Source organism: Acinonyx jubatus, chromosome C2 (genome assembly GCF_027475565.1).
Source record: "Acinonyx jubatus isolate Ajub_Pintada_27869175 chromosome C2, VMU_Ajub_asm_v1.0, whole genome shotgun sequence".
In the NCBI taxonomy this organism is placed as follows: Eukaryota; Metazoa; Chordata; class Mammalia; order Carnivora; family Felidae; genus Acinonyx; species Acinonyx jubatus.
The window spans coordinates 10,927,716-11,050,416 of record NC_069384.1 but is presented as its reverse complement, the minus strand read 5'-3'; the positions used below and the strand labels follow the sequence as shown (position 1 = coordinate 11,050,416).

Here is a 122,701-nt window from a genome sequence, read left to right as displayed (position 1 = left end):
CTTTTCCATTAAGGATCGTTTCTGTAAAATGGTGTGGCTTTCGGCTTCTTAATGAAATGACTTGCTTGCCTCTGGACAGCAAATGCTTTCACGACTATTCAAACTGTATACTTTTCTCTCTTTGAAACAATGAAACACGTACCCTTGGCTTTCCCTTCAAGCAAGGGCTCCCCACATGAAGAAGCCCTGTTCACGTCTGTGTGCCAATATGGTGGGGTAGTTGTCAGCGACCCCACTGTCCTTAGTACTTATTAGTGTTTGCCAGCCCTCGGTGAGCTTCGTGTTGGATCTCTGCCTTCGGCTCAGGATTGATGTGTGAGAACTCACACATCCACTGCAATATTCCATAACTCTCCCGTGATTTCTTTTCTTTCCCCTTTCCCTTGTCCACTTCATATCCCCTCATATCTCCTGAGCACCTAGTTCCTTCTTTAATGACTCCTTGCACTGAACGCCATGATCAGTCTTAGAAGCATTATAATCTGAAGAAAGCAATCAACTCTCCAACAATAAATGGTGGTTTACTATTTTTTTTAAAAGATGGAAATTGTCATATGGAAATGGGGGCGTCGATGCCTTAACCTATTCCAAAACTTTATTTATCTCATATCCGGCCAGGAAATAGAATGTAGGTGTGAGAGCGAGAGTGTGTGTGCCGGCTTACGTGTGCACAGGTGCATGTCTTTGAAGCAGCATGAAACCAAAAAGTCTTATCAATTAAAGTTAAGTAAAATTTGTAATCAATTTTTAAAGTAGGTATGTTTTACGGCCTGGTGTTATTTGAAAGCTGAACAGCTGATGTCAAAAATAGACTTCCCATTCTTTCCAAAGTGTGGCAAAAATAACCACATGCCTTTCTTGGCCTCCCAACTCTCACCCCAGAGGGTTTTCTTGTATAGGAACCAACAATGCCTTGGATGGAAACTCTGGATAGGCTAGTCATTATTTTAAGATTTAGGAGATTGCAGATTCTTGGCAGACCTTGGTTGTTTTTCTAGAGTAGTAGAAAAAAGCAAGGAGCCGATCCATGTTGCTGGCTTTGGGTTCTTCGTGAACAAATGAGACAAGGTGAGTAGCTGCCCTGCTCATCCCCCTCTGTCCCAGGAGGAAAGGTTCTGGCGGCCGCGGTCCTGGTGTGGATCTGGGTTTTCTGGAAAACTTCGGGACCTTTCCCCCTTTGCCTTTAGGCTTGCCCGCCACTGGAGGAAGACCCAGACGATGGCTGCCCGGTGCCGGCACAGCCCATCGAGGGGTTAGAAATAGTAGCATTGCTTGTGGAGGGCGAACAATCACTGTATTGTCAGATTTTTTTTTTCTTACTTTTCATCCAAACGCTGGGCTGCTTGGTAGCACAGTTGGAGATACTGTGTGAAGGAGCCTTAGCTCATGGCAACGTTTCCTCCGTTCGCTTTCTGCTGCTTCTTGCATTGGAAAATTCCATCCTTTCACACTGGGATTATATGTCACCACTGCTGAAATGATAGACAGAGTTCACTTAATTTGCTGCAAGCGTGAGAGACAGCCAGAGAAAATGGGAGAGCATAGCATTCCCTTGTATAAAGGGAGGATTGAACAAGGTCAGTGAACCAAAGAACCAGCAGGTCACAAACCCTCAGGGGGTCATGAAAATCTTCCCTGGTTTCTGGGTTTTGAGAGCAAAATTGATGCCTATTTAGATTGTTTAAAAATCTTTTTTAACGTATTTAAGATTGGCCATTATAATTGAGCTGGGAGAAGTATTTGAGGGCTCATTCTTCTTGTTTCTGTACTTTAGCATATTTGTGAACATTTTAATGAAAGAAAGCTTTTTTTAGAAAGTATTTAAATACTTCTCTCTCTCATCCCAGAATGATTCCAGAGCCCCTCAGTGGGTACCATGCACGAATGCATGGCAGGGAGGGGTGGCGTCACTGGGCATGCTCGTGAGTTTGCCTCAGTCCGTTTAACTGAGCTGAACCCCCAAAACTTCTAACCCGTTGTACAGTTTCAAATAGCATTTATTCCTAGCCATATGTTCTTTGGTCCGTATCCTGAATGGATCATTTGTTAAAGACTAGAAGCGTTAGCAACGCAGCTCCTGAAACTTGTGTTATTAATTCAGTAAATTGCCTGATGGTAATCTTCTCTTCATCTGAAGATGATCTTTTTCTCATCAAAATCCATCCCTCCGAAGATGCCCCTGGACTTCCGAAACTAAGTGTTACAGGGAGAGAAAAAAAAAAAGAGAGACAGTGACAATTATGTCTAATCTTAGTTTTCATTTATAAAGAAGCAACGATTGTTTAGAAGTGATTATAAATAGCAGCAAGTTGATTTTCTAAGCTCAAAATATAGGAATTTCAGACAGGAGGTCACGAAAGTAGTTTTTCATGCCCCAACTCCTAGTTAATTAATTTCAACCCGTATTTTACTGTGAGCACCACACGGCCAACACAAAATAACTCTTTTACGGACTTCCTCCCTGTATCTGATGACCTTGCAATTGTTATCATGAAATTTATTGTTTCATCACTGTTTCCGAGTGACTTTTGGGCACAGAAATGGTAGACTTTTCTAGAAATAGGGCAGGGGCGCACCTTATAAGGCTTATGGGTTTTAGACACACGCCCCTGAAATTCTGTGTTAATCCTCCCGTTCAATTAAACTTTTTAAATATATTGAATGTAAAGATTATACTAGTATGAGATTTATCATATATGCGGATAAAATAGAAAAGATTTTTTTTTTTTTTGCTCCCGGTCTCTTTTTACAATGCATCGCATTGGACATCTTGCGTGTGTGTGTCTCTCATCTTCTGGACCACCCTTGATGCCAGCCATTGCTGGAGCAACCACCTCTGTGCAGGTGGACCAGTGCCTTGTTTCAGCCATACCATATGCCTCTGTCTGGGCCCTGGGCTCCTTGGAAACCGTATCCTGGTAGACATGCCCGCGTGAGCTAGAAGTTGCAAGGGAGTCAACACCCCATGAGACAAGCCTCCGAAAGAGCGCTTTCCTTTGTCTTCCCTCGGACTGAAAATTCTCATGTGCATCCTCTGCGGCTTCTTAGAGCATCGTCATGGGAGATGAGATGGATCACGAGGCCACCTTCTCTCCTTCCTTCCTTGCTTCACTGCCTCCCGTCCTTGACTCCTGTTTGCTGGGATCGCTCTCCAGAATAAGCCCTTGTCACGGGCTCTGCTTCCTCTGAGGAATCCAGGCTAGACGCTAGAGTCATGCACCAGAACTAAGACATGGATATGGATTGCTAAGGGATTGGTTGGGTGTATCTCTATGAGTGGGGCTCAAAGAGAAGTTTGGGAACCGCCGGATCAGATGCCTCTGGGGATCACAGCACGTAAGATGAGAATTGTCAGGTCCTTGTCCGGCTCTAACAGGTTTGTGGCTCTCTGAATCTTCCGTGATGAACGCTAGAAGATCCCCAAGCTTTGTCAAGCCTGTTCAACACCTGTGAGAACACATGACATCCAGGGGAAGCAGAGCACAAAACAAAGCACTCTTCACAAACATTCAGAAATCCCACAGCCCTGGGAGCCCTCTGCACAATTTCTGGATCTGGTTATGAAACCGCGAGTGGTGCTGGCCTCTTCCAAGGAAATTGCTGACCTGACTCTGGGGCATGGCCTCTGCCTTTAAGTAAAGGTGGAGGAGACCCAGGGGGGCCTCTTTGCTTTTGTCATGATCCATCTCAGGGAAGGGTGGCCTTTGCCTTGGCCAGGTTATTGACGGGATGCTCAGGATTCTGAAAACCTAGTTACCTCCCCGTAGCCTTTCTCTACCTGTAGTATCTAGGCCAGCGGCTCTCAACGTGTGATCCCTGGGCAAGATCATTTCTTCTGAAGGCAAATTTTCCACTGGGGGGAGGTTAGAAATGCCAATTCTTGGGTCCCTCCCCAGATCTTCAGCAGCCTTCCAGGTGATTCTGATGCTGGCTTAAGTTTGAGAACCACTTCCCTGAGCTTTTCCCTTCTCAGCCAGGCTTATGTGCTTTGGGGGCCTTCAATGTGGATTTCACACTCCTGCGCAGAGAATGAGCTCCAGAAACAAAAGATGCCTTGATTAGTGAGGAGGAGAAAAGAGGCTAGAACCGTGTAGGCAGCCACCCAGCTTCTAAGCAGATCATATTCTGGACTTTGGAAGTCAGCTGTTTGGAATGTGAGCTGTTTTCCTAGGAATGGTAGAAAGGTTCCCACGCCAGCACACAGGGCATATTTAATCCTGAATCTAGCTGAAATACTGCTGCGTCACAATGAAAAAGAGCAGATCACAACGCTCCCGTAGTATTAGCAACCACTCAAGGCAGAGTAATAAAGTGATAAACGAAATACAGAGATGGTATTTTATTTATGCTAATATTGCTGGGTTAAGGAAAGGTGGATTTGGAGGCAGAGGAAGAGGTTCGTGGGGATTTGTCATGACTATGAAGGAGTTGCTGGCCTTTCTCTTCAGTATGTCATGATACTAATTCCTTTAGTTCAAGATTTCTTAAATGTGGTTCTGGACTGTTCCCTTTTTGTGAAGATAAGTTTCGTCCTAGGAGGGATGTAAAGAATTCTAGGAAAGTTGGCAAGCGTTGAAAAGGAGAGCGGAAAGAGTTCGGGGATTAAAGAGAATGTGGGTGCGTTTTCTGTTAACACGACCATCAACAGAGACAGAATTAACTTGAGTCGTGCGCAGTGAGAGATGGACGGGTCAGGATTCTCCCCTGACAAAAGAGGAAAGAAAGCAGACAAAAACTGCCCTCGCGGTTGGTCAGCCGATTTTCATTTTGATAAATATTTATGAATATACAGTTTTATGTGAACAAAAGCGGCATGGTTTGGGAGCTGCTGTTCTGGAAACCTTCTCTCTCATTGTATTGCCTTTCAATCACATTTCATGTCACTTGCCCCCTCTCCTGCCACAGCTGGGCAACTGACCAGAGGCCTTGACCGTGTCCACTCGTATGGCATAAGAGGATGATCTGGACCACTCTGATGTCCCCTTTTGTCCTTGTAGGCATTTGGAGTAAGGAATGCCCAGAGCATTTGTTCAGTCCACGGTAGGAAGAGGTACATGGCCAGCTTCGATCACTTTACATGTTTTCAAATCAAGTGCTCCTAGCTAGGCTTTCTGTGGTGGCTAAAATACTTTCTTCCTGGGTTCACTATGCAGTTATTAACCGTTCTATTTTTGTATCATATGAATTATCATCACTGATAGCTGAATGGCTGGATTTAGAGAAACGTGGTAGCCCTAATGGAATTAATTAATTGAATAATATTGCCTGAAAAATGGCTCTGTATACCAAAGAGGGCTTGAGACTTAATTACTGATGTCATTTATCTCTCTATTTGCACCCCAACAATAAGTGACTCGTTTCTCATTAACATTGGGTCATTTTCCAAAAGGAAGAAAAGAGGCCAAAATAGCAGGAAGGGGAAGAAAAAAAAAATCGATGTCTTTGTTCCCCACCTCATTATCCTGATAAATCATAACAGACTCTGTTAATTAGATGGGCAGCCTTAACTGGCTGACTCCTCTCCAACAATTACCTCAGAAAGAAGCACCACTGGGAACATTGCCTTCCCTTGGGAGGAGATGAAAGGAAATCTGTAACAAAAAAAGGGATCGTTTCCCCAGCCATGCTGGGGGGATCACAGTTGTCAAGGCGAATTTCTAGACCGAAGGACGGGAGCTGTTTCGGGGACGGTGCTGTGCATTACGGCGACGAAGGGTATCTGACACTGCCCTCCTAATCTAAGGCTTAGGTAATGGTGCTCGGTGCTTCCAACTCCCCCGGGGAGATCAGAGCCTAATTAAACAGGGGAACAGGTGTAAGAGGCCCGAGTTGATCTGGCCAAATTAATTGCGGACATTGGGCTTGCATTTGGTAACTGGAAACAGTGAATTAACCATCACCGGAATATAGCTAATCCCTTGGTCTCGCTGCGCCTGTGTATACAACAGACTGGATTTGCTGGGAACACAAACACAGAGGGATTTGAAGGGAAGGTACGACGCATCCTTGCACGGGAAAGCCTGGGCAGTGAGCCTAGCCACAGAGGGTGGCCATACATCCCGGACTGCCTGCCCTGGACGGTGCTGGTTTATGCCTGGTGTTCCCGCAAAAATTATGAACCGTGTCCCCTTTCATTCTCAAAAAAAAAAAAAAAAAAAAAAAAAATCCTTGCTTGGGCAGTAACTTAAATGGTTACTGTGTTTCAATGTCAATTTGGGGCTACTTTCTTTTTTTCTTTGCCAGAATAGTGGTATTATAGGTTGAATGATGTTCCCGGCAAAAGTGTCCAAGTCCTAACCCTCAATACTTGTGAAAGTGAGCTTATTTAGAAATTAGGGTCTTTGCAGAACTGCTAACAAGGACATTTCTGTTGTGTTAAGCCACCCATTGGTGGCATTTTGTTATGGCAGCCCTAGCAGACTAATTCAAGCGGGTGCTGGTTTCCAAGTGTCTGAAAACATTCCCGTTGGCCTTAGTCTGTACAGTTTACAGAAGTGAGCCGTGTTGGTGGCAAAGTCGGCTTCAAAGCCGGTGTGAGAAGTCAGCCAGTGAGCCGACACTGATTTGTCCGTGCCCGGTGCTGGGGGCAGAGTGAGGGAGACAGACGTGGTTCCTGGTCTCCAGGAGCCAGCAGTTTGATGGGAAGGGAGGCAGTGCAGATGACCTTGTACTTTATCAGTTAGGTATGAATATGTATCGACTCTGCAGAGGAGAAGGAAGCATATCCCTGGGCTGGAAGGAAAATGTCTCCTCCAGAAAGGGACATCTAAGCTGACCTGATAAGCAAGGGTTACCTGGATCAAAAGAAATGGGGGATACAGGGAGCATGTGTGAAGGCTCTAGGGCAAGAGGGAGCAGGAAGTGTATACTGTAACCCAGAGAAATCCAACTGCAGGAGCAGAGACAAAAACTGGACAGGGCTGAGTTCCAAATGAAGCCCCAGTTCTTCATCTCAGCCTCCATCACCTCATTAATCAGAGGTTTAAAGACACAGAACTTTCAGGGCACCTCGGTGGCTCAGTCGGTTAAGTGTCTAACTCTTGATTTCGGCTTAGGTCATGATCTCACGGTTTCATGAGTTTGAGCCCTGCGTTGGGCTCTGCTCTGGCAACATGGAGTCTGGTTGAGATTCTCTCTCCCTCTCTCTCTCCCCTTCCTCTGCTCATGCTGTCTCTATCTCTCTCAGATAAATAAATAAAACTTAAAAAAAAAAAAAAAGACACAGAACTTTCCAGATCCCGAGCTAGTGGCTGGGGGATTCCAGTGCTGGAGACTAAGAAGTAAACTGCCAATCAAGCAGTTGATGGCCCAGGGCTAGAAGAAGAAGTGGGAGCCACCAGAAAGAACAAAGCCACCACTCTTGTCAGGAGAATTCCTCTGAGGTGAATCTTGAGGAAAAGCCATATGCAGTGGCCATAGGAAGAGATGGGAGAAACAAAAATGTTAATCCCTAGCTCAGAAGAAGGGGACCCTTTGGTCCCTGAGCTCTTTGGCCAATAGTTTTCAAGTGACTGGACTTGTTGAGGTCACATGTCCTGTCCAGAAGCACTAATTCTCTCTAAGTGTCTAATGCGAATCTCTTTCCCTGAAGTAGAATTTGTGTTGCTGCTTGTTTAGGTTTCATTTAGGGACATACATGGCAGGACACTTCAGAACCTTCTACAGAAAGCTTTTGTGATGGCCTCTTGCCCTTGAGGTGCCATGCCCACATCTTTGGACCTTGGTTCCCAGGACCTACCAAGATGGATGCCATCTTGGATTTAGGTTTCTATCTCCTTGGCCAGAGTCCGAGGAAATAATGAAATCAACAGACTCAGTCCATACTGTGCATATGGTTTTGAACTTTAGCTTTGGGGGTTCTTAGACGCAACCCAGTCAAAAGGGCTGTTAACAGTGCCATTTGCAAGATGGATTTCTAGGTCGGATGTTTGTCTTCTTGAATTGACTTCAATTATCTGTCTCTGGTGGGCCCAGGACAAAACGTTTTGGTAAGGCAAAACTGGGCTCTGATTTTGTAGGCATTGCATTTATTATGTAAGCATACAGGTCTGCGTTTCAAAATGAAAAATAACAATAACAATTAAAGTTTCTCTAGGCCTCTTGTGTCCAAACCACTCTTGCAAAACCACCTTTGGATGAGCTTTAAGTGTCAGCAAATCAGAAACATGTGGATTTAATTTCCTTTGAAATACACCAGGGGAACAAGGGGCAACAGGGCTTGGCAACCAGCTTCTTAGGGTTTGCCAAACCCCAAATATCTCACACTCTGTAAGAACTGTCCTGCTGGCCCCCAGCAGTCTTATCTGGCCAGTCCAGCCACCGCATTTTTTGCTGTACCAATGAGGTTTTCTCTAACCATTAGGCTGTTCTCTTGGTCCATTTTAGCTGCCAGAAGGACGCCGTTAACACCACCCACATGCTCAACAGAACTTTGGAAGAGAGACCAGACTGCAATGAGGTGTCAGCTTGGCTCCAGTCTTATCTGGACGAACAGGCCATCTTTGCAGCCATTACTGTGTCTTTAAAACCCAAACCAACTGTGAGAGAGGTTTTTCCAACTTGACTTCTAGATGGGAAAATATTTTGCTTTTATGGTGGTTGATGGTATCAGGCCCCAAATATATTAGGTTTCACGACCATCCAACACTCATGCATATAATGTGAAACAGGTCCATACCCTGCAGAGACCACAGCCACCCCACCATTAGGCTCCAAAGGAAATATGGGCCCACAGATCTCCTGGGGAGATAGAGAAGAAGTTTCCTTAAAGGAAAAGAACCACACAGTCGGATGGTTGTGTCGCCTCTCTGAAGCCCCCAGCACCTGGTCTACTCTGATTGAAGAGTAAGGACGTACCACTAGTGTCTTCCTCTGGTCCATTATTTTTCTTTCTTGATAGTAACGCTTCCTTTTTCCCTCCTTTATTTTCTATGATCGGTGTCTCTTTTGCCTCAAATAACAACCTACATTAAATGCAAAGGGCAAACTGAACCTTAAAAAGGTATTCTTTCACATCCACAACAACTAATGCGTTAGTGCCCATTCTTTTGTTATCTTCATCCTCCCGAGGAGGCAACTGAGGCAGCCCCAGAGAGAAAGAGTAACCTACACACCCCGCAGACAGTAAGTAAATAGCTGGGCCTTGACCTTGGGCCACTGGCCCCCAGAAATGGTGTTCTTTCCAGTACAGAATGCTGCCTCCCACTCCATTGTGATGGTTCATTTTATGTGTCAATATCACTGGTCCACGAGGTGCCCAGATATGTGGTCAAACAACATTATTCTGAGTATTTCATTGGGGTGTTTGGGGATGAGATTAACATTTAAACTGGTAGTCTGGGTGAACCTATCACCATTCCCTAGTGTGTGTGGACCTCATCCAATCAGTTGAAAGCCTGAATAGAACAAAAAACATGGACTCTCTCCTGAGTAAGAGATTATTTCTCCTGCCTGACCGGTTGAGCTGGAACACTGGCTTTCTCCTGCTTGCACCTGAACTGAAATATCAGCTCTTCGGGGTGTTGAGCCCACTGGCCTTGGGTTAGAACTTCACAACTGGCTTCCCTGGTTCTCAGACCTCTGGAGTTGGGCTGCGGATATACCATTGGCTCCCCCTGGGTGTCCAGCTTGCCAACTCACCCTGCAGATCTGGGGACTTGTCAGCTTTTGTGGTAGCATGAGCCAGTTCCTTATAATGCTTCTATCTCTGTCTGTCTATCTCACTATCTCTACTTACCCTATTGGTTCTGTTTCCCTGGAGAACCCTAATACTAGCATTCCTTATTTAATCTACCTGGCAATCCTGTGACATTGATGGATCATTGCTGTTTGCCAGGTTAGGAAAAACCTAGAACATGCACATTTTATACATGCACATATACCTGCACGCATACATGCACACACATAGGCACACCTGAGCTCAGGACTAAGAGCAGACTCCAGACCCACTCGTTTCTTACTCAGCGCTTCTTCCGCAAGGCATCTACAGAGCAGCCACAGATGGCAATGTTAGGTTACTTTGAAAGAGTCCTTTATCTCCACACGTTCTCTCAGAAGAATCCCTCTCTGAGTATCAGGTGACAGAGGAGCCACTGCTATTTGTTTGTTCTTTAAATTCCATATTGTAAATTCCAGTTACAAGAAAAAACAGTGCAGTAAGGAAGGACTCAAGCTTGCAAGTTCCCACGTGGAAACAGTGAATATAGGGAATGGATCCTGGAGGGTAGAATTACCCTCTGAACAACTGCGTGCTGAGCGGGTCAAGGATATCTGGCTAGCAGAATTTTTGTGCAAGCAAGGGCAAAAATCTTATGATCTTTGTTAGCGCGGGTCAACTCCAAGGCCGTTCAGTGTGTCAAGGCTATTGATACTTAACCTAGGTGATTACTTTTCAGGGCTTCTTCTTTTATAAAGCCACCCCAGCCCCGGGGTTAACGTCTTCTACCCCAACCCCAGCCTCTTGCCTTTACAATGTCTGCGGTGGCTGTCCAGGGCAACAGTGAAGCTATTAAATACTGAAGGGATGTCCTGACTGTCCACTGAAAGCCAAGGGGGATTGGTGAAGTCCTGCTCGTGCTTTCATCTTTAACTCCTCTTACCAAGTGGTCAGAAGCTCAGGAGGCGGTGGCTGTGGCTTTTGTTTTGTTTTGTTTTTTTAATGTATATTTATTTATTTTTGAGGGGTGGGGACAGAGACAGAGAGAGAGAGAATTCCAAGCAGGTTCCCCGCTGTCAGCACAGAGCCTGACGTGGGGCTTGATCTCACGAACCACAAGATCCTGACTTGAGCTGAAATCAAGACTCGGATGCTTAACCCACTGAGCCACCCAGGCGCCTCGTGGTGACTGTGGCTTTCTACTGCTGCGTCTAAGCAGGAGAGGGGAATTCTAGCCTGGGCTTCAGCAGCTGCCCTGCAGCATCCTCTCAACCTCCCAGCCTGTTTTCTGTTGAAATGTCTGCAGGAAGTGGGTGAGGGGACTGGTGCATCCACTTGAGGCATGCAACTCCCCCCCTCCCCCCCAGGCACACCTCCCTGTGTCTCCGCAGCAGCAGGGAGGCTGGGGGCAGAGGAGGTTGGCCAGGAGGAAAGGGCTGGGGGGCTGATCCTGCAAAGATGGGGTAGCAGGCGGGGCCTGGTGTTTGTAAGCAGGGAGCTTTGGTTATAATTGATGAAATCCAGCAAGTTCCCACCTGGGGACAGCAGGCACAGGGATGGGATCCTTGGGCTGAGCAAGTGGATGGGTTCAGTTTGGCCAAGGCGGGCGGGGGGCGGGGTGGGGGGGTGTTGGAGAATGGCAAACTCTCATGCTTTCACTGAAAACCCTCGCTGTCTCTCCCAACCCCCTAGGCCTAGAACAATACTGTTTTCAAAAGGTCTGGTTAGGGCTTCATACCGTGCACGAGTTGCTGTGAACGGCAAAGAAAAATTAAAAAAAGAGCATTTTCCATTTAAAAAACGAGCCTCAAATTCACTACTTCTTCCTGAAGCCAGCCAAAAGCTCCTGACTTCCACTGGCTTCTCTCAAATGGATAATGGGTAGTTTTTCATACTTTGAAAAGCACTGCTTTTTTCTCTCCGGTCGAGTAAGCTCTTGCAAGTGGGGTTAAACAAGAAACGCCATTTCTCATGGAAATGGCTTTATTTCCATTATACCCACACAGGCTTGTTTTCAGAGCGGCTCAGACATGCTGGACAATGTCCTCTGAATTGAGGAGGGAAGTGGAGATGGTTGAAACATTCGCTTTGAGGGAAGAAGCCAAGCAAAGAGATCTATTCATTCGCATTGACCTTGGAGATAGATATCAAGTAATGCTGCAGTTCAGGCCTAATTATTTGCTGAGGAGCAAGCGGGTCTCCTGTTCCGCGTTTCGTAGCTGTGGTCCTGCCCCGTGGGGAGCCTCAGTATCGGATGCCACTCCCACGAAGGCCGGGTGCTTTTGATGGGTCCTGCCACTGCCTGGTCACATTCCATCTCGGCAGACCTGTCCCTAGCAGCCAGCCAGCCCGGTGGCACTGGTAATGCCCCAGAATAATATATACCTGTCCGTATGATACTGGTGGCTTTCTCTGAAATATTTCCAGCCTGCGAAGGGATCCGATTGCACATGAGATTTACTTAAGTAGCCTTTACAAATATTGATTCAAATTGAAATCTCCTAAAAAAAAAAAAAAAAAGATAGAGTCTAGCCCCACCAAATAGCATTTCAAAATATCTTCTCAGGTGGGTGCTTCTAAGGTACGGCCAGGACTGGATCTCCTGAACCAGAGGAAGGAAAGCTGTCTCTTGGCCATGTTTTCCAAGGACTTCTGGGTCCCTGTCTCCGCAGGTGGTGTTGGCTGTTTGGGGGGTGTGGGCTGAGGGCCAGCAGAGCACGCTCGTGTTCCTGGGTTTGGGGACTGTTGCATCCTTGTGGGCCCTGTTGGTAGGGAAACGGGCGTTGCATGGGCTTAGCGCACCTGGCTGTTGGACACACACACACACACACACACACACACACACACACACACACACTCAGACCCTTTTCCCAGGTTGAGAGGCCCTCACACTGGTCACCTGGCCGGGCCTGCAGGGTATCCAGTAACCATGGGAGCTACAGTCCCATGACCTCCATGTCTAATCTGTACTCACCTGTATTCTGGTTTCCCATTGATTAAAAAGATACCTAATTTCTGTCAGTGGTGTTAGAAACGTTTTCTTCTTAGGAACCCTTGGGGACTTTCTAAGCCATATAAATGCCGCGCCCCCTAGTTGTGTGTAGGCCACAGCCCTACCCAATCAGGACAGAAATGTTCACAGGAGACAGACTTTAAGTATAAGGGCAGAGACAGGCTAAAAGGAAAAGGACGGGAAAGATGTCCTGTGCCAGCTCAAAGCATCAAGAGCTGGTGTGGTGACCTTAAGATCAGACAAAGTAGGCTTTGAGATCAGGAGTTATCACAGAGGGAATCCCTCAAACCCCACAAGGTGATCCCCCTTCTCCCTACCCTCCCGCTGTCTTGGCACCCGGCCCTCAGACCCTGCGGTTCAGCTGCATCCGTGGGAACGGGAATCTGGGTAGGGGTGCGTGGAGGCCGCCTCTCTGGGCATGACTCTGGGGTCTTACTGCCTCCCCCCTTTTCTCCCTTCTCCTTCCATCTTCCAGGCCCTTGGCATAATCTCATCCAGGGATTTAGCGTTTACAAAAGCAGGAATCCTTTCAGCTGGCCCAAATCCCTAAGGCAAGAAAGTGTGAAGCTTGGCTGCCCGGTGGAAATTGCTGTGGGTGGGGAATAAGGGAGCCAATCCCGAATTAGTACTTTCGCAGTTGATCCTGCCATAACGCCCTGCCACTTTTCCCAGGGGCTCCCAGGCCGCTCCAGTCTCTCGGTTCTCTTGTCTGGACAATAGCTGCAGACGTGCTTGACTTTCTTGTCTTCTCCCCTCCAGACCCCCGATTTTAACCTGTGTAAAGCAACCCTTATTCTCCGCAGGGGCCTCTCAGCTCACTCAGAAACCGTGTGTTGAATTGAGCATCACTAAGTCTTATTCCCTGTGCAAGAACACGTGGACGAGAGATTTGGCTCTCGGGCCAAATCCTCACCGGGGATGTTTGCTGGTCTGACCCTGCTCTGTGTGCCGAGGTCCCCTTCAGGAAGAGGGCAGTTCTCACCACAGATCCTGGCGTATTCTGTCTCATCGTGAAATTGCACCGGTAGGGTGCCTAGGAGCTCACGTCTCAAAGTAGGTCTGTGCAGGGGCGCCTGGGTGGCTCAGTCGGTTAAGCGTCCGACTTCGGCTCAGGTCATGACCTCACGGTTCGTGGGTTCGAGCCCCAGTTCTGGCTCTGTGCTGACACCTCGGAGCCTGGAGCCTGCTTCAGATTCTGTGTCTCCCCCTCTCTCTGCCCCCCCCCCCCCCGCTTTCTGGTGCTCTGTCTCTCTCTCTCTTTTAAAAATAAATAAACATTAAAATTGAACAAAAACACACCTTTTGGGATGAGCACTGGGTGTTGTATGGAAACCAATTTGACAATAAATTTCATATATTGAAAAAAATGAAATAAAATAAAATTGAACAAAAACGAAGTAGGTCTGTGCATGCAGCACCTTCGGCATTTGGGAGCTTCTTAGAAATGCAGATTCTCAGCTGACCCCAGACCTGTGGCCTCAGAATAAGTAACAAAGAGTAAAAATAAAAGAGATTATGCCAATATTTTTGTTAGAGAGATACTCTTCTGTTTGATACTGCTGGTGGGAATTAGTAAATTAGTCCACCGGCACAGCTAGCTGTGGAACAATTTCCTTTCTATGATCTTCAGTTAAAGTTTAGGTTGCGGGCCCCCCGGGTGGCTCAGCGGGTTGAGCGTCCAATTCTTGATTTCGGCTTAGGTCATCATCTCACCGTTTGTGAGAACGAGCCCCACGTCAGGCTCTGTGCTGAGCATGGAGTGTGCTTGAGCAGGTGCCCCCTCCCTCTCTCTCTCACTCTCCCCTGTTCTCTCTCTCAAATAAAAAAAAAAATTATGTTCTGACCTATGACCTCTGCCCCCCTCCCACCCCTTTATTCTGCCTGGGACGCTGATAGGGTGTTGGAGATCCGTGACTCACAAAACTGATGGTGGCACCGCCTCCTTCCGGACTTTTCATTATATTGAGAAAAAATCCTCACTGAAGTCACCGTGTCTCAGGAGTGTGATCTTTGCTTTCGAACACAACTCCTACCTCACAAGCAACCTAAGCATCTACAAATGGAAGCCTGATTAACACATTATCATTTACCCACACAATGAAATGCTAAGAGGCATGTAACAGATTGTGTAAAACTTTAGCTTCAGATTATTTCTAGTAGTGGGTACCTCCCTTTATTAGTACTCAGTCTTTCAGAGAACCCTAGTATATAGAATTGTTCCAAGTAGATAATCCTGAGTGAGCCGAGGGTAGGAACTCATAATCTTCTTCCCCTCGCATAATCTGCCCTCCTCTCTTGGGGATCTTGAAACACCCTCAGTGGTCTCGAGAATTCCGTAGAACTACCGAGCACGGTTTGAAAACGATGGTTGTAGTTTTCTCTTTGCCCACTTGACAGATATCCTCGTGAGATCTTGTTAAGCAAAGCAAACAGTTTACTAATCAAATTATGGTATGATCCAGTTTTATATTAAGAAGATAAAAGATATCTTACAGTGATAGATCGATTACTAATTCTCCAGGCTTCACCAGTTTTGGGAAAGAATGAAGTCACATGCGTCATGATTACTCAAATCCCCCTAGCTGGTGGCCCCCTTTCTCGAAAAGGTAGCTCCTTCCTGTTCAGCGTCCTCCAGTTATCTCTGAGGAGCCTTAGGGGTGTTCCCCACCTGTGAGGATCACAACTTTCTGTCTGGCGCCTTGGTTTCCATCACCTGCAGAAGCGCATGGGGACAGTCCCGCTTTTGCTGCTGGTGCCTCGGGGAGGTCTGCTCTAGATGCCCATCTCCCACCCACTTTGCTGCAAATGTCTGCCTTGGTCACATGCTGGGTGGGGTCATGCCGCAAAGAATAAGGAAGATGAACCAGGGCTGTTCCACGGGACTGAGCTATGCCTCAGGGGCCGGCTGGGAACCAGAGGCCATGTCAGCAGTCATGCTGACCTCCTCATTTTCTAGCTGACCCCTTGCCTCCAAGTATTTAGCACCTCCCAGTTCTCCCTGCCCCCAGATGAGCTCAAGGGGGGGACCCCGTGTTCATCAGCCTGAGCTGGTTCCCTGTGTGTGTGTGTGTGTGTGTGTGTGCATGTGTACACGTGAGTATTATTAAAGCAATGTAAATAGGAATTAAAAATGTTAATAGTAGTAATTTCTGAATGGCAAGATTGGGGTGCCTAAATGTTCTAATTTTTTTTCTTGCTTACTTGTGTTTTTAAAATTTCTACAATAAACATGTGTTACTTGTATTAACAAAATTAAGGTGCACTTGAAATCAGCCATGACTGTAATCACTGAATACACTCAACATAATTGCTTAGTACGTTAACTGTGAGTTTCCTGCCATCCAAGGCAGAGTATTTTACCTATGTCAATGTTAGAGGGGTGGAGGGAGGCGTGGAAGGGAGGGAAGCAGGGTAGCAGGAGGGGAAGATACACCACAGGCATAAAAATCATGTAGCTTTGTGGTTTCAAATTATTTCTAGTAGAAGACACCGCCCCTTTTTTATATGCAATTTTTCATAAAATCTCAGTATCTATATATACTGTTAATAGTTTGCACTGAATCCGTATCTTTTTTTCCCCCAGCTTTCTGGGACATAATTCAAATATAACACTGAATACGTTTAAGATGTACAGGATATTGATTTGTACACTTGTTACCTCTGTCTCTCTCTTTGAATAGATAGACCTGAAGACACCACATTCTAGCAAAGCCCCAACATCCCACACTTCTGGGGGTGGTGAGCTACTCTTTCCCCGAGGGCCAGTTCCCTGGGCTCCCTGCCCTGCAGCCCTGCAGCCAGGGGGAGCTGGGCTTTGGGGACACAGGCTGACAAAGCAGGAGTGTACCCGAGGCCAACGCTTCATTTGGGGTGCCCCTGGAGTTTACACTGATGCATGGCTAGGGAGCGGGTGGGGTGTCTCCAGTTACCAGGAGGGAAGGGGGACCTTTAGGACGATGGTTATTACGGAAGCCGAGTCAGGTCACCATGGGAAACCATAAAACGTCCTGGGTCCCATTCAACGCAGCCCTCCTTTTTGCTGCTAAAGGCTGTGGACTCCAGGATGATTCGCACAAAGGTTCCTCTTCCGATGGGGCTTTCAACTCAGGTGGGAACAAGACGAGGGGTTCAAGGGTGCCTGCACGGTGGGTCTCCACTGACTTTAGTTCATTAGTGGTTTTCCTCTACGGGAGTCACCAGGCACAGTGGATCCTGCTTTGAGCGCTGGACTTTCCAAGTGCCCTGCTGAGGGGACAAAATTTCAGTCCCCCTTTCACTGCAGCAACAAAAGAAGGCTCATCCCAGGCCCCGTGGAGACTCCCAAATTTGTGTCATTTGTGCCATCTGAGCCACTCCAGGCATCTGACACATTCTCTTTCCTTTATTTTCCGAACATGCCCTTTGGAGGACTATCCCTTCTTGTCATTGTTCTTCCCTGTCCCCGTCCTGCAGGACTGCCCCTTACTGAAAGTAACTTTAAGGTGCCTCCCTTTTTGTTTTAAATGCTCGAACTGGTCCCTCGTCCTGCTCACCCCACCAGTCCCCTGACAGAGCACAAACCACCCAAGATTTTTTGGGTTTTGTTTGTAAAATTTTTGTAGTGTTTATTTAGTTTTGAGAGAGGGAGGGAGGCAGAGAGAGAGAGGGAGACGCAGAATCCGAAGCAGGCTCCAGCCTCTGAGCTGTCAGCACAGAGCCCGACGCGGGGCTCGAACCACGAACCGCGAGATCATGACCTGAGCCGAAGTCGGATGCTTAACTGACTGAGCCACCCAGGCGCCCCCACCCAAGGTTTTTTATTCATCATGTACCTTTTGCTTAATTACACCAGCTAACATTTTTGAGCTCATACTCTGTTTCCAGCACGTGCACTACTTTGCTTATTTCTGACAGCAGCCCCAGGCAGGAGGTCTTGCAATAAACCCAATTGTTGAGTTGAGAAAATTGACTCCCGCCAAGAGCCTTAAGCCCGGGGTCCCGCAGGTGGAAAGTCAAGAGCCAGCAACCCAGGCTGCCCGGCTCCCAGTCCGAGTGATGAGTCGCAACGCCAGTGTTGTGGTTGTCCTTCGAGGAACCTGCATCAAAATTTTTAAAAATTCCAATCCTACTCTTCAGCAGTTTTGGTGGCTTTTACCATCCCTCAAGGCCCTTCTACCTACAGGACAGACCATTATGGAGCTCCCTGGGGCCAGAGCTTAGATCCACATCACACAGCCCCCTGTTCTCACCAACACATGACCCAACATTAACATGGAAGGCATCAAAGAATAAGGTGTTTCACTTGCTCGGACATTTCTGCATAGAGGTCACATCCAATGTGATTTTCTTATTAAGTCCCGGTATATGTTTTCCATTGAAGTGAAATTCGTCGAACATAAAATTAACCACTTGAAAACGAACCTTTCTGGGGCACGTGGTACATTCACAATGTTGTGCAATGGCCATCTCTATTTCTTTCCAAAACCTTTTCATCACTCCCAAGAGAAAACCCATACTCAGTTAAACAAGTTACACCCTAGCCCTCCCTCCTCCAGCCCCTGGCAACCACCAACGACTTCCTGTCTCTGTGGATTCACCTATATGGGATATGCCACCGAAACGGAATCACGCAGCATGTGGCCTTGGTGCCTGTCTTCTTTCCCTTTAGCAGCATGTTTTCAAGGGTCATCCATATTGTAGGATGTACCAGTGCTGGGCTCGTTTTTATGGCACAGTAATATTCCATTGCCTGCATGCCTACATGTTGTTTATGCATTCACCCATCGGTGGATGCTTGGGGTTATTTCACCTTTCGGCTATTGTGAAGAGTGCTGCTGTGCACATTTGTGTACAAGTATCTGTGTGCAGTACTTGTTTTCAATTCCTGTTGGTGTATACCTGGGAGGGGCATAGCTGGGTCATAGGGGTAATGTTTTAATTTAACTATTGGTGCCACCTTATGTTTATTTTTTTTTAAGTGTCTTTATGTTGTGAGAGAGAACGAATGCAGGAGAGGGGCAGAGAGAGAGAGAGAGAGAGAGAGAGGGAGAGAGAGAATCCCAAGCAGGCTCTGCGCTGTCAGGCAGAGCCGGACATGGGGCTTGAATTCACCAACTGCAAGACCATGACCTGAGCCGAAATCAAGAGTCGGATGCTCAACCGACTGAGCCCCCTCAGGTGCCCCTATTAGTGCCATTTTAAAAGCAAGGAGTCCGAGGCTGAAGGAGATTATGAGTTGTCCAAGGTCATGTGATTAGAAATGACAGAACCAGCACTAGGACCCAGGAGCCCACACTGCTGTCATTCTGAGGACAGACCTGCAGACTGCAGGGGTCATCATTCATTCACTCACCAAACATTCATCTAGAGCCAGAGCGAGGCTTTGTGGCAGATTTAACAATAAGTCCCAGAAAGGAGCCTCCTAATGCCTGAAACTTCAGGAGCAAACACAAGGGGAGTATTTTTCATCGTAAATCAACGTGACCAGCTCACGCATAGACACCATTAAGCCAACAATCTATTTGAGCACAGGGAGGTTCTCGCACACCTTGCTGCATCTTTTAATGTCACTGTGGGGAGTTCGTGCTGATTCTCCAGCCCACCTGAAAGGTCCGCTCTCTCCATTTCTAATGGTCTTTCACTGTCTGCATTTCTGGGTTGCCCCTGGGGATGGGCCACTGCGTGCTCCAAAGGGTTAAATACAGGGGGCCGGAAGAGAGACTTTAAAGGGAAGGGGGGTGGAGGGTGGGGGAGGCGGCAGGATTAAGCATTGGGAATCTTATTTTCCTGTGGTTTCTAGGGGAATTTTTACTATGAAGAGGCAAATTCTAATGTCAACCCCCGACTGTTCCCGGCTCACTGGAGCATTTTCTGTGTAGATAGGTGACATCCAAAGGCTTCAGCTGAGCTGGCTTTGATAACAGGCTTGGGCTCCTCCTGGCTCCCATCCTCCCTGGCCTCGCGTCCCTGGCCCCGCTGGCCTGATTAATCAGAACCCTGCCAAGCCCACTGAGGAGGGCTCCCTGGCTAATCTAATCTGCGTCCCCGCGCGGGACAGACACCCCCGCTCGGCCAATGAGAGGCGATTGTGCAAGCTCGGCCGGGCGGTGGAAAATTCCATGCGCCGGCGGCTGCGGCGGCCCCTGGTGGCCTCGCGCGCTCCGCATTCCGCAGCCGTCCCCGAGCCGGTCCCCCAGCCGCTCCGCCAGGCTTCCAGGCGCTTTTCCCCGAGTCACCGTTCGAGAAACTAGCGTTTTCTTGCACCCCCACCTCTCTGCGAGAAAAGCTTTCAGCAAAAGCCAAGACAAGCTGGCGATGCTTGTATCATTGTGTTGTGTGTGTGTGTGTGTGTGTGTGTGTGTGTGTGTGTTGGGGGGGGGGGTTACGTGTGTGTGATGGAGACAGAAAGCACCGTCCTTAGCCCCCGTCTCTAAGCCCCGTCTGGAATTGTCCCCCAAGTTCCTCGGCCCGGCTTGGCAACTCAGTACGTGCGGCGAATGAATGAACGGGGCACCTTTCTAGATCTACCCTCCCAAGGACTACGGTGACCTTTCAGAGGTGGCCTGTGGGTCCTAGAGAGCGAAAGATTAGGAGTTAGCAAAGGTACAAAATTGCTAACGAGGGGGAGGCGGGGAGGGGAGATCCAGAGCTGTGCCCGAACCTCACGCAATAGTATCAGCGCCATAACCCGGGGACGCACAGAAAATTCCAGGGCCACAAAGGAGGGACCTCTTGCTCAGTCCGCCAGGGCGGGGGAGGAGGGGATGCAGAGGCGGTACACAAGGATAGGAGTTAGCCAGACAGCGAAGGGGGAGGCGCCGGGGAGCCGGTGTTCCCGCCGCGGAGGAGGGCAGGCTGCTGGGCGGGCCGCTGCCCTTCCACGAAGCTGGGCTGTGTCACCGGATCCCTATCTTTCCTAACTCCGCGGGCATGATTGCAATAAACCTTCTGCAGGGGATCCAGGCTTGTTTCTGCCCCTTGCCATGTGAAAGAACCTAGTGAACAGAGTCCAAAAATGAGAATGCAGTCTTGCCCAAGTTATGCCAAAAGACCATCACGATGGCTTCTTCGGGGATTGAGAGGTGGGGGAGGGGGACAATGGGCCCTGAGCTATCTGGGAGGAAGGAAAGAGAAAGAAAGGGGAAGATGCAGGGTTTTCTTCTTAAAGGAGAGTATGAAGCTTCAGGAAGAACCAAGAAACAGAAGGAAGGGGCCATCTCCGATCCCAAACCCCGAGGTGGGTGAACAAAGCCAAGCACAGGGAGACAGAAAAGCGGGATGCCCCAGTTCTGCTAGGAGCCAGTAAGGACCTGGAAAAGCGAACTTTCCTGAGTCTTAGTTTTCACCTCTGTAAAAGCATGGCGAAAACAAGTCCTGTACCTAAAAGAAAAATGAGACTTCTCTGAAACGGTTTGTAAAGAAATATATGGACGTGGGGGTTTTTTTACCCACATGTGCAAACGATAAGCTATGTCTTTTCGGTTGACTTAACTTTGACGAAGAGCCGCTGCTAAATTAATGGATCAGTACATAAATTAACGTATTCAGTAAATATTTACTGAGCACCTAATATGTTCCAGGCATTGTTCTGTGCCTGGGGAGACAGCACTGAACAAAACAGCAACCACTGCTCTTGGGAAGCTCAGATTGGCACGGGGAAGACAGGGCATAAAACAGATGACCCTATAGGGTATTTGAAAGTGGCTAGCCGGAAAGAGAGGCAGGGGAATGGGAGGCAGGGGAGTGATTTTGAATAGGATGAGTAGGGAAGGGCTCATTGACAAGGTCCTCTTTGAGCAGAAACCTAACAAAGAGGAGAGGGAGTAAGCCCTGCAGATTTCTGGGGGAAGAACTTTCCAGATGGGGGAATGCGGGGGAGAGGGAGTGCCAGCAAGTGCCACGGACCTGAGGTGGGACTGTGGCTCTCCCAGTTGGAGGAACCAGAAGGCAGACACTTGTCCCTGGAAGGAGAGTGGATGATGGGGATGGGGCCAGGGTTCTGGACAGCCAGAGGGGTCACTGCTGAAGATCCCTCTTGGGTTTTCACTGCTTGTAATGCAACTCCGTTTCAAGCTTGGAGACTGGCAAGCGACCAGCAAGCATTTATTGAAAGCCTTGCTGTGTTTGAGCTCCTGCAGCAAGGGGGAGTGGGGGGGGGGGGCGGTACGGGCTCTGGAAAACACAAGGAAGTATGACACAGACCCTTGCTCTGAGCGCCGCCCCCCCCCCCCCAACAGTCTGGTCCGGAATAAAGCTGAGCTGCAAAAAACAATTGGTGACCAATACAAAGCAAGTTTCTAACACGTGTTGAATGGTGCAGATGGGTCCTGAAAGGAGGAAGAAACTGGGAGCTTTGGGAACCCCATAGGTACCCTGGGATTGTGACGGGATCATAGTAGGTGCTCAGTGACCGTTTGTGGACCAAGGCAGAGAGAGCCTGGTGGCTAATTGTCTCCTCTCGGGTTGGGGTGGCCTGTAGCCTCTGGCAGCCGCTCACTTGCACACGGGCCAGTGTTGCCAGACCACCGCTGGGGCGGCTGTGAATGGCCCTCTAGCCACACGGTGCTAAAAGGCCTCGGGAAGAAGGAAATGACCATGCTGGTGGCTGGATGGAATGTTTCCCCAGGGGAAATCACAAAATGAATCAGGCGTCCAGGCCTCAGCCTCTCTCCTTTACCGGCCAGTCCAAGGTCCTGGGGCCAGCGCCTGGGGGAGGCTGCTTCCTCTGATAGGCCAGTCTCCTTTCCAGGTCTCTGACTCCTCTTTGCTTTTGTAATCCTGTCTGAGGCCTCTCACCAGGCAAGGAGGGTGATTAGGGACAGAGAAGTTCGATGAAGTTGGTTCAGAAAAGCCCACAATGCTGTGCCACTCGGAACCCTTTGCAGAACTGGCCAGCTGGCCCAGGGCAGCTCTAGAATGCAGCAGTGGTGGCCCCTCCGAGGCCCCCTGGGCACCTGCCTCCTCCCCTGGGGGCCAAGGGCTCCATTCTGAAATCATAGGACGCATCAAGGCAGAGTCTCCCAGCCTGGGGCTTCCAGCTCTAGAATCACCCTTGATCTCCCTGGACAGGCCTGAGCAAGTCCTAAAACCTTCAGGGACTCAGCTACTTTGTGAAACCAATTTGGCCACACCTTCCTCCACTCAGCCCTCCACAGGAGCCATGCTGCTCTGGGGACAAGAAAGAGAGAGAAGGGGGGAGGGTGGGGCATTGTCCTATGCTTCCTTCTCATAGCTAAATGTTTATTGATTTAACATTTTGAATAAGTAATATATTATAGGGTTCAAAAAAAAACCGCAACAGTTATAAAACATTGCACAGTGGAAAGTACCCTTTCCTATCAGCTCAGTTCTTATCCCTTCTCTCAAAAAGGTAGCCACTGTTATAATTTATCTCTAGATCTCTTCCTTCCTTCCTTCCTTCCTTCCTTCCTTCCTTCCTTCCTTCCTCCTTTTTCTTTCTTTCTTTTCTTTTATTTTCTTTTCTTTCTTTTCTTTTCTTTTCTTTCTTCCTTCCTTCCTTCCTTTCTTTTCTTTCTTTCTTTCTTTCTTTCTTTCTTTCTTTCTTTCTTTCTTTCTTTCCTTCTTTCTTTCACACATACAAGCAAATTGAATATATATTCCTTCCCCACTTCCAATTCTTTCTATTAGCTCCATTGTATAGAACCTGCTGTTTTGTGCCTTGTTCTTCTCTGTGAACTGTGTGTTAGAGATCTTTCCATCATGGCACATAAAGCATGTCGTTTTTCTTCTTTATTGATGCTTACTTACTATGCAGAATGTTCCTAAACAATCTCCTATATATGGGCATTTAAGTTGTTTGAAATCTTTTGCTTTCAAACAGTGCCGCCATGGATAACTTGGTGATTCATGCAGCACACAGTTTATGCAGAAGGTAAATTCGAGAAGTAAAGTGGCTGAGTCAAAGGGTAAATGCATCTCTAATGTGGACAGATGTTGCCGAATTACCCACGGCAGGGGGTATGCCAATGTCTCCTCATAGTAACAACGCAGGAGAGAGAGCGCCTGTGTCTCTAGAGTTCACCAACAGAGTTTATTTTCAAACTCTTGGATTTGGGCCATTTCTGATCAATTTTTTAAAAAATCAGTATGGTTTCCATGTGTGTAATTCTTGTTATGATTGACACGGAGCATATTTTCATATGTTTAGGAACCAAGTGTATTTCCTGCAAACTGTTCATGTACATGCCCATTTTCCTATTGGTTTTTTGGTCTCTGTCTCATCAATCTGTAGGAGCACTTCATGCACTGAGGCAGTAAACCCTCTGTGATATGAGTTACACACATTTCTCATTTTGTCATCTATTTATTGACTTTGCTTTGGGCGTTTTTAAAAATTTGTTTGCTTTCTGCCATGTGGAAGTTTTTTATTTTCATGCAGTTGAAATTGAAATAGTCAACCATTCGTTTTGTGGCTTCTAGATACTTAAATTTTTTTTTGTTTGTTTTTTGAGAGAGAGTGAGAGCAGGGGAGAGAGGCAGAGAGAGAGAGAGAGAGAGAGAGAGAGAGAGTCTTCAGCAGGCTTCATGTCCAGTGCAAAGCCCCTCACGGGACTCCATCCCATGACCCTGGGATTATGTCCTGAGCTGAAATCGTAACCAACTGAGCCACCTAGGTGTCCCTTTTAAAATTTTTGTTGTGTGACTTCTAGATTTTTGAGTCATAGTGGCAAGACTTTGCTTATCTCCCATTTTTGTTTCAGTTTTTTTTTATGTTTTTGAACTTTTATGTTTAAATCTTTAGTACAGTTGGAATTTGAAGTCTATATACACAATGTTTGTTATCAACACACATTATTGACTAGGCCATCTTTCTCCCGTGTACTTGAGATGTCACCTTTATCTTAAAATTTCTGTATATATTTGGATGTTTTTCAGAATTTTCAATTCTTGCCAGACGTCAGTCTGATTAATCAGATTCTACTATTACAATGTCTTAATTATTGAAGGTTTTAAATATATCTTAATATATGATATAACTATTCCTTCTCACTTATTTTCTCCATCAAAATTACCTGGATTATTCTTGTTTATTTTTCTGTGTGAAAGAATCAATCACCTTGTATAGATAGAAATTTCTTTTTATATTTTTATTGGGATAATATTTATCAATAAACACTTACAAGTTGAGGGAAACTGACCTAAGGCAAAGTCATCTTATCTAAGGACACTGTATGTCTTTTACTTTATTCGAGCTTTTTACTTTTCTTTTTCTCTCTCTCTTTGTTCACTTATGAGTGTTCAAAAGATTATGTGGGCCTTGCACATATCTTAAGCTTACTTTATCATTTTTATTGTAAATGAGGTATTTTCTTACATTACATTGCCTTACATTGCACATACTTAAGCTTATTTAACATTTTTATTGTAAGTGAGGTATTTCCTTATATCACATTGCCTAACAGAGTTGTTTGTATAAACAAAAGCTATTGATTTCTGTATTTTAATTTTGCATTTCCTACTACCCTACTGTCCTACCATATCCTCTTAGTGATTGTAGTAATTTTCATTCATTTCTCTTGGGGTTTCAAAGGATACAACCAGTCCCCTGCAAATAGTGATAGTTTTATCTTCTTTGGTTCAATTTTTATACTTTCAATTCTGTTCTTTCTCTAGTTGTATCAGCTAGTACTTCCAGTACAAAATTAATTAATAGTGTGATAGTGAGCAAAGACTCATCTGCTTCCTGATTTACGGGTAAAAGCTTCTAGTATTTCATGATTCAGTGTACTTTTGGTTTTGAGGTTCAGATATACATTTTGAAGGTACCTATTGATTCCTACGTTATTGCCTTTGAAAAATAAAGAAAGAATCAGTTGTTGTTAAATTTTGTCAAATTGTATTTGAACATGTATGAAGGTGACTATGTAATTTTGTCCTTAGAATTAGGTGGATTTCCTCCTACTGAATAAGCCCCATTTGGTCATGCTGTGCGTTATTATCTTCACTTGCTGGTGAATTCTGTTTGATGGTGTGTTGGTTAACTTTTTTTACTGATAGTGAAAGTGCACAAAACTTAGGTGTAGAAGTAGGTGAATTTGTGCATGGGTATGTGTATGTGTGTATATATGTATATATGCAATATATACATGAGAATCTGCACATAAAAAGTATAAAAAGCTAATAGATGAGAAAGATGGAATAGAAAAAATACATGATTAATCCTCAAAAAGGCAGAAAATGAGGAACAAAGGAATAGAACAGATGGAACAAATGAAAAACAAATAGCAACATAGTAGGATTTAATGTGACTATGTTGGTAATTACTTGAAATGTAAGTGTAAAACACTCCAATTAAAAGAATAAAGCAGTCAGACTAAATAAAAAGAGTTGAGACCTGGGTGTAGACTAACTATTTACAGTGAGCGCACATCAAATATAAGGGCAAGGTTAGAGGATGAAAAAGGTTAGACCCCTCAATACTAGCAAAGAAGAAATTTGGTTGGCTGACTCAGTAACAGACTAACTACACTTTAAGGCAAGAACTATTACCAGAAAGAAAAGGAGATGTTTTGTTATGATAAAAAGGTCAATTCAATAAGAAAACCCAAGAAGCTAGAATTTGTATGTTCTCGATAACACGATTTCAGAATAGAAATGAACAGAAGAAATACATCAACAACCAGAGCTAAGAATTAATCATGTATTTTCCTATTCCATTTTCTTATGCATTAGCTTTTTACCTTCAGTTTTTATTTATTTATTCATTTAAGTAATCTCTATGCCCCATGTGGGGCTTGAACTCGTGACCCCCAGATCAAGAGTCTCATGTTCTTCCAACAGAGCCAGCCAGGCGCCCTGTTATCCATTAGCTTTTTAATTATATTTTCTCAAGGGGTGATTGCCCTAAAGATTTCATCATGCATCTCTGACTCATTACCTTTGACTCTTAAAGGTATTAAGGTCAAAGGTATTGGGATATTGTATAATTTTACCTCTACATACATTATAAAGCTCACAAGACATCCTTATTATTACTTTGGCTTCAAACAGAAAATATTCTTTTCTCTTTTCCCATGTATTTATTGTTTCCACTGTGCTTTGTTCCTTCCTGAAGTTCTGTGCTTCCATCTGGGAACATTTTTCCTTTACTCAAAAAAATGTCCATTAGTATTTCATGTAGTGCTTCTCCACAGGGATGGATTATTTCAGGTTTGTTTTTTTTTTTTAATGTCTCAAAAATTTTTTGTTCTGTCTTCCTATCTGAAGGACTCTTGCTGGATACCGAATCCTAGTTTGATGGTTGTTTTTTCTTTTTTTCTTCTGGTGCTTTAAATATATCATTCCATTGTCGTGTGGCTTTCACAGTTTCTCTTGAAAAAGTCAATCATCAGTTTTACTGTTGTTCATTGAAGGTCATGTGCATTTTTTCCCCCAGATGCCTTTATCATTTTCTCTTTGTCATTGATCTTCATTGTTTAGCTTAGATGTGTCTTGACACATTTTTCTTTTTATTTATCTTCCTTGGGGTTCACTGAAACTCTGGATCAATGAGTTGACATCTTTCATCAGTATTAGAAAATCTTGGCCATTGTGCCTTCAAATATTGTTTCTGCCCTTATTTCTATCCTCTCTTGACTCCAATTATACATATATTAGATCTTTAGACTGTGCCTCATGTATCACTTGTGCTCTATTCTATTCTTTCTGTTCATTTTTCTCTCTCTGCTTCCTATCAGATTTTTCTGTTGATCTACTTTTGAGTTTACCAATCCTGTCTTCTGCTATATACAGTCTTCTTTTGAAAATAAGTTTTTAATTTTAGCTATTGTATTTTTGGCTGTAGAGTGTCCACCTGATTATCTTCATGGATTCCAATTATTTCCTTTAACACATTTATCGTATTATTTTAGAAGCATAGAGGCTGCAGATGATATCTTCTGCCAATGAGAGTTGCCTTTTCCTTCTGTTAGGCTCATGAGGCAAAGAGACGATTGCTGTAGTCTAATCAGAGACTGAGTCAGGCTGGGGCTGGATTCCATTTTGGTAAGATGCATTCCACCTCTGGTTTGCCCTAAAAGTCCTGGCTTTTGGAGGTTTGAGCTAAGCAGCCACTCCAAAAGTTAAAATTTGGCAAAAGTTTTGAGAGAAAGACTGGTCACGTTTCTGGCAGGCCTTTCCATCTTATGGGACTGAGTTTCCTAAGCACCTACAAGACTTGCAGAATATTTCTTCTCTCTGCCTTTCTAGCCCAGCTCCCAGCCTTCTGGGTCCCCCCCCCCCCGCCCCCACTCTCCTCCAGCCTTAGAACTTAGCAAATGTCTCATGAGGAAAATTAGCATTGTGTTTTGGACTCTTTTAATTTCCAATCCATTACACTAACCCAAAGTTCTGCTGCCTTCTCTTTTTGGGTAATCTGTTTGAGCCAAGCTGACATTACCCCATATCCAGCTGGTGAGTTTCAGCTCATGTATGATGAACTCTTACTCCTCTGGACTTTTCTGTTTATCTAGTCTTTGTTTTCATGGTTCTGAACTGTCTTGAAAATACAATTATTTCAATTTATCCAGTCATCGCTACTGCTGTTACAGAAAGAAGGCTCATCTTCCTGACCCATTGTATTCTACCTGGAAGCCCAAGTACCCTGTTTGTCAATGTTTTATTTAGTCTTTGTTGTTGCCATTGCTTGTTTGTTTCTTGCTTCCGTATCCGTAAGTGAAAGATAATGTATGAGTCTTTTTTGTGAGCAGTCCCTGTCAGGTTTTGGTATTATGCTTATTTCATGAGGAACATTTGAAAACTTTTCTCTTAAAACTGCCCTGGCACAGATTCAATACCTTTGGAATCATTACTCTCTAATGGAGAATCATCTTGATCTGGATCCACATTCAGCGCGGAGCCTGATTTGGGCTTGATCCCATGACCCTGGGGTCATGACTTGAACTGAACCCAAGAGTCAGACACTCGACCTATTGAGCCACCCTGGTCTGGAACTTTTGTTGCAGAGTGGCAGAGAGAAACTGTGGGACAAATTTCTTTGCTGTTCTGCAGGTACTAGTTTATTTGATTTTCTATCTCTTCTGGAGTCAGTTTTTTTTTTAATTTTTTAATGTTTATTTATTTTTGTGAGAGAGAAAGAGAGAGAGAGAGAGAGAGAGAGGGAGACACAGAGTCTGAGCTATCAGCACAGAACCTGACGTGGGGCTTGAACTCAGGAACTGGGAGATCATGACCTGAGGCAAAGTCAGTTGCTTAACTGACTGAGCTACCCAGACACCCTCTTCCGGAGTTAGGTTTAACAAATTATTTTTGTCTTTCACAGCACTGTCAAATATAAATATCGATATAATACAAGTCACACATACCATTTGAAGTTTTCTGGTAGCCATATTTAAAAAGTGAAAAAAGTTAGGTAAAATTATTTAAAAAATTTTTATTTAACCAAATATATCCCAAATATCGTCATTATCAATATTATCAACATGTGAGCAATTAAAATTATTAATGAAATATATATGTATTTTTTGCTTCACAAGTCTTCAAAATCCAGCATGAGTTTTTTTTTTTTCAACGTTTATTTATTTTTGGGGGGACAGAGAGAGACAGAGCATGAACGGGGAAAGGGCAGAGAGAGAGGGAGACACAGAATTGGAAACAGGCTCCAGGCTCTGAGCCATCAGCCCAGAGCCCGACGCGGGGCTCGAACTCACGGACCTCAAGATCGTGACCTGGCCGAAGTCGGACGCTCAACCGACTGCGCCACCCAGGCGCCCCAGCCAGCGTGAGTTTTATACTTATAATGTATCTAGGCTTAGACCAACCACATTTTTTTTTTTTTTTAAGATTTTGATTTTAAATAATCTCTACACCCAGCCTAGGACTCGACCTGTTGAGATCAAGAGTCCCGTGCTCTACCAGCTGAACCAGCCAGGCCCCTAGACTGGCCACATTTTAATTGCTCAGTTGCTACATGTGGCCAGTTGCTGCTATTTTCGAGAGCTCAATTCTAGAACACTGTCCTTTTCATCCCTGTTTTCAAATGTATTTGAAAAATTATTTTTATAACACTGGACAAACTGCTTTTGGATGATTTGTTTCACTCCCATGGTTTTTCCAGTTGTTGGATCCATTTAGTCTCATTTTATATATTTTCCCTGTCTACATTCCTCTTGATTTCATTAGCTATAAATTTGGATATTTTACTATTTTGTTTTCCAAGAAGACCCAGCTTTTGAACTTATTAACTAGTTCTATAGTCTTTTGTTTTATAATCATTACATTTTAACTTTATCTTTATTAATTTATCCCTTTAGCTATCCTATCCTTCAGTTTGATTGTTTTTTTCTTTTTTAAATTTTCTTTTAATGTTTACTTTTGAGAGAGAGAGACAGACGGACAGGCAGAACATGAGTGGGGGAGAGGCAGAGAGAGCAGGAGACACAGAATCCAAAGCAGGCTCCAGGCTCTGAGCTGTCAGCACAGAGCCTGACACAGGGCTTGAACTCACAGACTGCGAGATCATGCCCTGAGCCGAAGTCAAGCGCTCAACCTGCTGAGCCACCCAGGAGCCCCTGATTGCTTTTTCCAACTTATTTATCATGTTATTTCATTCACTTATTTTTATTTTTTCTGTTTACTAATGAAACGGTGCAAGGCATATGCATTTCCATTCCATTCTGCTTTAGCTGTATTGCTGTGAGCCCTCACACGGTCATGTCTTCCTTGTTACCATCTTCTTTTGTTCTGTGCTATCAGTTCGTACTTTTTTCCTGTGACTCCACAGTTGTTTGAAAGAGTATTTAAAATTTTCCAGTAAGTAAGGGCTTTTTGTCTTCGGATTTTTGACAATTTCTACATTGTCATTAAAGAATGTTTTCTGTTCTGTTTTTGTCTTCTGGAAATTTTGAGGTTTGTTCTGCGGTCTCTTGAAAAGGAGATGTTCTCTATTTCTCTAATTTATTAGGTGATTTGGTTCTCCCTTAGCCTTGTTAGTTGTTTTTTTTTCCCACTTGCCTCGTACAGCTTTGAAGATTGGTTTTTCTCTTTGTCTTCGGTATTCTATAGTTTCACTATGAGGCATGTAGGGATGGATTTTTTTTAATGATCATTCTCAGGTCTTAATGTACTTCTTTTACTGAGAGTTCATATCTTCCTTCGATAATGATGATCTAAGCCTTTATGTCTTTGAAAATTGCTCAATCCTTTCTTTTCTGTGTTGGAACTCCTCTTAGATATATGCTGGGTTTTCCCATTCAAATGTTCACGTGTCTCACTTTCTCTCACACATTTTCCATCTCTTTATTTTTCTGAGGCATGTTGGGTAATTTCCTCTCGTCTTTCGGTTCACGAATACTCTCCGCATCTGTGGCAAATCTACTTCATCAATTCCATTTTCCTGTAGGAAGTTTATTTGTTTTCTTTTTCAAGCTTCTGTTTGGTCCTTTGGCAATATCCCCGTTCCATTTCCATTCTGTGCTTCTGGTTTATGTTTTTCCCATTATATGTATTTTTTAACATGTTAGATATCTCTTTTATGTTGTCCTATTATCTTTGGTTGTTGATACGCAGCTTTCCCCCCATCTGTTGCGTCTGTGATTTTCCCTCATGGCAATTCATTTCCTCATTCAGTTTGCTATCTCTGTTTATCTTCAGTGTGGCTCATATTTTTATGATAAGTCCCAGTTCCCTGGGTTTGGGGGGTTCCCTGTCTAGAGGACAGTTTTCGTGTTTCTTCCAGCAGGAAGGACTCTTATGGATTTCTTTAGTACCGAACTACTCTTGACATTGATGTTGTGCTGGATAGATATTGTGAAAGTATACTTGTCAACGGTGCCAGCCTGGGTGTCTGATTTATAGTATTTTTCCCTCTTTCTTCCCCAAAGTCCAAGTAGATGACAAGCCTCCTTGTCACTTCTCAGACTGGTGGGTAGAATGTTTCTAATCCTTGGTCTCACTTCATGTCTGGGAGTAGAATTCTGCGAAACCCAGTCCTGTGTTTTAGATCAGCTCTTCCTCTGCATGAATAATTGAATCTGCACCTCTCAGCTGGTATCAAGTCCTGGTTTCCAGAAATTTCTCACCTTGAGTTCCCTCTATCACTTCAGCTGTTCTTGCCCCAGAGCCTAACTATGGATAAAACCTTTCCTTATTAAGTTTCATCTGGAAATTTTTATCCATTTAAAGCAGGAGTGAGGGATTTACCAAGATAGTGACCAGAATTCCACAAATAAAATTTGAAGTGAAAACTAGTTTTTACAGTAAGTCAAAGACAACTCAGTGGTGGAATAAAATTCTAAATTTTCTTGAATTTTTAAGATAGTCTGCACACTAGAGACATTTTGCTCGAGGCAAAGATTTGGGCCAATTTCCTTCATCCCTTGAGGTTACGTGTTTGTTCTGTTTTGTCATCAGGGGTACTTCTGTGGAAAAGTTTGAGAAGCGTTGCCCTGAGATGACCTTGACTGCTAAAATGGAAATCACTCTGTGGGCAAGTCCCTGACATGCAAATTAACACCCAAGCTAGAGAGCACTTGCCTGGCTCAGTGGTCTGTATCTATTGTTTTTCCTAGGCCTGCCCTAAAATGTCAGGAAGCAGATCTTTAAAAATTATTATTACTCATGAAGAAAAGTGAAAACAGCACAAAAGGCTATAAAGTGGAAAGAAAAAAGCCTTAACTGATCACACCGCCCTCTCCCTCCAATTCCCAAAAGACCCCATTACCTACAGCTTCTCGTGGACCTTTCCAGAAATGTGATGTGCACACAGATTTTTTTTTTCTTTTTAGCACAAATGGGATCATAGTATACTTGCTGTGTAGATTTAATTATTTTTTTATTTAAAAAAAAATTTTTTTTAAACATTTATGTATCTTTGAGACAGAGAGAGACAGAGCATGAACGGGAGAGGGTCAGAGAGAGAGGGAGACACAGAATCTGAAACAGGCTCCAGACTCTGAGCTGTCAGCACAGAGCCCGACGCGGGGCTCGAACTCACAGACCGCGAGATCGTGACCTGAGCTGAAATTGGCCGCTTAACCGACTGAGCCACCCAGGTGCCCCTAGATTTAATTTTTTTTTTTTTTTTATTGCTACCTTTTGGATGTGTTTTCCTAGGAGCACATGTAACTTTGCCTCCTATTTTCGGCAGCTGTAGTGGATTTCCCACACGTTAATGACCCTCTGTTCATAGACGGTGGGTTTCTATCCCCTATGTTTGCTATTTCCGACAACCATTCAGGGAGTGTACTTGTGCAGACATCTTTTTGCAAGTGTGTGAGCAGAACCGGAGAGGAAATATGGGCCAGAGTTGTGTGCGTTTAAGGCTTTGATGGACAAGATTGGACTGCTGTTCCAAAGTGCAGTGGCAATTTGTACTGTCACCACCAGTGGGAGGACTGCCTGGCAAGCAGGACTTTCAGGAGCTTCCAGATCTGTACCCTCTGCTTAGCATCCCAGAGAGTGCACGGATGTTGCCCCCAGTCAAAGACAGAAAATCTGGTTTTTGATACCAAGATCAGATGCTTCTTGTTTTTGAAGAATGTGGTTGCTTGAGGGGCTTTGGGGATTCCCAATATGGAGGTCAGACATGGGTCAGAGGCTGGGAAGGTAGAATAAAGGACATTGAATGAAGAGTTCTTATACACTGAATTCCTCCTTTTTAAAAATTTTTATTTTAATTTTATTTTAAGTAGGCTTCATGCGCAGCGTGGAGCCCAGCGTGGGACTTGAACTCACAGCCCTGAGATCAAGACCTGAACTGAGATCAGGAGCCAGACACTTAACCGACTGAGCCACCCAGGCACCCCGACACCGAACTGCTTCTTAACTGCATTATTGTTTTTGGAATTTTTTTGTTTTTGTTTTTGTTTTTATTTTTTTTTAACGTTTATTTATTTTTGAGTGAAAGGGGCGGGGGCAGAGAGAGAAGGAGACACAGAATCTGAAGCAGGCTCCAGGCTCTGAGCTGTCAGCACAGAGCCTGACGCGGGGCTCGAACTCACAGACCATGAGATCATGACCTGAGCTGAAGTCAGACACTTAGCCGACTGAGCCACCCAGCCACCCCCCATTATTGTTTTTGATAAGGAATACCTTTTCACTATAAAGAAAGTGGAAAACGTGAAAACACACAAAGGAGTTAATAAAGCTACTCATCTGTGGGCAGCTGAATAATGCTATTTATTTAAAGAATTATTTAATCTTTTAAATAATTAAGTAAAACCACTCGGTGTGTGCAGTCGTTGGCACACAGAGTCGTCAATGAAAATAATTGCAGTAACAAGACAGACTGTATTTGGGGGTATGGCCCTTTGTTCTCGGAAATCAATTGTTAAACGTTTTAAATATCCCTTCCGTGTACGCTGAAGTTGGAATGTAAAGATAATGCAAAGTTGTACCATGCAAATGGTTACCAAAACGTACACTGACCTTAGTGATACACAACCCTCTCATTTAACTTAACTCTGATGATTTTTTTTTTTTTTTTTTTTGCTTTATTGGTGGGTGACTGCATAGTATGGAAGGGATGTGTTATCATCCATTTGGCTAATCCAGGTACCACTCGATGATTCGGTAATTTCCAGCACTGCAATGTCAAAAGAAAGCAATACCATACTGAATATTCATGAGTGTTCAGCACGGCCTTGCACATTTCTTTGGTTATTTCCTCAGGATATGTTCTGGAATGCAGAATCGGTGGTTCAGAGGTTATGTACGTGGTTAAGTCTTTTTGCTCTATTTTGCCAAACCGACCTCTAGAAAGATTGCCTGAATTTATATTGCTGCTAGCAGTGCATAGGAGCAGAAATCCTATTTTCCTTGCCACTGTGTGGTATTCCTTTGCCGTTTTATGAAGTAAAAAACAAACAAAACAGCAGAAGAAAAGAAACAAACCCATCTCAGTTTTTAACTTTACGTTTTTATTACTAGTGAGCAGTTGCGTTTTTATATGGTTTTATATGGTGTAAGTTTGATCTTTTATGTGTGCATCCATTTAAGACAAATTGATCTGCAAGAGTTCGTAGTAAAATAAGGATAATCAAACTTTTGTCACATATACTGCAAATATTCTCAGTTTTCCGGGGGAATTCCTTGACTATTTTTGGAGAAGGAGACTTGACATAGAGTCAGGTCTGTCTCTTCCGTCTCTATCCCAGGAGGCAGCTCCAGGTCAACAGCCGTCTTTCAGCAGATGATCCGGAGGGCCAGAGGGGGAGAAATGCTGGCGGGGTGCTGGGGACCAGGCTCCGTTAGCAGAGCCTGGTCCTGGACAACTGTCATTCCGTAGGATCTCAAGGAAATGGGCGTTCTGGGCAAGGCTTGCCTTACCACTGCCTGCATTGCCTGTCAAGTGTCTTGCTGTGACCCCCCTGAAATCTGGTGATCCGGGACGGAGGCTGCCGAGAACGCCCTGGGGCCTGGAGCCTATTGTCTCCTCCATTCCAAGCCGCTGGGATATTGAGCCTCCTTCTTTGTCCTTGGTGGTTGCAGGGCCAGCAGGCTGCCTTGGCATGGTTTGTCAAATGTTTCCCCGGACCTAAATGTCGCTTTGGGCACTGGGACCTTGGATGTTGTCCTCATTCGAAACCCATTCATCTTTAGTCAGCAGTACTGGAGGGGCATGGAATGCAAGGGCAGCTGTTTTCTTGGTGGGGGCCATTATTAGAATGCCTGGAATTCCTGCCGCCGTCCTGACACCAGACAGAGAATGGAGCCCACACCAAAAGCAGAGAGCGGGAGAGAACTGGGTCCTTGGCGGCATTCTTGAACGACTTATTCAACTGGCCCTGGAGCTCCCTACAGGGAATATTTATGATATAAAATAATACATTCCTATATTGATTATGCTGGTTCCAGTCAGGGTTTCTGTTATTTGCGGCCAGAGCCTCCCAGCCGGATGGAGTAGTTAAAATGCCAAAACCCCATAAAGCCCACAGCTCCTTAGCATGTCCCAGGGGCAGTATCTGAGAACGCACAGTGGCATCGTTCGTGTGCAAATCTTCTCTGAGATGAAATTTCCTTTACCCACTCTTCTGGGAGCTGCTCCCACCTCTGCTGGGGTTCTCATTCCAGCCTCCCGGCTCCCACTTTTCTGGGAAAGTCCAGAAAACCCTCCCAACCTGTGCATGTCTCCCCTTCAGGCTCCTGTTTGTGAAGAAGGACGAATCACCGCGCTTTTGTCAGGCACAGCTCACTACTGGGGGATGGCTCACTAGTAGAGGGGTGACTCATTAGTGGGGGAATGGCTAGTTAGTTGAGGGGGTCACTCACTAGTGGGAGAGTCACTCCTGAGTGGGAGGGATGGCTCACAAGTTGGGGGACGGCTCACTAGTGGGAGGGGGCAGCTCACTCGTGGAAGGGCAAAGGAGATTTCCAGTTGGAGAAGACTTGGAGAAGACCAGGCACATCGAGCGTATTTGGTTGGCAACATGGATTGTTCTCTAGGAGCCCATCTCTTTCCTTCTCTATGCCTTGTCATCCTTGGAAATTGGCCTCATCCTCAAGTTTCAAGATGGCAACATCAACCTGAGAAATAGCATCCTGGGGAATGTGACTTTCTCTCCCATTCCTGCCTCACTGTACCCCCACCTGCAGGTTCTGTTCATTACTTACTGGCCATCACTGTGTTGCAGGGAGGGTGTCCTGAGGATATCACTGGCCACTGAGAATGGAGGGGTCCTTCCGACCCGAGGCCCTGGCCTGGCCTCACAGCTACATGGGAGTGGGGCAGATATCTGAACACTATAGGCTTTCTTTTCAGAGGGAGGATGGGGATAATAGATACTGTGACAGGCCAGGGTGCCATCTATAAATATGATTTGCAGAATTTCACCATGTTCCAGGACTTGGTCTACAATATTTCTAACACCCACCTCAACCCCATGAGGTTGTAGCATTACCTCATTTTACAGAGGCGTAGACTATGCTTGGAGGTTAAGATCTTTTTTTTTTTTTTTTTTTTTGATATTATTAAACAACTCTCTTCTAAAATACTGTGGTGATAGAGTTTGCAAGTGGGTGGCTTAGGGATATAATTTCCCAGGTGGTGAGTGGCGTTCAGCCAAGTGCAGTGTGATGCCCTCCCCTCTTTTCCATCAGGCCGGGAGCTCCTCAGGAGCAGGCTCTCCCCTGGATGCTCCTTGCCACGAACCGTCGAAAACCACCATCGGCCAAGACAGTCCTGTTCATAATAACGGGAAGGCTTGCCAGGTACAGGACAGAATTACACCCGAGAACAAGTCAGGCGCAAACCTTTCTAGATTGACATGTCTTTCCGCCCCCACTCCAGCCCACTCAGGGCCACCCAACAAATGATGCCCTGGGGCCTTGGCATGCAATTAAAAGTGAAGAAATGCTTAATCAAATCATGCCACTTGAAGTGAGTTGGCCTGGAATGGAAACGCTGTGTGGCACTAGCCACAGTGGAAATTTACCAGGCCCAAATAGACACCAAATACTCCCAGGTTGTTTTGAAATAGATACCGTTGTGTTCTACAAAGTTCGGAGATCCGTTTGCAAATATTTAAAAACCTTTCCGTTAATAAGGATTGCTTTAGGAGATCACACATAGACATATACACAGGCACACACACACACACACACACACACCTCACTCCCCCTGCCCCCAAGGCTTCTACTATGTGCATGGGAAAAGCAGAAACCCACAGGGGGTGCTCCAGGCACCCCAAGTGTCTGTTCACCCTGGTTGAGACTCATGAATCCTATCATTCGTTGAGACAGCTCTCATTAAAAAAAAAAAAAGTTTATTTATATTGTCCCCCCTCAAGAATGTCATGACTAACTTTCCATTCATTATCAAAATATTCTTTTGCCACTAATTTCCCTTCTTGGTTAAAATAAACAAAGAAGCAAACCCTGTTGGCATTGCATCTAGGATGCACTCTGCTGTAAACAAGAGAAAATTTTCTTAACGGATCTTGAAGAGCCCTCCCGTGAGAATTTCCTCTATCAGCTTCATTTGCCATGGAGGGCAGGCGGCCACGATGGAGTGCAGGGGGTAAGGGGAGGCTGTCTTGAACATGCCAGGACCAAAGTATCTCATCCCTCAAGGCTTGGCTCCAATTTCTCAGGCCAGGTGCCTACCCCTCCCTGCTCTCCGTGCCCTCACCAAGGGTGCAGAGCTGTGTTACCTAGACCTTGGCACTGGCTACTGTGTAAACTTGGGCGATGAGTTCACCTTTCTGCACCTCAGTTTCCTTACCCATAGAATGAAGCAGTAGGATTCGTTGTTAATTTTTAAAATATTTCTTATTTTATATTTGAGAGAGAGAGAGTGAGTGAGCAGGGGAGGGGCAGAGAGAGATGGAGACAGAATCTGAAGCAGGCTCCGGGCTCTGAGCTGTCAGCACAGAGCCTGATGTGGGGCTCAAACTCATGAGCCGTGAGATCATGACCTGAGCTGAAGTCAGATACTTAACTGACTGAGCCACCCAGATGCCCCAGAAGCTGTAGGATCTTATGATCTCTAAGCCCCCTCCAGCACTGAAATTCTAGGATTCTAATCCAGCAATATCTACATGAAGAAAAGGGGGGTATTTTTGACCAAAAAAAAAAAAAATCTTAGTTTTTAGGATTCAGGAACATACAGTGAAAGCTCCTATATGAAATCAAAACATTTTTTTATTTATTTTGAGAGAGAGACAGAGAGCAAGTAGGGTAGGGGCAGAGAGAGAAGGGAGAGAGAGACAATCCCAAGCAGGCTCCACACTGTCAGCACAGAGCCCAATGTGGGGCTCGAACTCATGAACCATGAGATCCTGACCTGAGCCGAAATCGAGAGTCAGACACCTAACTGACTGAGCCACCCAGGTGCCCCAAAACATTTTCTGTTCAAAAGGCAGAACACAAGAAAAGTCCAAAAACTATCTCACCCAAGGCTTCTTTTCTAACAACACAGCCGAAAACCTCCCCCAATGCCCCAAAATATACCCTGCAAATGAAGGAAGAGAAAGGGGGCGCAGAGCATCCCTTCTTAACTGCCCTGAGCCAGGGGAGAGTTCTCATCCTTTAGCTTCACTTCTATTCCATGACCTGATCTGAAGGACTGTCTGCCTGCAAGCCTCCTAGAGAAACTTTGAGGAGTCCAGGGGTGAAGGTGGCTCTCTTGACCAGAGTAAAGCAGAGGTCTGGGGAGGGACTCAGCTGAAAGTAAATCAAAACAAAACATTGAGTCCTTCTGTGATAGATGTGGCTACTGGTAGATGAGACACTCACTGCTCAACATCCTTTACAGGCCCTCTGGCGTGGTCTCCTGGACTTGTTCTACATGGAAGGGAAGGTGGGGAGAGAGAGGGACTGCTGTTAGGAAAGGCGTGACTTTTCAAGATGGGTCAAAAGGGGATGTTGTTGTCCCCGCTGGGGAAATTCCCCTCTTGGGGAATGGCAACAGTGATGTGACCAAGCTTTCCAGAGACCCCTGAGGTCCGGCTATGGGATTAGGTCTTGCAGCCACAGCAGTGGGGGAAGGACCCCTAAGAGGAGTCAGGAGGGGAAGCCAGAGAACTGGGAAAGGAAAGTGGTGTGGAGGAGCCAGTGGGTGAGTCTATTTGAGGAAGGAGGGAGTTCCAGTGATGCTGAGAGGTCAAGGAAGAAGAGGTGCAACATGGCCATTCTGTTTGGGCATTTGGAAAGGGGAAGGGACTTGAGGGGACGGATGCTGGGATTTCTGTACTACTACCAGTGGGAGCTATCATGGCCATCCGCCTACACCAGGATGGTGTAGGGAAATAAAGATGATACTGACAATGCTCTAACAGCCATGCCTCAGTCATGGTTTCCAGTTCAGGCGAGAAGATGGATGCTTGTGCCAGTTTCAAGGGAAATAAGAACAGTGAGGATGATACAGTGTTGTCTTCTCTAAATCCAAATTCATTTAACCTAAAAGACTTTTCTCTATTTTGAGATTATGTCTTCTCCAATTTTGGTATTAAGAATGTCCTTTCTTTTATGAAGTGATGGCAATAGGTGGTAGTTGGGTTTTTTTTTTTTTTTTAATGTCCTTATTTGACAAAATAAAGAATTGGCAAATCTAGCTGGTGCCTACGGCCAATTCTGCTAGTTTTCTCTGAGTATTGGTTTTCCCTTTCTTACATGCCAAGAGAAATTTAAGGGGCATGCGACCACCCAGAATAAAGCCTACAGCTCCCAGTTTTCCTTGGAGCTAGGTGTGGCCAGCTGTTGAAGTTATGGCTAATGAGATGTTTGTAGAAGTGATGCCTCCAACTTCTGGGTAGTATCTTTAAAGAAGGGGCCTGTCTGCTCTCTGCTACTTTTCCTCCTCCTGAAAGCTGGAATATAGGCATGGAGTTATCTGGGACTATGAAGATGAATGCAATGCATTGGGAGTGGCAGAGGAACCAGACAGATGGAGCCCCAAACCATAGCGTTACTGTATCAGCCCAGGATGCTTATATAATGTGAGAGAAATGGGCACTTATATTTCACGTCTCTGCAGATAAAATGAGTCGACATTTACATGATATTTGCAGTGTTGAAAATAGATGAGATTATCCAGGAATAGAGAGTAGAGGGAGGAATAAGAGGGCCTAGAATGGAGCCTTAAAGAAGTTCAATATATAGTAGTTATATAGAGGGGGAAGGACCCCTAAGGGGAGTCAGGAGAGGAAGCCAGAGAACTAAGAAAGGAAAGTGGTGTGGAGGAGCCAGTGGGTGAGTCTATTTGAGGAAGGAGGGAGTTCCAGTGAGGCTGAGAGGTCAAGGAAGAAGAGGTGCAACATGGCCACTCTGTTTAAAATGGAAGTAATTGGTGGCCTTATCAAAGGCTGTTTCATTGAATTGGTGGGATGAAATCCAAGGGGAGGGAGGGAGGGGGAAATGAGAGGGTGATAGAGAGACAACACACTCAGAAAGTGTGGCCATGAAAGGAAGAGCAAGAGGGTAGGGGCTGGAGGGAGATGAGGAGACTTCTCTCCTCTCCTTCCCTCTCCTCTTCTCTCCTCCCCTCCCTTCTCAGCTTTTCTTTTTCTCCCTTTTTTCCCTTTTTTTTTTTTTTTTTTAGAAAATCTGCAGAATGCAGGGCATTTACCCACTGATGGGAAGGTTCCAGAACAAAGAAGAGATGGAAGAAACAGGTTAGCGAGAAGGTAATTGCTGCAAACAGCTCCCGGGAAGATGGGAGGCAAGGAAGACAAAGAGCATCTGTGAAGGAACTGGCCCTCGGCAGGAGGATGGAGAGTTGGTTGCAAATTCAGGAATGCATGTTGGACAATTGGTTCTCTTTTCTCAGTGCAATAGAATGCAAGGTGGTCCATGCAGCTGTGGGATTTGCCTCCAGCGGTGCTCTGCTGGCCTGGGGGCAGGTGTGGGGAAGATGGATGTTCATTCAGGGTTGGAATTTTGCTAGGTGGGTGGGATGTGAGGACAGAGGAGGAAGAGAATGTCTAGTATTTGGAAGAGTGAGAGAATGGAAGCTGAAGAGACTGAAAACCGTGGATAAGGAACACCTGGAGGAACACCTGGACTTCACTGGTCCAACATCCACAATGGAGTTGAGTAACAGATGTAGTGGGGATATGGAATTGAGGGGAAAGTTAGGATAGAAGGCTGCAGTCAGAGAGTGAGAGCACTTGGGGTCGAGATTCTGAGGAAGAGGAGCCCATAGTGTCAGTCAGGCCCAGATAGGCATGGGAGTGGGGGCTGAGAAGGAGGAAGGAAGAAGTTGCTGCAGATCAGAGGACAAGGAGCCAAGAGGCCAAGATCATGGCTGGGCCAGCCATAAGGATTCTAAAGCAGCGACATGAATGGGGGTGGAGAAAGTTGTGAACCATTTGCTAATTGTTGGTTGGATGAGGAAAGGCACCAAGCAAAGTGCAGAAATGACCTAGACTAGGGCAAGGATAAGACCTGAATGACCTTAGCCTCAGTTGAGCGGCTAATTTGCAAACCCAGGAAAGAAGTGTTCTGGAAGTGACAATGCAGAGCCAGCTCAAAGTGGGGCCAACTCCTAGACCCAATGTCAAGAGCATAAGAGTAAACAGTTTCCATTTGGGAAGCCTTCAACAGAAGCAGTGTCTCTGGGTCAGCCATCAGCAGCCAGCTTAGTCACCTTAGCACCTCCTGGGAAGCTTTTAAAATGCAGATTCCAGGGTCCCACCCAGGCTAATTAAATCTATATATTTAGGGAAAGTGCCTGGGCACAGATCTGGCTTCCTAGGCTTGAGTCCTACTGGTCCCTGTGTTCAGTAGGGCCCCATTCTTAGTTTAAGGCAATCTTGATATTCTTAATCATTTTTGAATGGGGTGCCCTGCAAATGCATTTTGCACCAGACCTCGCAAATTTGGGTAATTAGGCCTGTCTGGGTAGCAGTGTCCTTTAAGAAGTCTTCTCAAATGAGGGGCACCTGGCTGGCTCAGTTGGTAGAGCATTCAATTCTTGATCTTGGGGTTATAAGTTCAAGCCCCATGTTGGATGTAGAGATTACTTAAAAATAAGATTTTAAAAAAGAAAAGAAAAGAAAGAAATCCCCTCAAGGGATTCTGATGCGTGGGTAGGGTTGAGAGTCACCAAGTTAAGCCAAGAGTTGAAGAAATGGCTGAGGGTATAGGGTGGGAGGAAGATGGCGGAGGGTATGGGGAGGATGGCATGTTTGCACAGAGATTTCTACTCTAGGTCTATGTTTGGTTCCTTGGAGAAGGAGGAGTGCTGGAGCCTAACAACTTTGCCATGGCCTGAAAGGGAGGCACACTGGTGGGGTGTGGGGCTGGAGAGTCTTTGCTCTGTAGTCTTCTGGAGAGTGCATGGGCAGCCCAGGGGCAGTGGAGAGAAGAGACTACATAGAGTTGGGGACAGGGGTGAACAAAGCTAAGCACGTCGCTCTGGGCCGAGGCACTGAATGACTTTGTGGGGTAGTGGGCACTGGGATGGGTACAAGAGTCCATAGTTCCTCAAAGCTGAGAGACTCAAGATGTTTGGCTGGAGGTCTAGGCTTGGAAGCTACCGTCTCATAGATAGAACATGGAGCAATGCCAGTCTCCCATTTTGAGCACTCACAATGCTCAGGGAACCTTACCAGAGACGTGGCATGTCCATGAGAATCTTGTTTTCCCTGGGGAGTCTGAGAGGAAGTGAGCAGAGCTATGTAAACTGAGACAGGGCTCTGGGAAGAGGCGGCTCCCCAGAGAAACGAGCCACAAACACAGGCGCCACAGGGTCACTTGTCAATGAAATGTTGGTTGTTTTTCTAAACTACGAGAGATAAGAGGTGGTGAAATCTTCCCTCAGCTTCAGCCCTTTAGTATAAATATTTCTTTCAAAGTCAGCCCAGACAAGGCTGGGCCTGAAGGAGAAGGCAGGTACATAAGGCCTGCGGTCCCATCTCTGGGAGCTGCCGTGTCAGGGCCGGCCATGGAAGCACCAGGTGGAACCAGGTGCATCTGAGGCTCATGAGACCCCCTCCTGAGGGCAAAGGAGAAGCTGCCTGAGGAAAGCCTCATCTCAAGCCTTTAGCAATGGTCAGGGGAGCAGCAGATACCATCGTCACTCTCTCACACTCAAACATGGCCAAGCAACAGGAGAGGTTGGCAAAGGTCGCCTGATTCAGGCTACCTCCAGATTTGGCAGAGCAAATCTAAGCACTTGCTACTTCAGGAACAGCTGAGGCATGAAGGAGCCTCTCATCTGGGTACATTTTTGTCCACCCTGGCCTCACAGGAGCCTACCCCTCCTGCTTGCTGGCCTCCAGCCTCTTGTGGTCCAGGTGGATCGACTGGCTGAGCTTCGGAGGCCCATACTTGCTCAGGGATGTTCTTCTCGGGACACTTGCGTGGCTCAGTTGGTTAAGTATCCGCTTAGGTCATGATCTCATGGTTCGTGGGTTCAAGCCCTGCATCCAAGTTAGTGCTGACATTAATCCTCTACTTGGGATTCTCACTCTCCTTCTCTCTCTCTCTCTGCCCCTCCCCTACTTGTGCTCTCTCTTCTCTTTCAAAAATAAGTAAAGAAACTTAAGAAAAAAAGAAGAATGTCTCCTCACTGACCCTGAAATACATTAAAAGGTCACTTTTGGGACGCCTGGGTGGCTCAGTCGGTTAAGCATCCGATCCTTGGTTTCAGCGGAGGTCATGATCTCACAGGTTCATGAGTTCCAGCCCCGTGTATCCGGCTCTGCCCTGGTGGTGCAGAGCCTGCTTGGGATTCCAACTCTTTCTGCCCCTCCCGAACTCACACTGTGTCTGGATCTCTCAAATAAATAAATACAACTTTAAAAAAAAAAGGGAGATCACTTTCATTTGCCCCTTTCTGATATTTGAGGATTTTTCCCCTTCATGGCAACAGGGAAGCCATCTTGCCAAGTTCGCTTCCCAGTGGAAAGCTTCGTGACTTTACAAAAGTTGAGAACTGGCCCCTTCTTCTTTCCATCCGCGCGCGGGTCAGTGTGGCTGTGTGGCATGTCTGTGCACATGGGGAAGTCCTCTCCAGCTCTGGCCACAGTGTGTCTCTCCCTGGGAGCCGGTGTTGGCCCTCTTGCCAAGGAGGCCGAGTCCTTTCCCTGATCTGGGGAACCAGACCACTCATCCCTGGGGCATTTCCTGATTTCGGACACCTCTGATGTCTGCACAACATCTGCTTCTGGCTGGAGGATCAGTTGTCGGGGCACCAGCACCTCTGTTTTGGGTATTGTCCCATGTCTATCTACAGCCCTTGCCCTAAATCAGTGGTTTCTAAACTTTTCTGATTACGTGCCCATTTAGTAAGAGGTTGGTGGGGGGTACATATTGCCCATCTGTTTAGTTATACACTGCACATTATATAAATTATAAAAGAAACATAAAGTTGAGGTTAAAAGGAGGAACGTGATGACATAAACAATGTTTTTGAGTGTTGTTAATTGTGGTGGCTTCTGATTACTGCTAGTCACTACCTCGAGGCCTAGGAATCTAGATTTGTGGTTCATTGTTAACAAAAAGGGGTATAACTACCTATTAGAAGTAGTTTTCTTGTTAATTTGGAATGATTTCTGGCCAGATCTGATCAGCTCCTCAAGTTTTAATCGTGCTGTGGGTGTGGGGGCCCACCTATAAGGGACGAGTCAACTATACTTAACATTATTTCCAGGCAAGACTTTTGGTAGTAATCCTAAGTCTACCCATTCATCTTGTGGGAACTGATCACATCACGATGAGATGATCTGATCTATAAATCCTCTTACCTGGGTGCAGGCTGAGTGTTCTTGGTCTTGTCGCTCTGCCCGAAAGCTGGCTCCTCCCTCAAGAGGCCTCAGATCCTACCTGTGAGGGACTAAGTCAGAGACCTATGAGCACCTTTATGTTAAATATTGGAATATTAGCTTGCTGGAGCTGCTGTAACAAAGTGCCACAAATTGAGTGGCTTGAGCAACAGAAGTTGATTATGTCACAATTCTGGAGGCTGGAAGTTTGAAACTAAGGTGCCATGATGGTTGGTTCTTCCTGAAGGCTGTGCAGGAGAGTCTGTTCCTGGCCTCTCTCCTAGCTTCTGGTGGTTTCTGGCAATGGTTGGTGTTGGTTGGCTTGTAGACTCATCACCCTGATCTGTCTTCGTCTTCACATCACCATGTGTATGTGTGTGTGTGTGTGTGTGTGTGTGTGTGTGTCCAAATTTCTCCTTTCTGTAAGGGCACCAGTCTTACTGGATTAAGGCCTACCTTAATAACTTTATTTTAACTGATTAGCTCTGTAAAGACCCTCTCTCCAAATAAGGTCACATTCTGAGGTGCTCGGGGTTATCTTTTTTGGGAGCAACATCATTCAACCCATAACAATTAGTAAAGCTCATTGTTTTCTGACTTTTAGGTAAAAATAAATAGAAGTTCTAATGGCTTCTTGTGGCAGATCCCGGTGGATAATGGCCTGGTGCACCCGTGGGGTGTGTGTACTTTTCTATGGAGACCACTGCCTCATTAGTTCAGTCCCTCCTCCTCTTTTCCCTGTGATCATTCACCCCCGGTTCTCATTAAGGGCAAGGAGGGTGTGAGTGTGTGGAAGACCAAGCCTTGAAGAGCTCCGTTTGGAATTCCATAGAAGATTGGTTTAATGGGGGACTTCTGGCATCAGGATGGCCAGCAAGCCTCCTCTCTCCTCTTCCAAACCTTAGAAATAATAAGAAAGACAGTTTTAAGTGAAGGCATAACTTTGTTCAAAAGCAAGAAGGGAGAAAACAGTTAAGTGGTTTTTCAAAAAGTTACGCGTAGAATTACCGTAGGACCCAGCTATTCCACTCCTAGGTGTGCATACCCCCAAAGATTTTAGAAGGTTTTCAAACAAAAACTTGTACATGAATATTTATAACGGCACTATTCACAGTAGCCAAAAGGTAGAAGCCACCTAAATGTCCATCCGCTGGTGAATGGATAAACAGAATGCGGTCTAGCCAGACGATGGACGATTACGACACCTAACAAAGGGTGAAGTACAGATACACCTTATATCACAGATGAACCTTGAAAACGTGATGCTAGGTGAAAGAGGCCAGATACAAAAGGTCGCATATTGTACAATTCCATTTATATGAAATGTCTGGAATAGGTCAATCCGTAGAGGCAGAAAGCAGATTAGTGGTTGCTAGGGGCTGGCGGCAGGTGTTGTTGGGAGGAATGGAGAGCGGCCGCTTAATGGAAGTGATTTTCTCTTATGGCGATGAACGTGTTTTGCAACTAGATAGAGGTGATGGTTGCAAAACGTTGTGAGTCGCTGAATGGTGGACTTGAAAATGGTTAATTTTATGTTATGCGAACTTACCTCAATTTAAAAAATGAAAAGCAAGATGAGGAAGTCTTGGGGGAATCTTTAACCCTAAATGGCTTAATGAGGTGCTGTGGGCACCCTCTGGCTCCGAGTGAGCAGCCCCGGGAGGGAGCACTGGGTGGTACCTTCCAGTGTAATGACAATCCTGCGATCAATCTGGACAGACTCCACCAAGCTGTCCGTGGGAAAAGCCTAGCAACAACGTGGAATTTTTTTTTTTTTTTAATCAAATGGCTCGGTGCTGTCTGCTCTTCAGAGCTCTAGGGCAGTGTCAATGCATTAGCAACCATGACTTACACGACCCCTTCATGTCTTCCCTATCTTACTCCCAAACCTTAAAATCCTGTGTTTTAAGTTCCTCCTGATTTCTGGGGAATGCAGTTCATTGACTTGGAATGACTATAATCTCCGGTGGAGAATAACATGCTTACTGGCTAAATAGCTCCTTCTCAAAAGAGCTGCAAAAGCAGATTATGTGCAAATTCAGAGAATGCTTTTTGGTGCCAAGCCCTGGTTGGATTTGAAAGGTCCTGTCAAGTTTCAGATTCACAGCTTGACATTTACATGGTTATTTATGCCACTTATTAACTGTGGTGTATTAGTAGCAATCTAATTATGACTGCCCTCTTCGTTTGTCTTGCGAACAGCAAGAGAAGATTGCTTTGAGACAAGAGTTCACCCTGGGATGTACTTATTGAACACATCTGGGGAAGGATGGGGGCCAAAAGGGCTGATGGCTTTGGCATGAGCTCCTTTTGGTCTGTTACGTTCTTGAAGCTTTTGCCCCAAGAACCCTGGTTGCTGGGCATTGCTGCTGCTCTGGGTCCAGGAAGAGGCAGAAAGATGTGCTCTTGGGACCTGAGAAGCTGCCCCAAGCGCAAAGTCTTGAATAACCTTTGTTTCTAGGAGATTCTGAGGCACACAAGTGGAAGCCCTGCCTTTCTTTAAGGTGGTTCAGAAAGCCAGCCTGAGTAGGGAATTGCGAGGAACCAAAATCCTGCTTTTTGAGAAATTTGTTCTAATTTTTTGCATTCTGACGTAAGAAGGATCAGGAGCCGTGATTCCCAGCTTGGTGCCTGCATTGCAAGGAGAACGTGCACTATTCTGAGGGGCCTGGCCTCTCCAGCTCAGACCTGGAAAGACAATGAACCCATATTCTGAGGCTTTTGGTTATAACATTCACCTTCCCTCCACCTTCCCCACCCTGTGGGGGCTGTAGGGTGAAATGGGTCCTGAAGGGTGGGGGGCACTCAGCAGGGTAAGGGAGAGCACAGAGCAGCACAAGAGAAGATCTACGGTTTCTTGGCTCAGAACCAACGCCACTGGGTTCCTCCAGCTCCAGGTGAGACAGACTGAGTCCTGACACTTCACAGGATAACTAGAGAGAATAAGGAAAGCACATCGGAAAATAAACAAATAAAGTAACTCATAGGGACGTAGGGCCATATAAAGTTTCTAGCCTTGACACCAAAAGCATGATCCATAAAAAGAAAAATTGGCAATTTTACCTCCTCAAAGTTAAAACGTTTGCCTCACTGAACTGCAAGCCTCTCCTTAAAGATGCACAACTTCCTGTTACTGGTGGCTGGGAATGGCTTAGTCTCACACCCGTGTGGTCACGCTGTTGGTGACACAGCCCTTCCAGGCCTTCAGAGCAGCTCCATGCTTTAGGGAAGGGAAAGTTGGAATCCACTCATATTTGGCCACCTTCTTGGAAAGAGCCCCCCATCCTGCTGAGAGCCATTTTTATGAAATCGAATTAGGTTGCTCAGTGACACTTCCCCCTTCCCCAAATCATCTTTGCTTCTTGCTTTCCATGAGTTTGGATGCCATTTGCCACACCCCTGATGCTTTGCCACTGGGTGAGGGTTTGAGTCTGGGCTGCTTGGAGCAAGGACCACCTACTTATCTAGAGTCTCTGCGACTTCAGATGTGTGCAGCCGTTGGCTGCCAGGCAGGGGAGTTTCTAAAAGGAAGAAACAGGCAAGACAAAAGTCAAGCGAATGCCCACACAAACACCTGAAACCGAGTTTTGACAAAGGAGCAAAAGCAGTTCAGTGGAGGATAGACTGTTCATCAAATGGTGCTGGAGTGTTTGAGGTCCACAGGCAGGAAAACCAAAAAACCCCAAGCCCCCAAACCTCCACCTAAACCTTACACGTTAGTACTCGTTGTTATTATTACTCATGATCACATCATGACTCATTTATATTTACACAAAAATTAACTCAAAATGGACATGGGCTTACATTTACAATGTAGAAAATAAAACTTCTAGGAAAGAAATAGAAAATCATAGAGACCTAGGACTAGACAGAGAGGTTTTTCTTTTAATTAAGAAAATTGTTTTAATGTTTATTTATTTTTGAGAGAGAGAGAGAGAGAGAGAGACAGAGCATGAGCAGAGGAGGGGCAGAGAGAGAGGGAGACGGAATCTGAAGCAGGCTCCAGGCTCCGAGCTGTCAGCACAGAGCCCGACATGGGGCTTGAACCCACAAGCTGTGAGGTCACCTGAGCTGAAGTTGGACACTTAACGCCCTGAGGTTCTTTTCTTTTAAGTTTATTTATTTATTTTGAGAGAGAGCATGCATGAACAGGGGAGGGGCAGAGAGAGAGCGAGAGAGAGGATCCCAAACAGGCTCCGTGCTGTCCGCGCAGAGCTTGACGTGGGGCCTGATCCCATAAACTGCAAGACCATGACCCGAGCTGAAATCAAGAGACAGATGCTCAACTGACCAAGCCACCCAGGGGCTCTTAGTTGAAGAGTGTTTAGACTTGACATCAAAAGCATAATCCATCAAAGGAAAAGTTAATAAAATCCTCAAAATGGAAACTTCTGTCCTGTGAGGAGAATGGAACGATAAGCCTGGCAGAAAATGTTTGCAAAACACATTATCCAATAAAGGACTTGTATCCAGAATATATAAAGAACTCCCGAAACTCAATAGTCAAAAACCCCCAAAGAATCCAGTTAGAAAATGGGCAAAGACACAAACAGATGTTTCTCTGAAGAAGATATGCAGAAAGCAAATAAACACAGGAAAAGATGCTCAACGTCATTAGCCATTAGGGAAATGCAAATTAAAACCACAATGAGATATCACTATCACCTACCAGAATGGCTAAAATAAAAACCACTGATAACACCAACTGCTGGCAAAGATGGGGAGAAACCAGATCACTCACACATTGCTGATGGGAATATGAATGGCATAGCCACTCTGCAAAAGTCTGGCAGTTTCTTACAAAATTAAACATGTACTCACCATATGACCCAGCAATCATGCTCTTGGACATTGTCCCGGAGAATTGAAAACTTATGTTCACAACAGAACCTCTACAAAAATGTTCGTTGCGGCTCTATTTGTAATGGCTTCAAACTGGAAGCAACCCAAAAGTCTTTCAATGGGTGAATGGTTAAATAAACTGGTACATCCATATCTCTGTCAATTTCCTGCTGGTGATATTATACTATAGCATAATTATACTATAGTTATGCAAGATGATGTTATCATTTAAGAAACTGGGTGAAGGGGTCTTCTTGAATTACTTCTTACAACTGCATCTGAATCTACAATTATCTTAAAATAAAAAGTTTTTTTTAAGAAAGTAATGTTGAAAAAGTCAAGTGGATGAGGCGCACCAGGACTAGGCTTTTCGAAGCCCTCATAAGGCAGACCGCAGAAGATCTGGGAGCTGAGGAAGAGGAACCTTTGCTTGAAAAGTGCAATGAATAATGGCACTGTCTCTTACACGATCCACCAGTTATGCTCCTTGGCATTTACTCAAACGAGTTAAAAACTTATGTCCATACAAAAACCTGCACACGAATGTTTATAACAGCTTTTTCATAAACGCTAACACTTGGAGATAGCCACGATGTCCTTCAGTAGGTGAATGGATGCATAAACTGTGACATGTCCATAAAACGAAATATTATTCAACACTACAAAGAAAAGAGCCATCAGGCCACAAAAAGACACGGAGGAATCTTAAATGCATGTTATTAGATACAAAATACCAATCTTGAAAAGGCTCCATACTGTATGGTTGCTGGAAAAGGCAAAACTGTGGACACTGGAAAAAGATCAGTGGTTGCCACGGGTTAGAGAGAAGGGAGAGGAGGATAAATGGGCAAACCACAGAGGATTTTCAGGGCAGTGAAATTGCTCCATATGGTACTGTGATGGTGGATACATGTCATTATACATTTGTCCAAACTCAGAATACACGCCACCAAAAGTGAACTCTAATGTAAACCATGGATTCTGAGTGATAATCATGTGTCAATATAGGTTCATTGATTGTAACAAAATGTTAAAAAATCTAAAAAAAATAAAGCCTAGTAAAAAATAATAGCAGGGGCGCCTGGGTGGCTCAGTCGGTTAAGCATTGGGCTTTGGCTCAGGTCATGATCTCACAGTTTGTGGGTTCGAGCCCCACGTCAGGCTCTGTGCTGACAGCTCAGAGCCTGGAACCTGCTTTAGATTCTGTGTCCCCACCCCCTCCCTGCCCCTCCCCTGCTTGAGCTCTGTCTCTCTCTCCCTCTCAGAAATAAATAAGCGTTAAAATAAAAAAATAATAACAGCACTGCCTTTATTAACATCCTCACACAATTCAAGCTGCTTCTAGAAACATTTTCTCCTTTTAAGGACCATCCTTAAGATCATGCTCTGTAGTAGATGGAAGGTGGAGGGTGTCAAATGATAGCAAATGCTGTGTAGAGCACACCAGCAAGGGACCAGGAGGTGCTCATGTGATCAGGGACATATCTGTCCCCCTAAGGGCAGGGATGGGTGAGGAGAAGTCTCCCTGGGGCTCTCTGGTAGGGTGAGTGGGTGGCAGGGGTTCTTGAGGCTCCAGTACAGGCAAACTAGATGGAGACAGGGAAGAGAAGTGTGCAGTCCAAGAGAGGGAGGACCAGAGCAGAGAAGTGATACGTGTCTACTGGGACTCTCTTTCTGACACTGGATGCCATGCTAGGGTGTCAGTGGGACTCTGCTGTATACACAGGACAAGGAAAGGAGAGGGGAAAGCAGAAAACTGAGCCAGGAGTGGGGTTGGTCCAAACTCAAAACGGAAGGGGTAGGAGTCAGAAATCTGGGATGGACCCAGTAATTAACCCAAAGGGTTGATTTACTCTGGGGACTTCATATATAGCCAGGGAACGATAGAGAACAAGGTGGGAGGGCGTTTTTCACGGTGTCATGACTTCTAGAGAGGTATACCTGCTGATTTCCCTTATGCATGTCTTCTTAAATGATCTCTTTTCTAAGCACTTGTTTGGGGCATGGGGTCCGGTACACAGGCATGCCTGCTGTTCATCCTGGCAGAGAAAGCTGTCTCCCTCTTGTGGTCCCTTGGGGGAAACCACTCCACGCACCTGGCACCTTTGGAGCTGGAAGAGCCAAGGGGGTACTTTCCAATCAAGAGGTACAGGCGAGTGGGAAGTGGAGCCCCAGCATGGCCCTTGGCTATTTGAAGCCAAAATAGGTGCACAGGAGGGTTGTGAAAATCAAGGGTAGTGAAGGAGAAGAAAATGGAACAACTGGCAGAAGATTCCAGATTCCTGACTAGGCGCTGTTGCCTTGGCAACAGGAGAAGCAACACGTTTGGGAGGAGAAGCGCTTTTGTTCTCCAAGTCCTCCTTTTGTGGGCAGCCTCAGCCCCCCGCCCCGTCCGAGATGCCCAGGAGCACCCTCCTTCTGTGCAGCGGGGCGGCAGATACCCATGCTTCTGTGATCATCATGGTGTGCCTTTCTGGGGACAGTCACAAAGATTTGAAAAAGCAAGGACATCCCAAAGACCCGTGGTTATGTAGCCCCTTCTGATCTTGGATCTCGGTGATGTCCATTGAACTGAGGTCTACTGAGCGAAGGTGTTGACTTGGGGTCACGTGGCACACGTGGCCAGGGGCCCAGCCCTCCTGCCTCCTGGGGGCAGCCTGGTCCACTGCCAGCCTCATCCTGACCAATCAGTGAAATGCAAATCAGAGGTTAAAGAAGGAAAGAAAGTGCTGATGCCTGGGCAGGGGGAGATGAGGAGATTTGCCTGAATAACAGCCCTGTTTGAGGCTTGAAGGAGTCAGATTAGATGCCCTGGGAAGTCTCGTCACCTCCAGGGCTGAAGGGCTGCCCCTCTCGGTGGCCTACTAGGTTTGGGTGGCCTTCAGTCGCCACGAGGTAATGGCCCGGGGATTGCCTTTCTTCCCCACTGACAGTGGACTCCTGAAGGGCACATGGGGTCTCCCTCCCTGGGCTCTCTCTGGCAAAACACAACTGTGCGGGGCTGGCTCGGCTTTGCGACCCGCACTGTGATGTGCCGCAACCCAAGAGGACCGTGAACTTAATTAGAACCAGAGACTGTCACCTGTCTTCATTCTTGCTGCCTGTAATCCCAAACCAAGATGTTTTCAAAATCCCCACTTGGTTTATTAAATTTCTTATTTCATTTAGTTTTTAACCTTTTATTTTGAAAAGTTTCAAGCTTGCAGAAAGGTGGTAAGGATAGCACAGTGTACATCTGTCTGCCCTTGACCTACAGTTAAGGTCAAGGCATCACCACGTGCACTTTCAGCTCTATCCTTATGTAGACTTATTATCACCATTAGTTACTGAACCATTTGAGAATAAGTTGCAGACACCATGATCCTTCATCCCTGAGTGCTAAGAATAATCACAGTATATTTATGAACTTCAGAAAATTTAACACTGATACAATACTGAATGTAATACACAGTCCAAATTCAAGTTCCACCATTGCCCCCCAAAATGCCCTTTATAGTAATTTTTGTTTTCTGATCCCAATTAAAACCTTAAAAAAATTTTTTTGTAGTGTTTGTTTATTTGAGAGAGAGAGACAGACAGACAGACAGAGCCCAATGAGAGGCTCGAACCCATGAACGTGAGAGCGTGCCCTGAGCCGAAGTCAGACACTTAACCGATTGAGCCACCCAGGTGCCCCCTCCCCCCCACAAGTAAAAACCTTCTATCCTTGGTGTCAGCAGTTGTTGAAAAGCTGGATCTGGCTACACACACACACACACACACACACACACACACACTCACACACACACACACACATTTAAGGTTCACTGCCAAGCATGAAGGATCTTAATGTATTTATTCCTTTATTTTTTGTTGACAAACTGCCTCTCCCCATGCTGGGGTCTTCTAACCAGGCTCATTCCTCCAGCTGCTGGGAAAGGGGCCCAGGGGGCTGTCCTGTCTCACTGGCACACTGGGCTTGGGGTGAGGAGGCAGAGAGGACAGGCTCAAGCAGACCACGAGGTCCACCGGTCTTCCTGCAGGGGTGCATTGCTCATTATCAGTGGGCAGCAGTGGGCTTTTGCTTCGGGCCCAGCACCACCCTCCTAGAGAGCAGACAAACAGAGTTGAGGAGGACCCCCCGGGGCCAGCCGCTCAGCCTCTCTCCTCTGACAGAGAGGACAAACGAGTTCAGAGAAGTGGCCCGGGCCAAGCTCACTTAGCCAGCACCCGGAATGGAGACCAAACTGATATTTTTTCAGGCCATCCAGCTGTTTTACAGACACCCAGGTCTGGAGAACAGGGAATACAAGGACAAAAGGGAGAACGTATTCCTTGGAGAGATAAGAAGCAAGGGCAGTGAACCTGCTTCTGAAGAGACGAAGAGGCAAAGCTCCAGACGTGCAGCCACTGGGGGACTGGGCGTCAGGCTCATCACCCCCGAGGACGTGGATCCACATGGAGGTGTTTCCCAGTGCTTGGTGCTCTCAGTGGGCGCCATGGCCAGCGAGGGCCTGGAGGCTGTTCATGCGCCCTTGTCTGTCCCAGCTCGTAAGTGCTCTTGGTTTGGATGCTCTACTTTTCTTGGCTTTCTCAATAGGACTGGAGCCTGCTGGGAGGAATTTGCCATAATCTGCTATTCTTGCTTTCGAAGTCACCAAGGGACGCAGACAGGAGACATATGCTCAGTGTGAACGAGACATCACAGCTAAAATCATTTTTCTGGTCGCAACCAATTGGATTTTACAGGACTAAGTAATTAGACAAAAAGTCATAAGCTAACAAACTCCGAACTTGCTGCCAAGAACCCCTCTGCTTCAGAGTCTGAGGTTGGAATCAGTGGCCTGATTTATGGGGATCCTGTCCACTGAGAATGCAGAACCCTGTGCCAGAGTTGTGGGGCGTCATTCCTCCTGAAGACGGCCCGGAGTGGAGACTGTCCAGGCCGCATCTGTTTTCAGATTAGGAGAGACACACAGAAAGCACACTATTGTATCCCTGCCACTTTCATGGCTCGTGACGGCCCGAGCAAAACATTGATGGCCAAGCGTTAACGTGCGGTGCATGCAACTGGGCCTTCCTGGGAAAATCTTTTTCTTTTTGAAAAAAATACCGGACACCATATTCAGAAGGTTGTGACTGCTAAGCAGGAAGTTTGAGCAAGATGATCATTCCCTATCCCCTTTCCAGAACAGATCTTCTGTTTTTATCTCCAACAAGAAATAGCACGAGTAGACTATACACATATATTGGGAGTTCACGGTGTGCCAGAAACTGTTCTAAGTTCTTTATTGTTTTCTTCAATCATCAGTACAGTCCTGTGGGATACGTCCCATTTTACATATGAAGAAACTGAGCCTCAGAGAGGGTGAGAAACCTGGATAAGGTTACACATACTTAGGTGGCACAATCAAGATTCGAACCCAGATAGTCTGGCTCCAGAGTGTACCCTTAACCACTATTCTTTATTTTTCCTTAACATCATTTTAAGTCAGTGTGTGTTTGCTATAGACTGAATATTTGTGTCCCCCTCTCCCCCAAATTCATGTGTTGATATCTGATGCCCAATGTGATGGGGTTAGGAAGTAGGGCTTTGGGAAGTGATTAGGGCATAAGAGTGGAGCCCCCAGGCATGGGATTAGTGCCCTTATAAAAGAGATCTCTGAGGGGCACCTGGGTGGCTCAGTCGGTTGAGTGTCTGACTTCGGCCCAGGTCATGATCCTGTGCTTTGTGGGTTCGAGTCCCACGTCGGGCTCTGTGCTGACAGCTCAGAGCCTGGAACCTGCTTCAGATTCTGTGTCTCCCTCTCTCTATGTCCCTCCCCCACTCTGTCTCTCTGTCTCCCCAAAATAAATAAACATTAAAAAAAATTATTAAAAAAAAAAAAAGAGAGATCCCCGAGAGTCCCCTTGCCTCTTTAACCAATGTTAGGATACAGGAAGAAGACGTCTATGAACCAGGAAGCAGGCTCTCACCAAATACCACATCTGCTGGTACACTGATCTTGGACTTCCCAGCCTCCAGAACTTTGAACAATGAATTGTTGTTTGTAAGTCCTCCTGTCTGTGGCATGTTTGTTATAGCAGCCTGAATGGACTTAAGACATTGTTAGAGGTGAGCCTGAGCTGGGGTTTTCTAGGTGAGTCTTCTTGTATGTAGATCTGATGTGACCTTTCCAACTTCTCAAGCCATTGTGGAGCATTCTGGAGCTAGGACTGGATCTGCAGTGCACTGACCTTGGTAGATAGCATGGCTTCTGGCTGGGGTGTCAGTACCACCTTATGGAGTGAATATGGGAAAGAAAGAGGGTGCTAGGCAGCCTCCAAGATGTCCCTCATGATCCCTGCCTCCGGTAATCTCCTCTCTTTCAGCGTGTGCTGGATGTATTGACTGACTTCTAACAAATAGAATAGGGCAGAAGTGATGGGATGCCACTGTGGAGATTAAGTTGTAAAAAGATTGCATCTTCCATCTTGGGGGCTCACACTTTCTTGGATCACTCATCCTTGGGGAATCTAGCTCTCTTGTATGGTAGCTCTGTGGAGAGGTTCACATGGCAAGAGTGAAGTCTTTCAACAACCAAATAAGTGTGCCTCAAAATGGATTCCCCCCACCCCCTACTCCAGTCAAGCTTTTGGGTAAAACCACAGCCCTGGTTGACAGCTTGGCTGAAACCCCATGAAGGATCTTGAGCCAGAAGCACTCAACTAAGCCACATCTGGATTCCTGACCAACACAAATTGTAAAATGATAAACATTTGTTGTTTCCAGCTGCTAAGTTTCGGGATAACTTGTTACACAGCAATAGATAACTAGTGCAAGGAGCATCTGGTACTCATCTCCCTCAGGTGTTGCTTGAGGAGCTCTGATACAAAAGCCTTGGCCAATCTGCAGGTTTTCATCAGCCCTCATTGGTGTGCCCTGGGTGTGCCCTGAATGTGCAGGTGTTGCCTGGTGTCCGAGGGCTGGCAGGAAGGAAAGCTTGTGTTTGGACTAACCAGTGGGGAATGGACAACTTGCCTGGCTGTGCCGAGCATGGGGGAAGAGACAGATCATCCAGGCTCATAGGAACCACAGCCACCCCAATAAGATTTATTACACGCTCTTCCCACGCTTCTACCCTGATTCTCTCACCAAAACTTGAGTCAGTCAGAGAGCGTCATAGTCTATACAACACTTCCATGTACATTCTCTCTTTGGGTTTTTATAATTGTTCTAAGAAGCAGATAAATAACCCTTGCACCAACTCAAAATCTGCATTAACCTGGAAGTATTTTTGACTTTGTCTTCACTTTTCTTTTTGCTAAATCATAATGACAAACTTGAGAAGTATCCAATCATCCTTCCCCCATTCTCAACAATGGGGCATTGTTCTCTCAGGTTTTGCCTGTAGCTTTGAGACTAATTGCTGTAAAGCCCAAGAAGTCACTTTGAAGTGATCATTTCAGTGGATCCAAGACATGATTATAGGATAGTGAGTTACTTGTTCTCTTTCAAAGGCAAGCCAATTTGGCTTCATTTCTGGTTAACTCCTGCTTCCTTTGATGTCACCTATGTAAAAGAGTGTTACTAAAAACAATCAAAGCATATTTGTACTCCATCTTAAATACTGTTTGATGTATTTTTCATTATCTGGCTGAGAGTGTATGTTTGTTTCGGGTAAATGTAGATCTAATTTTTCCTTTCAATATAAACCTGATAACTCTAATGAGTTGACTCTTGTATTTCTCACTTGATCTAGCTTTTCTTGCATAAACCAGCCAGAAAAGAAATAGTTTGATTATATAGAGATGTGTTTTCTTCTGGGATAGCATCTTTAAGAAAACTATCCTGTTCTAGGGGCGCCTGGGTGGCTCAGTTGGTGAAGCATCCGACTTTGGCTTGGGTCAAGATTTCACAGTTTGTGGGTCAGAGCCCCATGTGGGGCTTGCTGCTGTCAGCAAGGAGCCTGCTTCTGATCCTCTGAACCTCCCCTGCTTGTGCTGTCTCTCTCTCTCCCTCTCTAAATAAGTTTAAAAAACATTAAAAAAAAAAAAAAAAGAAGAAAGAAAACTATCCTGTTTGCAAAAGAAAACTATCCTGTTTGCAACAGGGATCACTATGTGCTGGATGGAATATCCCCATTTGGGGAGGAGGATCTCATACAGAAAGAGGTGTGAGTCACCTGTGGTCAGGGAATTACACGTGTGGGGGAATGCACATGTGTCTGGGAGACTGCACAGATACCGGCAATGGGTGAACCCAAGAATCTACTCCATGATGTCACTGACACCCCTGCTCAGGACGGGCAGATTCTAGGGCACATCTCTTGCAGTTCAATGCTGGGAAGGCATGGAGGCATTTATGCTTGGGCGCATGGGCTTGAAGAGGGACAAAGCTCTCTTCTGTTTACTCTCAGGGTGGGCTGCGAGACTCATAAAAGCAGTAAGTGCCCACACCTAGCCCAGTGGTTCTTAGCCCTGGCCACACATTAGAATCACCAGGGGAGCTTTGAAAAATACATCCAGAACTCATCCACTTGAGATTCTCATTCAGTTAGTCCTTGGTGAAGCCATATCTTTTTTTTCAGGTTGAAATTCAATGAAGCACAAATGCTTCATACCTCTGCTGTACCCAGTGTGTGAAAACACCCATTCCATCAAACATCAAACAACCACACTTGGGGCATTTGTTTTTTTCATGCTCATGAGAGACAGTTATTTCAACCCTTTCTCCTAAATTCTATGTAGTAGCTTGAGCTGTGCTCCCCAGAAAGATATGTCTATGTCCCAGATCCTTTGAGTGTGATCTCATTTGGAGAAAGGATATAACTAAGTACATGAGTACTTAGCTCATGAGATGAGCTTGAGATGAGATCTTTCTGGATTACCCATTGGCTTTAAATCCAATGACAAATGTCTGGGTAAGAGTAAGAAGAGGAGAAGACATAGACATAGAGAAGAGGGGATGGCCATGGGAGATGGAGACAGAGGTTGGAGTGATGGCCACAAGCCAAAGAATGTGGCCACCAGAAGCTGGAAGAGGCAAGGAAAGAGTCTCTCCTAGTGCCTCTGGAGGAAGCACAGCCTTGCTGACCCCTTGATTTCAGACGTTTACCCTTCACAACTATGAAAGAATAAATTTCTGTTATTTTGAGTCACCAAGTTTATGGCAGTTTTGTTATATGGCAGTCACTAGGTATGTCCTATTTCCTATTTTCTTTATTCACCCTTTCTTTGGCTCTTTCCAGGTGTCTCTTGACTGTTTTACAGATAAGGTTTACACTCTTCCTGATTTCTCTCCATCTTCTCTTGACTGAGGCCTCCTGGCACCACAGCAGCAGCAGCCCAATGTGGACCTGTGGCTGTGGGCCCCTCCGAGATTCTAGCTGTTTTCTTGCTCATTTTGACCATTCTTCTTGGAGTGGTGCACATTTTCCCTTCACATAGTTATCTCTCTACCTGTGCCCATAGATAATGTCTCCTTCACCTGTTTTCCCCAGGGTCTTTATAGTACTACATTGATGCATTGGGGTGTAGAGAGACGCCAAGGCAGTGGGGATAGAGAATAAGGAGAGGGAGAACCCGAGGATATGAGGCTAGGGCCAGGAAAAGTTTTATGGGCCAAATGCATGATTTGAAGCGCTTGGAAAACTATTTGCAAAAAGGATCTTGTGCATTGTTTTAGCAGAAGGGCACAGGTACATTGGGACATCAGAGTCTGAGAATGTTCTAGGTCTTCAGAGTCTGGGAATGCTTTAGGTCTTCTTTCTTTGGTCAGTCCTTCTATTGTTTTATGGAGAGAAGTAGCTCCTCCTTCAAAGAGCTACTCCTACTAAAGTGGGCAGAAGCAGAAGGGAGTGGGAGCAGCTGTGTTCCAATGTAGTCCCCCTAAGTGTTTACTGGCTTTGAGTGAAGGTTCACATTTATCTAGTGTCTTGCCTGGGATGCCTGGCCGGTACCTGTAGGTGATGATATGAAGGAGAAGAGGGACACTCAGCAGGGCCTTGTGAAGTGCCAAGGATGGTGGAAGAAGGGTAACCCAGGCAGATCCAAGTATCAGAGCTAGGGGACCCAGGGCAGAAAGCAGGAAGTCTGTAGAAGCTATGGCGGTCAAGAAAAACTGCAGAGGTCACAGAACAGTGAGTCAGTTCCTGGTTCCAGGTGGTGCTGGAGGGAAAGCTTGGCTTTGCTGATGCAGTTTCTTTCTTTTTTAAGTAACCTTTGAATTTTATTTTAATAAACTTTTAATTTTGGAACAAATCTTATTTTGAGGTATGTAGAAATATCGTTGAGGTAGCACAGAAAGCTCCTGTGTACTCCACACCAGTTTCCCCTATCACTGACATCTGATTTGAGTATGGTACGTTTGTCACAATGAATGAACTAACACTGATGCACTATTTTAAACCGAAACACATATTTTGTTCAAATTTCCTCAGTTTTCCCCCTAATGTCCCTTTTATGTTCTAGGATCCCATCTAGGATCCTACATTTACATTTAGTTGCTGTATCTCTTTAGGCTCCTCTTGGTTGTGACAGTTTCTCAGACCTTATTTGTCTTTCATCAAAGACAAATTCTGACAGTTCTGAGGAGTCCTGCTCAGGTATTTTGTAGAGTGTCCTTCAATTGGGATTTGTCTAACGTTTTTCTCATGATTACACTGGGACTATGGGTTTTGGGGAGGAAGACCACAGAGGTAAAAGGTCTCATTGCATCATATCAAAGGTACACTGCTATCAACATGACTTATCACTGCTGATATTAACTTGGATCATCTGGCTGAGGTATTCCTTGTTAGATTTCTACACCATAAAGTTACTCTTTGTTTCCCTTTCCATACTGTCCTCTTTGGAAAGAAGTTGCTGTCCACAGCCAACACTTAAAGAGTGAGGAGTTATGCTTTCTCATCTTGAGGTTGTACCCTATGCTACAGAAATTATTCCAAATTCCTCTTCACAAAAGACTTGCCTCTTCTCCCCCATTTATTTATTTAGTCGATCTTTTATTTATAATAGAATGGGTTCATTGATATTTACTTTATACATTGAGTTATGACCCAAATACCGCGTTTTAAATTTTGTTGCTCAAACTGTTCCTGGTTTGGCCATTGAGAACTCTTCCAGTTTGCTCCTGGGTCCATTTGACATAACCCCAACGATGTGAGTTGTGTTTTGTTTTGGTTTTGAATACTTCCTTACTTTCTGGCATTACAAAATGATACAGGATCATCTTGTATATTTCCTGCGCCAGTCTTAGAATCAGCGTTTCTCCAAGGAGCCATGGTCCCTTTCACTGGAGAATGTTATTATAAACCAAGATCTGGATGGCCATTGCTTCTAGGCTTCTCAGCTGATACAGTAAGGAGAATATGTGTGTATTCTAACTTGTGTCTATACATATATCTATAAATATTTATACACATAACCATCAGTATCTATTCTAAGCTAAATATGAGTTCATACTGATGTCTCCAACTCTACTCCGTTGCTGCATGGATTATTCTAGCCTCCTCTTATTCCTTATCTGTAACCTTCCCTGCCCCCAACAGTGACAAACCCAGCTCTGTCCTCCTGCCATCCATGTAGTTAATTGTCCAATTCCAATATACATATATAGTGGTTTCAAAGTTGTTAACTTATACCTTCATGTGACATAACTTTACACATAGAATGCAGTGCTGTGCCTGTGTACGTTCCTCTGGCCTTTAATCTTACAGATTCTACCCATTTCCAAAGTGACTTATGTCAGCACTTTATTCCCCTACATTTTACATTTTTTAATGTTTATTTATTTATTTTGAAAGAGAAAGCACATTCATGCGAGGGGGGGGGGATAGAGTGGGGGAGGGACAGGAGGAGAGTGGAGAGAGAGAGACAGAGACAGAGAATGAATCCCAAGCAGGCTCCACACTGTCAGCAAAGACCTGACACAGGTCTCTATCTCATGAGTCATGAGATCATGACCTGAACTGAGATCATGACCTGAGCCAAAATCAAGAGTTGGACACTTAACCAACTGAGCCACCCAAGAGTCCCTACATTCTGCAGTTTTATCGGGGATCTCCTGACCTCCTAAATAATATTTTATTCCAGCTTATATAGAAAAATACTGGAGAAGACTTACACTTGAACCAGCCTATGTGGCTTAGAGTAATGGAATACTGGGGTGCCAGGGGGGCTCAGTTGGTTAAGCTTCCAACTTCAGCTCAGGTCATGATCTTGTGGTTCCTGAGTTCAAGCCCCTTGTGAGTTTGAGCCCCTCACCGGGCTCTCTGCTGTCAGCACAGAGCCTGCTTGGGATCCTCTGCTCCCCCTTTTTCTGCCCCTCCCCTGCTCTCTCTCTCAAAAATAAAATAAATGTTACAAAATAGAATAATGGGATACTTTGATCATCAGGGTCCATGTCAGTTGCTTACTCCTATGCCAAGTGATGCTATCAGGATGCTGGTGTTGCTTATCTATCTGTAAGTACATGATTTTTATGGAAAAGGAGCAGTTCCCCAAGGGAAATGGGGGGGCGTGGCGTTAGACAGATAAAAACCACAGATGTCCACAACATTCTACTCCTTACTCCCACAGCACACACACAGATCCTTCTCATATTTATAGTTTAAAATATGCCTCCTTCTAGAAAATTTGTATATCTTTTTTACCTAAGGGAAAGTCAAGCTAAAGCCCACACAATTACCATATCCAGCTGCAAATCTAGGACTCTGGGTGAGGCATCATTCTTCCTTCCTTCCTTCCTTCCTTCCTTCCTTCCTTCCTTCCTTCCTTCCTTCCTTCTTTCCTCCCTTCCTCCCTCCCTCCCCCCTCTTTCTTTCTTCCTTTCTTTTTCTTTCTTTCTTTCTTCCTTCCTTCCTTCCTTCCTTTCTTCCTCCTCTCCCTCTCTCTCTCTTTTCTCTCTCTCTTTTTGAGTGTAGCTTCTTATGGTCAGGCAAATACCCAGAAGTACTTGGATTTTTAAAAAGAAGGAAAAACAGGGTAATACTTAACAAAAGATATCAATCTTTAATGGAAGACTAGCAAGGGAGATTTTCTTAGTCAGGAAGCATTCATACATTCGTAATTCTCTTCACAAAATACTGTACAGCTACTCTACTACTCTGTTCCTGTGTTAGTCGGGTCTGGTGGAAAAGGCAGACAATGAAGGATACAGAATCATATGTTTTGGGGACATCTGTTCTTACTCTCAGCATCGTTTAATGTATGTCCTTATTTTGTCTATACACAGAGTTCCCTTACCAGTGCTAACTGAAATTCAAATAAGTATCTTTTATTTTTCATGACAGTTTCAATTAGTAATCACTTTGCATTTGTCAAGACTTTTGTGTGTTCTTCTTTAACTCCATTAATCTTAGCTGAATTTCAAAGCATCGAAATTAAATTGTATCAAATTGTTTACTTTGAAACCCTTTTAAAAATGTCAATGGACTGGGAATATTAATTGGCACAGAGCGTCTGTGAAGGCAGAATTAGATACAACATGTGACCATTGCTGATATGATAAAACCAAAGTTGACATTAATAAAAGAATTGTAATAATTTACCATCTGTTTGATCATCCGATGCTTCTTAGCATACTGTAAAATACTACAGAAAGAAGAAAGCTATTATCAGTTCATGCAAGGTAATAATACTGTGTTTGCAAACAGAGCCTCTTAGTAGTTGAGTCTTTATTGCTTCCATTCCTTTAAGGATTCTGGTATTTAACCCACACAGACACAGACACACACACACACACACACACACACACACACACACACACACACAGTTTCCAAGTTCCCCAAGTGGTAGAATGTTTTAACCATTTAATGAATTAATGTTTTTAATATAAAAATCCAAGTTCAATATAATTGTCTCACTCACAACATAAATACAAGATTGATAAAAAGAGAGAGGCATTACACGTTATGTGGACCAATATTAGGACAAACGTTTAAAATCAGGTGGATGGGGCGCCTGGGTGGCGCAGTCGGTTAAGCGTCCGACTTCAGCCAGGTCACGATCTCGCAGTCCGTGAGTTCGAGCCCCGCATCAGGCGCTGGGCTGATGGCTCAGAGCCTGGAGCCTGTTTCTGATTCTGTGTCTCCCTCTCTCTCTGCCCCTCCCCCGTTCATGTTCTGTCTCTCTCTGTCCCAAAAATAAATAAACGTTGAAAAAAAAATTAAAAAAAAAATAAAAATAAAAATAAAAAATAAAACAAAATAAAAATAAAATCAGGTGGATAAAGGGGGCCCGGGTGGCTCTGTCTCTCAAAAATGAATAAACATTTTAAAAAATCAGGTGGATAAACATTGTCCTCTCTCAATTACATCATTGAATTACTATTACTGTACATATAAGCTTACTTGGAGATAATGTCAGAAATTTCCATTTAAGACCCTTTATGGATATGAGACTTGCCCTCTCTGCCTTTTGGGCTTCCTGGCCTCCCTGTGATAGACAAACTCTCATAAGTAGCCCATTTTAAGGCTCAATCTTTTTATGCCTCTGCTAGAAAATTTTCAGTAACATTATTCCTTAGGCTTCCACCTATGGTCTTCCATAATTTGGCTATCACCTGTCCATTTAACCTTATTTCTCATCACTCATCCCCTTTATCCTCCTATTCTTTCTTTTGGCTAGAAAATCCTCTCCCAGTTTTGACTAGCAGTTCCTGAGGGCAGTGACTCCATCTTGTTTATGGCAAAGATCATGGTGGTTATAATCTCTTTCTTTAAAAAAAAAACTTTTTAAATGTTTATTCATTTTTTGAAAGAGAGACAGTGAGAATGAATGAGCTCGGAGGAAGGGCTGAGAAAGAGACACCCAGAATCCGAAGCAGGCTCCAGGCTCCGAGTTGTCAGAACAGAGCTGCATGCAGAGCTCAAACTCAGGAACCACACTGAGATACCACCTCACGCCGGTCAGAGTGGCTAAAATGAACAAATCAGAAGACAATAGATGCTGGAGAGGATGTGGAGAAAGGGGAACCCTCTTGCACTGTTGGTGGGAATGCAAACTGGTGCAGCTCTGGAAAACAGTGTGGAGGTTCCTCAAAAAATTCAAAATAGATCTACTCTATGACCCAGCAATAGCCTGCTAGGAATTTACCCCAGGGATACAGGAGTGCTGATTCTAGGGCACATGTACCCCAATGTTTACAGCAGAACTTTCAACAATAGCCAAATTATGGAAAGAGCCTAAATGTCCATCAACTGACGAATGGATAAAGAAGATATGGTTTATATATACAATGGGATACTACTTGGCCATGAGAAAGAATGAAATCTGGCCATTTGCAGCAATGTGGATGGAACTGGAGGGTATCATGCTAAGTGAAATAAGTCAGGCAGAGAAAGACAGATACCATATGTTTTCACTCATATGTGGATCTTGAGAAACTTAACAGAAGACCATGGGGGAGGGGAAGGGGGAGAAAAGTTACAGAGAGGGAGGGAGGCAAACCGTAAGAGACTCTTGAGGACTGAGAGCAAACTGAGGGCTGATGGGGGGTGGGGAAGAGGGTAAAGTGGGTGATGGGCATGGAGGAAGACACTTGTTGGGATGAGCACTGGGTTTTGTATGGAAATCAATTTGGCAATAAATTATATTTAAAAAGGGGGGGACGCCTGGGTGGCTCAGTCAGTTGAGCATCCTACTTCCGCTCAGGTCATGATCTCACAGCTCGTGAGTTCGAGCCCCACATCGGGCTGTGTGCTGACAGCTCAGAGCCTGGAGCCTGCTTCAGATTCTGTGTCTCCCTCTCTCTCTACCCCAACCCACTCACATTCTGCCTCTGTCTCTCTCAAAAATAAATAAACATTAAAAAAAAAAAAAAAGGAACCGTGAGATCATGACCTGAGCCAAAGTCGGACACTTAACTGACTGAGCCACCCAGGCACCCCTGTTATAATCTCTTTCAAAGATACTTGCCAAAGAATGAATATGTACTTACTTAAATTCTACCCAATTTTTCCATACTCAGCTTGAATGATACCACTTCTAAGAAAACTCTGATTCCTTCATTTGGAATTAACTTAAAGCACTGTGATTTATAACTCCTTTTGTTATAGCACTTTCTACATACATATATTCTTTGCTGATGCTCTGTACTTATTCATCTTTGGAAACATAGGAGAGGGGCACCTGGGTGGCTCAGTCGGTTAAGCATCCGACTTCAGCTTAGGTCATGATCTCACAGTTCGTGGGTTCTAGCCCTGCATCTGGCTCTGTGCTGACAGCTCAGAGACTGGAGCCTGCTTTAGATTCTGTGACTCCCTCTCTCTCTCCCCCTCCTTGTGTTGTCTCTCAAAAATTGAATAAACGTTTAAAAAAAAAAAGAAAACATAAGCTAATAGGGAGAGGAACTTAGAAAATAAATAAATAAATAAATAACCAGCTGATTTGATGTCTTTACCACACATTTGCTTCTTCTCCTTTCACAGGTGACAACTAATCTTTTCCTACCAAAATTTGCTCTCTGTGCTTGTATTCTCTCTTGGTTTTTTTTTTCTTCTTCTCTCTCCTCTAACATAAATTTATCAATCTCCTTCTTTGCAGGATCATTTTCATCAGCACAAACATGTTCTTATATTTGTCTTCTTAAAAAACAATCCCTATTGATGCTACATCCTTTTCTAATCACCACCACATTCTCTCTGCTCCCTTTTATAGCAAAATGTTTTCAATAGTCCACGGTACCTATCTCTACTTCTTCATCATTTGTTCTTCATTCATCTCTTGTAGATTGGGTTTACAACCCCACAACTTCGCCGTGGTTATTCCTATCAAGGTCATTAGACTGATCTCCATATTGTTAAATTCTATGGTCATTTTCAGCTCTCAGAGGCATTTAACATAATTGATGACTCTTCTTATTGAAATATTCTTTATGTTGGCTTTCATGACATCATGCTCAACCATATTTATTTCCACTTTTTTGACTGCTTACCGATAATGGAGATAAAATAAATCATAAAATAGTCTCAGTGAATAAAAAGAATGAAATAAAAGAGGGAAAAAGAATAAAGAATAGACAGGACAAATAGAAACCAAAAAGGGAAATGGTAAATGAAAATTCTACCACGTAGATAATTACATTAAATATAAATGGTCTAAACACCCTAACTAAAAGTCAGAGATTGTCAGACTGGATAAATGAAAGACTGCACCATGTGCTTCCTACAACAACTCGTTCTTTTTTTTAATTGATTAATTAACTAACTAATTAATTAAATTTAAATCCAAGTTAGTTAACATATAGTGTAATAATGACTTCAGGAATAGAATTTAATGATTCATCACTTACATATAACACCCAGCGCTCATCCCAACAAATGCCCTCCTTAATGACCCTTGCCCATTTAGCCTATACCTCCACCCAACACTCCCCTAGCAACCCTCAGTTTTTTCTCTGTATTTAAAAATCTCTTATGGTTTGTCTCCTTCTCTGTTTTTACAGTATTTTCAACAAACTCTCCTTATGCACAAAGACACAAATAGGTTACGATTAAAGGATGGTTAAACATACACCATGCTAGCATGTATCCATTGAAAGCCAAATTGGCTACATTAACATCAGACAAAGTAGACTTTGGAATAAGGAATATCACCAGGGATAAAGAAGGAGAGTTCATAATGATAAACTGATCAATTTATCAAGAAGGAATAATCATTCTAAATGTATACCCATCAATTATCAAGCTTTAAAATACACAAAGCAAAGACTCAACACGACTGAAAGGACAAACAGACAAATCCACAATTATAGTTTAAGACAACACTCCTTTCTCTATAATTGATAGGGGAAGAAAATCAATAAGCATATAGAACTTGAGCAATATATCAACAATGTGATATGATTAACACTTATTTTGAAACGCTCCATGACAAAAAAAGAATACTCATTTTTAAAATTTGCACATGGAACATTCATTAATATAGGTCATATGTGGAGTCATAAAATGAGTCTTAATAATTTAAAAGAAATGAAGTCATATGGAATTTGTTCTTCTATAATGGAATTAAATTAGAAATCTATGACAGAGATCTCCCATGGAGAGCATGCAGAGAAAGTGGAGACATGGTCCAAGGCTAAAACTTGGGGAAATACCATAGGAGGAGCTCTTGAAGGAAACTAGTGAGTAAAGGTCAGAGTAGAATAAAGATAACCAAGAAAGAGGAGTCATAGAGGCCAAAAGAACAAAGAAATACAAGGAACCACAATGTTAAATGAAGAAGTATCCAATATGAGTGTTGAAACAAATCCACTGCACTTGGAGACATGGGGATTAGTGGTGTCCTCAGGAAGAGAGCAGTTAATGAGAAATGGGAAGTAAAGGCAGTATCTATCCCTTTTTCAGGCAAAACCGCCTTACCTCTTGGGAAAGCTAAAAGAATAAAAAAACAATGCAGCAACTGGAGGGAAAGTCAGGGTCAAAAGAGGGGATTTTTTTTTTTTAGTTTGTTAATTTGTGGTTTTAAAGATAAGGGAGATTTGAACATGTTTGCAGACTGAAGGTTAAGAGCTGTTAGTAAAGGAGATGGGAAGGAATGGAGTTATGACCATAAGTGGGGGAGTCATCTTGAATACAGACATGAGAAGTAACAGTGTGTTACTGGGGAGTGAAAATGTAGATCAATTTGTAGGTGGGGCTGAAAATTGCTATACATAGGACTACATTGATTTAACTTTTACCTTTTTGTTGATGACTCTCAAACTTTATCCCTAGCCCTAAATGTTGATCTCCAGATCCAACTTCTAAGTGTTCTCTGGTCTTGTTCACTTAGAGAGACCACCACTTTGCATTTACATGTATGAAAACAAACTTGTATTCTGCCTAACAAGTTCCCTTTCTGTTTCTCCTCTTCCCTTTGTCCCCTCTTGGCTCAGGTAATCGAAACCTCAAGTCAACCTATTATGTGGCATGTCCTAGACTTACGTCAGATGAAAAGTTGAGTTCCACTTCTTAAAAGCTATAGGGCATGGGGTGGGCTGTTGATGCATATGGGGTGGGTGTGGGTGATGGATCATAAAACCAGATAGGTTTTAAAAACAGAGATGAAAGATGGGTTTTGAGATGACAAATCAAAGCCAGCCAGGCTATCCCCAATATCACCAATTCACAGAGGTGAATCAGGAGAAAGAATCTAGGTAGAAAGACAGCAAGATGAGATTTTGTGAGATTAGAGATTAGAGGTTTTGAGGGTGGGAAGCTCTGAACTGGTGAAATGCTAGATATAAATCCTTATGGTGTTCCTTTGAACTTGAACATGCACATGGAAAAAGTCATTAAAAGCACCAAGCTGGCATAGACTCCCCAAGTTTATAGGTTGAAGGACCCATTAGTCTTCTACACCCCAGCCTTGGAATGTGGACTTTCCCTTGATTGTTCCTTCTTTTTCCCTCATCCCCATTCTACCATGATTTATTTTTGAGTGCTAGATATTTTTCCTCTACAATGTTTCTGTACTCTGGCCCCCAAAGCATGAATCTCCTTTTTTTTTTTTCCTTTTCTTCTCACCAGTCACTGTCTAGATTGCTTACACCTTTTTTTTCTAGTCAGTGTGGAAATGTTAATAAAAAAAAAAAAAAAGGTTTTCTCATAGTTTTCCTACTCTTGGCAGACAGACTATACCTGGCTAGAGGCCAGTAGTAGCAACGTGCATGAATATGAAAAATATATATATAATAATGAGGAAAAACACTGATCCAACCCTTGGAAAATAACTCCCCTGAAAGTCTAGGTTTATGTTCTGGGCCAAGATGTCGATTGTTGTTTATTTGCTCTGAGCCAGACATGGTGGCTACAAGCTGCCTGGCTTTCCAAAGGTCTCACAAGGCATTATAGCCCTGCAAAGGCCCCCTTCAGAGTAGATTTAATTAGGGCAAACGATATTAATGTTCTTGCCTGGAGACTGCTACAGTCCAGTTGCGTGATGGTGAGTCTGGGAGTTATCCATGCTGGGCCATCACCCCACTCTTTTGTCCCCATCAGTAACTTTGAATTTCATAAATGTTTGGATGTGTAAGCCCTCAGAAAAGTATCCTCTTTCCTCATTTACCTCGACCACGTGGGATCACTTGTGGTTTGGGGCCAATGTATTAATAGCACTATAAATACAGCTCACAAACCATTCATCACCTTTCTCTTTGACATCGCCTTTTTCAAGGACAAAAACCTCCATTTTGTGGTAGACGTTGCTGCTTTTTACCTGCAAGAGTCTGGAAACAGGGTCTTTTCAAAATTCAGTTCAAATGTGTGGCTACATTTACTCCAGCCTTGGCCCAATGGCAGCACGGTATCTGTAACAAATAGTTAAGTTACCAGTCACATAAACCAGCCACTATTCCTAGTCTCTCTGCTCACAGAATTAAACTGTTCATGTATCCTCATGTCCTCACATTCAAGAAGCATAAAAACCTATCAGCATCTATTGAAAATGGCTCTTCCTGGGCCTTAGTGTAATGGAATAGGAGTCCCAACCATTGTGTAAGGAAGGGAAAGAATTGTGGCATGAGGGTTGGGTGGCAAGTGCTGTCACTGAGGGTCATGAGTGGTAGAGGACGGTGGCAACATGGCCTGCCACTCAGGCCATCCAGGAATGCTGGCCAAACCCCAGAGACAGAGCTGGCTATGGAGAGCAGCATGGAAGGCAGTTTAGAGGTCTACCAGAGAAAGCCCTCCATTTCACCAAAAGATCCAGATGACCCTTGGTGGGGGACACATCCTGGTTTAATCTGGGGAAGGATAGAGGCTAGAAGTAGTTTTCTCTTTGCTACCCAAAGCCTAGGTGTGACTCAGGTAGAAGACACAGTTCTGGGTCTCAAACTCCTCTCCTGAGGTTTCCTCAATAGTGGTTCTCAATAGGGGAATGGTACCACCTCCTTGAGAAGAGCATTTGGAAATACGAGGGGGCCATTTTAGTTAGTCACCATGCTGTGGATGTTGACATGAGGAACCGAGAGCAGGAAGGCAAAATGTCAGCAAGGCTTGGGACAGGGTCACCCAACAAAGAATCATCCTGCTGGGATGTCTCCCTATGAGAAACACACATGTCCTTCCCAGGAGGCTCCCACCAAGTCTGGGCAGACTCTGTATTTTGGAGTTTAAATATGGTGTCCTGCCCTTGTCTTTGCCTGTCAGAGCGCAGAGCTCTGAGCTCCTCCTTTCAGGGGCTGGCACTGCCCAACATTAGATACAAACAAAAAGTGCCTGTGCAGGTCAGCAGCTCCTACAGCTGACAGTGACACCCAGCCTTCATTATCACCACAGCAAAGAATATTTGTAGTAGAGATTGCTCCTCTGAGAGGAGAACTGAGTTTCATGGCGGGATTCATGATGAGAATGACTTTAGAGGGATGGGTGGGAAGCAGCTTTAATTGACCACCTGTAGCTCTCAGGAAACAAAGATATCCCCAGAAATATGAGTTCATTCAGCTTTTAGAAGGTTCAAGAGGTTTGCACTACCCGGTTTTTCTTTCCCAGGAACTAACCCAGATGTCAGTTGGTCATTTTCTTGAACCAGAGCAATGGTATTTTGACAATGGCTAGAACCAAGCTTAGAAATAGAGGTAGCAAGAGTGTGGCTTCCCTTTTGAGTTTTCTTTTTCTCTTCCTTCTCTAAAGGTAAGAGCAGAGCCTGCCAGTAGTTTGCTAATTGTCTTCAAGTGAAAAGACTGTTTAATTCAGAAGAGATTTTAGACTCCCAGGGGCATGACGCCCATCATTTCACAATGGAGAATTATTTTGTGGTATTTATTTTATGATTCCTGACCCTTGTTCTAAATCTTGCTGGTGTGTTTTCATTTAAAATGTATTAACTGAAACTTGGCATCGTGACTTGGCTCTATTAAGCTCTACAACAGCTTAATCCAGATTTTATTATACTGGGACTTGAGTATATGAACTACAATATGGGGGAAGCTTGAGGATAAATAAAGTAATTTTGATACTTACTATGCATTTAACTCTTTTGATGCTCTCTTGGCAATTAACTGGAGTATTTGTGGTTGGTTTTCAACGTTCTCAAAATGTTGCTACAGTAACTGTTAAGTCTCCCTGAGACTGGGGTTCATGGGATGTGGGGTAAATGGCAGCCTCAGTTGAAAGTTCTAGGTCCTGTGGTTATCATACGTTAGGCTTATCTAGTGGATGTGGACTCCGACTAGGCAGCCTTAACCTCCCCTCTGAGCTCCAGGATACTCACATTTGACCACCTCCTTACCAGCTTTCCTTCGACCTCTTGCGAGTTCTTCAACCTCAATGCTTACAAGTGGACCTCCAGAACTTCCTCTCAAACCTGCTCCTTGACTGTACACCCCTTCTGGAAAAGGAGCCACCATTTACTCAGTTGCCCCTGCAACTCTCTCTCCTCTACTACAAACTTCTAGGTTACATCTGCAGTCCATCCACTTCTCTCCATCTCCACTGCCCATCCCAGATCCAGCACCAGTGGTTCTCACTTGGAGTATTCATTTAGCTTCCTACCTGTCTCCCCAGGACTATTTGTGACTATGATCATCTGTAGCCTTCTCTCCTGCAGCCAGGGTGATCTCCTCTAAGTAGAAAACAAAGCTCTTTACAGCCCTGCCCCAAACCCTTCAATGGCTTCCCAGTGCACGTAGCTCAGAATTTAAGTCTTTCACATGTCCTCAAGACCCTGTGTAATCTGACTCCTGTTTACCTCCCAGCTTCCTCTCACTCTGTTTCCACCTTTTATTGGGTGTTGGCCTCCCCAGTCTTTCCCCTAAACCAGCTCCTGGCTGGGGTCCCCTTATCAGTGCAATGACTTCCTTGAAGAGGCCTTTTTGATCCCCTCCCAATCTAACTAAAGCCCCTATTGTATTCTCTCATAGCACCGGTACTACTCCTTCAGGACACTTATCACAGTGTGTACTTTTATATTTATTGTTGTATTCTAGATTTGGTACCTGTTCCTCCCATTAAGCTTCAAGTCCCATTAGGGTTAGGGCATTGTCTACTTTGTTCACCACCATAAATCCAGTGACCAGACCAGTGTCTGATATGTAGTATGTGCTTACTAAATATTGGCTGAGTCCATACATTCTGACTTCAGGTACTTGATGATCACCTTCATCAGCAAAAATTTACTGAGTTTCTGCTATATTCTTTCTAGAAGGGGAGGAACATAAAATCTAAAAGAATTTAAGAACCATTCAAAAGATTTTTAAATCAAGTGGAAATCCATATTTTCTTAGTCTAGAATTCCCAAAGGACTTTTGGAGCAAAATCTAGTGAGTAACCATGTAAAGAACTCATGAAATGGAGACAGGTTGGGGAAGAATGACCTGTGACCAGGGATTTCAGAGAGCTGAGCACAGGCCCTAATGGAAAAGAAATCCATAGAAAATGTGTGTGGTGGCCACCTAGCTAGGTCTTCTCACTGGGTCTTGTTCTGAGTCCTCCTGTTAATCCATCAAAGTCTGTGTGTGTTTTATCTCCTTTTCCAGGAGATAAAATAAAACGTGCTTAATTGTTCCTAGCTATATTGCATTTAATTTATTTGCTTTCAAGTTTTCACATGAGCCTAGAGAGTTTGTATGTGAAAGAAATCTTTACTAAGTTTGAAAATAATTTATAGAAAATTAGAAGAAAAAAAGGCAAAGGTGGGTGAAGGCCATTTGCTTCAATGCCTCCAGCACATACTGAAGGAAGTCTGAAAGGTCACATTTTAAGGCCATTTTCCTCTGTTTTTTATAAGAACAAATATGATACTATGAATTTAGGATGGTAGGTTTATAAACCACTAAGGAGGGAAAAGCAGATATTCCAAAGAGATGTGCAAAGTCTTTTATCAGTAATGGGCTGTTTAGGTTAAAGACATGCTTATGGAGAATCTAGGTAGGCCCCTGGAGGCCAAACTCTGAGCTTAATCCACCAAAGATCCAGCTAGGAAAAATGGAAGGAAACTTCTCCAAGGCTTGCCCTAGTTGGATGGCAGCTCTCCACCAGCTTCTCAAGCACCTCTTCATTGCACTGTGCTTCTGAAAATGGAAGGGGAATTTTCTTAAGAGGTCTTCTAGTTTGGCTCCCTGGCTTCAACAAGGGAGCTAAGAATAATAAACACCTTGTACACTTAGAGTCAAAGAAGCTAAGTGACCTTGTCCAAGGTCACACAGCTAGTAAACAGCAGAACTGGTGCTAGAACCCAGGCCAGGGTGGGCCAGAACCATGCTTTTAACTCCTACCCCATATCTTGCCTTCCCAGTTCACATCTGCGTAAATCCGTCGTTCTCAATGTTTTGATGTTGCCGTGTCCAATGCTCCAGTGTCATGATTCCCCCTATTTCTCCTTTTTTCTAACTACTCCCTACCTCCTTCTTCCAATCTGCCTACAGGGCAATATGAAATAAAAATGTAGTAATTTTCTTTTTAGAGAATGTTCTAACCCCTTAGTCCTCTGCCCCACCTCCTTTGCCCATCATAACAAGGTTTAGAAACTAAAGCATTGACTGAAACTTCACAACTGCTCACCATGCAGAAAATGATTCCCTTTCATTTATTGTGCAAAAATATGCCCAAAATGTGGAACATAATCTTCCCCATTCCCAGAGATATTGTCCTGGGCTTCTGTTAGCAACATTATTTTCTTTGGAGCCTTATGCACCTATACAGAAGGTTCTAATTATGCTTTAGCATATCTCAGTGAGAAAGATCTAGTGCAGTAAGTTGGTCTCATTTCAAGTAAAGATCATCTGCAAAAATCGTATTCTATTTTTAAGTCATACAATCTTATTATATTTTAAATGATTTTATAATTTGAAATTCTTTCAAGTAGGCTGTAGAAAAATTTATATGCAAACACACATATGCAAATCTGAATACATTGACAGCAAGCATGTAAGACATAAGGTACTAGGGTTAAAACCACAGAACTAGGACCTGAAATAATATTTCCTCTTGTACGTCTTGTACTTGCACTAGCAGTAAAAGAATATGTACCATTTTCCCACCCAAACAAAAAGTAATGTTACTTAGGGAGCTGCAAATAACGTGAAATGTGATCATGCCTGTGATCCGCCAAAGTGACTCTTCTACTTTCAGGGTAGAAGGGTGAAAATTCTCAGTTACCCCTCCATCAGCTGCATGCTGTCTGGGGGAGCATGAAGAACATCTGATGTCTCGCCATTAGCTCTCTTTTTGGTGTTGTTCTGTTCATTTTCCTCAAAGGGAGTCACCACTTTACTGTCTCCTATAGCCCTGGAGTTCATGCAGCTACCTCCCTCTCCTGTGAGTTCAAATGGGTAGATTCATGAATGGTACAGATGGAGAAATAGATTAACTTTAGAAAGGATGCTGGCACTGATACTCTTGGGACTGAACTGTTTCCAAGACAGAAATAATCTTTGTGCTTTCAAAATTGGGAACTCTGATGCAATTTTACTCTCCTTGTCAAATGGCTGGATGTGGTATAGTAACCGTGGTGGGGGGTGGGGGTGGGGATGGGAACAGCCAGTCAGGTGGCTTTGATATGAATAGCTTGAAAATGAGGCAAATTATTGTGCCAGGATTTTCTACTAAGCTAGCATAAGATTTTTTTTTTCTTGGAGATTGAAACATTGATAATTGATTGGATTCTGTCTACGAAATTGTCTACAAAAGGCTGTTTCTTCCTTCCTTCCTTCCTTTCTTCCTCCCTCCCTTCCTTCCTTCCTTCCTTCCTTCCTTTCTTCCTCCCTCCCTTCCTTCCTTCCTTCCTTCCTTCCTTTCTTTCCTTCTTTCTTAAATACTTACTGCATATATGCTAACCGATATGGGACAAAGAGAAATAAGGAATGATCCCTACCTTCATTGACTAATGAGGGAGATGAATCTAGACTCAGATACCAGCTCTAATGTTTGATGGTGTGTGCTGTGATTTTCCCCCTGGGAACAGGAGGGAGAGTCCTTGACAAACCTGGAACTCCTTCCATCCCCCCAACTCTTTACCCACTGCTTCATCTTATGGTGTGTGTTTCTGTTTGAAATTATTTGTTTTTGTTGCATTTCTTCCCACTAGAACACCAACCTTATGAGGGCAGGGATTTAGTTTTATTCAACAGCTTATCCCCAGTGTCTGGAAAAGAGCTCATTGACAGTAGGTTCTAAACAAAGATGTGTTATGAGCACAGGGCTGTATATTGCAGAGAAGGGGGAGATTGCCTGCAGCAAAGAATGGTGGTAAGGGTCAAAGGGAGGAAGGCTTGCTGGAGAACAGGGCACAAACTATAGTGTCTCACCGGGTAGAGGAAGTGAAGCAAACATACCCCTGGAAGAGGGGACAAAGTGGACAAAGGATCATATGAGTGAAAAAAACTTCAAATGGGAAAGTTAGGTCAGTGAAGCCATGTGTCAGGTGTGTGGGCAAGGGGCAAGAGAGGAAACTTTATGGAGAAAAGATTGGGCTGGACTGTGAAAGTGCCTAGCACAAAGTGAAAAATAATATGAATTCACCAAGTTATTGGAAGGGTAACCAAATCTTTTCTGTAGCTATTTAGGATATAGAAATAAATAAACTGTGTGTGTATGTGTTTGTGTGTGTGTGCGTGTGTGTGTGTGTATGTATTCACCAAGCATTTCACACATAGTAAATAACTAGCAAAATTAGTTTCTTTGTATGGCGTGCCAAGGGATTTATCCTACAGTTATTAAAGTCCTCCTACCCCCAGGTATTTAACAAGGGGAGGGGCATGTTGAGATGGGTGTTTTGGAAAGCTCCAGAGAATGCGTGGAGGTTGGATCAGGCAAGAACCTGTACCAGGGAGGCCAGGTTAGAGACTGTGGAAGTCAGAGGTGATAATGACCAAATTAAGGCCAAGGCAGTTTGCAGAGAGGGGAAGGTTTCTATTCAAGGGCTATTTAGCAGTAAAGGAATAGATCCTTGTATCCAATTCAATGTTGAGAGTAAAGAAGAAAGCAAGTGAGGATGACATTAAAATGACTTCATTGCATTTATTATTATCTGATATGATAAAACATATATGGGTGTTTTTTTTTTGCTTGTTTGTTTTGTGGACTGTGTCACCCACTAGAAAGTGAGCTGCTTAAGGACTCTTCCAATATTGCTCTCTATCACATTTCCATAGCCTAAAACCACGCCTGGCCACAGAAAATACTCAATTAGTATTTGCAAATGAATTATTGCATGAGTGGGAATGCTCTTTGCCATAGATTAGATAAGGAAGGCAGGAAAAATGTCACGTTTGGATGAAGAGGTAAGAAATAAGGCACAAAGGTAAGGATCCAGGCAGAGCTGCCCAAAGTTCTCTTGAACTGATGAGAAAAGTCAAGACTGCAAAAAGTCACAAATGCTGGAATCATTTTGGAGTTGTTAATGTGCTGGTGATGAATGGGATCATTAGGGAAGATAAGAAGGGGCACAGATCAAGAATAAAAACCGGAGGCATACTACTATGTTAAAGGAGTTGGGGAAAGACATGGAACCAAGACAAGAGATGGGAAGGCATGTGGGAAGTGTCAAAGGAAAGCCCCAACAGTATGTTGCTCTAGAACCATGGCAGGAGTGGGGCACCTGGGTGGCTCATTCGGTTAAGTGTCCAACTCTTGGTTTCTGCTCAGGTCATGGTCTCATGAGATTTATGAGGTTTATGAGATCAAGCCCTGCATTGGGCTCTGCGTTGACAGTGCTGAGCCTGCTTGGGATTCTCTCTTCCTCTCTGCCTCTCTCTCTCTCTCTAAAAATAAATAAATAAGCTTTAGAATCATGGCAGGAGAAAGTTGCAAGAAGGCCAGCATCAACAGACAAACCCACCAGCACAGTAGTTCTATGGTTCAAATTTCAGTGGAGAGAGGGGTTGGTGTGCCAGGGCAGTGTGCTAGAGCTGGCTTGCAAGAGCCAATTGTTGACTTTGGGGGAATGTTGTGAGTTATTATTAAAATTAAAAAATTATCTTTTGTAAGCTTACCATTAAATACATTAAAATCGAAGATAATAAAGGTTCCAAATGCTTCACTTCCTAATTATTTTATTACATTTTACTCTTGTCTATGCTCTTGAGGTTATGTATGTCCGTTGAATCTGTGTGGTCTAAGTAGTACCTAGTGGCATGCCAGTGACTGTCACTTCTCAGCTCTGCATCCAGTTATGTCATGTTGGTCGGGTGAAGCTGGCCTTCGTAGGAGTATTTACACCGCGGCAACTGGCTAAGGCTGTATATCAGGACTCTTCTCCCCAGAGCGCTGGTTGTTAAACATTTACCATTTACAGTGGCCCACCACTGCTTGAATGGGGGGAGAAAAGGATCCAGTGTGAGTTTCATTTAGATTGGGGAAGATGGGGGTAAGAAGCCATTGGAGACGGTGGTGGAGATGCCTGAGACAGATGGCACTTCCATGAAGCAAGACCGAGTGGGTGGTGGACTGGGTCCCTGAGCTCTGGTATAGGGAAGGCTTATTATCCACTGACGTGGCGTAAGTGCCACTTAAATGCATAACAAAATAATGTGACTTTTTCAACCATATCCTGTTGATATGACTGTTAGGTCCTCCTCATTGATCCGACTTCCCTTTATAGAATTCACCTTTGAGCATTTAAAAGTTTGCTTTAAGTGTCCTGCCATACTGCCATCCCAGTGAGACAAACCATCAGCCTGTTTATCTTGTGTAAACTCTGTTCCTTGGCAAACTGCTCGACAGGCAGGTACTTTGTGTGACAGGCTGCTTCAATCTGGCCAATTCCAATGGAATAGCGTTAATGACTCAAACGCCGTCATTAAATAGGTGAAGTAAATACCTAGAACGAATTGCCCGGTGGAACTTAGTATTTCTCGGTATTTCTAAGCCCTGCGTTTGTTTTCAATAAACACACAAAGCTCACACTCTCTAAAATTATTACTTGAGGTTCAAATTAAACCATAATCCCCACCACCACCACAAAAACAATGAAACGAAACACCCACTGTTCCACTGTTTGTAAACTACATGTGCTTCTTCCTTCCCCCACCCCCCCAACCTCACCCCATCTTCTCAAATTGCCTCTCCCCTGGGAGGGGACTATGCCATCTTCCAGGTGAGGGCTCGAGGATTTAGTACCCCAAACAATGAGGCCAAACAGGCCCATCTAAAAGGCAAGGTGAAATAAAGGCTCCAGGAGCTGAACCCCTACATCACTGGTTATTTAACCTCATACATCCTGCTATAGCTGCATGCAACTTCACCTTTTTCTCTGTGCACTGGTCTATTTCTCCTCTTTCCCACTTAGAATGCTTTTGCATGATACTTCCCAGATTTCATAATCATCTCTATAATTGTCCTTCCTGGTGACCATTTACAATCCCATTATATTAATAGAACACAGTCTGCCTAAACCGTTGCCTCACAGTTGGGCACTTGGGCTGTTTCCAATTATTCATTTTAATATAGGGCAGGACTTGAAACATCTTTTTACACATGTGTTTGTTTCCTTGGAGTTGTTCCTGGGGACATTTTTCCCCAAGAGGCTCCACCAGGTCAAAGAGTAGAATAATTTTTATGACTTGTCACTTATTGCAAAACTGCTCTTGAAGACTTCTTTTTTTTTTTTCAATTTTATAGTGCCACCAGCAAAGTTTAGTGTGCCTGCTTCCTCAAAGCCCTGCCAATAAACAATTTTGTCATTTTTATTCATTTCTCCTGTTGTTCCGGTTACAGCACAACTCCATGTAGCTAAGGGGATGGAAATCAGAAAATAATCTTCCCCTAATCAAAGCCTGCTGTAGTTATAGGTGGGAGGTTTTGACATATATCATAAAGAGTTAAGAAAGATTTTTATCATTCAAGCACAAAAATGAAAAGAAAGGTGGGGACACACGCGGCCCTTTTAAGGGGTTAGAGGCAAAAGAGAGAACAAATAGATAAGACAACACCAAAGGGAAAATGATGAGGCACATTGTAGAACAAATGAGGAGGGAAATATCCCTGCTTACTATTTTCAGCACTTTCCGAAGCAAAAGAATTGCTAGAATTACTACATTTGGGGAATAAACCTGTAGCGTAAGCTTTGTGTTTGTTATTGCTGTTAAATATGTTAAATTCAACACAATATGTGGGATGTTATCTTTTCTCTCTACTTGGCCTGAGATCTGTTTTCTCTCTCAGTAGCCATCATCCAAAATAAGAACGATGAAAATGCTATGAAATTGGCTTTTGCATTTTTAAGAGGGCTCATTATTGACCGAGCTGTCCCTACAGGCTGCATGTAGATATCTCTGGCACTCATAACAAGCAATGGACATACACAGCACGTTCCTTTAAGAAGACTGTATTTATACTTTATTGTTTTTGGACATTTAAAACCGATTTCCTCTGAAGGGACATGACTTGTGTCTTTAGTTTTACAGAGAATCTTCTCAAAGGAAGCAACTAGATTCAATGCAGCCATCAGATTATTTCACAAATTGCAATTTCATTTCCCTATGAGAGAAAAATGTCTCTAAAGGCTGCATATGCTGGGCTCTACCTCCAGTTGCTTATTAAAGTTTGAACTTCTATAATCTCAGCTCTTTCATTGTTGTTGACTACGGAGAAGCTATCCGTTATTTTTAGAACTTGTTTAGCACAGTGAGATTTCCTAATACACATTTACACTTGGCTGACTGGGATCCTCCATTTTGAAATAAAGAGCCTGCGTCTACAAAAGCAATGTGAGGTGCCATATTGGGACATATTCCAGATGACCAAGCCAAGAGAACAGCTTCTGCCTGAAATAGAGGAATTTATTCTCTTGATGGGATGGAATTAAATTTTATTACTGTTTTCCTTTCTTTCTGAGAACTTATTTTTCTCTGTTTTAGCTTACTCAACATCCCTAATGCATTTGATACAAACTTCCCTGTTGGAAACTTCCCCATCCTGGTATCTCTGACCTTTTTCTCTGGTTCTCCTATTCTCCAGTGACTTCATATCTGGAATCTTCTGTGGCTCTTCTTCCTCCTTCGCTTACCTTCCAAATGACAGCGTGCACCAACACTCGAGCCTTCTTTCCTGTATATATAAGACTCCTAAGTTGGCATTTACTAGCACATTCCTTCTCCCCAAGCTCCAGTCCCATATCTCCTTACAGTTGTCCACAGGACATTTCTACCCCCACATGCCCCCTGATGTGCGTTGTATCTCACAGATACAAGAAATCGCCTTCCTTTCCAGTATGCTCAGGAGAGCTTGTCCTCCCAGCTTTAATTCATCTCAATCACCCAGACTACCTCAAACATCTTTGGCCCTTTGGGATAACCCAAACCCAGACACCAAGCTGTGCTTGGATTTACCTCAAAATTTCTCTCACATTAGTCTCCCCTTCTTTGTTCGATTTGCTGCCCTTACTTCCAGCTGTGTTTACTTTCACGGTCTCTGAGATGAACACCCCAATACCCATCTCTTCCCACATCCTTCTTTCCTGTCCATCCCTCTCAGATTTCTTCAAGCATCATGGCAACTGCTCCCTTGCCTGAGTATCCTCAGTGCCTCTCTATGTCCTACTACACTCAGTCTAGACCTCATTCTGTATCTTTCCCAGTCTTTATAATCTGGTTCCCAGAAACAAATTTTCTTTCCCTCTAACCTCCAACCAACACTAACCATTCCCATGGGACTGATGTCTTCGTTTTATCTACGTGCAACAGTATGCTGGAACTGTCTGGTACTGGCTCACAAGAGCTGGTGTGAAATTTTCAGGGAGTTTTTGAGCCAGTTAAACACAGCTAAAGGAAATTGTAATTATTAAAAGGAAATCATATAAACTTAAATTATGTTTAAAAAGTTAATAAATCCTTAAAACTCATAACTTCCTAATTATTTTAATATTATCTGTGCTCTTGAGATTATTTATGTTGTATGTGGAAATGCTATATGACAGTGAGAGTGAGCTGATGCACACCTCTTCCCAACTCTGCATTCAGTAATGTCACACTAGTAGCTGAGAATCAGCCATGTTTGGGGTATTTATACCACGGAAATTGGTAAATGCCACCAATAATGGTTGGTTTCTTTTTCCAAGAGAAGGATGTTGAACATTACCAGCGTTCCACTGTGCTCATCCCTTGTATATTTCTCTGCCTGGGACATCCTTCTTTTTTCCTCTTAATTTAGCAGGTCTTCCCTTTTTTCCCACAATACAAAATCTTTACTGATCCCCAAACACCCAGTTAAATCTCTCCTTATCAATCACACTTCCCTGACAATAATCGCTTTCATCGACCTATTTGCCACCCAAACCCTGCATTCTTTCTTTTTTCTAAGATTTTATTTTTAAGTAGTCTCTACACCCAGTGTGGGGCTTGAACTCACAACTCTGAGATTGAGAGTCGCATGCTCTACCAACTGAGCCAGCCAGGCACCCCTAAACACTGCATTCTTTATGTCCCAAACCAAACAACCTAGCGCTTAATTGTATGTTTTCCATTAATTTCCATTAATTTGGTTTAATTAGACAATTCAACCATTTGCTATGTCAATGTGTTCCTTTAGAGCTTCGTATGTGCCATACCCTGTGTTGTTTCCTTTCTGTCCCGGCTCATTCATTGCTAGTTCATGCCTTTGCCTCTACTCATAGTTTCATGCACCTTGGAAGTCATCAACCACTTTACTTCAACATCACTTTTGGGTCCAACACAAAGCGGAGCCCTTAACAGGGACTCAAAATAGATCTATAAGTTGGTACAACACTCTATAAGTATTAGATGTTCAAGGATGATGAGTATTGCTGAATTTCGGGGCGGGGTGGGGGGATGCCTTGGTTCAAGTTGCTCGAAACTTTTGTTTCAAGTGCTGAAAGTTTCAGTCCCAAATCTAGTATCAATGAAGGGGGAGATTATGAGGTGTTTAGGAGGCTTGCATTCAGGACCATGTGGCCATGGTCACACCGTTGTTCAGTCTTGTACCCAGGTAATATTATTTGTCCTGCTTACCTACTTACTTGGTTGCTGTGAGGACCAAAAGAGAAAAGTATGTAAAAAGGTGCTTTGCAGAGTGTTCCTCTAATGTACAGACTGAGAACCCTTACGGCCCCCACCCACCCTTTACCATATTCATGCCATGTTCCTTCCTCCAGCCATCTGTAAACAAGAAGAAAAGGACTAATCTGTATCTTCCTTATTGCACACCATTTCCTCCCCTTTCTTTCCTGAGATAAAGAAGCAGAAAGAGACTCTTAAAAACTGAGAACAAACTGAGGGTTGATGGGGGGTGGGAGGGAGGGGAGGGTGAGTGATGGGTATTGAGGAGGGCACCTTTTGGGATGAGCACTCGGTGTTGTATGGAAACCAATTTGACAATAAATTTCATATATTGAAAAAAAAACTGAGAACAAACTGAGGGTTGATGGGGGGGTGAGAGGGAGGGGAGGGTGGGTGATGGGTATCGAGGAGGGCACCTTTTGGGATGAGCACTGGGTGTTGTATGGAAACCAATTTGACAAGAAGTTTCAAAAAAAAAAAAAAAAAAGAAGCAGAGATGCCAGGATTGATGTCCAAAAGGAGTTTCGAAAAAGCAGGAGCATGAGCACACTGTAGTTACCAGTACTGAGTAGTCACAGCACCATCTCCAAAAGCTCTGGTTGTGTCATGACATGTTCCTCCATAAATGCCTACATACATCCACGTAGATAAGCTTATTTTTGAAGCTTTCAACCATCCTGTGAAGTGAGTAGAATAGGATGATGATGATGATTGATAATACCTATTTTATGGGCCTCCTCAAAGTCACATGGCCACTCAGTGGCCAAGCCAGGATCAGAAGCCAGGTTTCCCATTTCAGAGTCTAGCATGACTTTATGAACACCCACTGTCTCAGTTGTTCAGCAGCGCCACTCAACTTTATGCCTTTTTATGATTTCTGCCCAACACCTCTTTGTGACACAAGGGGAGGAACCTACCCTGGAGGTCAAGAGGGATGTTTTGAAGCATGCACCAACACTTCACTGAAGCAAATAACTTTGCTTCCACTGAAGCAAATAACTTTGAGCATCTCAACCTCTTGGTGCCCCAGAAGCAGATGCCATCTGTCAAGGCAATGGTTGTGCAGCTCATTGTCCCCACCTCACAAGACTTTGAGAGGATACAAGGAGATGCTAGATGTCATAGTGCTTTGAGAATCAAGTTGCTGCACGAATCAGGACATCATCAAATGTAAGAATAGTTCTGTCTCTTTAAAGCAGCTCCTGGAGAAGCTGGTGAATGAAAGCCATCCCCATGCCAGCATTGGTGCTCTTTCTCTTTGGTTTTCCCTGACTTTTCCTACTGTATCCTCCATACGGAGGGCACTGAAGAAGACTTGCCGTTTTCTTTCTTCACAGAGTCTCTAAGAGTTGTGGCAGTTAGTCTGGAAACTGTTCCATCTCTTGGCAAAAAAAAAATCAGCCATCAGTTGGTTACTTCGTAAAACTACTAAGCCCAGCCTCATCCATCTGTCCTTCTCTCCCTCTTTCTGACATCAAAAAGACACCAACTTGTCCCTCAAGTTCCTGTCAGAGTCAGCAAGGCCCGTTCTCTCATGGAGTCATAGGATGGCTGCAGTCCTTCACTAGATGGTTTGAGAGTAGGAAGCAGGGGTGAGTAAATGTTCAGTGGAGACATGAGGCAAAATAGGCTTTGGGTTTCTGGTAGGCCCATTCTTATCCACTGAAGTATTTGCATTTCTCTTCTGAGAAAAAGAGAAAATCAGGCTGAAGGCAAGCATTTGATTGAGTCCAGTACTAAATTTATGAAATGGGGATAGGTTTTGTGTGTGTGTGTGTGTGTGTGTGTGTGTGTGGTGGGGGGGGGGGTGTTGTTTTTGCAAACTACTAATGTTCTTTTACCTTTTGCATTTTTGTGGGCAGAAAAGCCTCCTAGTTCTCCTTCCGCTGTTTGAGCTATTCGTTCCCCCAGGGAGAGATTGGGAAAGAGTCAAGCCTGCCCTGTCAGGGTGCAAAGAGAAAGAAGTTTCTGACATCCAAAATAAGATTTTGCAGCAAAACAATAGTTTTGAAAACCGGACTTTGTAGAAAGGAAGATGACTTTCAAAATTCTTTAACATACCAGGAACCAAGTCTGGAGGGCTCATATCCTGAAAACTTTTCCATAATTATGGAAGAGACAGACTTTAGCCAGTGACAACTAGGCCTTGGAGCTTGCTGTTCCAGGGTGGGAGAAAGATACGATAAACAGGAAGGGAGGGCTTGAACCAACCCTACCGGGCCTCGCATTGTGGGTACAGAAAAGAAATGAGAAGGAAAAAGACTGGGTCAAGTATCAAGGATCTTGCTCAAACACTGTTGTCTTACGAGGCTACCAGAAATACCCAGATAGGCATGGGCAGCCCCAAACCTCAAAGCTCATGGCATGTTTCCCTGGGTATATGATAGGGAAGCTTCTGACCTCTGGGAGAAATCCTGATCTTGACCATTTCCAAAATGGCAGGGGAGGACTGGTAGCAGGCTAACAGTTAAAGGGTTAGAGGGGAGGCAAGAGACCAAACCCCAGTCCTAATATACCATTACAATTACAACCCCAGAGTTGGGGGTGATGGGAGCCTTGCTGCACAAGTTGAGAGAACACAACTTAGGACTCTGGGAGGAGACTCTTTCACAGGATTCCCCTGCACCAGCCTGGAGAAGACATAAGCTGAGTGGGTCAGAAGAAAACCAGAGATTGGCCCTCCCCAGCTGTCTTCACCTCCAGCATGGAATGGCCAGCAGATGGGCCTGGATATCCTTGAAAGGGAAGACAGAAGCCAGACAAAATATCTGACCGGGGAGATTCAGGCTCCTTTTCCAGTAGGGAGGTTCAGAGATGTCTTTCTTTGTCTCTTCAAAGTCACAAAATCCTTACATTTCCTGCAAACGCTTAGCTGCCATATTGGAAAGTAGCAGAGCAAACAGGGGAGGAAATCTGAACTGTCCTAAAGAGACTGTTAAGACCAGCCTTACAGGGAATTGAACTTTGAATAAACTGACTGAATGTTTACATTGAAAGGAGACCGTTTAAATTGGAGAAGTCTGAACTATTGTTAATGGCCAGTCTTGGTTGCCTCCACTGCCCAGCAGGGTGGGGGGCTCATGAGGAATAGCAGATGAAGTTATAGAGAAAATAAAGGATTGTTTCTTTGAGCCTCTGAGTTGTAATGTGAGCAAATGTATGCCCTCAATATATTTGCATTCTCTGTCCCCTCTCTAAGACCAGCAAGCATTTCTGACAGAGATCCCAGCCTCCTGCAAATTTCTCTGAAATATGGCAACTGCCTGTCTGACGGCTCATAGTTGGTATTGTCTTGGGCTAAGGTGAAGAAATTGTCTGATTACTGTTTTGTATTTGGGGCTTCCATTTTCTCCTAGCTGGCAAAGTTTAGCTAGAGTGCCTGAACTTCTACTGTTAGAGTCACGTTTCCCTCAGGGTGGATGAGAGGGGGAACTTTCCACGCAGCTTCATTGCGATCCCCCCTTAGCTCATAAATGAAGAAAGTCTCATGAGTATGCCCTTCTGCCCATCCCTTTTACCATCTTCCTGATGTGTTTGGTTAGGACTCGGAGGAGTTGAGAATCAACCCTTTACTAGCTGAAGACTTGAAGATCCAGGGGATCTATGCTTCCTTTACTTCCTGTTTCTTGGGCTTCTTTTCCTGCTAGGCACTTCCTGTTTCCCCTTGGCACTTCCTCTGGGCAGGTCTGCCATTCTCTTTTGTCCTACTCTACACAGATGGGTAGGTGGTTACAATAAGAGCCTCTCTTGGGCATGGACATCTCTTTTCTGAGGTTGGAAGGAGGATTAACCAGGGCCAAATTCTCCAGTTGTCAGGAGCATATCAGGAGTTTGATGGTCTCTGGTTTGGGGTATGGCCCTAAAATTATATGAGGGAGGTCGGTTATTCTCTATCCCAGCGTCTTATTTATTTCATTCATTGCAATTATCATGAGATGTAACTTCATTATTTGTTTGTTTGTTTACTTAAACTCTATGAGGGAGGGTCCCTGTGTGCCCTGTTCATTGTTATATCCCTAGTACATGGAGCAGTACCAAGAATACAACTGGTGCTCAACAAATATTATTGAAACAATGTGTTGAAAGACAGAAGGACTGACACAGGTGTTAGGAAGTGCGGGGGGAGGTGGTGGTGGTAAAGACATAAGATAGAGGAAGAGAAAAAAGCTGAGGCAGCACCCTGATTTGTAGCTTGACTTTGCTAGAGACCTCATCTACAATAGGGCAAGTTCCCTCTCTAAGCCCCAATGAAAAGAGAAGAATTCTATTTTTTTAAGTTTATTTATTTTGAGAGAGAGAGAGAGCATGAGCAGGGGAGGAGCAGAGAGAGAGAGAGAGAGAGAGGCAGGGAGGGAGAGAGAGAGAGAGAGAAAGAGAGAGAGAGAGAGAGAGAGAGAATTCTAAGCAGTCTCCACACCATTAGTGCAGAGCCTGAAGCAGGGTTCAAACTCACCACTGTGAGATCACAACCTGAGCTGAAGTCAGACACTTAACCAACTGAGACACCCAGATGCCCTAAGAGAAGAATTCTATTATAGTATGATAATGATACTATGATACGCATGATAGATAAGAAAAACGGATATAAAGTAAATACTTGATGTTGTATCCGTGATGTGTTTATTACAACTGATGGACCTACATTGACAACAGGTGTGATTTTTGCTGCACTATTTGTACCAACCATTTGGGTCAGGCCAACCTGCCAAGGAACTACTGGCCAAAGGGGCTGATCGGCAGGAAGGACCATGCAGGCAAGGTCACTTCACTCAAGATGCTGTGAATCCCAGATGGAGGTATGCGAGCTTTGAGTTTGGCTGCCTAGTGCACTGTGAGATGCCCACCTCGAGGAGATGACCTGGCATCTTTCTTCAATGGAGCTGCCATATTAGAAGGCTCTGGGACTCCTCTCTGCTTCCAATGCTGACAGTTGAGTGACAGCAGAGAGGCAAGCCACAGGAAGACAGTGGCGCAGCTTGTTCCCCTACACCAGCGGTGTCTGGAGTTGGGGTCGAGGGTCAGAGAGTCTTCTAGTTGCGGTTCGATGTATGGGGTTTCCATGCAAGATTCTGTTTGAAGAAGGTTTCCATAGTGAAAACAATTTTAGAGTTTTAAAACCACAAACTTACATAACCTCTAAGATTTTCTTCCGTGTGTGACACGATATCACTTTACAATCGTATAGAACTCCAGTGCGCCAGCAGCCTCGGGCAGGGTAGCTTCTCTGAAAAGCACTCTAATGCTATTTATGGCTTGCAGCAGCCATTTTACCCTCTAAACTCCTAAAGAGTATTCTTACTGAATTACCTTTCTGTTCCCCCAAAGCTGCGTGTTTGATGCTGGGGAGACCATGACCCTGGGGCTAGCTAAGGAGTAAAATAGCCTGTCCATCTGCTTGCCCTCCCAGGCCTTGGCTAGGCTTCCAGAAAAGGCCCAGGGTTATTTCTCAGAGTGACTGCTTACCAAAAACTCTGCCAGCAGCTGGAAATTCTCTATAGTGTAGTGTAGTGTGTATTATAGAATACTATAGTATACTATAGTATACTATAGAATAGTATAGTATACTATAGAATACTATAGAATAGTATAGTATAGAATAGCTTAGCATAGGGGCGCCTGGGTGGCGCAGTCGGTTAAGCGTCCGACTTCAGCTCAGGTCACGATCTCGCGGTCCGTGAGTTCGAGCCCCGCGTCAGGCTCTGGGCTGATGGCTCGGAGCCTGGAGCCTGTTTCCGATTCTGTGTCTCCCTCTCTCTCTGCCCCTCCCCATTCATGCTCTGTCTCTCTCTGTCCCAAAAATAAATAAAAAACGTTGAAAAAAAAACTAAAAAAAAAAAAAAAAGAATAGCTTAGCATAGTATAGAACACCATAGTATAGTATAGAATAGTATAGTATAGTATAGTATAGAATACTGTAGTAAAGAATAATACAGAATAGAATAGAATAGAACAGAACAGAATAGGGTCGTGTAGTATGATATAGTATAGTATAGTATAGTATAGTATAGTATAGTATAGTATAGTATACAGGTGAGGAAAAACTGAGTCTTGGATTAGTTGAAAGCTTGGATGGCCTCCCAAGAATGCTGGGGTAGAACAATCTGGATTTAGTCCTTAGGCCTGGGATTAAAGGTACAGTTTGTTATCATTCCAGGATTTATGGTGGAACAGTACCTACCTCCATGGGATATCACCATGGATGTAAAGCATAAAGAGTCACAGGTTATTTTAATGTTAAATTTTGATCTTTTTTTTTTCTGGTAAAATGGAAGTCTCTTTCAGATTATGTACACTTACGCATATAAAACTTTCAGAACAATGCCTGCCCCATAGCTTAATAAATGCTAATAACATATTCTCCAGCCTTAAGGTGTTTTTTACCTGGGTTGATGAGGTGTAGTTGTAGGCAGAATTCAGTGCTCAGGTTGGCTTCAAATGATTTCCAGGTATAGGAATTGAAAAGCCTTAAGTATTTCCTCCATAGCCAGCTTATGTCTTCCTGGCCTAATAAATGGGAATCTCGATAAATATTTTACTGTATTGATTCATTTAGATGGAGTGGGAGTCACTAAGCAGTGGAATAAGTTTCAAACGCAGTCCTCAAGCAAATATTTTAGAAAGGGCCCCTTGCCCTTAATTCATGTCAAAATATATTCAGAAACCCTCCCACCCTGTCTCCTGCCAAAACTCAAAGGCTGCCTTGGAGATATTTATGCCCCTTGGGAGAATCTGCCAGTGTGCAGTTGTCTTTACTGGGTAGTGAGAATACCGCAGCCCCTCCGTGTCGCCAGCTCTGGTTCAGACAGACGGGCCTGTCTTCTGCCTCCGGGACTCCTGGGTCTCAGCCAGATCCTGGGGTGAGCTGAGGAGCGCGGGCAGGGTGGGGGGGACTGCTTGGGGCTGCAAGATGAATGGTTTCATCAGTTTGACAGGGGAGGAGGGAGATGGGCTTTGGGGCTTGCAAAACATCACATCTTGGCAAAAATGCTTTGAAAAACAGGAGATTCCTGGAAAGCAATAATGCTGACAGCGGAGAGCGAGTCCGGGGCCTGCCAGAAAGTGGAGCGGAGCTTTGGTTTAGATGCCGAAGAGGTGCTGAGTCTGAGAACAGGCTGGCCTCTCCTGCTGTCTGCGGGCCTGTTTCGGCCACAGGCACTGCTGTCAGCTCCCCGTTTTTCTGGAAATTGTACGGTCCACGCAGCATCCTCATATCTGCATTTGGAAAAACTTGCCTCTGCGTCAGTCAGAACGGGGCTCGCCCTGGGCACGGCTGGTTGGCATCTAAATCTGGTCCCCGCGTCAGGCTGTGCCCTCCACCTCCGGGGCCTCCCTCCTGCCTGCGATCAACCTGGTCTTTTCCCTTCCGGGCTCAGCTCAGGTGCCACGTTCTCCCCAGGTCTTCTTCATCCGGGCCCCCAGCCTTCCCCTCCTCCTAACACAGGGCTCCACCTCGCAGTACTTGTTCACAAACAGCAGTGTTTCTCTAGATGTCAGTGTCTTTTTTTCCTTTTGGAGTGGATTTCCTGAAATGTTTCGGCTCATCGGTCGTGAGGATCAAAACAGTTCTCTTCAAACAGCTGTATGAAGCCTCCAGGAGGCTCTGGCTGGTGCCTTGGCCCCTCTCCATGTGGGTCCCCCCCATCGGCCTCCTCTATCCTGTGAGATTACAGGCTCTCAGGGCCGGCCTGTATCTGCTGCTCGGATCCCCGGCAGACACAGAGCAGCGCTGGCACTAACACGATGTCTGTTGCCTGAGGTGTGTGAATTCTTGGGGAAAAGAATCTTCTCTGAAGGCTGAGGGCCACCATTATAATCCGGAGTAGCTGATCTGCATTCCCAGTGAAAGGCACCTGGTGACTCCCTTGTCACCAAGTGACACCTTGGTCACTCCCATGACCGAGGCGGATGGGTGACCACATAGGTGAGGATAGGGATCTATCAGTTCCTAATTTCAGACACTTCCTTTGAATGAACTTTCTACCAGAACTGTGACCCAGAAGCAGCTGACTTCTCTTGTCCCCAGCCCTGCAGTTTGCAAGGAATGTAATAGGGGATGGCCTGGCCAATCGGCAAGGAACGGGGGGTGGGGAGGGGGTGCCTCCTGTGCTGTGTGACTGTCACAGACTGAACTGTGTCCCCTCCAAAAGTCCTAACTATCCATACCTCAGAGTGTACTGGAGATGAGCCCTTTAAAGAGGTGATTAAGGTAAGGAGGTCATATGGGTGGGCCCTGATCCCATCTGCCTGGGGTCCTTAAATGAGATTAGGACACAGATGCACAAAGGAAAGGCCATGTGAAGAAACCAGATGACAGCTGCCTACAAGTCACGGAGAGAGGCCTCGGAAGAACCAAACCCTGTCAACACCTTGATCTTGGGCTTCCGGCTTCCGGAACTGTGAGAGAGTATATTTCTGTTGCTGTCTGCAGTACTTTGTCACCGCAGTCCTAGTGGGCTAAGACAGTGACATACGCATGTGTCAACATGAACAGTCCTGACCTGTCTTCAACAATCACATCCTGAAAGGTCTGTAAACAACACAACGGCAATTCACCTCAAACTTGCGCTCTTCCTGGCCTCTCAAGGGCTGTGATGCTAGGGGGAGAATTCCAGAACGAAAACCTACAACCTGAGTGTTTATGATCTGGTGTGGGGACCAGGGTAAATGCACCCTTGTTCTATGTGCCAGACTCTGCCTGGGGACAAAGATCAGAGACCAGAGGAGGCTTGGACCAGGTGCTGGGGATGTGGAGCCACTTTGTCCTTAAGATGAGCTGGTTGGGGCACCTCGGTGGCTCGATCGGTTAAGCGTTTGACTTTGGCTCAGGTCATGATCTCATGGTTTGTGAGTTTGAGCCCCGCATCGCGCTCTGTGCTGAGAGCCTGGAGCCTGCTTCGGATTCTGTATCTCCCTCTCTCTCTGTCCCTCCCCCATTCTCTCTCTCTGTCTCTATCTCTCTCAAATAAGCATGAAGAAGAAGAAGAAGAAGAAGAAGAAGAAGAAGAAGAAGAAGAAGAAAAGGATGAGCTGGACTTGGTCAATGGTAGAGAAAGGGGTCTGGGAGGCCACAAAACCCTGTGGGGCTCCAGGAGTCCCCGGACACAGACAGGAAAACCTTGGGCAGCCCCAGAGTGAAGCAGGCCTGGGGACTGATCGCTGGGGTAGATTTCCCAAGGCTTCTGCTGAGAGCTTCCTGAAGCTGAGAACTGGACATTGTGACTCCATTCATGAGGTTCCGGGGGGAGGCACTGAGTCTCACTGATGTTTCTTTCCTCGCCTGTGGCCTCTGTAGGAGCTCAGCCTGGAGCTCACCCCAGAGTGAACAGTTTGTGGCCCTAAGCACATCACTGACAGTTTCAAAGATCGCTGATGCAAAGATTGAGGCAATTTATTTTAATTGGAAACCTCTAGATGCATTTCCGGCGCTGATATTCCCCAGATGACCCCGTTGGTGGACTGGAAGCTAAACAAGAAAATGTGTGTGTTTCAGAAAACCTGATGATTTGAGTTTCAGACAAGCCCCCTCCCCGAGTTCTGCATGTGTTAATGTGCAGATGAAAGGCCCCGGGTGACTTGGATCTACAGAAACTGTCAATTCTAAAAGGCCTTCTTTTGGTCTTAAAAGGTGTCCTTGAAATTACTCCCAGGTTTTGGCCCCAGCTGACTTTGCAGTCAAATATAATTGGCGGAGTTTAGAGCACAGCTGTGTGGATTTTGAAGCTGCCTTTGAGAGTTCCCTGCTGGCGAGTGATCTCAAGGGCGACACGTATAGAGATACCAGCCAGAGTACAAGAGGAAGGGAAATGGGGTGCCTTTTGGAAGACGGTGTCACAAGGGAGCCCAGGCAGCACAGGAGCCTGGAGCTGGTTCCACGCAGCCAGGCCAGATCTGCAGGGCTCGGATTGTTCTCCTCTCCCCCGGCCCCACACCTTCCAGCACCTTCGACGAGCACCTGTCTCTGCAGATGGCTGGTGGGCTAGAGGTGTCTGTGGCCACGAGCGGAGAAAGCTAAGTGCCAGGCGGCCATAGATTTTCAATGCCATGCAGAGACCTGCTGGTGGCACGTTATTCCGCACGCTGGCTTTGATGCCCTGTCAGCACCTCAGCGTCAAAGTCATCAAACTTGGGCACATATTCTCTTCCCCCAGGTGGCTTTTTCTCCTGCGTTCCTTGTTTCCGTCAATAACGCCACCAGCTTCCTGGCCACGTGCTCAGAAATGCTGGGCTCCTCTTGCATATGTCCCGACTCATTGAACCGCTGTCCTGTTCCAGATCCCACCCTCCCACTCCGTCTCCTCCCTTCTAGCTCACTCCCTGCTGCCTCTCTGTTGGGGACTCTCCAGCCTTCTAACTGGTTTCCTCACCTCTCATTTCTCCTCCGAGTCTACCAGTTCTCGATTTCCATATGCGTTCAAATCTTGGAGGTCTTTAAAGTACTGATTCCTGGGCCCCTTCCTTACAGACTCTGATTGTGGTTGTGGGACGTGGCCTGAGGATCTGACATGTATTCTGACCTGTTCCTGAGGGATTCTGATCTAGTTGGCAGGGGACCACATTTTGAGAAGTTCTGCTTTTGCCTTTTGGGCCCTGGTGGTCAGGGAGGTGTTCCTGTGGCCTGTCATGAGGCCACTCCTCAGCTCAAAACTACCTAAGGCCCCCATTGGCTCAAGCACAACCTTCCGGGGCAGGCTTTCAGAGCCTCCTGTGTATCCACCCCCAAAAGATGTCTGGCTTCATTTCCCGCTCTCCCCATGAACTGTGTCATCTAGCTCAGCGGCTTTCAAACTTTTTAAGAGACAGAATCAATTAGGGGCACCTGGGTGGCTCAGTTGGTTGAGGGACCAACTCTTGATTTCAGCTCAGGTGGTGATCCCGGAGTTGTGGGATCAAGCCCCACGTGAAGCCCCACGTCAAGCTCCATGCCGAAAGCGGAGCCTGCTTGGGATGCTCTCTTTCTCTCCATCTGCCCCTCTTCCCCACTCACGCTCACTCTCTTACTTTCTCTCTACAAAAAAAAAAAAAAGAGAGAGAGAGAGAGAGAGAGAGAATCAATTAAAATAACTATGTAATTAGTGCAGAGTCAGTGTTCAATATGAAATTCTAATTCTAACCTACAAGTGGAAAAGGGACCAAAGATTTTTTCTTTTTAATTATAGAAGGCACCTATGTAAAATTAGGAAAATTCAATTATTTACTGTGTTTTGGGAAGAGAATCGTACTGGAATTCTTCAAATTTATGTGAGTAGTACTTGGGCCTCATTCTTAGGGTAGTGCGAATCTGGGGTGTAGAGTTTGGGGCCTAACTAACCCAGGCTATTTGTTTTTGTGTCTCGTGTCAACCAAGAATGTGGCGGTGAGCCAGGTGACAGTGCAAGGCTTTGGAAAGACACTTCAAACTATTCCTTTTGCCCCCAACACTCTATGATGGGCCTCAGGCCTACGGTGGACCATTTAGTAGATGACAGTGGTTAACACAGAAGCAGTTCATGGCTCCAAATTATCCTCTCAGCTTCCATTCTCTCTCAGATTCAATCTGTTCTTCATAAAATCTAGAATTAACTTCTGAATCAAGAATCTTATTGAAACACTTCCCTGCAATAGTCTTCCTTTGACTCTCCACTACCCACTGGTTTTGGGGTAGGGTCCACCCCCTAGGTGAGGCCCTTTATGGCTTCCTCACTGACCATTTCCCTCAAAAATATCCTAAGTGCTACAGCCACGCAGAACTGTTTGTTCTCAACTTTGGATGCCTTCATGCCTCAGAACATCCTTTTTTCCTTCTGCGTGGAGGGTTCTTTCTTTTTCTTCTTTGCAACCATCTTCTTTTTCTTTAGCATTCAACTGAAATATAACCACCTATGAGAAGCCTTTTCAATTTCCTTCAGAGAAAGTAAAATGCTTTTTCCCCTTGGCTTCTATGGTACTCCCTGTGTACCCCCACCACAGAGTTCTGTAAATAAATATTTGTGTTAATATTGCTTTCTCCCATAAGTTAATACCTCCTCGGTATTCAGGACTTGGCCCGAATGTCATTTCTTCAAATACGTAGGTCTAAGTAAGTCTCCATTTTTTGCTAAGCTCTTTCATAGACCTGAATATTTCCTTAAGGGTCCATATCTCTGTAACTTTATGTTCATGAGTGAGATTACCTGTCTAGTACCTCTCTCCTCTCTAGACTATAAGCATCAAGAGGGCAGATACTGGATTTGTCACTGAATCCTCAGTAGGTATCACAGTATGGTTGGCACATAGTAGGAGCTCAATAAATAGTCTTTAATGAAAGAATGAATGGTTGAAGAGCTCCTCCTCTGGGTACCAAGGGAATTAGCAAATCCCTTCTTCTGGAGCTACCTTCCTCTTTAGATGGAGTCCTTTTGGTTATAGTTTTTTAAAATAAGTTTCATCATAAAGGGTTTATTGGAAGGTTCCTTGGCATGTCGTGTGATTCAGGGAGGAGTTGAAAAGTCAACCCAAAGAAGATGGGAACTAGGCTGACCTACTGATGTCAACCCCAGGAGTTACTAGGCCTTTCCTGCAGAACATTGCTATTAATGTGGTTAGTTCCCATCTCCTGGTGTCTGTTACCCTCATTCAAATTCCAAATTCCCAGAATAAAGAAGTTGATTGGCCCATTAAGGTGAGGGATGGGTCCTCTTCCCCAGTCAGCTCTGCAAGTTCATGTGGTATAAACAGGGCTGCCAGTACCCCATTTCTGGAGTTCCCAGAGAAAAGAGGGTTCCCCATGAGTAAAGGACAGAGTTACTGAAACAGGTGTTCACTTTGGTCTTCTGATTCATCTCTAATATTGTTTCTTCTCTCCTTCTCCTCACTCCCTTACGTGATGTATATTGGCGGTAGCAGAGTCCCTAGGGTACAGAACTGGAAGAAATGACCATGACGGAATGAAGGGGAGGAATGAACATCAGTTGGAGTTTGGGAACCCTCTGAACAGTGCACCTTGAACATTACTTTCTGTGTCCGTTAAGATAATGGTAGCTCTTATAAAACCGATACCAAGAATGTACTAGGGCTTAAACACCATAGAAACTTCTTTCTTGCTCTCCTACAATCTCACATACATTCCTGATCTGTTGGTACCTCTTTTCCAAGAAGTGACTCAGGGACCCAAGCTCCTTCCATGTTGTGGTTTGTCCATATTCAGTTTACAGAAGCTTGCCAAGGCCACTGCATATGTCGTGTCAGTGGAGTGAGAAGCGTGAGGAGGATTGGACCTGGAAATGATACCCAACACTCCCGCTCACGTCCATGGACTAGAACTTTGTCACGTGCCACATCTAATTCCAAGGGAGGCTGGGGACTGGAGTGAGTCTGTGAGCCCCTGAAGAAAAGGAATTCAGTTTGAGAAGCTCCTAGTCCATCTGCTAACTGTTATCTGGACATGACTTTGTTTTTTCTCCTGGAGAGTGGATGAGTGTGCCTTTGTGCCTCTGTGTTCTGTAGCGTGCTACCCAGGGTCATATCAGGATGCACAGGAAGACTGGTATGTTTGGCAGTCGGTGTTTGGCAGTTAAGGTGTGGAACTTCTGGGGACTTGTCCAGCTACATGGTGATTTCCCTCTTTCTAGAAATTGTCCCCTTAATCTATAAGATTGGCCCCCATTTGTCTTGCTGATACTACATGACCATATTTGGTTGGCATAGGATTAGACACCTGACTGGCCAATCAAAGCCTCTCATTTGGGAATTTGAAATTAGATCAGAGACTCAATCTTGGAGGTTGGCTGTGGAATCATCTTCATAGCGACCTCTTGGGTGAAGACCCTCAACCCCCTGTAGGGAAGGCCCTGAATGGGCTGGGCCCTGGCTTTCCCATGGCAAACTGCTCATGGCTCCCTTGGCTGGAGGGGTCTGAGTAATTCAAATTGGTGGCTACTTCTCGCAACCAAAATAATTTTAATCAGTAAAGAAATTCAATTTTTATCTTGGACAAATCACTTTAACAGCCATGGATTTCTCCGGGTGCCTAGGTGGCTCAGTCAGTTGAGTGTCCAACTCTTGGTTTTGGCTCAGGTCATGAGCTCATGGTTCGTAGGTTCAAACCCCATGTGGGGCTCAGTGCTGGCAGCATGGAGCCTGCTTGGGATTCTCTCTCTCCCTCTCTTTCTGCCCCTCCCCTGCTCACTCTCTCTGTCTCTCTCTCAAAATAAATAAATTATCTTTAAAAAAAAAAAAAACAGCCACAGATTTCTCATTTGTAAGTTGAAGATAATTTTTATCTGCCCTGCCTATCCAGACTTTTTTTTAAAATTAATTAATTTTGAGAGAGCGAGGGACCACAAGCAGGGGAGGGGCAGAGAGAAGGAGAATCAGAATCCTAAGCAGCTTCTGCATCATCAGCACAGAGCCTGATGCGCCGCTTGAACTCATGAACCATGAGATTATGACCTGAGCCAAGACCAAGAGTTGGATGCTCAACTGACTGAGCCACCCAGGAGCCCCTCTCAGGACTTTTAAATGGAATAAACTGAAAACCCATACAAATATAAGTGGGGCTATTTGTCTATAGCAGGCAGAGTTTTAAGAGCGTTCTTCCATGTACGAAATAGAAGGTTTTCTTTCTTTTTTGACCTTACTTTAATTGCTTTATGGTCAATTTCTCTCACATGCAGGAAATCACCATAGTTAGAGGTTTACTTTTCTTTTCTTTTGCTAGATATTTAATGCTTTGATTATTTCTGACACTGAAATTACCCATGCTTTGCCTTTGCCAAACCAAAACCAATTTTTGCATTCTTATTGCTGTTTGGAGCTGTATTAAAAAAGGCTGTTTGAGAGTCTGAATTGGACAGTTATTCTCAACCCATCACACCCAATGCCCTCTTTTTATGCTACCTCTCATACTCCTGTACTTTTCCAGAATGAAATTATATTAGTTTGTATAACAAATGAACTGGGGGGCTTCCATAACAAAGTATCATAGACCTCACAGCGTAAATATCAGAAAGTTTTGTCTCATAGTCCTGAAGACAGGAAGTCAAAGACCAAGATGTCAACAGGGTTGATTCCTTCTAAGGGCCTTGAGGGAAGGGTCTGTTCCAGGCCCTCTTCCTGCACGTATAGCTGGCCATCTTCTCCCTGTGTCTCTTTATATTGTCTTCCTTCTATGCATGCCTGTGTCCAAATTTCCCCTTTCAATAAGGGCACCAGTCATATTGGATTAGAACCCACCCTGATGACCTAATTATATAATCTGATTCTTTCCATAAAGACCTTATTTCCAAATAAATTTGTATTCTGAGGTTCTGGAGGTTAGAACTTCAACATAGGAATTTGGATGCTTGTAGGGGGAGGTGACACAATTCAGCCCATAACAGAAATGAATCTAATCTCTGTACATGCATTGTATTATATTTTTTTATTTTTTTTAATGTTTATTTTTGAGAGAGAGAGAGAGAGAGCACAAGAGAGGGAGGGGCAGAGAGAGAGGGAGACAGAGGATCCAAAGCAGGCTCCATGCTGTCAGCACAGAGCCTGATGCAGGGCTCAAACCCACAAACCATGAGATCATGACCCAAGCCAAAGTCAGATGCTTCACCAACGGAGCCACCCAGACACCCTGCATACATGCATTGTATTTTCAATGGTCAACATAGGGGTGCCTGGGTGGCTCAGTTGGTAAGCATCCAACTCTTGGTTTTGGCTCAGGTCATGATCTCACGGTCATGGAACTGAGCCCTGTGTCAGGCTCCACACTGAGGATGGAGCCTGCTTGGGACTCTCTCTCTCCTCTCACGCTGCCCCTCCCCTGCTCACACACTCTCTTTCTAAATAAATAAATAAACATGAAAAAAATTAAATGATCGATATAATGCTCTGACTTAAAAAGATGTGGGAAGTAATTTATAGCAAGATAGTATGTTTCCACAGATAAATGCTCAGGCAGGAGTAAGGTAGAAAATGTAATGCTCAAGTCAGATTCTTGGGTGTCTTCACAGCCTTTCTATGAAAGCAGCAGATAAGAATGCAGCCTGCCGCAGGTGAGCTGTGCTGGCAACTCAAATACCATGGGGCACTGTCATTGGTGACATGGTGTCCCAAATAGTGACTGACTCTTTACAGAGTACAGTCTTCCCTCAATTTATATGGGAGTCTCATTCCAGGGAATTCAGCATATTTAGAACCTTGCAAGAAATACTTTGTGTTTTTTTTACCTATGGGAAGCTCTGGTGGAACATTTGGAAGTTGGCAGGATGTGGGATAACTCTTTACTGCAGGGGACTGTCCCAGGCATTGCAGAATGTTGAGTATTCTTGGCTTCCACCAAATAAATATCAGTGGGGCACCCCTGGTCATTGAGACGAAAGTACCATACAAAGTTTTACAATAGTTGACACACTGAGAACCGTGGGAGGAGAGAGAACTTCAAATAGCCCAAGGAGAGTTACTGCCAAGGTGAGGGATGAGAGGCAATGGGGTGCACCATGTGCCATGCTGAAGGGACCATGTCTGTTTCCTACCAGACACTGGCATCCCTGATCAAGAGGGGCAGGACAGAAAACATCAACCAGTGCTCTCCTATCTGTGATCTTGTATGCCTGATTGCAACTTAGAAGTCCCAACTCTTCTTTATTACAGTAGTATGTTCAGGGCCCAGCCTAGTGCTTGGCATATAGCAGGCACCCAATGTTTTCTGGGTATTGTTGAATGGCATTCTTTTTTTTTTTTAAGTTTATTTATTTATTTAGTGTGTGTGTGTGTGTGTAAGAGAGAGAGAGAAAGAGGGAGCGAGGGAGGAGCAGAGAGAGAGGGAGAGAGGGAATCCCAAGCAGGCCCCGAGCTGTCAGCACAGAACCTGACATGGGGTTCAATCTCAGGAACTGTGAGATCATGATCTGAGCCGAGATCAAGAGTCGGACGCTTAACCAACTGAGCCACCCGGATGCCCCTGAATGCAATTCTTAAAGTAGAGTTGGATGACTCGATGTGAGAAAATTCACATATGTATTTTATGTTTGTTCATTTACATATGCATTTGAACAGTTGTTGAACTATGAGTTGACATGGTGTTAATTCCTGGAAAAACCCACCAGCAAGAGACAGTCCCTGATTTTAGTGTGTGCAGTCTAATGAGGGAGGTCCATATGCAGGTCCATTCCAATATGGCGCCAGTCAAGTGTTACAGATGGTGGGAACCTGAAAAGAGGGGTACTCCACCCAGGATGGGGTGAGGGGTGGGATAAGGGAATTCTGGTAATTATCAGGGGTGACTGAGAGTGCCCCAGGGAGTGATGTGCTGCTGGGCTACTACTTTCCTTCTCAGTAGGGACAGAAGATAGTGGGGAAATAGAAAGGGAACCCCAATTTTGCAGATAGAAGATAGGTCATGGGATAAGGAGCTAGAGATTCCACTTGTGCCCCATTGCAGGTCCTGGTCCCCCCCAAACTTCACCCCACACCTGGAATTCTCAGAGCCTCTTCACTCCGGTTACACCTCCTTTCCTCTTCTTTTGTCACTCTTCCTAACTCTGTTTTCTGGTGTAAGCTCTGCCTTGAGCAGAAGACAACAAATATATTCAAGGCTGGTGGAGTCTGGGGGCTCAGTCTGGCCTAGACTTTGAAGAAACCAATCCTTTTGGAAGTAGCAACAGGCTCCTGGCCCCCCAGAGCAATCCCCCAGGCCCATCTTTCTGGAGCTCCTACCTATAAAGATGCTGTTACAATGTCCTCTACCTCTGCTGCCCATCCCCCTCCCATCTGTCCTCTCCTAACTTGTCCATGCTCCCAGCTGGGTTCACCATCATGGTGTTTTCATCCATGTCCATCCTTCTGAGAAGCAGCTCTGGATTCTGGCTAAAATATGGGGATGGAGACATGCTTAAATGAACTCCTAATGGCAACAAGAAGAATTGAATTAAACAAAAAAGCTTCTGAGTGGGGTCCAGAGCCTCAATAAAACATCTTTGTGCTGGAGTTCGGAAGAAGACTTTGATGAAGGAATGATGAAGGGAACAAATGGGAAAAACGTGGTCCCTGCTCACCCTCTGTGAGTCTGAAGGCAGCGGAAACACTTCCAGGCATCATTTCTAGCCAAGGAAAGAGACTAAGCAGTTTTCTGGAGCCAAAGACTGCCAGGAGTAATAAGAAAACCCTTTAAGTGAGCTTTCTCCATCTGTTTAGTTTCTCATGCTGAAAAAAGAAGAAAAAATATAAATAAATGATTCAGAGAAATGTCATATGCAATTACCTCCACCAGGGAAAAATAAACAAGACTTCACTTCATTAGGAAGATTCTCACATGGAAGATTCTGGTGGTCTTCCACATGATGAGCTTCCAAAGTTTGGTTGCTCAGACTCAACTTCCGCCCAAACTTGACTCCAGCAGCCAGGGTGATCTAGTGCACTGGACATCTCCCTGTGTGCTCAATCAAATTGTCCAGAGATGAAATCCAATTGAAGGGAGTATCTGGGTAGACTGGAAGATGAGGGGTCAAGAAGGCCCTGGCCTGTCAAATATGGTGGTAGGATGGTGGGAGCTTACTCTGTGAGCACCCACACCAGCCTTCCATTGTTTTTACCATCAGTTGTGCTAACCAACTGCCAATGGTGCTAACCAATGGCTTCCTTGGGATCATTGAGAGCAAATTACAGCATGGCCCTACTTGGCAAACACAGTAATGTGCCATGCCCTTGGGGCTGACTCTGCCCAACAACATCAGAACAGGAGAAAGTCAGTTTGGACCTTTAACTTTAAAATTGATTTAACTTTAAAATAGCAAGAGTGTTTGCTCTTAGCCTGCAGCTAGCCTTGTAAGTCTCCAGCAGGGCCAGGAAAGCTGGTCATTCAACAATGCTCATAAAAGCAATGTCCTTCGAAAATTCTCTCTGCAGAGCACTGAGCCCAGGGTCTTATGTGCTCGGATCTTCAGTGAACAAGATTCATAGAAGGTGAGTGGTAAGTAGGGACTGCTTCTGTACAGAGATCTCTGTCCCTACTGACATCTGAGCAGATGACCACACCCCCAGGTTTTCAGAAAAAACCAAGGCCACGTACACCAGCAACCTCAACTTTTCTGTTCCATGTATGTTGGTTTCTTGAAAGCTTTCCCTCCTTCTCCCCTCACCCCAACCCATTCTCTTTTATCTCAGAGAAAGCAAGAAGGGTGTATATCTTCATCTCTCGGCACATGAGACCCTAACCTCCGTCTTGGTCACATCTACTCCTTTCTCATTTGGAATCTTTCTCCAATAATTTATTTTACTTCTTAAATTTCTCCTTCTCTGCTGCCTTCCTCATCTTTGTCTACAAATGTCTTTGGCTTTCCTTCACACCTTAAATTTGGCTTGTCTAAAAATGCGGTTATTCTGTACTTCACAAAACCCACCCAATCCTCCCAGTGGGAGACCGTTCTCCCAAGCAGCTGAGACCAAACTTTGGAGTGATTTTTGATTCATCTGCCTTCCTTGTGTAACTCTTGCATTCAGTCCTTCTTTTCCATTATCACTGCAACAAACCCAGTTCAGACCCTTACTGTGTCACATCGGGCATAGAAATAACAATGGCTGTTTCTTAAGGGTTTGTTATCTGCCGTGCACCATGCTGCCTGCTTTATATGCATGAGCTCCCTCTTCACACCAATGTTATGAAGCACCTGCTATTATCCACTTTTTTTCAAGTGGGCAAACTGAGGCTTAAGTAACTTACCCAGGGTCAGTATAGCTGACAAATGGAAGAGTCGGAATTCACAGGCAGGTCTGCTGGCCCCACAGCTTGAGTTCTGAACTGTGACGCTAGGCTCACAATTGTGGTTGATTCTTCAAAGGTCTCACAAACACACAGGGCTTCCTGTGCTTTCTCTAGTCTACCTTCTTCCTTGTTACCAGAGTGATCTCCCTAATGTGCCACTGGGAATGCATCTTGCCCTGCTCACAATTTCTCACTGGCTCTTCACTGCCTGCAGGATAAAGTCCAAACCCCTTAGCTTGATAGTCAAAGTCCCAGCCCCACCTGGAGGCTTACACCTGCCCTTATTCTCTCCTTGTAGCTCTTTTTACTGCCATCTTCTCTTGGCTCCAAAGTCCAGTGCAAATGTGACCTCCTCCACGGAACGTTTTCTGGCCACACTAACTGGAGCAGTTATTCTCTTTGCTTAAACTCACCTTGCGCTTTATTTGGGCCCCTTTCATGGTGTTCGTGATCTAGACTAATTCACAGTACCATGATTTGCATACTGCTTTATTATATTCTTGAGGTCAGGGATATGTCTGGGTTTTTAAAAAAAAATTTTTTTTTAAATAGATTTATTTATTTTGAGAGGGAGAGAGACAATGCATGCATGTCGGGGAGGAGCAGAGAGAGGGAGAGACAGAATTCCAAGCAGGCTCCGGGCTGTCAGTGCAGAGCCAGATGTAGGGCTCAAACCCATGAACCGTGCGTGAGATCATGACCTGAGCCGAGATCAAGAGTCAGAGGCTTAACTGACTGAGCCACTCAGGCACCCCATATGTCTGTTTATTTTGGCAACCCTTATAACATCTGTCAAAATGTCTCACACAAAGGGAAGGTATTACTTAAGGTAACACTGGCTGCTGTGATAGCTACCCCGCAAATATTGGTGGCTTGACACAATGAACATTTATTTCTGAATCTTGTAAAGTTCAGTTGACGATGGGGGGGTGGGAACGGCGCTGTGCTCCACATGGTCATTCTGGGGGAAAGAGACCCCTCCATCTTCAACATGTGGCTTCCAACTTTGCTCTGGGCACTGACAGCCAGACAGCAGATGTAGTAACAGAGAATAAAGGGAGAAAGATGGCAGGTGTCGGGGGTGGGGGGCGGGTTGCATGGCCTGGGCCTGGAAGTGACACATTCCATTGGCTGAAACTCAGTCTCTTGGCCATAGAAGCCATAAGGAAGATAGGAGATTAGGCATTGTGTGCTAGGAAGGAGAAGAAATGGGGTGGGACGGTAGCTATCCAGGTTATATTTGTGAAATGAATAATTAATACGTTGCTATGTATTTATCAGGGAAGTGGGTTAAGAATGATGGTCTCTAAAGCACGACACACACACTCCAGCGTGCACAAGGTGATCTGTTGGGACAAGGAGAAGGATATTAGAGCATCTTTTTAAAAATCTAAAATAATAAGAAGGAACTTCAGCATCGCTGACATTCAGCCTGTGAAATGACGCTGGTGCCTCCATTTGGTCCTGGTGTCGGATCTTCCCGTGTCCCATCCAACGTGCGAGAGTCATCTTGAGGGGAGAGTAGACTTCCCCTGTATGCGCAGGCTAACAGCAGCCCCTGCATTCATTCATTCATTTTAGCCCAGGGAGGTCTGACAAATGCAAATCATGTGAGCTAAGTCAAGTGGCTCTATGGCTTATATTATCTTGTTTTTAACGAAACCAGTCCTCACAAAGTGAACAAGTGGCTTTAAATGTACTTCCAGATTAATCGCCGGGTGCAGATAATACTGGTGATAAAAGCAGTGGTGAACCATTAGAAAAATGCCAAGGTCGACCCTCCGATGCAAGCCCTTTGGCGGCCACAGTATGAGGCAAAACATTGATAATCTAATCAGTTCTGGCAATGAGTGACCCCCTCCTCCGCAAATTTGAAAGGCCCACAAAAACTGCTTGAAATAGGAATTACGTCATCTACCATTAACAATGAAATCCAAGCTAAATGGATATTGTAACCGGGGTATCAGCTAAGGCTCGTACGAAGCCAAAACTATGTGCGAAACATTTAAAAACCTATTATCTGGAATATCAAGTAGATGTCTACAATTTGTTTTTAATGTTCAGAATGATTTACGTAATCCATTGCTTTGCAAACATCACAATAAATTTAATGGTAAACATTTGGAAGCCCCTAAAGCCTTATTTAAGTTTCTTATTGAATGGTCACTTTCTTGTTCAATAGTAAATGGGGAAAAAAAGCCACATACTATGGAGGAAACACTTGTGACTCCCGTTGTGGGGACAACTGCGGAACAATAATGCCCGGAACACAAACCGGCAAGCAAATGAAAATGTGTTCCTTTGTCGGCACACACACTTGGAAGGTGCCTTGAAAACATCACTGAAGATTTAACGGAATAAGTACCAGGAGAAATTAGACAGTGTGGGAGGCTTACTCTGCAGTTGGGTTGAAGTACAGATGCTTCCAACATGTCTCAGCCTCCAGAATTCCCCAATTCTACTCAGTAATGAAATACATCCAGGATGACTTTCTCCGTGAACGTCTAGAGAAAGGTGGCCTGGAGAAGATATTTTTAATGCGAAGTGACTTCTGTAACCAGAACAATGTTGTAGGAGACAACAGCATCAGTGTCACGCTTGATGAGGCAGCTCATTTGACCCGCATATAAAAGGAATCCCAGGGGAGCCCTACGGAGACAGATCCAAAGGTGATTTTCATTTACTACTTCCTTCACAGGCAGGCGAGCCCTAGGAAGGGGTTGTTGCTGCCTTGAAGGAAGAGTTTTAGAGGATGGCGCTGATGAAGCTAATTTTCAAAACAAAATATAGCAGTTAAACACACACACACACACACACACACACACACACAGGAGCGCCTGGGTGGCTCAGTCAGTTAAGTGTCTGACTTCAGCTCAGGTCATGATCTCATGGGTTGTGAGTTCAAGCCCCGCCTCGGGCTCTGCACTGACAGTGTGGAGCCTGTTTGGGATTCTCTCTCTGCCCCTCTGCCACTCACTCTCACTCTCTCTCTCTCAAAACAAATAGATAAAAACTTTAAAAAGCACAGAAAAGGGCTTTAAAATACGAGAGACAAGGGGCGCCTGTGGGTGGCTCAGTGGGTTGAGCATCCGACTTCCGCTCAGATCATGATCTTGAGGTTCATGAGTTTGAGCCCTACGTGGGGCTCTGTGCTGACAGCTCAGAGCCTGGATCTTGCTTTGGGTTCTGTGTCTCCCTCTCTCTCTGCCCCTCCCCCACTCATGCTCACTCTCTCTCTCTCTCTCTCTCTCTCAAAAAAAAAAAAAAACATTAAAAAATTAAAAAAATAAAGAAATAAAATATGTGAAGTTCTTTGGACCATTCTGTAATGGAAGGAGGAGTATTACGAACATGTTTTGTATTGCACAGAGGTTACTGGTTATCTTTCATAAAATAACTTAGAAGTATTTGTACAACTTAGAGAGGAGGCATCCGGTTGCTTTGACCATAGGATTAGTGTTGCAAATTCAGGCGGTTTTCCGCAGCCTGTGGCTCTCAGTGGTTTGCTATCTGGCAGAGATTTCTGAAGCAATAAATCAACATAATCTCTAAAGGTAAAGATGATACTTTACCTTCGAGTAAGAAAGTTACCGATTCTCCAGAGTAAATCATGCTATGGAGAAAGCAGTTTGAAAACAGATGTTTGGAAATATTCCAGGACTGTGTAGTATTGTTGTTGAAAATGATGTGTTCACTATAAAAACTCCTATCTGCACATTTTTTAATAATGGAAACTTTTTTTTAACCTGTTCCAAAATTTTCCAGAGGTAGTATTTCAGTGAGCTTTTAACCTGTTGGCTTAAATATTAAAAAGCCAACACCTTCTGTTTAGATTGCAGGAAAATTCTATTACGTCAGTTAAAAGAAAACTAGTGCCATTTCAAGAAAGACGTCATGGTTGGGGGGAAGGAGGAAACAGTGAGCATCTTGACATAGTAAAGTACGAACAGACAAACACACCTTCCATTTGGTTCTCTCAGATTGGAGCAGTAACTTTTTTTAGCCATGCCAGCCAGTAAAACCGTGCCTCTAAAGATGGGCTTTGTTGGCATGCCTGGGCGGCTCAGCCAGCTGAGCACCAGCTCTGGCTCAGGTCATGATCTCATGGTTCGTGAGTTCGAGCCCCACATCGGGCTCTGTGCTGACAGTACAGAGCCTGCTTTGGATCCTGTATCCCCCTCTCTTTCAGCCCCTCTCCCGCTTCCTCTATTTCTCTCTCTCAAAAATAAATAAAACTTTTTTAAAAAACAGGCTTTGTTGTTTCACAAAGTATAAAGCTAAGTCTTTCAAAACTAATGAAGTATATTACTCACCTCTCTCTCATTAAAGATATATTTTTAAGTGTCCTTCACTGTTGGTCCATATTCTATGAGAGATGAGGGGCAATGCTTCATTCAGTTTCTAAAAGTCTTCTAAACATGTGACCGTGACTCTTCCTGGCATCACTCATCAGGTGACACAGGGTCACGAGCAATAGCAAAGTTTCTGAGTGATTGGAGGAATTCGAATGATGATTGGGGTTCAAATAGAGATAAGAAGGTGTCATTTAAAAGAAGCCACCCATTGGGAAAAAAAACTCACTAAAGGGTAAAAAAAAAAAAGAAATTGCACATCCACTGGACCTTTAAAATGGTCAATTACATGCTTTGTTGAATGAATGAATTTGTATCTTGGCAAAAATAAAGACCTGGGCCCAGACTAAGGTACACCAATGGAGCAAGGGAATTTCTTTACATGTTTTCCATTTTTTACTTCTTTGTCTCATGCTTAGTCATGTGTGTGTGTTTTAGTTCTGTATGTCAAGTCCCTCTTGTCCAGTGTAGTCATGAAGGGTACTAGAAGGAGGGTAATATGATATTAGGATAACTCAATAAATTGTAGAATGTTAGATCTCAGGCAAAATTAGAAATTACCTAGCCCTGATGAGTGCTTTCCAAGATTAAATCCTTACAAGTTTTCAAAAAAATGAAAACTAAAGATGATGTTCATGTGTGAGCAAAAAAATTAAATAAAATAAAATATAGAATAAAAAAATAAAGCCATCCATTGGAACTAGAGTGTATTGTGTTAAGCGAAATAAGTCCCTCAGAGAAAGACAGATATCATATGATTACATTCATATGTGGAATTTGAGAAACCCAACAGATGAACATAGGCAAAGGGAAGGAAAAATAAGATAAAAACAGAGGCAGGCAAACCATAAGAGACTCTTAAATACAGAGAAGAAACTGAGAGTTGCTAGAGGGGTGGTGGATGGGGGGATGGGCTAGATGAACGATGGGCTAGATGAACGATGGGCATTAAAGAGGGTACTTTTTAGGATGTGCACTGGGTGTTACATGTAAGTGATGAATCACTGGGTTCTACTCCTGAAGCCAAGACCACACTGTATGTTATCTAACTTGAGTTAAAAAAAAAAAAAAAGCCATCCACTGTTTTACCTGTGCTGAATTAGCATTTGAATAACGCCTGGATTGGTAGATGAGGTGGTTAAGGGCAAAAACTCAGCAATGCCTCCTTCACCCAGTCAACATTGTTTTTAATGCTTATTTATTTTTGAGAGAGAAAGAGAGAGAGAGGAAGGGACAAAGAGAGAGAGACTGAGACAGAATCCAAAGCAGGCTCCAGGCTCTGAGTTGTCAGCGCAGAGCTCCACACGGGGCTCAAACTCACGAACCCTGAGATCATGACCTGAGCCAAAGTCTGTTGCTTAACTAACTGAGCCACTCAGGGGTCCCCACCCATTCAACATTTATTGGTTCTCCGCCACCTAAGCAGACACTGCAGGTACAAAGACACCTAAGTCAAGGGCCAGCCCTCAAAGAACACAGAGCCCAGGTTCCACAGGTGACTGAACTTGACAGTTATGCCACCATGCTGGCGACTAAGTGTCTTGTCTCCTCCCCATTCCCCGCCCCGGCCCCGCCTGCCTTTTCTCAGTGAAGATTCTTTGAGAAAATGGCATAACTCCATCTCTCTTCCAGTTCCTGCTGTTGTATTCTTGGCTTCCTGAGAAGAGCTAGAGAAAGTTCTGTCGTTCTAGATCTGGAAACTTTGCCCTAACTCATTGAGGATCTTCTACTACTTCAGTTAGTCCCATATGCTTTCAACCTGCATCTTTTTATAATCTGGGGATTTGTATTTCCTGGCTCTTTTGTCATTTTGCTCACAGTTCCTTATTAAAATCCCAGCCTGAAGCTGTTGACGGCTCCCTCTTATCTTTCTCTGGTAGGAAAATAGGGTGACACATTCAATTGACATTAAGGGGCATGATAATACACAACTGTGATTTATGAGCAATGACTGTGTTCTTGGTAGCGAGCTGAGCACTCTTACACATATTATTTAGTTTTTTTTAAGGTTTATTCATTTTCCAGAGACAGAGAGACAGAGTGTCAGCGGGGGAAGGGCAGAGAGAGAGGGAGACACAGAATCCTAAACAGGCTCCAGGCTCTGAGCTGTCAGCACAGAGCCCAACGCGGGGTCCAAACTCACGGACGGTGAGATCATGACCTGAGCTGAATCGGAAGCTCAACCGACTGAGCCACCCGGGTGCCCCTATATACATTATTAAATTTAATCTTCACTTTGACCTTTGGACCTCACTGGGAAAACTTCAGCTCAGAGAGTTATCTTCTGGCCCAAAATTACGCAGCTGGAAAGTCATAGCCTATGTCTGTGGGACTCCAAAACCCACAGTCTAACCACAATACTACCCCATCTTTCCTCTTCAATGACACACCAGTCTTAACATGTAACACTTACATTAGCTAAATCAGCCAACAAATACTGTCATTGAGAGGTGCTTCCAGAATTCCCTCCCGTCCAACTGATGGGTCTCAGTTTTGCAATTCAAATGTTCAGGAAAATAGGCTTCAGTTTTATGAACTCTGCCCTTGACATTACTGTTAGACCCCAAGGGGCTGTGCCCCCCTCTCCATCTACTTGTTCCCATTTCCCTGTATACCCTTTGCTCTGGCCACACCAATCTATTTTCATTGCTGAGTTGGGCCACGCCACTCCTTGATGTCCAGGCTCTACAGTGGCAGAACTTGCTGTCTCTAGCACACTCCATTTTCTTCCTTGCCTGTTTCTTGAACCCTTTTCATCCTCAAGACCTAGCTCAAGGGCCCTGTCCTCTCTGAAAATGTCCCAGAGACTGATTCCATCCAGTTGTCGGTAGAGTGGCCCATCCTTCTCTGTGACCCCACATCTCTGTTAGAACACACTGCCCATCACCCTACTATACAGAGACAGGCTGTGCCTGTTCAGAGTTTCATTCCCAGTGCCTACCTAGCACGGTATCTGGCCCTGACAGGTAATCAGTTAGTGTCACTGGAATGAATGAATGGAAAGTATGAAATGGGGGCAGGGATGGAAGAATCTGGGAAGTCTCCTGGCCACCTCTGTGGCTGGAATGGCTATGTTTCCAGAACTTTGCACAAACACTCAAGTATAATTCAGCCAGCCAGGGTGAGTGGCGTGGCTTGGAAGAAGGAGAAGAAGAGGAGAGAGATCTTCCCCAAGCATCCGCCCAGTGTTGAGACCCCCCACAATTTGGCCTGGTCCACTAAGCTCAACCCAAAGCCAAGAATTCCAGAAAACATCCTAGTCCTCTCTATGTGGCTTCAGCCCAAAACAACAAGATGGTTGTTTTTAGGATCTGGGACAGTGGGAAAAAATACAGGGGAAAAGTGAGCTGATCACACACCTAAAAGTAACAGTTGCCTGGGGCAGAATGGGCAAGCTCATTGCTCGTCAAGCAAAATACTGTGGGCAAGAACCACAACGGTGGGGTGCTTGGGTGGCTCAGCTGGTTAAACGTCCGACTTCGGCTCAGGCCATGATCTCACAGTTCGTGGGTTCAAGACCTGTGTTCAGCTCTGTGCTGACAGCTCAGAGCCTGGAGCCTGCTTGGGATTCTAAGTCTACCTCTCTCTCTGCCCCTCCCCCTCTCACATGCATTCTCTCTCTCTCTCTCTCTCTCAAAAATAAACTTAAAAAAAAAACCCAAGAAGTGCAGAAAGCAGGGAGTATTAGGTTCCTATTGCTGCTGTAACAAATTATCACAAACTCAGTGGCTTAACACAACATCAATGTATTGCCTTACAGTTCTGGAGTTCAAAACTCCAGAATCAGTTTCACTAGGCTAAATGTAAGGTGTTGGTAGGGCTGCATTTCTTCTGGAGGCACCAGGGGAGAATCTGTTTCCTTCCCTTTTCCAGCTTGCAAGGGCTGCCCACATTCCTAGGTTCATGGCCTCTTCTCCATCTTCAAATTGTATCAGTCCTTTTCTGCTTCTACCCTTATATATTCTCTCTCTCATTCTGATCCTCTGCCTTTCTCTTATTAAGACCCCTTTGATTATATTGGGCCCACTGGTATTATCTTGGAGAATCTCCCCATCTTAGGATCATTGATGTAATCCCATCTGCAAATTCTCTTTACCATGTAGGTAACATTTTTGTTCCCATAGTTTCCTGGGATTAGGATGTGGACATCATCAAGGGACCATTATTTCACCAATCACGGGGGTAGGTTCAGGAGTTTGTGTTCTAGTTCCCCAAATAACTTTTTTAACTTTTTTTTTTTTTTTTTTTTTTTTTTTTTAGCAAAAGTAAGAACAGACTAACAAAATGAATACAGCCCCCCATATAAAAGAAAACAAATCAGGGGCGCCTGGGTGGCTCAGTTGGTTAAACCTCTGACTCTTGGTTTCAGCTCAGGTTATGATCTCACAGCTTCACATGTTCGAGCCCCACTCTGTGCTCACAGTGCGTAGCCTGCTTGGGATTCTCTCTCCCTCTTTCTCTGCCTGTCCCCTGCTTGCGGTGTCTCTGTCTCTCTCACAGTAAATAAACTTTAAAAAAAATTTTAAAAACAAAAGAAAATATATCAGTTAAATATTTATTTTGGTTTACTTCTGAACAAAGCAGAGAAAAATTCACTTAATGTATAAATAATAAAACTAACATTGGTTGAACTGCAACTTTTCCATTGACTAGCTGTGACCTTGGGTGAGTTATTTAATTTTTCTAATCCTAGATTTTCTACTGAAACAGAAATACCAATACCTACTTTCCCCGTTAAAAAATTAGAGGTTTTATGACCATACAAAACATAAAAAATAATCCCATTCCTTCAACCCTACTATGTCTTAATTCCACTAATAAAGAATATAAAAATGCATATCCATTTGACTCAAAAGTCAGAGATGCATACAAAAACGTAGAGGGCCTAGCCAACTTCATGACTTGGCCAGAACTACAGCAGATACACTCAGTGAGATTGAACACAAAATAGGAGCATTCTCAAGAAGGTTTCCTGATATTTTGGGGCACCTGGGTGGCTCAGTCAGTTAAATGTATGACTTTGGCTCAGGTCATGATCTCACAGTTTGTGAATTCAAGCCCCACGTCAGGCTGTGCACTGTCATTGCAGAGCCTGGAACCTGCTTTGGATTCTGTGACTCCCTCTCTCTCTGCCCCTACTCACGCTTATGCTCTCTCTCTCTGTCTCTGTCTCTGTCTCTCTGTCTCTCAAAAATAAACATTAAAAAACATTTTAATAAAAAATAAAAAATTTATTTCCAGCATTATTGAGATATAGTGGACATATAACATCATGTAAATTTAAGGTGCACAATGAGTCGACTTGATATACTGCAAATAATTACCACCACAGCATTAATACTTCCATCATGGCACATAATTAGCATTGCATTTTTGTGGTGAGGACATTTAAGACCTACTCTTTTAGCAACTTTCAAGTATGTAATTATTAACTATAATCATCATGCTCTACATTCAAGTTCCAGAACTCAGACATACTCTAACGATATAGGTTTGTGCACTCTGACCAACATCTCCCCATTTCCCCCACCTCCAGCCCCAGGTACCAACCATTCCACTCTGTTTCTGCAGGTTTGGCTCCTTTAGATTCTACATATAAGTGAGATCATACAGTATTTGTCTTTCTCTGTCTAACTTATCTCACTTAACATGATTTAGGAGTCGGTGGCTATCCACAGAGAAGACTCACGCGAACCTAGGGAGCTGGGAATGGTGAGCGTAGGTTTGCCGGCTGGAGAGGTCATGGTGGGCACGACCATATTCTGACCAAGGTTGTGAAGCACCTGGTGGAACACGGAACTCATAGATATTTCCATTGGGGTTTGGCGGTCTCGGAAAAAGCAAATACGTCGAGGGAGGATGCCTGGGAAAGCCCATTGGCTGGCAGCCTACTGATGTCCTGACATGGTATCTCACGGAGATGCTTAAGCCCAGGACATTCCTTGCATTGTTGTTCCGATTCTTCTCTGGATCCACATTTCACATGGAGCCTATCTTCTGTGGCCTGTTACCGAGCATCTTGGTCCCCAGGGGAGACATCCGCCAACGGCAGAGGGGTGGCATGGTGGAGGAGGGTGGGCCCAGCCGTGGGCAGGCGAGAACACACATCCCCGCGTGGGCTCTGAACATTTGTCCTCCCCCTCCTGTCATCTCCTGTCACTTCGTGCCTCTCCCTGGGAGAACAGTGCTTTGTACATAGTGATTAGTCATTGTTAAATAACTGAAAGACTTCTGGAAAAATTAGGATTTTAAAGTAATTTAGTGGAAAAATAATAAATAAACCCAATGGTTATTATTCTTTAAAGAGATAGTATGAATAAAACTCAGACTGTCAAACACTAAACATTCAGAGGAGGCCTTTCCATAGAAAGAGGGGAGTGACAAGGGCAGGGACAGTCGCTTATCTCCCCTGTTCACGTTCCTCTAACTCAGCCTTGACTGAGCCTTATTATCACCCAGAGAATGTTTAAAAAATACCAATGCCACGGACGCTTCCCAGACCAATTCAGTTGGAATCTCTGGGCATGAGCCAGGGCATTGAGATTTTATTTGAAAGCTCCCTGGAATCATCTAATGCCTGGTCAGTGGTGAGAACACAGATGCTTATATTCCAGCCTCCCAGGGAATGAGCTTCCAGAATTGGATTCCCAGTCCCCAGGGGGCCACATCTCCATGATGTTTACTGCTTGGTCGAGCCCACCAGGCAGATACCCGGTCTGCCCCTGTTTCTTACCCATCAGGTCTTGTGTGTCAGTGCTTGAGGAGCAGCCTAGAAGACTCCATATCCATGCCCAGGATGGTCAGGAGAGAGAACGGACTCCTGGTGGAGTTGTCAAAGGAGGTACCTCATTTCCCAGGGACAGGTCACCTGGCAGCTGGCCTTTCCTGGCATCAGTGATCCTTGGGAACCAGTCCCCACGTCTGCCTGATCAGAAGGAGTTTGTACCAGGAGGCTTCTTACTCACCTAATGCTTTTCTCTTCATCCTGTTTCCCGCACTGACCATTTCCCAACCCTGTCCCAGTGAGCTCTCACCCTGCCTGACCCCTATACCTCTTGCAGCTGTCCTGAGCTCTGCCTTAGACAAAAAGACTCAGATTCAGATCAGCTTTCTGGATTCAGGGTTCTTCACTTCCTGGACCCGAGTTTAACTCCTTGTGTGGAGTCCTCTGACCCTGGGGGTCTGCCTGTCTTCCAGTTCTAGTTCTCTACAACCCTCTCATTCTCCCTGCTGCCCAAACCTTGCTCATGACAATTATTTTTCTCAATTGCCTCATGCAAGGTTTCTGCGGGGAACCAAATCTGGTCCCCATAAATGTGCGGTGAGCTTTAAACAAATATTCACAGTGGCATTACAATACCAGCCACCAGATACAGTTCCAAGGGAATGGGTGGAAACTCAGAATGGATGAGAATGTGGTTTCTAGCATCAGTCTTTTAAGTGCATAAGTATCTTGGTGAGTGGTAAAAGAACCCCAGTTATTTATTTTACTTCTCCCTCAGCTCAAGTTGAAGACTTTTTGCCTATAAACCATGAAGATGTAAATTACTGTGGCCATTTTGTGGGCTTCCCTATTATAAAAACCACTTGTTTTCCTGGTGGTTCCACATTATGTTATTTTGAAATTTTAGGTGAGAAACTCCATAAACTCCCAGGATTCTTTTTTAGGCAAGTGGTATTTTGCCAAGCTTGGGAACATCAGTCAGTCCCTACATTTGAGCAAACTATAGAAGGCCAATCTTGAGTGCATCTCAATGTCCACCCCTACATGTTCTTGTTGCCAGCAGCTAGAAGCTGCAGGGGGTCTGGACACCGTGTGGGGAAGGGTTTTCAAGGGAACCGGCCCTGGGAGCAAACCTTAGATTCTTGCCACTCAAAATGTGGTCTGAGGACCAGTCGCATCAGATTCACCTGCGAAACTGTTAGAAACGCAGAATCTCAGGCTCCACCCAGATCCATTCAGATCCAATCCGCAGGTTAACAAGATCCCCGGGTGGCTTGTGTGCACATGTACGGCTTGAGAAGCAGTGTTCTCAGCCTTTTCCTGGCCCCTTCTTCCTCTCCCCTGAATTTTACTATCCTCTGCCAAAGAAGCATTTGGTCCCAATTGCCCCTTTCACCTAAAAGCTAAGAAGACGGTAGTGATTTGATGTCACCTGGGTTTCAGGTTGTGGCCTTGTCTGCTGGGGGAGGTATCTGTGCTGAGACACCGTAAAGCGGGTGGGTGCAGGTTGGGCAGGCTTTCAGTAGGTTTGCCTGGGAAGTATGTCCGTCAGCAGAGGTCATTGTCATCACGGGTGAATAAAGAAGAGGTCAGCCTTCCCCTTCTAGCACCCCACATTTGTGAGAACTTTGGCATGAATCCTCTGTCCCCTGCTTGCCCCCATCCCATGCACCCGCAATGCAGAGGAACCGGGTCAAAGTTTCTTAACTCATCAAGGCTCAGTTCCTTCTTCCCCTGTTGGTGTAGCCGGCATTACCCAAACCCTTCTTATCCCAGAATTGTTTACAACAAAACTGACTGTTCACAAAACTTGTTTCTCCACCCACTTGAATGGCTTGATATTTCCTTACTTCACTCCTTGGTAGTTCCTCTTCCAGGAGAAAGATGGTGGTGGACAGGGTGGGGAAGGGATAAAGGAAAGGTAAGTAAGACTTAGTTTGGGCTTATTTGAGAGGTTCAGATAAGTCAGCAAAACAGTCCCCTGCACCCCAAGTGGCCCTTGTTCTTATATAGTTTGCACAATCAAGAATACCATACATGACATGGACAAAGCTTTGGGAGTTCTTCAGATTTTCTCCATGCCCACTTTACCAGTGATCAAATGAGGCAGGCACAATGGTTCTCACCTGAATGAGGGAGGGGATTTTTTTTTAATGCCAATGCCCAGTCTCCTTACAGACCTGTTAGGTGGGATCTTTGGGGGTAAGGGCAGGCAATGATATTTCTTTTACAAGCTCCACAGATAATTCTAGGAGATGGCCAGGGCTGAGAACCTCTGGGCTAGTACAATAGTCAAAAGCAATGGTTCTCAAACTTCAGTGTGCATCAGAATCGTTCAGAAGACTGTGGGCTCAAGACGTTTGCACTTTTTCTATATGGTTTTGACAACCTCTGCACCCATAACATAGGGTGTAATGTAATCACATTTTATGAGCCCCAAATCAGGACATGTGGTCATACAAGTATGGATGACTGTGGGCAGGATGTTTGACTTCAGTTTCATCATTAAGATTCTGGGCTTTCCATCACTGTAACCACAATACCAGATAACAAAGACTTCTTATTCCTCATCAATCACTTAGGAATGCTCTGTTAACCTTAATCCTTGGAATCATTATTTCTAAGGAACTTCCAATTTTTTATTAAAAAGTAAAATATATTAAGTGTGGAAAATATAGATGTGAAAGAGAAGTAAGCAAAATAAAATCATCCATCCATTAAAAAAAAAAAAAAAGATGTTTACGCTTTTAACAAATTCCCAGGTGATGCTGAGGCTGCTGGCCCTTGTTCTGAGACCAAGTTTGAGAACTATTGCTCAAGAGATCTAAGAGGAAATCTTAGTCATACTGCCAATTCACCATAAATATGAATAATCATTATGCCTTCTCTTTGCCTTGATGTTCTGCAACAGGGGTAGGCAAACATCTTCAGGTAAGGGACATTTAATAAATATTTCTAGCCTTGTGGGCCATACAGTCTCTATTGTAACTACTCAACTCTGCTACTATAGCACAAAAGTAGCCATAAATGATATGTAAACAAATGGCGTGGCTGTGTTCCCTTAAAATTGTATGTAGGTGGCAGGCAGGATTTGGTCCATGGGCCAAACTGCTGACCCTTGGTCCACAGTTTTACTGCCAAGATATCTAAGTGAGGATTTTTTTTTTTAAGTAGTCTTTACACCCAGCACAGAGTCCAGTGTGGGGCTTGAACTCAAGACCCTGAGATCAAGACCTCAGCTGAGATCGAGTGGGGCACTTAACCAACTGAGCCACCCAGTTGCCCCTAAGTGAGGATTTTTTTTTTAATTATCTGATTTGGTGTTCTTTAGGCCTTCTGAATCTGAAGGTTGATGTCTTTCATTGGTTCTGTGAAATTCATGGTTATTACCTTTTAAAATCCTGCTTTTTCCACATCATTCCTGTTACCTATTCATGCAACTCTCACCTGGTAAAGTTAGATCTTCCCCCTTTGTCCTCTTCCTCTTAACCACTTTTATATTTTTTACCTGTTTCTCTGTGCTGTATCCACACTGACTTTCCATTTCTGACAGTACTTTTTGGCTCCTTATCAAACCTGCCTGATGTATTTTGATGCCTATTAATCCTCACCTTACATTCAATCCCCTTATTTCTTTCTTTAAGTATTTTTACATAAACTGATGTCACATTCTCTGCTGGTATTTCCAGTAGCTGCAATCTTTGCAGGTCTGATTCTATGGTTTATGATTTCTCTTGATTTTCATTAATGGTGGCTTACTTTTTCATGAGTTTGGTGAATTTTGATCCTGAGCTCATATTTCTTAAACTCTTTCCTGTGATGATTCTTTGAGGCGTTACATTTGCTTCTTTCAGGGGCACGGGGGTAGTCCCAACATGTTATCACATGAAATAAATTGCTGGCTTTAGAGCTAGCCGAGCGGTATGAATTTTGGCTCGCTATTAGAAATTCTTGGGAGACATTTTTCTTTCCTCCTGCAACCAAAGGGCCCCTCAGAGGGGCGGGTTCTTTTGCCCTGGTTCAGTTCTTCAGCATATTGTTCTTTAGTGGTCCTGGCTTTATGTGAGGGGTCTCCCAGTCCCCTCCTCACCCTGCCTGTCCCTGGTACCTGCATGACCCATTAAAGCCTGAGCTAGGTCACCAAGAAATGGCCATGCCCCCACAGGTAATCACTGCCTCCAACATTAGTTCTCCTCTCTGGATTCATGCTTTCTCAAGATTTCTGATCTCTTAGGAATGCCTTGTTCTGATGCAGGTTCAGCTGTGCTTTAAATATATGTATATATTTTAATTAATATCATCTCTAGCGTTTTAAGCAGGCTGTTTAGTGGTGGTGTCACTGTATTACCAGAGACATCAGAGACAACTTCCTCATCTCTAAATGGAGAAACAAACAGAACCAGGACTCGATACACTTTTTTAAATGAATGAATCAGTGATTTTTATATTGTTCTCTGCATTCTTAGAGTTATACTGTCATCAGGCTACTGTGCAAGCTGAGAACAGACTAATGAAATGTTTCTCAGATTAGACCAAGTTAATAATATGAATCTATTTCATAAAAATTTTTTGAAAGGTACCGTATGGAATTTGTGGACTCATCATTTGTGGGTTTGAGTTTCCCTGTGTGATTCAGAAGGCCCACGTCAGATTGCAACTTGTCATTTTGCTGAGGCATCAATATCAACCGACTACGCCATGGGGTTTGTACTGGGGACAAATCTTTCGGCTTCATGAATGTGCCTAGATTATCCTCCGACCCACTGACAGCCTCGTCCTAGGGCAGCGTATTGACCTCCTCTCCTTGACTAACGCTACAGAGTAAGTCTTTTGAATTATAAAGCAACAAGAAGTCATTTTTGTGTATGTGAAAAATGGCCACCAAGTAAAAGCTCGAAGTTTTGTAAAAGTGGGGAGGCAGTTAGATTGTGGTGTGCAGTGATGTGCAGGAAGCACTTAACTCCCGATGGAAATGTGATTCGGGAAGACGCCAGGAGCCTGGACAAATTTTCCACATTCTTGAGTTGGGGAATTCTGGAAGAAGCAAGAGTGCCATCCCATGAGGATTTCAAGTGCCTACTGCATATTAATAAATAGTTTTGTGGAAAATAAAGTCAAGCAGAAATGCTAAGTTTAAAAAGAGCCCGTACACTTTGGCATTTTCTTACACACGATCCAGCAACCAAGCTTCCTGGTGTTTACCCAAATGAGTTGAAAACTTCTGGCCGCACACAAACCTGCACATGAGTGTTTATAGCAACTTTATTCAGAATTGCCAAAACTTGGAAATAACTAAGACGTCCTTCAGTCGGGGATTGGAGAAACTATGGTCCATGGGACAATGGAATATTATTCAGCAATAAAAAGAAATGAGCTATCAAGCCATGAAAAGACTGGGAGGAGACTTAAATTCAGCAAATTATTATGTGAAAGAAGCCCATCTGAAAAGGCTATGGAGTGTACAATTCCAACCACATGACATTCTGGAGAAGCATAACTATGGAGACTGGAAAAAAATCAGGGAATTCCAGGGCTTGGATCAGGGAGAGAGATGAATGGGTACAGCACAGAAGATTCTTAGGGCAGTGAAACTACTCTGTGTGATTTTATAATGGTGGATACCTGTGATGTACATTTGTCAAAACTCACAGAATGCGTAACACCAAGAGTGAACCCTAACGTAAATTATGGGCCTTGAGTGATAATGATGTGTCCCCGTTGGTTCATTGATTCTAACAAATGTGCCACTCTGGTGTCAGATTTGATAACGGGAGAGGCTGTGCATATGTAGGGACAAGGGCTATATGAAAATTCTCTGAACTTTCTGCTCAGTTTTGCTGCGAATGTCAAACTTCTCTTAAAAATAAAGCTTATCAATTAAACAAAAAAAAAGAAAAAAACGAGACCACAAGCCTGGGACATCGCTTCTGTGAAGGATGAGGGGGAACAAGAAGAGAACTCGGGCCATATGGCATTTCCTGCCTCCCCAAGAATGGCCAGGGTGCCTTTCTGGGAAAGCTGATGCGTTGGACAGAAATCTGCACCCCTGGGAGCGTCAGGGTGAGCAGGGAGAGGCTGGCCAGGAAGCTGGAAGATCCCACCTCTGGCCTCTCTTGAGTCTTAGTGAAAAGCAGGACCCACACACAGGCACGCACTAGCACGTGCAACAACAAATGCACAGAAGGAGACAGATCGGCAGGCATGCATTGATGCACACATGCCCGGCATACACTTGCACGATTATGTGCGTGTGCACAGTCGGAGCTCACATCTATTATAGATACACACAGACAGACGACTGAGGCCGCTTGCCGTTCTGGAATACAAGCAGTAGCTGCTGATAAACATGTTCTCTTGAGAGCCTGGGGAGTTAATTGTTCTAACACATGTCCCCTGGGAATGGAACAGCCTTCCAGAACAATCAGCCCTCCCTCCTCCATCAGTCAGCTGCAAGTGGTCGGGATCTGTCTGTAGCTGAAACTCCCAGTATGGCTTCTGGAAAGTGCCCACGTGTGTTCATCTCAGGCTGCCTGCAGGCAGCTTTCCCACCCACGCATCCGCAATGCCCAACGCAGGTCATAATTTAGCGCTGTCAGCCGATGACACTCACTTCCCCCATGTGACACCGCAGGGCTTTCGGGGCAAGAACGTGCTGCCTGCAGCTGCCCGGGAGGGTCAGTGACAGGCGCGGTGAAGGAACTGAGTCATGTTGGGCCAGAAGAGTGTTGGTTCCCTTCCGGCCCCAACAGCTTCACCCTTCTAACTTGGAGCCTGACTCTCCGTGTTGCATAAGCTGCCTGAAGAGATCAGCAGTAGTTTGGGACACTTCTGCCTCGAGGCTGCACATGGGAGAAAATCTCCTAAGTGGAAACAGCCCCATTTGCACATTGGCAGATGGAATCCAACTGAATGTGGAAAAAAGCTCAACACGGGGCTCAAACCAAACAAAAAAAATTAACCAAAACAACACCTTTTAAGTTTAACAAGGACTTAAAAACTATTTTGAAAAACTTCTGGTACTAATAGACAATTTTCAAAACTTAATTTAAAGACTCTTCCCTTGAGTTAAGAAGCAGGAAGCCTTTCAGGACTTCCATTCTTTTAAAAATTCTCTACTTCTGAACACAACAGAATTATTTTCTTATAAAATTACTCTCCTGAACTGTTTTGCAACTGTGGTAGACAGGATAATGGCCCCCCGAGGATGTTCCCTTGAACCTGTGAATGAGTTACCATACACGGCAAAAAAGGGACTGTGCAGATGGGATTACGTTAAGGTTTTTGAGATCACCCTGGATTATGCAGGCAGGCCCAGTGAGTTAGAAAGCTCCTCCCAAGAGGGAGGCTGGAGGGTCAGAATCTGAAAAGATGTGAAGGCAGAATCAAAGGCTAGAGTGGTGACTGTAATGACAGAGGAAGAAGCATTAAGCCAAGGGACCCAGGTGGCCTCTAGACACTTGAAAAGGGCACGAGAGTGAGTTCTCTTCTGTGGCCTCCAGAAGCATGGAGCACGGCCTCGCCAACACCCCTATTTCAGGATTTCTTACTTCCCACGCGGGAAGACACTAAATTTGTTTTAAGCTACTAAGTTTGTTTTAATTTGTTTTTGCAGCAGTAAGAAACTAATACAACCTATTGCGAGCGATCAGATCACGCCTGCTAGCTTGAGAGAGGAATGACTTGGCAAATTGATGGCTCCGCGTGAATCTTCATACAGTTTCCCCGACCGCCGTCCCCCCTGTTCGGGTGAGCTCATAGTAGAATTGTTTGCGGATTTTTCACGTACTTATGCTAAGTGAAAAATACATGGTGAGAGGCTTAAATCTATCTAATTACTGACGTCTTCATACATCTTTGTTGGGAATTATCCTACAGTATTAGTGTTCTAGGACTGCTGATACAAAGTGCCACAGACTGGGAGCTTAAACAACAGAAATTTATTTTCTCACAGGTCTAGAGGCTGGAAGCCCAAGAGAAAGGTATCTTCTGAGACCTTTCTGCTTGTCTTGCGGGCGGCCTCCTTCTTGCCGTGTCCTCGCATGGCCTTTCCTCTGTACCTGCACATGTCTGTGTCCAAATTTCCTCTTCTTGTAAGGACACCAGTAATATTGGATGAGGACCTGTCCTAAAATTACCAAAAAACAATTTGAACTTAATTACCTTTTAAGTTTATTTATTTTGAGAGAGAGAGACAGAGAGAGAGAGAGAGCAGCATGAGCAGGGGAGGAGCAGAGAGAGAGGAGCACGAGAATCCCAAGCAGTCTCTGCACTGTGAGCGCAAAGCCCGTCACGGGGCTCCATCTCGAGAACTGTGAGATCATGACCTGAGCTGAAATCAAGAGTCTGACACTTAACTTGCTGAGCCACCCAGCAGCCCCTAACTTAATTACCTTTTCACAGGCCCGATTTCTGGTCATTTCCCTAGGTACCGGGGGTTCGGGCTCCAACATATGAATCGTGGGGGAGACACATTCCAACCCATAACCTCTATACTAGCTACAGGTGGGAGAGAGTCTGTGCCAGCCAAACAGATCAGACTGTGTAGACCACTGAAGTGACACATCAAGACTATTCACCATAATTCCACATTCTTTCTGCTTTGGTACACTCAAGTGTATTATGATATGAGTCCATTGGAACTGTCTCGCTTTGTCACCTTCTGGCCCACAAGAATATGTTGCAGAGACCATTAAACTAAGATGAGGACAGGCCAGCTCTGGAATGGCAGAAACAATCCTAGGAAAATCTTATGGGATTGGGCAGTTGGGGGGTGGAGGGGAGGGAGGGCTGTATAAATGCAATTAAATCCCTACTTCACACCATACACTTTACACATACATCACCGGATGGGTTATAGACCTAAATGTGAAAAAACACACTTCAAAAACTAATAAAGAAAATAAAGGACAACGCCTACATGATCTTAGAGTAGAGGAAACCTAAAAAAAAAAAAAAAAAATTTACAAAGTCCCAACAATAAAGAAAAAGATAGATTTAACTATGTCAAATTTTAAAATTCTGTACAGAAAAAGCATGTAGCCTTCTATTGGCCAAAGATTAAAAACAGACTAGGAGACACATTTAATAGACTAGGAATGAACATACAAAAACACAAAATAAAAAAAGTAGAAAAAAATGAACCAGTTGTCTGAAAAGGAGATGTGAAGGGCCAACAAATAAGGAAACAAACAAAAATGATGTTCAAGCCCAGAGAAGGCAAAGAAACAACACAAAAGGAGACCACTTTCCATTCATTGTATTCGTAAAATTTAAGGGGCGGGCCATGTCAACTGTTGGCGAGGTCGTAGGAGAAATAAATAAATTGTTGCTGGAAATGTGAATTGGTAAAAGCGCCGAGGAGAAAAGTTTGGTG

General features: G+C 44.5%; 1 long non-coding RNA gene across 1 annotated transcript; it reads left to right on the top strand.

The window, feature by feature from the left end:
- The first annotated feature begins 1,007 nt into the window (after window positions 1-1,007).
- Window positions 1,008-88,151, top strand: LOC128315117 (uncharacterized). Its single transcript, XR_008297557.1, has 3 exons — window positions 1,008-1,068; window positions 40,642-40,726; window positions 87,201-88,151. It is a non-coding gene; the product is annotated as an uncharacterized LOC128315117 (long non-coding RNA).
- The last annotated feature ends 34,550 nt before the right edge of the window (window positions 88,152-122,701 follow it).